We start from the raw sequence: 144,179 nt of genomic DNA, 5'->3' as shown, positions 1-144,179 counted from the left end.
AATCAATCGATTTTGAAACTGCCCTATCTTCGTGAAATCATTTCACCGTTCAAATTGGTCGTTAAATAATTCCACGCGAAACGTCGCTTTTTCCGTTTCCACTTCACTCGTATGACACTCATAATAACCCAGACTTCACGGCAGATGTCACCTTGCGACGTTTTTCTCACTTACGTGAGTCCCGTAATAAGACTTTATTCACTTCACTCTGATTTCACCGTGAAGTGACTCCTGTAATTAGCACCAATATCAATTACCTTTGACAAACAAATATGACTTCCTAATCCAACTTTCGCGGCTGTAACCATGCATTTGAGCAAGCGACACACGCTTTCAGATACTGTTGTGTAAATTCCACTGTGTTGTTCTATTTCCTGTAACTCCATCTGTGAATAAATATGTAAAAAAAACTAACTTTAAACCGTTTCCATGAGGAAGCATAATTAAATTTTAATATTAAACATCAATTCTTATACTTGTATTACAAATGATTATAACCTACATAGTTAAAAACATTAAACCTGTGAATTCAATCGGAAAACAACTTTCTATAACTTGACATTTTCAAAGATCACCGGTAATCTCTTACGTTTATCATTTTTAGAATTTTATTATTGCTGCAATACAGCGCTATTATATGAATTTAAACAAATTTTGTACATGAAAAGAAGGAGGATGTAGAATTCAGCTTCGATTTAAATTCCAACAATTCGGCTAAGAGTGACGAAAGTCTAAATACCGACTGTTACTTTTTTGAACAGCTGCTGAACTGATATCCTGAAAGTGGTTTTACAGAAAAAAGCTATACATCACTGGATTTGAAACCTGTGTATACAGAGTGTTAGAGAGCTCACTTAAAATCCTTCAAGGGGTGATTTGATGAAAAAAGTCCTTCTACGCATTTGGCCAAAATTTAACTACTGCAAAGTAATTCTTTTTTTTTAGTTTCCATTTTTTTACAAAAAATCGAATACGCTCTTATATCGTCCGCAGATACATACGCATTTTGGTTGCTACATGCAACCATCATCAGTCCTCATAAGCACTGATGATGGTTGTATGCAGGGCTGGAATACACCTCAGTGCAGACAAAACCACACAAATTTATACACAACACATTTGCCATCAAACCGTGCGTGCCACTCCCGATATTCGGGTTATTCAAGTTGAAAGAGATTTTGAAGGCTGTTCGTCTTCGTTTGTTCGGTTGTTCACGTAACACTCATATGTAATTGTCAAAATGTGCGTGATAACAAAAGCCAAAATATTTCTCTCCTTCTTTTTCGCATGCAAAAACCAAACAAATATCAGCAACACCGTCAACGCGAATTTCGTTTGTGTTCTCTTCTCCCCATTCGCTCTTTTCTTCTTTCTTTCGCACCGAAAAAATGCGACTGAGTACACTTTGTCCAAAAACCAAAATCCAAAAACAAAAAATTTAAAAAAAAACTATCGCTTAAAGTTTCACTTTTCGACTGAACGAACTTCTAAATGCGATGAAGGACATTTTTTCCATACAAGCCATTACCACCCTAATGAACGGTATTAGTAGTGAATGCATGTAGCGATTGTATATAAATACCGAGACAGAAACATGTCTGGATGTGCGTAATATGTCCTAAGAAACACGTCCACGCCATTGAGAATCGTGTTTAACCCGTAAAGACCCGGGACGGAACTTGTTTTTTGAAAATGCTCGTTATCAGCACTGGAACGACTGATTTGGGCAAACTTGGAATTTCATTCAAGGGGAATAGTTGCTCTAAGTTTCGGTAAAGATGCCACCCCTCTGGACCCCTCCCGGTTTTCGTGAGATGCAAATATGTCTGTGTTTCTTTCGAATTTTTCAAACAGATTGAGTAAACACTGGGAATTTTCATACGTATCAATTGCTCCATGTATCAAATCATGCCAGGTGGATGAAATATGGTATGTTAGAGTAAATTTTGGAGTTTTCGAATTATTTCAGCACAAAATCACAAAACTACGTATTTTTATAAAAATTCAAATAAGAAAATCGTTCTTCAAATTTTAACCTCAACATTTTTGTGGTAAGGTCTCCTGAATCCATACGCGATGAAATATTTATTTAAGCAAGCAAATATTTTGAGAAAAACGAGTTTAAGTTCACTAAAGTACGTATTTTCATGGAAACCTGATTTTCTCAGTCTCCCACAGTAGGTTTCAACTTAGACCTTCAATTTTCAAGCTGAGTGCTGAGAACGAGCATTTTCAAAAAACAAGTTCCGTCCCGGGTCTTTACGGGTTAAATGAATTCTCAAAAATTTATGGTCCTTTCTTGATTCCTTTTCTCTGCTATTTTTTCTACCCGAAACGCAACGCAAACTGCTCAAACTGAAGCTCTTTGTTCTCATGGAATGTATCACAAAAAGCAGCACAAAGTGTTGATCCGTTCTCCCTTACTTGAAATATTTCTCACTTGGTGATATCTTTCATAGTCATTTCGTTTTCGCTCTTTCTCTTTGTGCCTGTTTGTTGTAAAAATGTGTAGGTACCGTTCTCATTGTGCCTTGACGTAAAATCAACACACTGAGCGCAATGAGTGTGCGAATGACAGCCCTGGTTGTATGTAGTCGAGAGGCAACAATTTTTAATTTATGATTTTTTCTAAAATTATGAATCATTTCGTCCGGATTACCATACACTCTTAAGAACAACAATTCTGATTTTCGTTCTTTCCAAGAGCGACTCTGAGCAGCTCACTCACCGTTGCTAACCGACTCTCATGAACGGTTCATGATTAACGTGCGTTGACAGTTCGCGTTGTTTCGATAAACTTCGATTCGCGCGAAACATCAGTTTTGTGCGCTCAAAAAACCGCCGTTCGTTTTCGTGAGCCGCTCATTCGTTCGCTCTTTGCTCTTAAGCGCAACGAATTAAAAAAACGAAGTTTAACCCTCTAGTGCCCAGTGCCGGCTTTAGACGGTCTTCAGTTGAACCTCTAAAAAGCTTTAATGAGAACTTAAAAAATGTTTATAAAGCTTCATAGTGATTTTTTCGAAGTCCGTCTAAAAATTAATTTGGGCACTAGAGGGTTAATCAAGTTCAAGTTCAGAAATTCATGATCGATTTTTGTCGCAAATATTAGTAGAAGAGTAGGTTTCAGGGTTTTCATGCCGTCGAACCATCGCTTTAGATCCGCTGACAATAATGTAATTTCCTTATGTAAAATTTTGCTTAAGATCGCTGAATCGCCGCTTGTGGCTGATTTCCAAAATACCACCGATTCCTGCTCTTGCTACCTTTCATTAGAAACTGAAGTGTCCAATACTTTTAGTTTGTTTAGGATAAAATTGAATGTGAGGCAGGCAGGTTTTAGAGCTTTTGAATGCCTACGTAATTAATTTATCAATTTACAGGTTTCAAAAAATGTTGTCGAAAAAAAAGAAAAAATCAAGCAACTATCCACTTAGTAGTGAACTTTTTTTTTCCTGTGTGGACTCATCACTGCGACCAGAGCTTAGATCTATTGTGATATTGCCCAGGTGTTTTCTGTACTCCGCAATTCATATTATTGGCAGTATCACTATTTAAGTAAGTGATACGCTTATCATTCATATCCGTGCTTGTGTGTAAGTTTTACCTTTCCGTTTCGAGCTTACTACTCTACTATACCGAGCCTCTGTCCCTCCTAACAATATCGCCTAATTACAATTCCCTGGAGAGAACTTTCATACGTTACTCAAACCAGTTTTATTATAACATGGACTTAATTTTGTTAGAAGGAGAGTCACTGTACTGTAGAATTCAGATTGAAGGAAAGGTACTTGGTGGGAAACCTGAGAATAAACCCATGCTAAAAGTCCTTTGGCAACCAAATGGCCTGATTCTACTAAGATTCGAACCCACGACCACCCGCTTACCAAGGTGGACTGTGTAACCTTGTGGCTACGGAGCTCCCCGAGTAGTGAACTAACTAGCAAAACAAGACATTAGATGAAGCAAATATTTGCTTATTTTTTCGTTTACTGAATAAGACAGCATATATTTTTGACAATAGTATAGACAAATAGCAAATAATTTGATATTACACGGTAAGCAAATATTGATCGTCATTCCAAGCAAATATTTACTTTGTATAATGCACACTTTGAAGCTGCTTTACACTTTTACGACGTAAGTTTCGTGTTTCGATACGATATTTAGTTTTATTGCAATATTGTATGGGGAATTTTTTCGAGGGGCTCGAGAAATCCGGGATCCCGGGAATCAAGATTTCTATTCTCGGGAAAAGATAATTCCCGGGAAATCGTTCCCGGGATTGCAAACCCTTAACACTACCAGCTTTACTAACTAAATTAAAACGTAGCGAAATCGCTAATTAAAATTAACGTCGCTAATTATCGAAAATGCGCCCACGGCCTGTTAACTTAAAGGTAGTTAAAACATATAATTATAGTATTTTTACTATAAGCTTGCAAACGTTTTTTTGTCATTACATTATCAGTGACTTTCAAATGTATGGATGAAATTCCTAAAAAAATCTGTTAAGATACATAAAAATATTATGCTAAAAATGGCAAAAACAATGGTTTTTTATTGTTTTGAACAATGATATTGAATGCAAAATTGATGTATTTATAGTTAAAAAACTAGTCATAGCATAAATGACTATGTACAATCACAGAAATTTTTAAGGTTTCTTGAAATTATTTTCTTTCGGGCAATCCGGAGCATGAACCAACTATCGTACAGCTAAAGCCGCACTAAAAGTACAGCTTCGTCTGATTTTTATGTTTGGTCGAATTGCTTACTTTCTGTTAATGACAAACCTGCTTTAATAGTATATCAAGCATCAGAATACAGCATGTCAAATTGTGTTCCGCATCTGTAGAAAATTCGGTGTGTCGGGAGATCGGTGCTTCATCGTCCGAAATGGCGGATGTATTGCCGGAGTCGTCTTCTTTAACTGGAGCTGAGAATGTAAAAAAATATGAGAAGATGACCTTATACCGGTATTCAATGCGTACAAATAGAACTTCTACGTGTTGTTGGGCCCTCTTTTTCTTTTGCTAATTTACTTCCGCTACCCGTTTTACCATCTCTATCTTTATGAAAATCAGTTTGCATCCCATGTTTCATAATTCGAACCCCGTCACCAAACATTGAAAACAATTGCTGTAGTGGGATCAAGATTTCTAATTTGGTAAGATTTTGCAACCAGTGTAATGCTTGTTGTTGTACTTTAGCTGTTGTTTTTTCAAATCGAATTGTAACAAAACTGTACATAGCTTCCGCGTCGAATCCCAAAGGAGACATATCCGGATCTAATATCTTGCTGAGTACTATTTTTAATTCCGGTAGTTCCTTTTCTGGGACATCATTTGTAATCGCTTCCATCCAATGAGGCATAACAGTGTCCCAGATTTGTTGTGTAATGATTTCGTACGGAATCAAACAAATCAAGCGTTGCAATCCTTCTTTCAAATGTGATGTTCTAGATGCTAAGGTGTCCCAATGTCCTCCAACTCTGGCGTACTCAGGTGGATGAGGCAGCAGACAGTCAATGAACTCTTTATAATGGCTTGAGCACACGTCTTTTAACCACCCGCATACATGATCAAGCTTTAATTTTTCTAAAGTACTTTCTGCTTGTCCATCGTAGGAATAAGCGGTAATATGGAACCAATGAAATAACATAGACAGCAATCGTCCAAGAATCTCAACTGGAGTGTCAGTAGTTGGTTTACACCTACCAACTAACAGCCATATACCATAGCGACCCAAAAGCTGACGATCTTCTAATGTAAGTGTGTCTTGAGTGCCATTGGATGCATTCATTTTTGTTTCATTCGACAAATCTCGTCCAAAATCCATATTCAATGGCTTGGCCTCTCTCAGTAAACTTATAACTGCTTCAACCATGTACGTTTGCATTTCTGCATCCATCATCATCATCGGTGGTAGACTGCGATGAACTATGTGATCAATACCTCGTCTACTGTTGTGCCGGTTTCCGTGACATTGTGCGCAATACCTGATTGGATGATTGCCATTGTAGCTGGCGCATTCGCTCGAGAAACATATTGACACTGCCGATTTATCTGTAGATCGACAATTCTGGGTTGTGAAAGAAAAAAAAAACTTACAAAGCAACAAAAACATGTAACTTCATAATTTACCTTATTTTCGCATATCATAGAGACTTGCTGCATAGGATGTAAAATATCTCCAAATGAAAGATCAGGATGATCCCTGTGTATTTCGTTTGCACATTCTATGCACAAATAAAGCGGTGGAGGAGAATCGACTGCATATAATATGCTAATGCAATGGTTGTAACACACTTTGACGGCTTCTGCGTTACCTGCATTTGGGCATGACTCTCGTTGACAGACAAAAGGAATCAAGTTGTTGGTGAATTTGCACAATAATCCTTTACGATCGAATAAATTCGGGTCGAATGCAGGCCAGTAATAGAACAGAAGTTTGGCAGCAGAAGCCCTACTCGCTGATGTTCCATAAGCAATTACACATAACAAATCTTTCACTACATTGTGCTTTAATCTCATTAAAGACTCTAATAGTTGACAATGATGGGCTGGATTGTTCGAGTACTGAAACACCAACATGATGACTGCGGACACAGATTGACAGGCATGGCATTCTTGGTCATCGTCACTTTGGCGTGCTGCAAGAGACAATTTGGCCAATCTGTTTTATCGAAATAGGCAATTGAAGTTTATGAAATACTTACTAATGGTGAATGGTAGAATATAATAGCACAAATAGTTGATGATGTCCTGATGTAGCGAAGATGGTAGTACCGAAATGCAAGATGCCGTGAGATACGGCAAATTATCGATAAGATCTTTATCCAGAAACGGCAAGATGCATCCAAGGCTTTGCAAAAAAGCTTTTCCAAACAAGGTTAGTCCACTTTGGATATTGGACGCAACATCCAGCAACATAGTGAGAGCGTTGTACAAATTTTGATATTCGAGGTTTGGATAACTAGACATCCTAGCTTGATCAAGAGAAGGGTCTTTGATCATTTCTAGAGGTGAACATGGTACATCTTTTAAGACAGCTGCAATCAAATACAAATTTTCTGTTAAGGGGTAGTGTACAATTTCATATAGTTTTCCATAACCGTTATGAGCTTGACGAGATACCCGGGTACCATGGAACGGGGTGAAATTGAGCAATTTTTATAACAATTTCCAATTTACTAGCTTCATGTGCATTTTTCTCGAAATAGTATAATTTTAAAACAAGTACTAGTATGTGCTCCAGTAAACCTCTATGGCCATTGGTAAAATTTCTATCGTCTACTTCATGAAATATTCGATAATTCTATGAAGTACTTTGAGGTAAATTGGGGTGGAATTGATCACCATTGAAATCCATACATTCTTTTAGCAATGTGCTTTTTTCGATATGCTAAAGATAAATGATGGTTTCTGTACTGAACAATATCATTTAGGGGTACTGGGGGTAAGCCCGGCCCCCTAAGGAAAATCATTCTTTAGTAGCACTTGATGGCGAATATTGTTATATTTCTTTCACAGAATCATTGCCCAGATTGTTTTCTACAAAATATGAAGGTTTTCAGTACTTTCAAACTGTTATTTTACAAGGAATAGTGAAGTTTTGAAACTAAGATAAAAACGACGTTTAGCAATCAGTGCGGGTGAAACCGGCACCCCTTGGGGGTAACACCGGCACCTAAGTTTGCTCATGAATTAACTCGAATTAACTGAACCAATTTGAATTCGGAAACCGCCGAATGAGAGATCTTACATTTCTGTATGTTTCTGTGGAAATTGGTTGTTGTCGGTTAGCTGGTTCTGGGCAAATTGCCGGAACAAGTTCCGGTGAACATTATGTATAAGCAATGAAAGAATTTGATACTCGGCAAGCCTATCATGTGGCACTTTAAATCATATTATAAACTAGTTTCATGGAAGCCAGGATCACATTGACCACACCGGAGCATATTTCAAATACCACCGGGAAAGCTTCAATTTACCTCAGATCGAATTCCTGTGATTGCTAACAATACAGGCAATAAATTGTAGAGCAACGAAAAATTATTTTAGTCTTTTCAAATGAATAAAAGCTTAAGTTCCACTCACGAATTACATCCTTTTACGCATCAGTTGCAATAGCGCATGTTTTGTCTATTATTTTGACGTTTCACGGTGGCTTCGATGTGTCTTAAAATGTCTATAATATTAAATACGAACACTCCACATATTCCAAAACACAGTTAATTAGCGTTTTCTAGTTAAATCCCAGGGGTGACGGTCTTACCCTCAGTGCCGGGCTTACCCCCAGTACCCCTATAGCTAGTTTGGAAACGAAAATAACGATATTTAAGGTTAAAATTTGTTTATTTTGGCTCACGAGTTGCTTGTTGCTAAATTTGCTCTTATTTGATCGTCGTTAGACCGATTTCAATTCGGTTTGTTGCAAAAGCTCAAAAACTAGCTCTGAAATTAAAATCTTTGTGGTTTCCTGCGAATTCATCAGTATTTCTTTAATGGTATGGAATGACCATTGTTGAAAATTACATTTTTTGAGCTTTTATCAAACTTTATTCACTTCTCCAATAAATTCAATACTTTTTTTTTGGAAACTTGTTTGATCAAATTTGGTTGGCTTTTGACTAAGTGTAAAAATTTTTCGAAAATATGAAAAATTGCACTGGGCATGCAAGGGTAACTTTGACAGGTATGTGAATCATGTAAAAGTTGCGTTTAAGGACACGTTAACATTGCCTAGTGTTGTAAGAGCAATATCTTTTGATCAGTATTTTTTATCACGAATTTTCTGGTGATCAATTTCACCCCATTTTACGGTACCTTTTTAGATTTCAGATAACGAATGTTCTTAGTTCACATTAAACTGGGGTACTTCAATTGGAAGGACATAGTACTCTAATGAGAGCGATGAAAATCAGTTAAACATCCAAGCTCGATAAAAAGCAGCTTTCGATAGCATTAGTTTTTATGTAGGCGGAGGTCAATGGAGAATTTTTTACGCCTTAGGTGCCCGGCCTTTCAATTGGCCTCGAGTACAATGCTAGCTTAACAAGCCATTGTAGCACTAGCCCTACAATTGTCATTCTAACGGTTGGATGCGAAGCTTGTGTCGAATTAAAACAGAAGGTTGTAATATCCCTAGATAACTTTAACGAAGCAAAGTTAATGAAGCGGCAATATATTTCCGGGTTATCGAGTGAACGTCTTATCAGGCAACTCTTATTGTTCATATTATAAATAGCTGTTCAAACCATTGTATCATTCTCTTTTACTACACCCAACGCAAACGGGGAATATTTTATTACTTTTGGGCAATTTTTTATTACTTTTTGTGTCTTATGACTGCGCATTATACACAAAAAGTAACAAACAAAAAGTAATAAAAATTATGACGGTCACACGCTTGTATGTGTTTCTGCAGGAGAACATACAGCCAAGCACCGCAATGCATGTGTTGGCAAGACTTCACTCGCTGCATTTGTATTGATGCAACGATCTGGTTCACTTTTGTCTCCCTTCATCCACACATAATCAGAATCTCAACCGTCAACCTCAAATGTCCAATTAGAAACACTTTTGTTTCGTCCCCCAGTGTTTACTTGAAATGGAAATATGTAATACTGTCTGACCAGAGTTGCCGAAGTTGCGAATATTGTTCTGGATGGGCACGAGTTTTGTATATTCAAACAGGTCCAAATGAGTTTCCATGAACCAATGATTATGTGCTGTAAATAGCTTGCAAGAAAGCGAATGTTTTTATTTTTCTCTAACGCAGTTTACATCGTGATGTCATTTTAAGGCGTATTTCAAGTCTTTGAAATCATCAACGTTTGCATACTCTATGACGGGGAAAATGTTGCTTGGCAGCTCTTGTCATATTTTTTCGCTACTCCGTATGCATACAACGAGCGAACTAATACACGCCCACCGGATGAATTGGAGATTGAAAAAACTTGTAACATGTGCAACTTATGCGACGGTGTGTGATTTTTTTTGACTTGAGGTGGAAAGGGAGCATTTTTCGACAGAAAAAATGTTGCATGTGGTTGAAACGACCATTATTAGTAGTGAAACTGTATATTAGAGAAATGACAAAGCACTCACCGTTGAGGAAACTGTCAACATCAAAACGGGTAAGCTGTATAATTTTGCATTGCCGTTATCCGTTTTGAAGTTGACAGTTGCCTTAACGGTGAGTGTCTCTGCGTCTCTCTGGTGTATAGGCTGCCTAATTATTAGATAGTCGTACTCTCATAACACGTGCTAAATATATGACAGTATGTGTTGTTACTTAACTGGGGAAGAATTTTATTGCTTTTTAAGTAATGGATTTGTTACCTAAGAGGTAATTTTGCGCTATTGCTTTTAAAGTAATAAGGAAAAGTTTTGCGTGTACCATCCGTCGTGAGCGACACACTTGTAAATATAGGTGAGCCATAAGTGTTATCAATTGTCTCACTGCACATTATCCGAAGTCCTAAGAGAACATAACAAATTTCAAAATTAAATGTCGCGCCAGGTTTGACAACGTCGCACTAAGGTTCAAACAAAAATCCTCAGAATTGTGGGAGCAAAGGTATATAAAAAAGAATTTATTTTACCTAAACTCAGCTGAGGCTGTTGATAAAGTAATTAGGCGACGAGCATTTGAACGGAACTTGGTTGCAGGTTTAGTCGGAGTACGCACTGTAACTGTTGGTACCTACTATGTTATTCAATAGTAGCTTCATCTACAGTTATCTAGTTTTGAGATTGTACCAAACTACTTAGATCAAGATGCACTTAGAGTTAGATGATAATACGAACAATTCGAGTTAGTGAACAATTATCAGACGATTCTCGATTTCAATGTTGCATGCAATAGAGCAATTGATGCAATTGACACAGAAGGAGCCCCATAGCAATTTTGGCCTGATTCTAAGATTCGTACCCGCGACCACCCGCTTGTCAAAGCGGACTTTGTAACCTACGAAACTACGAGGTTAAAGACGTTTTTAACTAACAAAATAATGAAAAAGACCCAGAATATTGCTGATATACTTACTCAGTAATGTTTGCGAGAAATATTTTATAGTATTTCCAATGTCAGACCCCGAAGGCGCAGGTATTTGATTACTTAAAAGACGTACATGATACTCATGCAAGCAACGTAGTTTCGCTTGAACTGGAGAAGAAGTGCAAAAATTACTGCAATGATTATGTTTAAAAATAGCTAGGTCTTACAAGCAGCTCCTCTTGTGCCCATATTTACGAGCTGTACTCTAAAACTTCCCGTCATTTGTTAAATATTTCGCTAACAATCTAACTTCATATACAACATTCACAATATGTTTTCTGATTTTCAAATATACATACAATTGCTTTAACTGTACCACAAAACCTAATAAAGACTTAACGCACGCCAATAGGCATTAAAAGTATTTTATTCACATATTTTATGACTTCAACACTCCAGATTATAGTTAGTGGAATTTTTACATATGAAATACACATGAACAACGCTTAAACTCTAAGAAAAACGAATTTTGTTGCTTGAATGGTAGCTTCGGCCTTCCAAGATGGTAGATGAGATGAAAAATCAATATTTCATGGCATGTATCGGTATGCATTCATTTTCTGGATGATGAAAAACATTCAGTTGGGGCGAGTGGTAGCAGAGATGCGAAATTACGGCACACACCGGCCAAATCAGCTGTTAACTGAGCTTGCGCGTTATGAACATTCAAATACCATCATAAGTAAGCACATGGTATGGCTGATATTATCATGAACTTGTTATGATGCAAAATGCTTCGAATGTGTGGGTAATTTTCTAGTTGAATATAACTTGTAGATCGCTGAACGCACAGTTAACAAAATATGTGGTTTGACTTTGCGACTGGTTACAAATTGTTTCGATAAACAAATATTAATGCTTACTATCTGTTTCATAAATTCTCTAAGGGGCCATCCACATACCACGTGGAGAGCTTTGGAGGGTGGCCCCTAACTGATTATTGAATAAACAGTATTATTATAAGTCTACATTCTACTCAACAATGTCGCTTGAAATGTGGAACAAAAGGCCTTATTCTTGGTTGCTCCAAGACGAAATTTTTTTTTACGCTACGCTGTTGATATCGCTACAAAACATAAAATGAAATGGACATAAAATAAAAATAAAATTTGTAACGGCCTAATGCTATTAACATTCGTTTATCTTAGGGGCCATCCACATTCCACGTGGACAGATTTTTAACGATTTTGACCTCCCCTCTCTCCCTTCGTGGACAACTACACATATAAATTTTAAAAATTTTGTATGGACCGTGGACATTACATAGAACCACCCCCCTTATGAAATGACCTGGGGACAAAATTTAAAAAAATACGTATCGCAGCTTGTTGTTTTGTATCTGCTTTAACCGATTGTTTGTAAGCAATAAAAATCGTTAGATCTAGGAGAATATGCAGAACTAGTAGCAATGTATAAATATCGCAACACAAAAAATTGAGATTACGACAAATCTCTAGCTCTACGAGCGTTTTTTAACACAAATTCAAAAAAAAGGTAGAGTGATCGAAGTATCTTCTGTAGTGTAATGACAATTAATAGTAACATTTTAAAACATGGCAGTGGGGTGGCGTGATCCACTCAAAACCAACCCAACTGGTCTAGGTTCAATCTTAGCCGACACCAGGAGATTTTCTGAGGCGAAAAATCTCTGGGATCACGCCTTCCATCGCATGAGGAAGTAAAGCCGTTGACGCCGGTCCGTTAATCAACGGGTCGTGAGTTAGGGCCCCGGGTGGAGTCGCTTCCCGAGCGTCGGTGATTGGCACAACAACAGTGCCGGAACTAGACCGACGGGAAATAAGCGAGAATATAAAAAACAAACCTTTGGCGCATAGTATTCTTTGCAACTATGAGTAACAAATTAAATGGAGTACATTTTGATTACACAGTGCAAAAAAATACTTATTGGTCTACTTCGGCTTCTATACATGACTTTTTGATGTATTTCGATGTGGGACCTATTTCACCTTAAGGAACAACAATGCACAATGGTCCATATAGCAATATTTTAGAGAAAAACTTTCTTCTACAAAGTTGTTACATATGATAAAGCGCTTAAGCGCTTATAGAAAAATTATCAAAAAAAAATTTTTTTGTGTGTATTAGGCACCTTTTAACCACTTGGTCATTCAGGTGCTTCGAGTATTCGTTATCTTAATGTATAATATGTATAATAAGTTTTAATCAAATTAAATTTTTGTATACAAATGGATGTTTTTCATGAATGTTAAAACTGTTTCTGCCCTCTCTTTATCGTCCGCTAGTGCTTCTCTCAAGTTATCCGGCATTCCAACTGCCCTGCGTTCATTGTCAAGTCCTGGACAAATCGCGATGATATGCTTTACTGTCATATGTTCGTTGCAGTATGCACATCTGGGTACACTCTCCTTTTCCAACAAGTATGCGTGACTAAATTTCGTATGACCTATCCGAAGTCTCGTTAGTGACACACTCATGTCTTGATGATCCTGTAGCTATTTGGTATAGTATGATGGTATTTTTTACTTCCCTTAATTTATGCTCTGTTAGTGCTGTCCATTTTTCTCTAATTTTTTTCTTTATATGTGTTTTCATATCTTCAAAATCTATCGTCGAATCGGAGACATGGTTCTCCTTTAATGCTGACTTTGCGTACTCGTCCGCTTTCTCATTACCCGGAATTCCAATATGACTTGGGACCCAAACTAGTATTACTTCAGTTCCATTTTTAGTAGCTGCAATGTAAGCTTTTACAATTTCATCCTTCCAGAAGTTCTGAATTTTTTGGTTTTTTGTGTTGCTAATCAAACTCAAAGAATCAGTACAAATAATATACGCTCCCACTCGTTTTTGTTTTGACACCCATAGAAGTGCTTCTTTCACTGCATAAAATTCTACACTGTAAATACTGCATAGCGTGTTAACTCGTTTTTTTATAATCAAGTTTTCAGCAATTACACTAAATCCACATCTGTTGTCAGTTTTTGAACCATCTGTATAAATTTTCGAGTGGATTCTATATTTTGTGGTGTTCATTTCGGCGAACAGGCGTCTTAGCTCAAAAGCGCTGGCTCCGCGTCGTAACGGTATGGTAAGGCTCGTATCTGATAATATTTTTGATCTCTCCCAAGGTGCACTGATAGGTCTTTTGAAGATGGTAATTTTTGTCAAAGTTATGTTCAGTTTGTCAATCTCTTTGATCCCTCTTTTAATTGCGGTTTCGGCTTCCGAAATTGTGTCTTCTCCCCAAAATTCTCCAGAGCTGCTACTGCTCTCACTTGATGAATCTGAGTAATTTTCAGTTAATTGTCTTACATCAAGAACACATTCACTCCTCAGTGCTGTTACCTTTGCTGCGTGAATTGCAGCCCGTTGTTCTAACCATGTGCATAAGCTGGGTATTCCCGTTTCTGCCTGTATACTCACTATGGGACTAGTATGAAACGCTCCGCATAGCACTCTTAAACCTCTATTGTGAACTGTTTCTAACCTTTGAATATTTTTAGTACTAACTGCTAGCAAGATGGGAGCAGCGTACAACATTTTTTCCAGGACGGTTGACCGATATAACTTTGTGAGGATAGCTTTATCCCCACCCCAGTTATTTTTTGCTACACTATGAATGAACTGAACTCGTTGTAAGCACGCAGCTCGAACTGTTTCAATGTGTTTCTTAAAATTCAAAACTTCGTCGAATGTCACTCCAAGACATTTGTGTACGCCGGTTCGTGGAATCGTTGTATTATTGATGCTAAGTGTGCCTGTATTCACTGGTCTTTTTGCCCAGCTGTTTCGAAATATAATTGTTGCGCTTTTATCTGCTGATATTTGAAAACCAGTACTTTCTTGCCATATTTGGATGTTATTTAATGCTGTTTGTAACTGCCTTTCAACTTCTATGGCGTTTGGTCCGCTGGCTACCAGTACAACGTCGTCAGCGTATATTAAGCATGTTATGTTTTGTGGAATGAATCTCGCAATTGTGTTGATTGCAACCAGGAACAGAGTAACGCTCAAAACAGAACCTTGGCACAGGCCTGTTTCCATTTTTTTTTCGCTTGAAAATTTCCATTAGTCATAACATTGAATGTTCTTTTCTGTAGCATGCTCTCTAAATTTCGCAGCATGCGTCCTCTAATTCCGGATTCTAGAAGTCTATTGAGCACTAGTCTTCTCCAACATGTATCATACAGGGTTGATATTTGTTGACACTCTTGAGTGAAAGTGAAAAAAAGCATCCATAAACGTTATTTTTTACAATCCTTTCAGAGTTCTCCCTTCCCGCTTTTTGCATGGAAGTGAACTGTCAAAACACCTCATTATATTTCATGCGATGAAAGCAAGACAACAAAATCAGTTTATCAGTTAACGAAGATTGTCAAGGCATCGGTCAGTGTCAGTGAAAAAGTGTTTCGGTGGGGTTCATTTTGGTTGAGTGGACTGTTTGTTTTTCTTTTTCGCTTTGAAGTGAAGATCATTTGGTTGGATTTGTCGTCAAATTTTATTCCGTAACCGTGAACGATGCGCGCGATCTATTTCATCTGAGTATAACAGCACGTTACTAGGCGAAAATCTAGTGTATCTGAAAGAGTGCTGCGATCATTGGAAGTGAACATTGAAAATGATTGGCTGTAATTTTCGAAGAATTTTGCTGGGGAAAATGACTTTTATCAGCACTGGTCGTAGTAGATTTTAACAGGAGGGACGTTGAATTTTGGAAATGCTTCGACAGTGAAAATTGAAGCAATTTCTTCTGCGTATACCGATTCTACAAACGAGATCTCCTTACATTTTATAGGTACCTGTAAACCTAGCATCATTCGTTGTTTTGCTTTCGTCTCGATTAGACGCAAATTGTTTATCTCCGTTTGAGTTCGCAAAATAACAATACACGAGTTATCGTACGGGTGTTTTTTTGTCGATTAGTTCTTGTGCTGCGCGATAACAATAGCCTGTTATATATCGGCAGAAACATCTGCACACTGGTAGGGGCAGGCTACCCCGCCAGTGATTCGATACGCAGCTGATATATCAGCAAGAATAATTCTCCCGCACCGCTGTTACCCCGCTAGCAGCACGGACAATCATACGATCGAGCGAGTGGAAGTCAACTACAAGTGGCATCTACAAGGTCGCGTGTAGGACACGGCCACTGCGTCTCAACACGAAGCTGGATCGTCATTGTTTGTTCTGCGGAGACGCTCGATTAATTCTACTATCAGCCGTGAGGTCGAGACTTAGACGTTCGATGAAGTATTACCTTTAGAATTTTTACTATTATTATCAATATTATTACTATGTTATAATATTAATATTAATATTATTATTGATGTTATTATTGTTATTATTAATATTATTACTATAATTATTATTATTATTATTATTATTATTACTATTGTTATTAGAATTAGTATTACTGTCTTTTTTTTTATTTGATCCATTGTAGATTGAAAAATTGTTTTTAAAATTTAACATCAACTACTTGAACCCCCCCCCCCATATTCGAATATTTATCGTTTGTGTGCGGTAGAGCGTAACGCTCCCGCAAAATGGACGACATGCAGGTGCAACTTTTCCTGGAGGTGGAAACAAACGGGGAAGAAATTGAAATTTCTCCCATCAGCTCACCCCTACCTTCCCCTGTGCCCTCCCCTTTGCCAAGTCCTGTACCAAGAGTACCGGAAGTACGGGTAAAAGCTTACCCAGATGCCGCTGGCGGTCCCTACGTTGTTTTTTTCCGGCCCATAAAGAAGCCATTGAATATTATTTAAATTGGCAAAGACCTGGCAAAACATTTTTCGGCCGTAACCGAGATTACGAAGGTGAGGCCGAACAAACTGCGAGTTGTCGTGAGTAGCTTGAAGCAAGCAAACGAAATTGCTGGCTACGAGCTCTTCACGAGAGAGTATCGCGTGTACATCTCTGCCAAGGATGTAGAAATCGACGGTGTGGTTACCGAGGGGAATCTCACTGTCGATGACATTTTGCGTCATGGAGTTGGCTGTTTTAAAAACCCCTTGATGCAAAGTGTAAAGATACTGGATTGCAAGCAATTGCATTCAATATCCATCGAAGAAGGGAAGAAGAAATTCCTCCCTTCGGATTCCTGCCGAGTAACATTCGCCGGATCCGCGCTGCCGAACTACGTCCGCTTGGACAGGGTTCGTCTACCTGTTCGCCTGTTCGTACCGCGGGTCATGCATTGCCAAAACTGTAAGCAGTTAGGTCACACAGCCACCTACTGCTGCAACAAGGCACGCTGTAGCAAGTGCGGAGGCAATCATGCTGAGAACGCTTGCAGTGGGGATACTGAAAAGTGTCTTTATTGCGAGGGAACTCGGCATGACCTTCCGGCATGTCCCGCGTACAAACAGCGCGAGGAAAAAATTAAGCGTTCCCTTAAGGAACGATCAAAGCGCTCTTTTGCAGAAATGCTTAAGAGGGCTGAGCCACCCTCGACAGGAAACATCTTTTCCTTTTTGCCAACCGATGAGGGTACATCTGACGATCCCGTCGAAGGGTGTTCCTATGCCTTGTCAGAGGGATCTAGGAAGAGGAGAATGCTCAACTCTCCTAATCTTTCTCGTAAGGGTCGTAAGATAACCCCTAGCGGAATGACCAATAAGACAACACAAAAAGGAAGCGGTGAAGAAAAATCGAAGCAAGTACCCCCCGGTTTTAATTTCAAATCAAACCAGGAGTACCCACCGCTTCCTGGGGCACCAAAAACCCCTCGTGCACCCATTTCTCGATCAGAAGACATAAAAGAAACAGGGTTCATAAAATTCTCTGATATTGTGGACTGGATATTTAAAACATTCAACATACCAGATCCCCTTCAAAACATTCTTCTTGCCCTTCTCCCAACAGTGAAAACCTTTTTGAAGCAACTCACAGCAACTTGGCCCCTCATTTCAGCTATCGTATCTTTCGATGACTAATACGTTGAAAGAGGTTAGGAATTTTGTCACTGTGTTACAGTGGAACTGCAGAAGTATCATCCCCAAATTTGATTTATTTTCACATTTGATAAACACATACAATTGTGATGCGTTCGCGCTTTGTGAAACCTTTCTTAATTCAAATGACCAACTTAATTTCCACGATTTTAACATCATTCGTCGAGATCGAGACTCACACGGTGGAGGGGTACTTTTAGGGATCAAAAAGTGCTATTCTTTTTTCAGAATCGACCTCCCCTCGATCTCGAATATTGAAGTTGTTGCCATTCAAACGAATATGAATGGAAAAGACCTTTGCCTTGTTTCGTTATATATTCCCCCATCCGCGCGGATTGAACAGAAGCAACTCCTTGATATAGCAGAATTGCTTCCCGCACCTTTTTTGATTTTGGGAGATTTTAACTCTCACTGTTCGCTATGGGGGTCGCTGTACGACGACAACCGATCTTCTTTAATTTGTAACTTGATCGACGACTTCAATATGACACTTTTGAATACTGGGGAAGCGACACGTGTACCTAATCCTCCAGCACGTGAAAGCGTGCTTGACCTATCCCTCTGCTCGACATCACTTGCGTTAGATTGCCAGTGGAAAGTAATCAACGATCCCCACGGTAGTGATCATCTTCCAATCGTTATATCAATTGCTAATGGTTCAACTCCCCCGAACCCAATCAATATTTCCTACGACCTTACACGTAATATTGATTGGAAGCGTTATGAGTCTATTACAGCGGAATCTATCGAGACTCACGAGGAACTTCCTCCGGAGGAAGAATACGCGTTCTTAGCTGGCTTGATAATCGACGCCACGACGCAAGCTCAGACGAAACCGATACCCGGGGTAACGATTAGACAACGCCCTCCCAACAAATGGTGGGACAAAGAGTGCTCTGAGCTGTACGCGCGAAGGTCCGCGGCGTATAAGGACTACCGGGAGTACGGCACTGTCAACCTACTACGAAAGTACGAGGCACTGGGCAGGCAGATGAAGAGCTTAGTAAAGGCGAAAAAACGCGGGTACTGGCGGCGGTTCGTAAACGCGTTGTCGAGGGAAACAGCGATGAGCACTCTTTGGGATACCGCCAGGCGCATGCGGAACCGTGACGTTTCGAATGAGAGTGAGGAGTATTCAGATCGCTGGATACTCGATTTTGCCAAAAAGGTCTGTCCGGATTCTGTACCGGAACAGAAAACCTTTCGCGACGCGTTTATAGTAACTACGGAAGAGCCTCCATTTTCGATGTTGGAATTTTCAATGGCTCTCCTGTCGTGCAACAATAAGGCTCCAGGGTTAGATAGAATAAAATTCAACCTGTTGAAGAATCTACCCGACTCTGCAAAAAGACGCTTGTTGGACTTGTTCAACAAGTTTCTTGAGCTAAATATTGTTCCGCATGACTGGAGGGAGGTAAAAGTCATTGCTATTCGGAAACCCGGGAAACCTGCCTCTGATCACAATTCATATAGGCCGATTGCGATGCTCTCTTGCCTCCGGAAATTAATGGAGAAAATGATCCTCTTACGGTTAGACAAATGGGTCGAAACAAACGGTTTACTTTCAGATACTCAATTTGGCTTTCGCCGGGGCAAAGGGACGAACGATTGCCTAGCGTTGCTTTCTACTGAAATTCAACTCACATTTGCTCGAAAAGAGCAAATGGCTTCTGCGTTCTTGGATATTAAGGGGGCTTTTGACTCTGTCTCTGTAGAAGTTTTAAGCGCGAAACTTCATTCGCAGGGACTTTCACTAAATCTGAATAACTTTTTGCTCAATTTGTTGTCAGAAAAGCATATGTATTTCTCACATGGCGATTCGACAACTTCCCGAATTAGTTACATGGGCCTTCCCCAGGGCTCATGTTTAAGTCCTCTCTTATATAATTTTTACGTCAATGACATCGATGAATGTCTTGCAAATTCATGCACGCTACGGCAACTTGCAGACGATAGCGTTGTATACATTACTGGTAGCGAGGCTAGCGATCTGCAAGGACCATTGCAAGATACCTTAGACAATTTGTCTGAATGGGCTCTTAAGCTGGGTATCGAATTCTCTCCGGAGAAAACTGAGTTGGTCGTTTTTTCTAGGAAGCATAACCCAGCTCAGCTGCAGCTCCTACTAACGGGTAAAACGATCTCTCAGGTTTTAGTCGCTAAATATCTCGGGGTCTGGTTCGACTCTAAATGCACCTGGGCTTGTCATATTAGGTATCTGACACGAAAATGCCAACAGAGGATTAATTTTCTTCGTACGATTACCGGAACCTGGTGGGGAGCCCACCCAGGAGACCTTCTAAGGCTTTACCAAACAACGATATTGTCAGTTCTTGAGTACGGCTGTTTCTGCTTTCGCTCCGCCGCGAACACGCACATTATAAAATTAGAGAGAATAGAATATCGTTGTTTGCGTATTGCCTTGGGTTGCATGCAGTCGACCCATACGATGAGTCTTGAAGTGTTAGCGGGTATTCTTCCGTTGAAACATCGTTTTTGGAATCTCTCTTACCGGTTGCTAATTCGATGCACAGTTATGAACCCATTAGTAATTGAAAATTTCGAGAGGTTGGTCGACCTTCAATCTCAATTCAGATTTATGACTTTATATTTTGACTATATGGCTCAAGATATTAATCCTTCTTCATACGATTCCTCCAATGTCGCACTTTTAGATACTTCTAATAATGCTATATTCTTCGACACCACCATGAAACAAGACATTTCTGATATCCCGGATCAATTGCGACCCCAAGAGATCCCTAAGATTTTTTCGAATAAGTTTAAACATGTTAGTTATGATAAAAGGTTTTACACTGACGGATCTAATCTAGATGAGTCCACTGGCTTCGGTGTTTTCCACGAAAATTTTACCGCCTCCTACAAACTCGATGCTCCTGCTTCCGTGTACGTCGCAGAACTTGCTGCTATTCAGTACTCTCTTGGAATCATCGAAACCCTACCCACAGACCACTACTTCATCTTCACAGATAGTCTCAGTGCCATTGAGGCTCTGCGATCGATGAAGCCTGTGAAGCACACCCCGTATTTCCTGGGGAAAATACGGCGGTTTTTAAGTGCTTTAACAGATAAAAATTACCGGGTTACCTTAGCGTGGGTCCCTTCTCATTGCTCGATTCCGGGTAATGAAAAGGCTGACTCTTTTGCTAAGGTGGGTGCTATTGATGGCGATATTTATGAAAGACCAATTGCTTCTGATGAATTTTATAGCATTTTGCGTCAGAGAACACTCAACAGTTGGCAATCATCATGGAACTCAGATGAACTGGGACGGTGGCTACATTCCATTTTTCCTAAGGTATCGACGAAAGCATGGTTCAAGGGGTTGGATGTCGGTCGGGACTTCATTCGCGTGATGTCCAGACTTATGTCCAATCACTACACGTTAAACACGCATCTCTTTCGTATAGGGCTTGTAGACAGTAATCACTGCGTTTGTGGCGATGGCTACCATGACATCGAGCATGTTGTTTGGTCGTGTACCGAATACTGTGGTGTTAGGTCCGAGCTTATAGATTCCCTTCGGGCCCGAGGAAAACAACATTCTGGGAAGCGGTGATCTCCAGTACATGACACAGCTATACTGCTTTCTGAAAAACGCTGACATTAAAATTTAAAATTTTCTTTGTCTATTTGTCAAATTAAGGATACAAATATGCTATGCTAAAGACACGGAAACGAAGAGCCCGCATCTATGCTTACACAAATATTTTGAACCCACAACGAACAAGAATACAATTGCTCTACCAGTTGAAAAACAAAGTTCCAAAATAGTTTTAAGTCAAAATTGTATCTCCCCTCCTCTCACCTTAAATCCCCACTAGCTCGTAGTCGGCCGCGAGAATAAAGAAAAGGCCTCCCTCTTTTCCCTGCTAACGTAGAATTAATACGAATTGTACTTGGCTCAGTAAAACAGAAAATGTATCGTGCCGTGTCAAATAAACTAATTTAAACCTGTAAACCTAGCATCAAAACACTGTACCGTGAAGCTGTAGGTCTTCCCAACAAAGCACGAGCTTCACTGACTACATAGAACTTCTCTATGTATGTAGGTCTATCACTAGAAATATAAAGAGGAGCGTGGAAAGTAGCCAAAACCTTGATGGTGCCTTCTGTTGCAAAAGCTTTAAGTGTTTTGTCTGATTTGTATTGGACGTCGAGGATTCCAGTAGAATAGCTAGAGTTCGAAATGAGCATTTTGAACATTTTATCAGTGAATGTATTCACTTGCGCACCGGAATCAATCATGAACATGGATTGCATGCCTGATACCTTTGCGGTAATATTAGCGACGTCATCTCCAGTGAACATGACATTGGTGCTGGTACACGCAACTTGTACAACATTATCAAGTGCTTCCATTTGAGGACCTACATGGGTGTTCATAACGTTCTCCGTCTCATGTTGATTTTCTTGCAATCGTATCTGAGGATAACATGTAACACACCAGTAATTGTTAATTATTTATTCTATTTCCTTGTTTTTTTTTGTAATTTAATTAATTTAGTAAATTTGATTGAGAATTAATTTGAATTAGATTTTTTTTTTTCAGAACATTGCGGATGAATGAAAATTAAAACTGAGCAAAATTAGAAATCAGTGCAATCACTTACTGGTTCAACAGCCTCTGAGTCTTCTCTCACTTCCTCAATCGCTGCGACTTTTTTTGCAGATGTCTCCAACGGCTCAGTAGATTGTCGCTTAATGCCATGCCCTTTACCACGAGTGAGACACGCTCTCTGGATGTGACCACGAACTCCACAACTGTTGCAAACTTTCTCTCTGTGACTACAATCGTCAGCCTCGTGATATATGCTGTTACAGCGCCAGCATTTATTCTAACGTGTGAAATGGGATGATGAACTAGTGTAAGCGTTATTCGATGCGTATCGGAACGATGAACTGTCATTGAAAAAGGGCTGTCTGCCGCGTGAAGCTCGAGCGCCTCCTCTAAACGGCCTGTTAAAATTGTGCTGAAAATTTCTTTGTGGTACATAACGCCCCGCGCGACCCATGTTTCCTGGGTATGATGCACCAACAGATGCTACTAATGCTTGCTCATCATTGCGGTACTTCCTGCGAACATAATCCTCATTGAACGAGGTTGGTAATTGTTTCTTTTTCGCGTACTACATCGATTAAATCTGTGAAACACTTATTGCGACTCAACATTTTTAGTGCAGCTTTTCGGACATCCCCATTGATGGCATGTTCGGCAATTGTTGCCACAACTTGTTCAAATTCTTTTGAGGAATCAAATGCGCAGAGTCGAGCCATCGAGCCAACACGAGTAATATAAGCCAAGTCAGATTCTTCTTGCTTCTGAGCGCACATTGCTAATTTACGCCTAATTAGTATTACGTCTGAACCTGATCCGAAGTAAGATTTTAACCTTGACATTGCATTGGCAAATGGAAAGCAGCTAACATTCGGGTCCTCATTCGACGATTTTGTGTTGTTGAAAATTTCAAGAAGTTTAGATCCGGCCTTGATTTTAAAAATGGTGAACTTAGTTAATTCATCTTGTACTCCTGCTAATGTCATTGAATCTACGAGTAGATCTTTCCAAGCTTCGAAGGATTGGCGATGAATCTCACCGTCATCCGCAGATTTGCACTCGGGTATATTGACGGAAGCGATCGAAAGCTGATTAATAGAGTTGTAAAACCGTGAATCTTCAAAATTAGCTACAGCTGATACCCTGCGAGTACTAGAAAATGGGGTGTCGCTCTCGAAATCAGATCTGTTGGCCTCTTTCTCAGCTTGATTAGCCAGAAGTTCCTCGTTGATTCGTTGACTTTGTTCGAGTTCTTCCATTAGTTGAATGTTTTTGGCCTTCTCTGCCGCCAATTCACGGGACAAATCTTTAACCTTATATTTTTTTCTTTGCTTCTCTACCGAAGGGACGCTAATATTTTCAACCGTGAATTGCGCGTCATATCCTTCATTTTGTACCCTTGCTTCTGCGTTTGCATATGTTTCGCTGTAAGGTAGAGATAAACAAAATGCCTGAAACAATTTGTATTTGTTGTGTTGAGACCGCTTCGCTCAATCATTCTGTTTTTTTCCGCGAGACCGCTCCGCTTTTTTTTGCAATGAGACCGCTTCGCTCATTTTTTTTTTGCAATGAGACCGCTTCGCTCTTTTTTTTTTTTTGCAATGAGACCGCTTCGCTCATGCAATTCTTTCTCTGTAAATTGCATCATTTCGCCTTGAAAATTCTTTTCCACTTCCAATCTTTTTTTTTCTTACAAGCCTAGATAATCAGTCAATGAAATCACTTTTTTTTATCACTCTACTTACCTACTGGCTGCGCCATGTCGTATTCCCAGATAAATTTTCTACGTCCTATCTTCCCAAAACTAGAACACCGAATGACTCGATCCGCAACCCCCTTACGTAATTGTGCATCCGGAAAAGTTGCGATCAAACGCAAAAGTTTGCGTCAATTTTTTTGCTGGTTGCCAATCTCATTTTACATTCGTGCTGTGCTAATGCATTGTTTAGTCATATTAAATCCTACGCAGATGACCAAATTGCATCATACGTATGGATCCGACAATTGATATTAATTTTTTTTTTGACTTCACTACGGTATCTGTATTCACTACACATTTAAATAAAAATTATCAAAACGTCGCTGATAAACTGGCAGTCAGGCTCACTTCCGATGCTTATTTTTGTTGTTCTCGCAACACTGCAACCATCTCAGCCGCCACTGCGCTGTCAGTCCGGCTTACAAAAACAAATACATTAAAATCATTCCCGCAGTTCATGTTGTGTAAACACGCAGTTGCTTTATTTGTTTGTAAATTCGGAAGAAAGTTCGGAAGTCGGAAGTCCGACTTCCGAACTTTTATTTAGTGCTGGCGCCACAATATTCTGCCGAGGTCAGCAAAACCATTACTGACTTCTCGACACAAATTTTACTCATTGCCGTGCTTCGGCAACACAGCTGTCATTCTCATGAACGACTTGCCTCCATTTTTTTAGTGCAAATTTGTGCGTGTTACGGGCGAGCAAATAGGAAGCAGATAAAAATTTGGCTGAAATTTGTCCAAACTACAGGTGTCAACAATCAGGCAGCCTAAAAAATGTAGTACAGATTCGTAAAAAGTGGCTGGTACTCGAAAAAGTGTAGTTTAAAATCGTGTAAATGCAATATTATTATAATCGTTTTGAGACAAAGCATTAAACGTAGTTTCAGAGTAAATGTTTTGCAGTAGAGCATGGCGACCAAGATAAAGACAAACATTAAAAACTCAATATGAATAAATTTATTTACTTCCTAGAAATTATCGAGCGTATAATTTATCTCTTGAAAAAAAATTATCGGATTTTCAGCGGAATTATTCTCTGCGGTTGGACTCCACTAAAAAAACGGCTCTTTACTGTGCTGAAACATTCAGCTTATATAACCGAAAAAGTGTTAAACTGGTTTACCGTCTCTCAGCTGGATTTGCCGAGAGCGCAGCAAAATGTGTACCGCGATTTTCGGCATAAAATGACATCTGTCAAATATTGGTTTCCCGAGATTCTCGGCAAAAGAGATTCAGCCGAGATGGTTGCCGAGGACTCGGCTGTCCAAATCTCGGCAAAAACGATTCTGAGATTCTGAGATGTTGTTTACGAACTAATTTTATTTTTGTCATGAGATACGGGAACACAATAGTAGAGGGTGATTCGACTTTGGTTTAGAACTAGTTATACCTATCCCAGTAGTTTAATTGGCCAGAACACCTTGGCGGAGACAACGGAGATTTCGGGTTCGAGTCCCGTCTGAACGAGGGAAAATTTTTACTAAGCCTAAAAGTCACACCTTCTATTCCCGTTCATTTTCGCATCCTCGCAAACTGCATACATTGCCCGCTTTACTAAACTTAAGATCATGTTGTGTTGTTTTGATTGCTACAGTCATGTTTAAAGAGCGATATTGAACAATAAACAAGTATTATAGAGAAAAATGGCTTTGTCCGCCATTACTGATTTTTCCTTCGCGTACCCCCTGAAGGCTTTCGAGTACTCCCAGGGGTACGCGTACCCCAGGTTGAGAACCGCTGCCCTAGAGCATCATTTTCAACAAATGTTTTAAATAATTTCTATTGAAAAAGAAATTCCAGAAAAAAATATTCTTATAAACCACAACTTAGAATGCCCCTGCTGTGAAAATTTCTTCAAATTCGATGCAATATTTCTAAAGATATGCATTGTTTTAAAAAATATTCAAATTCTAAATTCAAATGACAATAAAAAGTTGGAAACTTATTCAAGTTCAATAAAAATTTGAAAATTCTCGGATGAAACTCATGGAGTTTTTATAACAACGATACATATAGGTATCGATACCTAAGCCTAAATACTATCAGAATAACAGTACCTACTCTTGATTTAAGTATCGATTCTAAGCATCCATGTTTAATGGTATCGCAACGTCCCTAACAGCTCCACCGGAGGTTGGTCACCCGAGCTCCTAAGGTTACTCGTATCCCGGTCGGCACCTCGTAGAGGTTGGGATAGGAGTTGCTGGGCAGTGAATGACCACATTAGGGTCTTAAGTTACACGTTTCCAGCCGTTTACCAACCGAAAGCTTTAAATATTCAAACAAAATATACAATTATTACCGTTTCTTCATTTGATTTAGGTTCAGTTGAGATATATAAGTAAAGAAGATAAACTTCATAAACTAGTAAAAAAAGCTTACGGCAATGCTGCAAGTAAGTAGATCTGATGCAGCCCAAATATGTCTGCTAGTGTCTCAGACTTATTTTTTACATATTTCCGAAAAATGGGCGTTATCCCTCTTTATACCGGTTCACCCTATTTTTTACGAGGTCTTGAAGTTCAATACTGGTCTAAAAAACCAGTCATGGCATGTTCGAATCCCAGCTTGGTAGAGATTCCTATACGTATACTTACCAAGTTGCTCGAGAAACCCAAAAGATCACGTACGTTGATGATTATCAGAAATAGTTTAACAAATTCAAAATTGTAAACGAACTCCAGGGCCTAAACTTTCATTTTCATTTTTCATTTTTGGGTGCAGAAGGGGGCCGCATGGCCAAGTATCCAGTGCTTAAACACTTTCCATGGTACCAGAGGAAAGTTTTAGATTTGGCATCGCAGCATAGTAACCCGAGAGGTCGAATAAATCCTGCGTTGGAATGCCGTATAGTAAGACAAGGTTGAATATAGGGGATAGTCGAAGAAAACAGTGATAGTAGTTGCAAAAAGGTGCATGAAAAGAAAAAATAAGAATAGATGTATCTGTGGTTAATGTTAATAAATTTTGTCCATTTGTAATATATGTTAGCTATGTAATATTTGTCACGTATGCCGGTCTGCGTCCAGGGCCTCTCAAGGCAGCCACTCCCAACCGCACATGTATCTAAATGTTTTTATTCATTAAAACTCTTGTCAGATGAAACATTTGATAAATAGTAATAACAATAATGACCTTATTTGCTTTTTCACATACCTGCTGTGCATCAATCTTTTGAAGTAGAATACTTCTCTCTGGAAGCTACATAGGGATGTGAAATGAAAATCTAAAACCGAAAAAAGTGAAAAATATGTCCAATTTCAAATACTAATAAATCGGTTAGTATTCGATGGATTTCATTCGTTCTTGCAGCAATAGATTGGAAAATCTTCTAAGATTCTTCCCAAATGCAGATAATTGTAATTTTATTTTTCAAACTATTGTACTATTGAAAATAGTCAAGCCTTGTCAAAACGAAAACTTCGGCCTTCGCTTTGTCGTTATATGATTGCTTCCCAAGCACGGTCGACAGTATCATAAACCTTGCCATTTGAAAAGTGATATTTGGCCTATATAGGAGCCTGTTCCACCCGAAGTCGCTCATTATAATTCTAGACTGCAACAACAGCAGTCCTCCCTTAGCAGCAGCAGTAGCAGTGCAGCGGACAACGGCCACAGCTGTGGTATGGCAACGGATAGCGGAGCGCGTCTCAGCATCGATAGCAGGACCAGGTGATGCAGGGCAGCGGATACCAATGGCAACGGAAACGTCCACTACTGTGGCAACGGGGATAGCGCAGCGGTTGACGTTGGACTCAGCATCTATATAAGCAGGGCCAGCTGATGCAGTGTGGCATTTTAGTGAAATGCTGTCTCTGAGCGATAGCAGGCACACTAGCAAATGCATTCAATGAAAAGAACTTTCTGGAAAACTCTTCAGTGTTTATTTCCCACAAGGAATACTTTATTCGCGCGGCCAGTGATAACGCAGAGATGTGATCGGCATCTTATCAAACATTGAATTAAACAAACAGTCCTTTTCAGGATGAAATAAAAACCCAATTAAAGAGTTATTATTTTCTCTTAAATCAATTAAATCAATCGCGCCAAATGACCTATGGTCGAATATCGACAATTTTTGATTTGAATGAAACTTTGCACACGTATTTGGCTTAGCAAACTGAGCATTTTTCGCAGATGGAGAGATTTTTACACCCATGAGTTACATTCTAAAAGGGCGTATGCCTCTTGGCATAGGTTTTATTCGAAGCATTGTAGCCCAAAACCGTTGGTTGTATAGAAAAATTTGTAATTTTTTTTTAAAGAAACTTGACGTTAATACGCAACTCTTAAAAAAAAGTCCAGGATGGAGAAATGAAAAATAATTTTTTTATGGTAGATTAATTTTCTTATAAAAATTCTAATTCAATCATTTTTCAAAATATTTGTATTCTGATGATTTTAAAAGATGCAGAGAGTCATTTTGAACCAAACAGCTCTTGGTAGTAAACATTCTGAAGGCATCGGTTTTCGAGTTATTTTGAATTTAAGCTCGAAAAATTATTAATATTTCGAAAAATACACGTTCTTCTTAATTTGTCCATGGTTCTCCAGCAAAAACCATTCGTTCATTGGAATGCTTGATCAAAAATATACAATTCATTCTTTGACAACAAAACGATTGGATAAATAACTCAAGCGCTAAACCTTAGCCTACCTACACGTTCCCCCTTGCCGGATGTTTTATAAAAAAATATGTTTGTCGTGCAACACTACCTACTTGTTTACTACTAATAACTGTTTGTAAAGTACGCAACCAATAACTACTGGGTTACCTATAATATCTGTTTTCGTATATGAATACGATTGCACTTCTCCAGAAGTGTTTCTAACAGTTTGCATTTTGTGAAGATGAATAAAGTGAAATATGAATACACCAAGCACAAGTGCTGTAAACCCTTCCCTGATCATCGGTGCTCATCAAGCTTACGCAAACTAAACGAAAACGTTATTGCAAAATTAAAAATATTGAACAGTCAAGCTCATTTTAATACGTCTTTATCAATTTGTGATTCGGGTTGTTATTGGAATAATAGTCAAGCCACCATTCAACCCTTCGTTGTTTACTATTCAGAATCTGGAACACTTAAGAATATCAGCTTCATTATAATATCGGAAGTAGTCCATCATGATACTGTTGCGGTTCAGGTGTTCATTGCCAAATTAATGAGTTTTTTGAAAACAACAATTCAGTTGAAAAAAGCGATATTTATGTCTGATGGAGCTGCCTCACAATATAAAAATAGAAAAAACTTTGCAAGCTTTTGCAAGTTCAAAACAAAATATAACGTCGATGCAAAGTGGCATTTTTTTGCGACTTCTCATGGTAAAGGCCCATGCGATGCAATTGGTGACATATTAAAACGAATGGCAAGAAATGCAAATTTAGCTAAAGAACATGATCATCCCATTACATGCGCAAAAGAATTGTATGATTGGTCTAATCAGAAAAGTAATAAAAAATCATCAAAAATGTCATTTATTTGGGTATCATATGAAGAATATGAACAAGGAGTAACAGAATTGAGCAATATTTAAAAAAAATCTATAATAATAGCTGCCACACAAAAGTATTACTCTTTTGTTCGATTTCAGAAAATAAGATACAAACGAAGGTGTTTTCAAAAGATTTCAAATCATATACTTATGATGTATATAAAATACAAGGTGAAACTAGTTCTGTAAAGTATCTGTCATAAAAAAATATGTTCCTAAGATAATAAAACTTGAAAATAAATATTTGATTCTTATATATATTTATATTACTTAGAACATTTAACATTTTTCTTGAGAACCGTTCGCCCAATCGTTTTGTTGTCAAAGAATGAATTGTATATTTTTGATCAAGCATTCCAATGAACGTATGGTTTTTGCTGGAGAACCATGGACAAATTAAGAAAAACGTGTATTTTCCTAAATAAATATAATTTTTCGAGGTTAAATCAGAAATAACTCGAAAACCGATGCCTTTAGAATGTTTACTACCAAGAGCTGTTTGGTTCAAAATGTCTCTCTGCATATTCTAAAATCATCAGAATACAAATATTTTGAAAAATGGTTGAATTAGAATTTTAATAAAAAATTAATCTACCATAAAAAAATAATTTTTCAATTCTCCATTCTGGATTTTTTTTTAAAGTTGCGTATTAACGTTAAGTTTCTTAAAAAAAAAAAATAAAAAAAAATTCAACTCTATTTTTTTAAATTGAAATTTAATGTTTATTTTGAATTTTTTTTGGTAAAAAAAAAATTTTTTTTGTACAGTTGATATTTTTATTTATGATGCATTTTCGATTCGTTACAACTCATTCTCAGACAGCTTTTCTATACAACGGTTTCTGAGCTACAATGCTTCGAATAAAACCTATGCCAAAAGGCATACGCCCTTTTAGAATGTAACTCATGGGTGTAAAAAATCTCTCCACCTGTGAAAAATGCTCAGTTTGCTAAGCCAAATACGTGTGCAAAGTTTCATTCAAACCAAAAATGGTCGATTAATTTTTCGCGTATTTCCAGGCGATTTGAAATGATTTTGCTCTTTACATTTTCAAAAAATTTGGAACAGATATATATTTGGCTTCATCTCCGTGTCTCAGAACGTACTGAATTATCTTTCCCTTCAGTCATGAGCACAACACCCGAAAAGCTTTCATTATCTGCATAAAAAATAATTTTTCGCATAATTAAAATTCAAAAATTATCAAGTCCAACTATATTATTGAGAATGGTCAATCCTTGTTGAAGTGCAAAATTCGACTGATCTGATTAGTCGTTAATATGATTGCTTCCCAAGCACGGTCGACAGAATCATAGACCTTGCCATTTTAAATTTGCTATTTGTCTGTATAAGAGTAAGGATGGGAATTATCGACTGAAATGGCTATCGATAGTTATCGACGATTTCCTACTACTATCGATAGGTTTTTCATCCCTATATAAGAGCCTCTTTCAGTCGAAGCCGCTCATAATAGTTCTAGACAGCGACAACAGCAGTCTTCCCTTAGCAGCAGCAGTAGCAGTGCAGTGGATACCAGGCGGATAGCGACCATAGCTGTGGCATGGCAATAGAAGCTGATGTAGGGACAGCGGATACCAATGGCAGCGTAAAGCGTTCAAAACATTAGCATGGCTACGGATAGCGTAGCAGTTGCAGCGGGTTTAGCATCGATAGCAGCTGATGCAGTGAGGAACTTTAGTGAAATGCAGTCTCTGTGCGATAGCGGGCACTAGTAAATGCATTCAATGAAAAGTTGACTCATTTTGACAACACATGAGCCATCTAGTTTTGAGTGTTAAATCAGCTTTTCACTGTTTATTTTATCACAAGGAATACTTTATTCGCACTGTCATTGATAACGCCAAGATGTGATCGGTATCTTATCCGATATTGAATTGAACAACAAATTAAAAAATGACTGACACGCAAGCAGCCGGGTTTTCTTCTACTTCATCCTTGCGGTCGTGGCTTTGCACAAAACCCTCCTGTGATTTTTTTTACCCTGTTTTATTTCTGTTACTTTAATCATTTTCTCATTGACCTTTGAGTGATTGCATTCCTCAGGGTAATTGCTTGATTCTTCGTTTGTTCTAATTCTTGATTTTTCTCGCATTTGAAAAAAAGTAAATTGGATTAATAATTTGATTTGAACAATGAAAATTAATGTAAATAAATCTGAATTCCGACCGCGCATATATCTAACTACTTAATTCGTAAAAGACGATATCAACCAGTCTGACCTTTCATCACCCAATCATTGTCATTAACATTCAACTTCGTCTTATTACGACCGTTGCAATGAAAGAATCTAATGAGCTTTATAGACTTTTAAAATCATTTTACAATGGCCATGCAGTATGTCACTAGGTTAAGTTTTATTGCTTCCTTGTTTTGATTACAACCGAAAAGCCCATTAAAATCTTTTCAAAGAACGTTTGAGGTGTTTTGCAACTAGCATCTGACCTTATCAGACTGGATATATCTTGTATAATACATAACCGAAAAGAGGTGTTAGTTCGCGAATTTAAACCAGATATTACTAATTGCAAAACCGTCAAGCCCCTCAACCTAGAAAAGTGTTTCAAAGATCCGAGGACTTACGACAATCGGCTTATGAAGCCAGCAGCGTACCTCAGATCTGGTCAATGTGTACTCCAGCGCCTAAACTTGGCTCCCAAATTATAAATTGAGCACATCAAGATTCTCTATGAGCCAAATAAAACATTCAATGTTTACAAAACAACCAAACCAATGTTCACAATAACAAACAATGAATCTACATCTCGATCTACAAACAAGAGTTAGTTTTCTGATAAAATGCATGGTATTCTGTTGTATCTTTTCAGCCTTCAAGCGTTCCGTTAGGCCAAAGTATTTTTTCCCAACATCAAACATCAAATGGAAAATCAAAAGCCTAATACATTTTAAAAGTCGAAGATTCGATGATTCTGTCTCGTAGCTTAAACAAGATTTTTATATTTTGCCCGGTCTTGGCCAAAAATGCGATCCATTCCCCGCTAAGAAGGACGATCATGTTAATTTTGTTGTTATTGTCTCTTTGAGTATCACTTACACTCTTGATATTACGTCGAACAGACTTCAAATAAGTTAATCCTACGTCGAAAGAATCCTGTTCTAGTATTGTAGGAGAATTGGTGCAAAATTGACATGTTGCTGACATTTTACGAGGATCAGATACCTACCAATCGATATCTGAGACTGTTTTCTTTCATATAAGACATAATTTGAATTCCACATTCAGATATTAGCGGCATTAAGCTCTTTGATTTGATTTTTATTAAAGAGCCTTCAACTTGAGGGGTCATTCAGCTCTTGTATTAATGCTCTAGTTACTTAATAATATTTTGTTCTGTGAAATATTTTAAAACCATGCCAAAACTGCTTGCGTAGAATCACCGTTTTGAAGTCAGTTTTTGTACGATTTAAGATCTGCTTTTTTTTTTTTCAAAGATGAGTGTACAATTTCTTAGAATTTTGATATTTGGCTTTATAAAAAATGGTGTGGAAAAATTATCAAAAATTAGGGTGACTAACGGAGCTATAATATTGTATAATAACTTTTTCTGCTATATTCAAAGATAAAAAAGTTAGATACCTAACTTCATCGAAAATTTTGGTCACCCCAATTTTTGATACATTCGAGTGTTCGTGCTTGCGACTATTAGTCACACGCGACAGCAGCTCCGAAGAAAATTGAGATTATTCTTCTAAACCAGGATAATTTAACTATCAAGGTGTGTCCAGTACAGAGATTAACTTCAGTATAGTGCTACGAAAGTGAAGTTTACATCTTGGATTCATTATTTTAAGAATTAAATAAACAATTTCACAAGCAGTGAATAGATCAGTACTGATTTCGATACACGTGCGCTAAACAATAGGAAGCGATAAGTGAGGTTAGGATTAAAACAATGTCGCCGTCGCCGCATGGCGGTATGGCAACCAGTTCGTCTTTCAGCGGGCGAGACTTCCCAGCATTAGGGCTAATTCCTCAACGTGTAGAAGGACGGTACCTCGTGTTGGAACGGACAGATAAAGGTCAGACACTTGAAAAACTTTCCCCATTTCCAATTGATAAGGCCATTAGAAATTGCTGCGGAGAAGTCACGAGTGTCAAACGAATCAATGATGGTAAAATACTGATCCAAACTAGAACGGACAACAATGTTAAAGCCTCTGGTCACAAGACACTAAATGTATGCCGGATCGTAATCTCATGCAGAGACCTTCTCGATGTAAACGATGCAGAAATCTTAGATGAACTACAATCTCAAAAAGTGACCAAACTCGAGAGGATTCATAGAAAAATTAACGGCGAAAGCGTGAAGACGTCTACATTCATTCTTACTATTGAAACTGCCATGGCCCCGAGAGTAATAAAAGATGGATTCCTGGCTGTGAAAGCACGACCTTACTACCCCCGACCAATGAGATGTTTTCAATGCCTTGCATTTGGACACATTGGAAAATTTATAAAATTAAAAATTTGTGCTAAAAAATTAAAATAGATCAAAATATTTCTTTTCCAGAAGCTAGGCGTATAGTCAATGACCGATTTGAAGTGAGTAGGAACTATGCAGAAATGAAAACCAGGGAAATTCGAAAGTGCAACTGCAAATGCAGCTGCGGCTCGAAAGACAATGAACTGACAGGTAATACGCAACTCGACACGGTAAGAAACACAAAACCTGAACCGATTATGACCATCCAAACAAAAACAGTAGGCATCGATTCAACTACCACAGAACCAAATCCGAGTGTAACTAAAATTGTATTTGAAGACTGCAATTTATCTCCAAAATCAAAGCGAACTAAAACAATGTCGGACACCAGCAGCGCAATTTCAGTTTCAACATCTCGTTCTGAACTTGACAAACACATCCCTGTTAAAAATCCAAAAAGGAAAAGAGGGCGTTAAAGTCGACAAGAAAGAAACTGAGGGATTCAATCGAGAAGTATTTTATATTTCATCGAAAAAACAAAATGGCTACAACAACCCAAAAAACTAACTATGAAAAAAAACACCCTCATATCTTGGAACATACAAGGTCTCAACCCCGGAAAAGCAGAACTCAATACAATCAGAAATCAAATCGACCCGTTAGTTTTTTGTCTACAAGAAACTATGTGCAAAACCGATGATCAGGCGAAACTGAATGGTTTCACAACGTACCATCGAAAACGTAGAGGAGGTAGACGAGCGGCAGGCGGAGTTGTAACAGCAGTGAAAATCGGAATGGAAAGCGAAGAAATCCAAGTTGAAACAGATTTTAAGGCAATTGTAATTAAGATAGGTCCTCCTTTGAGCTGCTACATACTGAATATATACCTGCCCCGCAAGATGAAATTAGTGCCAAATTAGTAGGTGATGTAAACGCCCACCACCCCCTATGGGGGTCAACAATCATAAGCAGCCGTGGTAAGATCCTGGAAGAAGTGATTGATAAGTGTGAACTAATAATACTGAACAGCGGAGAGAGCACGCACATAAGGACTGGAACTTGTACCAAAACTCTTTATGTTTTCAGTGGCATGATTGTATCAGCAAACAAATCTCGCACATCACTGACGAAATAATAAGAGCAGCAGAAATAGCGATCCCCCAAACAAAAGGACACCAAAGACTTAAAGAAGTACCGTGGTGAAACGAAGAAGTGGCAAATGCCATCCGAACGAGGGAAAAGGCTCTCAAAAATTGAAGAGAGCTAATTTACCCTTTCAAAGTTGTGAAAAAGAGCAGTTAGTGAAAGATTTTCAGAAATCGAGAGACCACGCCAGAGTTGTTCTTCAAAAAGCAAAACAGCAGCGGTGGATAGAAATCGCAAATAGCTTCAACGGAGAAACCCCGATCAAGGAAATGTGGAACCGTTTCAGACGGATACAAGGAAAAACAATAAATACAAAAATAAGAGCGATTACTACGGAAAATTTGACAGTGACCGACGATACAGAAATTGCTGAAACTATTGGACCGGCTTTTGAGAAAATTTCGAGTGACTCGGTATATAGCGAAGCATTTTTACAACAAAAAAGAATAGAAGAAGCAAATCAATTACCCACAAGAGATGAATTTGATGCAGACTACAACTCGGAATTTCGAAATTGTGAACTAGCCGAAGCACTAGAAGGTCTAAAGGGTTCACCACCAGGTGAGGACAATGTTCATTACGCTATGATAACACATCTCCCTCAAGATTGTATGTCTATACTTTTGGAAGCATATAATAAACTGTGGATTGAATCTACATATCCAACCGTGTACACTAAGTCGATAGTTGTACCCATTTATAAAAGTAAAGGGTCCCGAACCGATCCATCAAATTATAGACAGATATACTTGAACAGCTATTTAGGAAAAGTTTATGAGAGAATGATTAACAACAGATTAATTCATTTCCTGGAAACGAATAACTTATTGTATGAAAATCAATTTGCCTTTCGCAAAGGCAAATCTACTACTGACCATTTGACAAGCTTAGAAGAAGTGTTACGAATAGCACTCAGTAAAAAACATGATAAAAGTCATTTTCCCCAGCAAAATTCTTCGAAAATTACAGCCAATCATTTCCAATGTTCACTTCCAATGATCGCAGCACTCTTTCAGATACACTAGATTTTCGCCTAGTAACGTGCTGTTATACTCAGATGAAATAGATCGCGCGCATCGTTCACGGTTACGGAATAAAATTTGACGACAAATCTAACCAAATGATCTTCACTTCAAAGCGAAAAAGAAAAACAAACAGTCCACTCAACCAAAATGAACCCCACCGAAACACTTTTTCACTGACACTGACCGATGCCTTGACAATCTTCGTTAACTGATAAACTGATTTTGTTGTCTTGCTTTCATCGCATGAAATATAATGAGGTGTTTTGACAGTTCACTACCATGCAAAAAGCGGGAAGGGAGAACTCTGAAAGGATTGTAGAAAATAACGTTTATGGATCCTTTTTTTCAGTTTCACTCAAGAGTGTCAACAAATATCAACCCTGACTACGACACAACAAAACCACCTTGCAGAAATGTTTCTACCAATATACCTTTGGCAGTTAAATCACTAGTTGAAAAAAGACTGGAGAACCTGGTTTCAGCTGATATCATAGAAAGAGTTGTTGATGGAATGGATATTTCGTTCTGTTCGTCAATGTTGGTCGTGCCCAAAGGCAAAGACGACATACGTTTAGTTATTGACTTACGGGGACCTAATCGCTATATTCACAGAACTCCATTTCCGATTCCTACTTTAGAGAAAATTCTTTCCGAGTTAGATGGAGCCAACTGGTTCTCTATTATTGATTTAAGCAATGTATTTTTTCACATTGAACTGCATGAAGACTCACGCCATCTCACTAATTTCTACACAGAGTTCGGAATGTTCCGTTGCGTCCGATTACCTTTCGGTCTGTGTAATGCACCCGATATATTCTAAGAGACGCTCCAACGAACTGTGCTTGCTGATTGCAAGGGATGCAAAAATTATTTGGATGACGTGCTTGTATTCGGAAAAACAAAAGAAGAGCATGGCACTAATCTGGAAAAAGTTCGTGCTTGCCTTGCTAACCACAATGTTGTATTGAATGAAAGCAAATGCGTCTTTGGGAGTCAATCAGTTGTATTCCTTGGTTTTCGTCTTACTCCCAACGGCTGGCAAGTTGAGGAAGAAAAAGTTCAAGCGATTAGGAACTTCAGACAACCGAACAGTTGCGCGGAAGTAAAAAGCTTCCTAGGACTAATAACTTTCATGGACAAATTTATTATGCATCGGGCAACAAAATCTGAACACTTACGAAACCTTGCAAATTCCGAAAACTTTTATTGGACTGATAGCAAGATGATGAGTTCAATTGGCTCAAAAACGAAGCTTTAAACTATAAAGCTATTAGGTTATTACAACCTAACAGACCGTATAGAGCTTTTCGTAGATGCCTCTCCTGTTGGCTTGGGCGCGGTACTAACTCAAATAGACGGCAATAATACTCCTAGAACTATAGCATGTGCTTCTAAATCTTTATCTATCGCGGAAAAACGGTACCCCCAAACGCAGAAGGAAGCTCTAGCAGTTGTTTGGGGTGTTGAAAAGTTTTCATACTACTTGTTGACCAGACCGTTCACTATTAGAACTGATGCAGAGGCGATCCAATATATATTCAGTGTTAATCATCGTTTAGGCAAACGAGCAATTTCACGCGCGGAAAGTTGGGCGTTGAGATTACAGCCTTACGACTATGAAATCAAGAGTTCCCGGAAATCAAAACGTAGCCGATGCGTTGTCTCGTCTCATACCAGCAACACAGGAAGCAATTCCGTTTGAAAAAGAAGATGAGACTCACTATCTCTTTTCGCTGGATGCTAGTAACATGATCATTACTTGGGACGAAATAGAAACATTTTCGGAAAAAGACAGCGAACTACAACTAGTACGAGAAACGATGTCGTCGAACAAATGGCCATCTGAGCTACGATCATATGAAGCACAGAAAAATAATTTGCGTTGTAGTGGTTCTCTGGTATTTAGAGACGACCGAGTAGTTCTACCATTTCCAATTCGACTGAAAGCACTTAACTCTGCACATGGAGGACACATAGGAGAGGTGGCGATGAAACGTGTTATGCGTGAATTTTTCTGGTGGCCCAGAATGTCAGCCGATATAACTCGTTTCATAAAGAATTGTAACACCTGCGTCCAACTTTCAAAGCGAAACCCACCGTTACCATTATGCTCACGAGAACTGCCCGAAGGACCTTGGCAAATGCTGCAAATAGATTTCCTCGCATTACCCGCCTTTGGGTCTGGAGAATTTTTAGTTGTAACAGACACATACTCGCGCTACCTGTTCGTAGTAGAAATGAAGGCAACGGATGCAGATACTACAAACTCAGCTTTGAACGAAGTTTTTCGAATGTGGGGGTACCCGTCTGTCATACAGAGTGACAATGGACCTCCTTTCCAGAGTACCGGATTTATATTCTATTGGGAAAATAGAGGAGTGGGAGTTCGGAAATCTATACCGCTAAGTCCTCAGAGCAATGGAGCAGTTGAATGGCAGAATTCGGGAATCATCAAAGCTTTCTCAGCAGCAAAACTAGATGGCTCTAACTGGCACTGCAACAGTATGTACACAGACATAACACGTTGATTCCACATTCGCGGCTACAAGTTACTCCTTTCGAACTAATGGTGGGTTGGAAGTACAGGTGTAACTTTCCTGGTATATGGAAGCCTTCCGAATCAACAGAAGATTCTAAAGAGATTGAGGCAAAAGTTCGTGAGCGAGATGCTGAGACAAAACTTATATCGAAAAAGTATGCTGATCGTGTACGTGGGGCAAAAGAATGCGGTATTACGAACGGCGATACTGTTTTGCTTGCACACCAGAGGAAAAGCAAGACCGATCCTGTTTTCTCCGCCGAACGATACAAAGTTATTGCTAGAGATGGACCAAAAGTAGTTGTGATGAGCAGATCTGGTGTACAATACACTAGAAATGTCCAAGATGTCAAACTAGCTCCAGATTTGACTCACTCGGATATTTCAGAGTCGTGTGATACACAACCCGAAAAAACATGTATCCCCTGTGCTAATGATCAACTTTCGCATCAACAAAAGCAGTAGACTTCTTCGACAAAGGAACATAATAAATCGTCCTGCAAGATTCAACGATGATTATATTTACCAGTTATTTTACTAAACGTACCTGCTGAGCAACAGCGGTTGACACATATTCTTTAGACGACATAAGTATTTAATGTAATAATAAAATAATCTAAGTTTAAATGAAACTTAAAAAAAAAACACATTGCTTCTTTTCTCAAAACTAAAAAAATTTTCTGGCTTGCGATTAGTCTAAAAAATAATAATAAAAAGAAAAGAAAGAAAAAGTTCTGTCAATCGCGCAGAAAACAAATTCAGCGTAGAGCCCAGCGGTGCTATCATCGGTAGTAGACACCAACATGTAAACAAACGTGGTACACTGAAACAAAACTATTTGCTTTTTTTACTCGATTAATTAACATTCAAATTATTTTTCAGTTACTCAAAATAACGGAACTACTAAAATATTTTTTTTTTCAAAACCTAAAAAAAAACTAAGCAACGAATAAATATTTAAATTTATAAATCTGAAGAGTACGGCCGGGGGCAGATGTAGTGAATACAGATACCGTAGTGAAGTCAAAAAAAAATTAATATCAATTGTCGGATCCATACGTATGATGCAATTTGGTCATCTGCGTAGGATTTAATATGACTAAATAATGCATTAGCACAGCACGAATGTAAAATGAGATTGGCAACCAGCAAAAAAATTGACGCAAACTTTTGCGTTTGATCGCAACTTTTCCGGATGCACAATTACGTAAAAGGAGTGCGGATCGAGTCATTCGGTGTTCTAGTTTTGGGAAGGTAGGACGTAGAAAATTTATCAGGGAATACGACAAAATGCACAATATAAAGACGAGATTCGTCAAGCAAGTTTCTTTCGGCGAAGTTTCGGCAAAGTGATCTGACGACTTTCGGCAACCGGCTTTTCTTTGCTGAAATATCGGTTGAATCCCGATTTGCCGAGTGAACTCGGATGTTTTTTAGCCGAGCTCGAGATGCAATTGTGTGTACCACTTCTCTCTACCACTTTTCGAGAACATTCCGAGCCAGGGGGTACGCTCGATTTCAAAAAAGGGGTACGCGGACAAAAACAGGTTGAGAACCGCTGTTCTAGGGCACTGAACAATCTGGAAAAATCACAAATATTTTTGACATAATTTCGAAACTATCCTGAAAGTTTCGAGCTGGTGTTATTTTTTGTTCAGAAAAAACGCTATATGATGGGGTTTCAAAGATGGTGCCGCAACGTATTTTCAAACGAGAAGCAAGCTAGCACTACTAACATTGACAATGCCAGTTTAGTTATTAGCAGAAACTGTGCAAGGTGTGTAAACTTAGTTTAATAAAAATATTTTTTAGCCGCCGAGTGGTCAGAATATGCTCAGTCCCAACTTAATGATGGTGACGTATACCTTATGCCACCAGTCTGCTTAGACACTTTACTAAAAAAACAATGCAAAATTTAGTGGGTGGACAATAGAGATGGTCGGGTTTCGGGTTTCAAACCCGAAACCCGAGCCAGACCCGTACCCGACGGGTTCGGGTTTGAAAATATCGGGTTCAGGTCGGGTTTGGGTATGGAAACCCGAAACCTGACTATAAAATCTATGAAATCTCGGGTTCGGGTTTCAAAGAAATAAAATTTTCGGGTTCGGGTCGGGTTCGGGTTTCAACCGAAAAATAAGTTCGGGTACGTGTTTGAAAAACATCAAACCCGACCATCTCTAGTGGACAACCGTACAGAACGCGCTAGAGCGGGGTAAGATCGCCCATGGTATCAATTTTAGTTGCGGCACCAACTTTGAAACCTCATATCTTTTGACCAAAAAATACCACCAACTCGCTTCAGCGTTAAATTCTGAGACTTTATGCACTCTTTTACTTCGTATGCTGAGCTGTAGTAGTGGCATATTAGCACATATTAGCCTTCTGCATGGGACATTTTGCCCCGGCAGATTGTAAATTTAGTTTTTTTAAGAAACTATAGCGTTCTTGTGTAACAGTTATTACAAAACAAAATAAAAGCAGTGCATTACCAGCTAAATAGTGTATAAACTGCACAAAAGATTTGTTGTTTGTGATAAACACGACCACAATATCGACATTGTTCCTTAGCCCTGTATACACTTATAAGTTTGAGGTGTATGACGTACGCACAATTAGTTTAATCTTTATGTGTGTTATGGAATATGGCCGTCCCTAAACCACGTGGTCATAAAGAGGGTGACGGGGGGTTTTTCAAAAGACCACGGGGGAGGTGTGATCAAAATATGAGCCGTTGAGAGCAAAAGTTGTACAGGTGCCATTAAGTAAATTTTTCAGGAGACGCGATAAACGAAAACACTCAAATAGTAAATTATTTTCAACAATTTTTCCCAACATAACTGCACTAAATCATTGCTGGAAAGGTTTCAAAAGACGGTACATGAAAGCATAACGAGCTCTGGTTGAGAAACTTACACAAACTTCAATGGAAAAACATGTACCAATTTTGTTCTATGGGAAAAACAATGACAACCAGAAAACGTTGAGAGCAAAAGTGGTACATGTCCAGTCTAAGCATGAAGGATGCATTATAGCTCGCTTATCTTAAAACATAGAACATTCATGTCTTCAGCAGAGTTGTGATTGAGTGATTGAGTACTATAGAATGATGATCTGTTTGTTAAGGAATTCTGTCACTTTGTGGCGCTAGTGTATATGTAACAGAAGACATTTTAAATAACTTAGATCGACTGGGGCCAATTCAAAGGAAAATACCCTGGCATCTTTAAAATTGCTATTTGGTTGATGATAACTACACGATGGACCCAGGTTCAACTTTCGGTAGACCGGTTGCCCTCCGGATCCAGAAATACCGTAGAATATAGAAAATATGTATGTGTATGTAGTTAGAAAAGCGACAAATGAGTGAACTGAAAATATGATACAGCCTTGGAAAAATATACACCATATCCAGATGGAACTAGGACCTGTTTTTCAAAATTAATCTCGTCTACGGTAACTCCGGATCCTTCCGAGGGCTATCTGATGGTAAATTTGAGTAACATTCTGTCATGAGATTATTTATTTTCGTCTGGGAGTGGTTTAGAAAAAAATGGAACTGTTCTTAAAAATTAATCTCTTTTATGGCAGTACCGGTGGTTCACGCGGTGGCCATCTTGGAGCATATTTCGTTAAAAGATCATTCTCCTTCTAGAATTGGTCTCGAAAAAAAAACAGGAAGCTTTAGGAACACTTTTGAAAATTGACATTTTACGCTAGTTCCGGATTTTTCGGTGAAATCATTTCGTTTCTAATCAATCCCGCAGAAGCAGTTTCGAAAAAATTAGGAAGCTCTAGGATCACTTTAGAAAATTGACCTCAATTACGGTATTTCTGGATCTTCCGGAAGGCTATCGGTGGCTTGCCTAAAGCTAAACCTGGGTCCAGTGTGTAAATATATATCTATATAAAAGACCTCAGAGAGTTATCTTCTAAATTGGCCACAGCATACAAGTTGATACTGAAATAGATAAAACTCTATCTGTTACAAAATAGTCACGGGTTCACTAGCGCCACGTAGTGAGAAAATTCCAAAACAGATAGATCTTCATCTGAAAGTACTCAATCACTTGACCAACTTTGCTGAAGACATGATTGTTCTATATCCTAAGATCTTTGACTTACAATTCATCTAATATGCACAGACTGGACATGTACCACTTTTGCTCTCAACGAAATGGTGATTAAGTTAATTACCAAAAATTGTTCTGGCTATAACTTTGGTTTAGGTTATCAGATCTCGGTTTTTCTAAGATATTCTAGCACGTTATTGCGTGCTGCATCAATTTATGCAAAAAACCCAAAAAGTGTAAAAATGGCACATGTACCACTTTTGCTCTCAACGGCTCATATGTCCACGTGGTTTAGGAACGGCCCCAAACAACATTTTCAGGCTTGACAATACTTGCAAAGGTTCCAATGTTGAAAACGGAGTCGATTTCATATGAGAGTAGAGAGATTATTTCAAGTTTATTTCTTTCGAATAGAGACTGGAGTAATTCTTCTGTTGCACTTATTTTTAGTTTTATTCATAAAACAATTTCAATTCAGTCAATTGGTTCAATATATTATATAAAGTTGCAATTTACAAAAATATGTAAACTGTTTGACTTAGTTTTTTTCTTCTTTGCTTATCAGTTAAATTACTGTTTGAATATTTAATACAACCTATGACCTATGAGCTAAAATTAAGTATGGATCACAATACTTTTATTTTTCGTATCCTAAGTTATACTCACGACAGTCGTGTGATTTTATAATTCGCGACGCTGGCAATGGTACTGTTATACTCGATGAACACAATATAGCTAATCGATTCATGAAATTACATTTGCGATTAATTACTGTAGTGTATGCATCAAGTTATAGTAGCAAATCACAGGTCTGTAGAGAGTATTGAGTTTTATAAATTACGTTTGTCATGATTTTGAGTTTGTTTATACTATTAGAGAACAGGTATCACAGTAAGCCATGGTCAAAATACAATCGTTTTGATGAAATGCTTACAGCTGTCATGGGTTGCTGTGATTGTGCGGAATACACTTGTTCCTTCAACTGGCTATAAAATTATTTGAACAAATGATAAAAGATTAGAATTGAGGATGATACAATTGTGTTATCGAATAAATTTGTCATAAATTGCCGCTTTGCTGGCAGCCTAATGTTTTTGATACTGTTCATAAAAAACATTTATGGCAGTGGAATCATTTCAAAGCAATGCTATACTCGCAGTCAGCAAAAATCCCTATAATTGTTTAGCTTGAGAAGGAAGTTTGTTAAGCACGAGTATGCGACGGCACAATTTAATGTCAATGGATAATTTAGATACAAGCTACGGGCAACTGTCGTAGTCGATGGTTAGGTAAAGTTATTACGTGTAGTCGTGTTGTGTAACTACTAATTGATATGAGCAATGCAGAAAACATAATAAATAAATACTTTAGAAATTCTACCATTTCATACAGATTCCAATTCAAGCAAGTCCTGCATAGCAGAACTTTTTACATATACAGGAGATCCTGCCGGAGATTCCACACAGAACACTTCTCTCGAATGTTTCGACTTAAAAATTTAACCTATCTTGTTCATAAAAAATGTACAGTGTATAGTTTTTAGTTTTTATATATGGTTACTTAATTGATTTAATCGTCAACAGGGAGATATGGTTGCGTCATGTGGCTCTTGTGAACCTATGGAAGATAGCACTATGAAAACCATGTTTTAAAATAAATATCTACGTTCTCTCTTTCATTCAGTTACATTTGCGGCTTTCTGTTTTTCATTGTCAACTGGAAAATGCTATACCAAGATTTAAATTGAAAAAAAAAAATGAATGGTAAAACATCAAGCCTTTGATTGAATGTATATTGGCATGAGAACAAAATGTATATTGGCATGAGAACAAATGAAGAATCAAATTTACACTTGAATATACATCAGATTCCATTACGACTTAAGTATTTTATACAATATAACCAACGCAGAAATTGTTAACTGGCCTTCGACGAGCATTGTAGTATTAGTTTGTAACACAATTATAACCTTTGCAGTTAAAACATAGTAATCGAGATCCATTTCCATGCGGAAATCGAAATAAGCGAGGCTCGTTTGTTTTTTTAACACATGTGTACTTCTGGTTCTGCAAATGATGTTTCTTCAAGATGTCTGTATTCTGTTTTTTTTTTTGTTCAATTCGGTTATATTATTGTACAATATGCAAAACTTTCTGCATGTTGATGGAGAATTTATGATTTACAATTTCTGCTTGATGATTTTCATATTGGATCAGATAGAAGACTAAACTAAGTATCAGAATATTTTTGATGCGCAATTATAGAGAGAGAAAAATCAAAACTAAATCAACTACCTAACACTCTACCGTTTTTTGATTGTTATTGTGATAGTTGAAAAAATGATAAATCAGCGCATATTCGTTTAAATAAACGAAAGAGATCTCATAAAAGAAATTGTTATAATTTAAAAAGGTATTAAAATTCTAAACGTGCGGTGGACTGCACGGACCGATGGTTTGTCGGGTTTGCAGACCTGCACTCCATCGAGTGTTACATAAACTGGCATCGGATAGCACCGATATTCGTTTCTCCGGCATCATATCTTTGGTACTGGCCGCTGCTGCTGATGAAGTCGACGTTGTAGCCGAAGCAGGTGTCGCGATTGCTCCAACCACTGACATTTGCGACGACTGAGGCCCTCCCACTGTCAAAATCATCTGCGATGCTCGATGCATCACCAGTGGATCGGTGTTCAGCTGTTTCTGTGATTTGGCACGTTGCAGGGTATTTGAAATGGGAGCCGCCTGATAGCACTGTTCGCTGCTGCCGGAATTAGCGTCGCTGTACGTGGCACCGGGAATACCACCATATAAACTACTGTTCATCAAGCACCCATCGTCTAGGCTTGCCGAAGCAGCCATATTGTTAACACTTTTATCCCATGTATTTTTGATCATATGATGTGATGTATCTAAGTTTGTTAAAGCACTGTTGCTGCTTCTTTTCGATGATGACATAGAATTTTGATGATGGTGCGTCATGTGTGACGCATTCTGTTCGTTTTGTTTGCGTGCTTCGGCGTCATCCTTTTCCTGTTCTCTGCGACGTTTACGCTTCATGCAAATCACTACAGCCGTGGCAATTAAAGCAGCTAAAGGTACTGCTACTGAGAAAATTGCAATCAATACAATCTGTCCGCTACTGAGACCATCACTCCGCCCACTTTGTGCTTCGTGATGAACGCTCGCGATATGTGCCGAGATACTACCCGTTGCAGAGTCCCAACTAGTAGATAGAGCTTCTTCTTCGCATGTTGCGCCCCGAAATCCACCCGCACAAACACACTGAAAACTGTTGACACGATTCACACATGTGCCTCCATTTTTACATGGTGAGGAACTGCATTCGTCGAGATCGACACTGCAGTCTTTGCCAGCAAAGCCAGCTCGGCATTTGCATTTATAGTCATTGTTCAAATTCGTGCAAGTTCCACCATTTGCGCATGGTTTCGTCAAGCATAAATCTACTTTATTTTCACAAAGCCATCCTATAAAGCCTGGAACGCATTGGCAGCGAAACTGGTTAACCATGTCTACGCATGATCCTCCGTTATAACAGGGATTACCTTGGCAGTCATCGATATTTACTTCACATCTCACTCCATTATAGCCGCTGGGACATTGGCATTTGAATGTATCTTCTTTGTTAAGGCAGCTTCCCCCATTTTCGCAAGGGCTTGGATTACATTCGTTTATTTGTATCTCGCAAGCAATTCCGCTATAGCCAACAGGGCACTCGCACTTGAAACCGGCATTCGTATCCTTACAGGTTCCATGCACGCACGGTTTTTCTGCACATGTTACTGTCTCTCGCTCGCAATGAGTTCCAGTCCACCCTTTTGAGCATTCACATTGATATCCAGGTTTCTGGTCATTGCATATGCCACCATTCAGACATGGTGTGGCTGCACAATCACTAATGCGAACTTCACATTCTGTGCCAGTGAATCCCGGAGGACATTTGCACGTATATGATCCTTGACCAGTGTTAAAGCATGTGCCACCATTTTGACAAGGTTTGTGATTGGTACAAAAATTCAAATCCTGATTACAAAACAGTCCACCCCAGCCTTCGTTGCAGAGGCATTCCCAAGGTTTCTTACACGTTCCGTGCATACATCCAGGATACGGTTCACATTCATCACACAATGGCCCCTTCCAACCGGATTGGCATCTAAAAAATAAAGAGAAGAAAAATACAATGAAGTTTTCGAGAAGACTAAGAAACGATTTGCATACGTTATATGAAAATTGGCGAGAATACACTCCCCCCTATAAAACATAGATGTCATGTTTTTTTTTAAATATTAACATCCAGTATAAAATGAAAATTGCTTCATCATTAACAATCGTAGCTAAACCATATTCCCACTTTTAAATTAGTAACATCTTCGCAAGTCCAATCAGAAGGATATTTTTATACATGCTGAATATTATTTGATTATAAATTACGAAACTGGATAACACCTGATGATACTCAATACAATCCACATACCATGTGGGGAGATTTTTGACGATATTTCCAAACACCCGCGGATTCCGGAATTTACGCAGTATTTTTTTTGCGCGGATTTCGGTTCCTCTTCACTCGGATTACAAAATTAACGCAGGTTTTTTTTTTACGCGGATTCCGGAATTTACGCGGTTTTTTTACGCGGATTCCGGAATTTACGCAGTATTTTTTTGCGCGGATTTCGGTTCCTCTTCACTCGGATTGCAGAATTAACGCAGGTTTTTTTTTACGCGGATTCCGGAATTTACGCGTTTTTTTACGCGGCACGTATCTCCCGCGTAAAAAGCGACTTTAGTGTATTGGTATCGTGGCATGCAAGTGGTTTTCTCGTTCAAATGTAGGAAAGGTAAAGCTGATGACGATGTAAAATACATGCACATGAAACGTGAAACTTACTGAGATGATGATTCAAGAGAGTATTCTTCACAAACGGATTAATATAACAGTGGCTGGCTGTTGCTGTTACTGCATCAAGTAACTATAATAATTGGAAATTCATTTAGTCCAAAGTACTCAGCAATTCGTATTGTTTGATTTTGTTGATCAATCAACCCATCATTAATAGTTTATTATCGATTGCATTTGTAATAAAATACAAAAAAAAATCTCTTATAATATAACTAACGAAATGATCAAATTCCGCCTGCGAAGCTTTGGTCATTAGCACACCGACTAGTATGAATCATCTTTATTATGTAAGGTCATCAGTTGAAACAGGTTTTACTACTTTTCAATTAGTTGGTGCATACAGAGATTTCTATCTTAAATCTTGTGCTTTTTGCATGCAACTGAGCTAACTCAGAGGTTTGATTAGAAAATTACTCCCATACACATGAAACTTGAAAAGTTTAAAACGTGTAACTTTTGCTCGCTGCTGGATAAAAGTTTATGTCATATTCTCCCTATAGTTAGATTCAAAGGCGTGTATCGGTAAATTTCGTTTGCCTGAAACTTACTGTCTGTTTACCTACTGTTACGCTATATAAGTTAATCAGCTGAATTAGAATGTAGATCTTAAAGTAAAGATAGGACAAACTGACAAAATCGATAAGTCAATGTTAATGGCTTTACAGTAAAGCAAGACAGATATTTTACCGAGTCCGAAAACCGGTATAAACATGCGTGTCGTGTAAATGAAAACTTTGTTCTTTATATTTCATTATTGGCTGATCCATCCTCTTACACTCAATTACTTGTACTAAATCACTATGTACACGTACATTACCAAGAAGACAGTTATTTATTATAGGTAAACCTACAATATATTGTATTAACTTAGTATTTTCTGTTTATTAATGTGTAAGATTTTAACAATGTGTCTAGATGTTCTCATTTTATCTAGATGTTGTTATTTTTCGGATTATATCTCAAACGATTTTGATTATAGTATTTTGCATACTAAATGCTTTCCAAAATTACTTCTATGTTACTTAAAATGTTGTCATCCAAAATAATTACTATCCTTCCTTAGCAAAAAAAAAAAATGAATTAAAGGTAAACGTACGCTATTACACCGCTCTTCGAAGTGTAACTGGAATCCTGGCGCCAGTAGTTCCGTATAGTTCAAAGCAAATGCAATTTCTGTAGATGTGTAAGATGCGCATTTGAAAACGAGAGGGATACAAATATTCGCACACGAACCGTGCTTTTATATCTGCCGCGAAATATGTTTGAATTCCAAAAATTTTAGAATTTATTATGGGCCAGTCTACACTTTGTATTGGTTTTTACTGTATGCAACTAACTTATAATAGTCGAATTGAAGTTTAATGAACCTGAAAGTCATTTCCCTGCATATCTTTTGTATGAAACCCCTGCATCAAGCATAGGTTGTAAAGAATTCGTATGTTTTAGTACATCGTGAGGTAGGAGAAGTTGGGGTTTAACATTTGATAAAACCAAAAAAAAATATTTCGATCATCTTTACCAACCTACAAAATGCATGAGCTCCCAAATAATAACACAGTGCAACAATTTTTTGCCTTGGCTTCTATGTATGATTTTTTGATTAAGTTTGATGCAAAACCAAATTTCCCCGAGCTTGAACATATTTTAACTTAACAATGGCGCCATTTTCAATTTTTGAGAAATCGGAAATTTTTGATGTTTTTTCGACGCCATTTTGTTTTAAAGTCAAATATCAAAGTTCTCAGAGTTTGTTCACATATTAGCATCTTCTTACCCATCTTTAAAAACAGATCTTAAATCGAACAAAAACTGAGCTCAAAACGGTGATTCTACGAAAACGGTTTTGGCATGGTTTCAGTATATTTCACGAAGCAAAATAATATCGACTATGTCTGAGCATTAATGGTAATGCTCTAATATCTGAAAGTGGTAGTCAAATTATATCTTGTATTAAGTAAAAAAGTCTCAGAAATCGATTGGTAGGTGGCTGATTTACGTTAATGTCAGCAACATGTCGATTTTGCCCCAATTTCCCTACAATATTAAAATAGGTTTATCTCGGTGTTAAATTAACTTATTTAAAATCCGTTTACTGTTATTTCAAGAGTGTAAGCGATACTCAAAGATACAATAACAATTTGTCTACACATGATTCTCTCCTTTTTGCGGGGAGGGGTCGCATTTGACTTTATCGAAGACGCGATGATTCTGTCTCATAGCTGTAGCGAGATTTTTATGTTTTACCCAGTCCTGGCCAAATATGCGACCCCCTCCCCGCAAAAGGGGGAGGATCAAGTAAACACAAATTGTTATTGTATCTTTAAGTATCGCTTACACTCTTGATATTACATCAAACAGATTTCAAATAAGCTAATCTAACGTCGAAATAAACCGTTTTTAGTATTGTAGGGGAATTGGGGCAAAATTGACATGTTGCCGATATTTTACGTGGATCAGACACCTACCAATCGATCAGACTTTTTTACTAAATATAAGACATAATTTGACTACCACTCTTAGATATTATCACATTACCATTAATACTCAGACATACTCGATATTATTATGCTTTGTGAAATATACTGAAACCATGCCAAAACCGTTTTCGTAGAATCACCGTTTTGAGCTCAGTTTCTGTCCGATTTAAGATTTGATTTTTTTTAAAGATGGGTAAGAAGATGCTAATATGTGGACAAACTCTTAGAATTTTGATATTTGGCTTCAAAACAAAATGGCGTCGAAAAAACATCGAAAATTTCCGATTTCTCAAAAATTCAAAATGGCGCCATTGTTGCCCCTTAAGTTGAAATATGGTCAAACTCGGGTAAATTAGGTTTTGCATAAAAATACACAAAAAAAATTATATATAGAAACAAGGGCAGAAAAAAAGACAATTTATATTGCACTGTGTAATGATATTATGCATGGAATCTCTTCAATATGAGTTAAATTAAAGGAAAAAAAACTTAGATAGCTAAGTATAACCTTCCATACCACGATTTAGCACAACGTTTCACATAGATAAAAAACCCAATTTTTCATTAATTTTAAACATTAGAAAAAGTGATTTACCAGCGAGTACCACCTATATATTCTTCTTGAATTTGAAGATTCCAATCTTAGTCTATTAAAAAAACCAAACTTTAGCTGCCGCTTCAAAAATTAAAGTTATTTGATTTTTGGTACAGCATGTTTTTAAGTATGAACCATCCGTTTTGCGGCAGCTTTCTATGACAACATCACATTTTGACAAATTCGTGAAGCGCACAGCCAAAAGTCCAGCAGAATCAAACCCAAGATGTATTGAACGGTATGTTGGTTACATCTGACCCCTTTTTTGTCCAGTTCAAGAACAAACTTCGATTCAACTGATACCCGCAAAACAAAAAAAAAAAAGCGGTCGTGAATCTCCATAACGTTGAAAATGATTTGGAAGACGATGAATAAATATTTCTGTAATCTATTCAAATTCAATCATTTTTGTTATATATCATGAATCATGATCAATACGTTTGGAATGTGAATGTGTATACGTGTGAAAAAGTGACTTAAACCTTTCTATGCATGACCCAAACAATTAAACGATTCTAACAACTGATCTAAAAACACAAAATTGCATAGACTCAAAGATAACTAGAACAAGATACCTAACTTCCATATTTTTCATAGGTACATTTCGAATACGACCGATTTCCGACGGTTAGTGCTGCCATCTGATGACTTAAATTCTCATAAAATTGTCACTATGAGCAAAACCGATTTATCGTGCATAGTCCGTCATCAATTGTTGAGCTGTTCAAGATTGTATATAAAAAAGGTGGAGCAGTTTGGTCAGCTCGACGCTTAAGATAACATGCAGATTAATGATATTGTCATTTTTTGCAATTAATGCTTTTGCCATATTTTTTGCACATTCAAAGTACGAAAGAAAAGTGTGAAATCGACTGTCGGAGTGGGGGTTTATATTGAGGGGTTATATTTATTTTCAGGTCCCATTCTACCAAAACTTAAAGTTTGATATGTCGCAAGCCAGGTTTCAGCACCATTGTGCATATGGACAGGTTCACCGGGGCACCCGATTTTTGCTTTATAAATCTCGGCAAGAGTGGAAAACTTGGCTGCAGAGCGTGCTCATAGCGGTTATCAGGAATTTCATGTTTCATGTTTGAGAACTAAACATTCGTACACATTATTATCATTTTTCGGATGGCAGCACCGTACAGTCGTCAATGGATACTGAAAAAATTGTTTCACCTTTCAGCAGTCATGTCTTGGCCTTGTCGTCAGTTGATTTTGACGTTAAGTATACATCATATTAACAGTGCATAAATTAGTTCGACTTTTGCTCACGCTCAGCGACCATCATGTCTGATGAATTCTGCAAGAGTTAGGTATCTTGTTCTAGTCATCTTTGATAGACTTGAACTTGAGTAGCAAAAAGAATTTCACTTTCAAAATTGAGCGATCTAGATCAAACAGTAATCCAGGCATGTTGTACATGAATGTACTAGAAATCCTGGAGAAAAATTCGTCTGAAAATGCCAAACCTCCTTGTCTTGACATCAAAAAGATAGAAATTATATTCCATTAAAATAAAGAAAAAAAAAATGGCCTCTAGATCAAAACATGATGTGCAAAATGGTAAATCGTATATAATTGATCAACTTCGCATGACACTTGAGACCTCTATAACATGAACCTAAAAAGTTATTTGACTTATTTTTTTGAACAAAGTGATTTAGATAAGTATAAACTGATCTAGATCAAACATTGAAGATAGATCACAATCATTCGAACAACTTTGCCGAAGACACCAATATTCTATGACTTGGATTTAGGAGTTATGGGGTTTTGTTTTGTGAATAATAAAAATAGTTCTATCTCGTTAACAGTCAATCCTACAATTTTGATGTCTTAGAAAACTTTATGTCAATTGATGATATGAAAAACTTTTCTGAAGAAACAAAATGGCTAATACCATTTATTCAGAAGATAGATGTCTGTAGGAAGAAAATTAAAGCTACTTGAATACATTTTTCGTAGAGATATTTTTATGCTGAACAACATTGCCAAAGACATAAACACTGTAGAAACAACCATTTAGAAGTTATGAGGTTTTACCGCACCAACAGACCAATCTGCCCCACTGTTCGACGCCAATGGAATAAATGGTAATCAAATAAGCGTTGAAAATGTGTTCCGTGAATGTTTCATTCGCCAGTAAAAAATGTAAAAATATATTAAATAAAAGCAGTAAAGCAAAGCAAACTGAACCCGAACGACAATTCATTCGACCCGAAGCCGTCAGATATCCTATTTGATTTGATCTGTTGTAAGGATACCAAAAATATCAAAAACTGTGGCGATGGGCTTTAGGACAGAAATGCGAGAAGTGTCAGCTCATTTTTCGGATAGCAGATTAAATAAAACACCTGAGCGTGTCACGCAACAACCAGAAACGGTTCTTTGCCTATAAAAATTTCACATTATTCTTTGCTCTGGTACATCATTAAACACCACCATAGAGTTATATTGAAACGAAAATAATTATATTCATAATAATATTGCATATTCATAGGACGTAATTGTTCGCCCACCGTTAGTGGACATTTGTTTACCAGGAACAGGCAGAAAAGGCAAAAAACGAACTCTCCGTGGGAATGAATTGGAAATATTCCCAGATTGGGATTATTATGAATGAATAAGTTCACGGTATCATACATCAAGAGTAATGAAATGGTATCGCATATCGTTATGTGTTGACTACTACAATAGAAACAGGTAAATCCTTAAAGTCGGTTATCAATTGGTTTAATTTTTTTATCAACCGACAAACGATAGTGCGTATCATAGTTTGTTGCACATCTTCGCTTTTATCATAAATAAAAATGGAACACCGTGACGCAGTTGATAATATTAATATTAAATATTAATGTCAATGATGTCATAGAGAACTAATCTTTTGCAGAAAGATGCTCTGCAATATGAAGAACCATCATGCAAGAAATAAACGCTCTAGGATATCATTCACCCTCTGACGATAATAGTACAAACCAGACGATAATAGAACCAATACTCTATCCGGTTGCTAAAAATTGAGATGATATACACAAAACTAAGTAAAACAAGCAAAACCATATTTTTTTATGCTCAATTTGCCTCTAAATCAGAATGCAAAGCGATGATATGCAATTTTTTACACTAAGATGTTTGGTTATTGGTTAGGAAAGACTTTTGAAGAGTAATAATAAGTACTGGATTAACTCAAACATGTTCTTTAAACATCTGCAAATATTTGATTGCAAGAAAACCTATAAATTTCAAATTTTATGAAAAGTATTACATTTTATAAGATTCAGATTTGTTTTTACTTTCAACCAAATTTGGTTTTCCACGAAATCAGGAATGATTTTCAGGGACCGACAATCAACTTCAGCCGCCATTGTTAACTCCATAATGGCAGCTTACGTTTTCTGGTGAACGGTCAGAATGGTGGTGAAATGCCATCCAATCTTGGTATTTTCAGAAACAGGATAATGCTCAGAGGCCAGAAATCGTTCCCAAGAGCGAATTCGAATTCCAAGATGGCAACTGCGTTTTCAGGAAAATAGCAGTATTTGACCAATAATTCCGAAACATCCGAAAGTGGAACTCTAGACGTCATTTTGAAATCCGATATGCCGACTTCCAGATTCTGTAAAAAAGCCCAAAATCGCAAAATGCACTCCAATATGGGTATTTTCGCTCTGTACGTCCTTAAAATATTTATATTGTATTTATGATGATGGAAATATAAGAGGTGAAATGTGACGTCATATTTCTTATGAGCGTTGTGCTCACGCAGCAATGAGATATGAAAAATGATTCTCAATTTTGAAACTATTGACTCCGAGCATCGCCGAGAACGTTTAACTAGTTATTTTATATAGTAATTGTTGATCAAAGAAGAAATGTAACGAATATAAAATATCTGCCCGTTTACGAATCATCAAGATTACTACTGTTAAGTAAACTCCAAAATTCATGGAAATAATCGCATAGAAAGAAATATGAACCTATTGAATGGCAATTGTATGTGAGAAGTGCTTGTCAATCGCGGTAATATAACTTTAAACGAGAAATCGTCTACGATGCGCGTCTATACGAATTTATCAACATATTGTGAACTGATGGTTCGTTATTTGTTTGCTTTGCGGTTTTTACTCATTCGATTTTGTGGCTTTTACTTCTACCTTCATCTGCTCTTTTTTTTAATTGGACAACCGTGCGAGTATTTTATGCTAGCTGCCAGACAAATGGGTAGAAGAAAGAGCGTATAACACAACTTACTTAGGCACCATAGTTTACCCACCCAATTTTCTTCGGGCTCTACTGTTTACAGGAAGCTCTCAACGCCCTCTAGTTAAATCTTACAATTCTAGTACACGTACTGGGAAAATTAACGCTTTTAATTATTCGTACCCATTATGTTTGCCGCTCTTAATCACTTCACGAGTTTGAATAAAGTGTTAATGAACTTCCTAACTGGATCTTCTTCGCACTGAAACTGAACAATTTGCATTTAACCTATTGTCATTATTCGGGGAAAATACTTCACCATCAGTCAAAAAACGTTAATCGTCGGACCCACACATGACTCAAATAGAAAACGAAACGAGCGGCGGTCATGGAAACAGAAAACTGAACAGAAATTCAACCGAGGCATTGGTGCTTATTACGGGAGTCACTTCACGGTGAAATATATTTCACTCTCACGCTCACTTCACTTTTTTAGACCTACACCCGATTCCACCTCAAGTGAGGTGACAAAAATCACCTCCGTGGAGTGAGATTGACAGTGAAGTGAAATTGAGAATAGGACAAGTGAAATGAGATTGTTTCCCAGCTCAAAAATGTCTAAGTCCCAGAAAGTCGTTTTTTCCCGTTTTATTAGATAACACCAGATCTTGACGTGTTCTGCATTTCTAAGACATTCGGCATCAAAAAAAATGTTTTTTTCGGTATCGAAAATTTCCTGAACTAGTTTGCATTTTTTTCATCGGGCAAAAAAATGAAAAATTGGCCGCTTTAAGGCACGGATCAAACTCTGATTCGCTTCGTTACTGAAGAATAAATTCAATATTTACCATTAGATCACAAATCAATCAACTTTAAGACTTATGGCAGCTTCGTGGAATCATTTCACCGGTCAAAATGATCGTGAAATAATTCCACGCAAAACGTCGCTTTTTCCGTTCTCACTTCACTGATATGACACTCATAATAACCCAGATTCCACGGCAGATGTCACTCGCGACGTTTTTCTCACTTACGTGAGTCCCGTAATAGGATTTTGTTCACTTCACTCTTATTTCACCGTGAAGTGACTCCCGTAATAAGCACCATTAACTTGTGCGATGCCATTCAATCATTTTTATTATTATTATTATCGTCATGACACGCCCACCATGATCGATTTCCCACGGCACGAGACACTACACAAACACAATGCTGAGGTAATATGTCGAATGCCTTCTGTGTTACGCTCGAGCAAAAGGCAAACTCAAAGACAAATCTGTTTAATCTGCATCGAAACATCAATCAAGCTTCGCAATACAACAAACAACTAATAAATTTATATGCTAATTGGAAATAAGCAATTTTTAGCCTCTGTTAGTATAGTATATACATCGGAACAATATTTATTTTGTAACAAGCAAGTATCTCCATTCAACCTATGTCACTTAAAGTTAAACAAATAATCAAATAATCATATTGCAGTTGAGACACGTGACTATCTAATATACCGTCTGCCGGGGTGAGATTGTGCCAAATAAGAATACATTTTTGTTCCTTAGCTTGTAATGTACACATTTAGGCAATGAGATTGATCCAAATCACGTCAATGCACACTTAAATGTTTAGTTAACGACTGCCGCAAATATGGTTAAGTTACAATAAACTATAATTTTGCTAAAATTAAATGAACTTTGGCCTAATCTCACCCCTTCTATGGGGTGAGATTGTGCCAAAAACAAAAAGTTGACTTTAATACCTGAAAAATGAACAGTACTGTATCAACGAATAATTCACATGAATAACATGATAAAACAGTAAATATAGGGTCAAACAACGTGGACTATTAAGAAGCTTTAGGGGGTTGACCAGAAACTACGTTTCATATAAATTGTAGAAAAATGTATGACTGGATCAAATCAATATCTGGAGTAACCAATTATGAGAACGTGGCTTATAGACAGTCTTTATACACATAGTGGCGTCTCCAGGTAGCTTAGAAAAAGAAAACGTTAGGACATAAGGCCTGAGAAGACTTTTGGTTTCAATTATTATATGTCATTGACCACTGTATATTCCATTGGAGACCTCAAAACCGCTGGAAACGTACCCACAACCCTCCTTCCTCGCTGAAAAAGTCATCAGCTAATATAGAATCGATGTACAAAATTTTGTTACATAAGTAATATCAGTCAGTGTAAATTTCCATTTAACAGTTGTTAGCTTACTGTTAGCCTTTAGTCATTATTTTAAATAATACCTTGGCTAGACAACACACCCTATGTAAACAATGCAAGTGTTTTGGTGTATACTGATATAATTTTGTCGTAAATATGAATTACGTACGTTGTACCGTTCATCATAGCTTGGCACAATCTCACCCCAAAAGGGTTCGAAAAGTGTACAGTTTGGAAAAACATTATTTTCTGAGCCAACACAGATTTAATGCATAATATTTCCTCAAAACATTCAAGACGACATCCTAACGTACCGACTGAGCAGTAAGTTGATGAGATTTCTTGAAAGGGTTGGTTTGCCTTGGACATTTTTGGATAACGTTATTTGCGCATGTTTTTCACCCTGTACTTTGAAACATTATTTAAGTGAAACAGCTCACTGATATTATCTATATTTTATTTGAAGTTGTGAATAAATATGTCACGTTTCATAAAGTATTGAATTTGAGGTATTAGGTTCTAGAAATCTCAAGTAATTTACCATACAAACATTTCCCGTTTTGGCTCAATCTCACCCCCGTGGCTTAATCTCACCCCGGCAGACGGTACCTCAATCATCGGGTAATGGATGTTAAAAAAAGTTACGCTATATTTAAAATCCCAACCATTTAGTACAGATACAATAACCAAATAAAATGACACTTTTTATAAAATAGAAATTATTCGCCGTCTATTGATGGGTAAATGAAGATGTACTACAGTAACAATTTTCATAGATACTTACATGCATTCATTCGGTTTACTGCAATGGCCGTGCTGTTCATCGCATCCAGGAGTGCAACGGGCTGAAATGAAATGGAAAAGCATTCGAGAGATATAGTGATGAAGCAAACAACATAATTGAACATCCGCAATATCAATGGTAACATTTCGTCAATTAGGCCGCAGTAGCTAGTGACTAGAAATAACAATATTGTAGATATTTTTACTCGTTTTGTGATCAAAAGTGACCGGAAAGTGTAAAAATAAATTGCCAATGGAAAAGCACACGTACTCTTAAACTACTATTCGATCGCGCTACAACATGAATCGTATCGTGGCACACTTCAGATCCCACTTATCACTGGAACCGGGTATCTGTAAAAACAGTAAGTAAACTAAAGAACGATGGAGAGCGCAAGTACCTTCTACAGAGGTATACAGTGTTGCGCTATACGTGAAAGTATGATGGAGCAAGACCATGAGCGCATTTGCAGTCAACAACGGCTGGACGACAGCTGCATTTTGAATTCACCTTTTTTATTTTTATGTTTTCCCACTGGTTGATCGTGCCCTTCTTTGGTTGATTAAAGTGTTTTTAAAAAATAGTAGTGTGCAGTTTTTCGAGCTAATTTCTATTTTTATAATGACATTTTACCCGTCAATATTTAGGTTCTTCAAAGTAGACAGTGTAAGCAGTTAGGAAGACTTTCTACTTTGAAGAATGTGCATTTTATTGTTTATTTATAAAGTGAATCGAAATTAACAAAAATCCGCGAAATGCCGCGAAAACCAGCAACGCGGACAAATCTGAAGATTAATGAGCACCTCGATGGCAACGGGAGGTCTTTTCCTATGCAACCAATAAGATGGAGTAGTACTACTCCCTAACAACGAGATTTTGTCAGCCTGGGTTGAATTGTTTTCGGACGGTTCGGTTACTAGATCCTCTCCGAGCAAATATTTTGGCGATTGGAAAAAAATAACTCCAGAGTGTGCAAAATCGAAGTTGCAAGATGGATCTACTTAGTTCAAGTAGCAAGCATTTTTGCATTTATAAAAATACGCGACAGTGAGATCGACATTATAACTTTGGTAAGTATTCGAAACGGGGACGGTTTATTTAACCTTTCCTGTTTTGGTGCCTGCCGACACCAAAACATGATTGAAGACAATTTTACACAGAAGTCCGTACTGCAAAGAAATCATGAATCGTACGGTTGAATTACCGTATGTTAAATTGAATAAAACTGTTTTTTATTGTTTTTACAGAAAAAAGCACTTCACTTGGCGTTTTCTAAAGAAAAAGTTGCCGCGGAATTACCGCGAATTTTGAATATTTTCTATTTTGCCACCAGCGAATTTTTAACTTTTCTGCCACGAATTACCACTGTCTCTAATTATTACTTATGCACTCATTATAATTTACTAATAGTTTGAAACAGAAACCGTATCTCAAAATAGGTTTCACCATGCTCTGATTTGCGTTTTGTATTTACAGGGTAATTCCTACGAATAAAAGGATATTGCATGCTTTCGACAGTCATAAATAAGCTGTGACAAGTTCAGATTATTGTGACATTTTGTGACATATGGGGGAGGGGCGGTTAGCTTGAATGTTACATCACATTTAAACTCAAAAAAAAAAAAAAATTAAATGAGGCACATAGCTACACCACAGATAATACATACTTGCATTATTTATTTATAGTTCTACGATCCTTTTTTCAGGGGGGATCTAACTGTCAAACATCGTGTAACCAACATATTTGGCAACATGGCGTCTGTTTTTTTTTTTGGTTTTTGTTATTTTTGGTCATGAAATTGATCGATGTGAAATATTATAGAATTAGAACGTTTTTTTTATCAAAACTCGAGAAATCGCGGAAAACTTTTACGAATAATGTCTTATGTAGTTATTTTTTCCCCATCATTGTTTATAGTTACAAACCTCATGGACCAAGAAACGTCATGGGCCAGAGTTGATCTGCGATAACGCACACATATATGAAGTTTGACGGCAGTGAATCCCCTCTGCTTTTTTGTTTAAGATTTGCTGATGATAAAATACGTTAAAAAAGCATAATATTTGTTAGTTCTATTTTACCGTCATGTTTGTTTACAAATGACAGCGCAAATTTATACATTTGAAGTCCCTCCTAATCCTACAAAAATTGTGGCCAAACGTGAATAAGGATGCTTGACTATTGTAACATGAGGAGAAGATTTGGATTACGGATTGATTGAAGAAGAGGAACTAAATATGGATGGTCTTTCAGAAATCAGCAATGATGCTGCAGTTACTGCCTCGGCTTTCTATGTCGTCGATATGCGACTCCATCAAAAAATCCTTGGACTAAGAATAATTAATCGCTTTTCCTAGTTATATTCTTTGCCTTTCATTTTCAGTTTTTCTTTCGGTAAAATCGTTCTAGTCTAGAAAAAATGCATTTTTTACAAATTTCTCAATTTTTAGACAATTATAAACCAAAGAAGAAGAGGGGGTATAAAAACGTGACGTAATTAACGGGGTCGGGCAAGAAAGTTGTGACAGTCTGTGACAAGGGGGAGGGAGAGAGTGATTTTTTTCCAAATTTTGCGTGACATCATTAATGGATGGTCCCTTATCCATATTTTTCCTAGTATGGACTACTTCACTGCGACCAGAATTGTTAATCTATTGTGAGATATGCTCGTCTGTTTGCTGTATCACGCACTTATATGAATGGCAATACTGTTAGCTAGAAGTGGCATGCTTGATATCATTTTATCCGTGCTTGTGTCTAATATGATTTTATCATTCTTTTCAATCGCTTACTGCTCTACTCTACTCGTTCCTCTTGTCAAATATTGTCAATCATAGTGTAAGGGAGCCTGAGAATAAACCCATGCTTAAGTCCTTTTTGACATCTAATGGTCTGATTCCAAGATTCGAACCCCCTTGACAATGCTACGCAGCTCCTCTGTTGAGCATGAGCATGATTGACCGCCCGCGGTTGCTACTCCGTTATTGCCGGATCAGCTGTAATTACACAGAGAACCAATAGATGATGCTTGGGACTAACATGCATCCTCAATGTGTAATAACTGATGACCTCAATCTTTATATTGGGCAATACCAGCGCCGGCCGCATCCGAATGCAGGTCAATGAAGGATTGTGTATAGGAATATGTTGACGTGATATTCGCTTTATTGGAAGCCGAGAACACCTCTGCACTTCCACGAAAAATCACTGGGATGTTGGAGATAAGGGAAAGGTTTGAAGCAGTAATGCGATCCTAACATATTCTGTTTGCTAATGTATCACCGCAACGTGGTCTTGATGTATTTTTCAATAATCTGACCTATGGTTTAATTGGTTCTGTTTCATTAATTTACTGAATGTTATCTGAAAAGTAACGAATGACTAAGGAAAAAACAAGTGGAGTCATGAATGCAAGATAAACTAAATTAAGAAAAGCAAATAAATGGACGAAACAAAATTAGATAGTGCACGATCTAGCAAATTTTCCCTACCGTACCGAAGCTATCAAGCTCGACGAATTCATTGTATTATCGTAAATGCTATGCGCGCTATAGACACGGGTAACGGCCGAAGTTTATATAAATCCGTTTTTTTTTTCGCGTAGATTGGTGAGTTATCCGACGAACAATTTTTCATGTAGACAATTTGATAGTTTGTCGGGGCCCGAAATATTACTATCAATCACAATGAACATTATCAATTACACTACGAAAACCGGCGCAAGGACAATGATAGTAACAACGTATCGAAGTAACGTCGTTTTCTTTGGCGCAAGAGAGAATAATCCTATTAAATTAAAAATTTGGCAACATGCATGCATTCAAAGCCCGATAGTTAGATAAAATGCGTGTGAGCATAAAAATACAATACAACTTCCGTAATCTATTTGCAAAATGCCAAAGCAATCATTATTCATTTTATCGTTTCGAACGTGTTTCGTGACGAAAATTTAGCATAATTATTAAAAATTAACCGAGGAGTAAAAATTTCAAAAGCTAGAGAATTCACAAAACACGAACAGTGTCGCGCAGGCACAATAAAATTTTGCCCATTCCCTATACAGCGATAATGGGTTCCTAAAAGATCTTATGAAAAATAAGCTTCACGTCAATAAAACATTAAAATGAACATATAAAACTATTCGTCGTCCCACACACGAGTCCCAACGCAGTAATAACTAGTGGCGTAGCGAACATGAACACTACTACTAAAACACCATCATAGCAACCACCCTGTGCATCAGTTTCATGGCGGCTGACAGTTTTTTTTTTCGTCAGCCGTCGCAGCAAATTAAAAAATGCAAAAAACGCAAAAGAAAGGCATAGGATACTTAGCTGGTTTTGTCTGTCTCGCTCTCCCTCCTTTATCACTCGCTTGATCATGTTGCCTGTATCTATGCAAACTATAGCGTTTTTCACCCGCTTTTCCGCAAAACACACTTGTGCTATCTTTTTCACACCTATAGTTTCAAACCGCACACATAAATAGGCCCTAAGTTTGATTGTTTGTTTAATAAAATTCAACCATATAATCCACTTGAACGAGGTCCTTCCATCATATTCGTACACGGCACACAAAGTTCTACTATAACGTACTATTTTTGCTTTTTTTTTGTGAATAACACTGATAATTTGAAAAATAAAACTACAGCAAACAGGAACCGCGTACTGATTATTGACCGTGCTGCCAAGCTCTTACTTATGATCAATGCTACGCAGCTCCTCTGTTATCCATAAACTTCAGTTAAATTCTATTTTGGATCAAAACGCAAAGAAAACACAAACATGGTGTGAAAAAATATTGCAACATTTTATCTTTAGAACATTTGGCTTCGCCTAGGTAACAAACGTTATAAATGAAAACATGAAAAAATTAATCACAAGCCATCAGAAAATTAGCCAGTAACAAACTAAGAAAATTGAAATAAATAATAATAAATTTATTATTATTTATTTCAATTTTCTTAGTTTGTTACTGGCTAATTAATAAATGAAAATAAAAGAAATAACGTTCAACAATTTATAAAAGTAAATTCACGAAATTGGTATTTTGGAAATTTGTTCCATTAGAAAAAGAATTAGTATACGGAACTTATTCGGCAGCATTCTGATCAGGGTGGCCACTCATTTTACATTTTCGAGTTCCCGGATTTTTCCCGACTTTTTCCCGCATGATTGCAAAAAAATTCCCGATTGTCAAAAACGTTAACTAGGTTATATTCTATCGACGGTTGAACGTCAATTTTTGAACCTTAAATTGGAAGTAATAGCGCATATAACTTCTACGGAATTTACTCGGGACATTCTACACAAACAGTTGATTAGTTACATAAAATGCAACTTTTGCTTTACCATGGTAGACAGGTTAAATATAATTTTTGCGATTTTCTCAAATTTGCAAATCTTCCATTGAGCAGTCAATAATCGTGTTAGCTATTTTGTGCATTCATTATGTTTGTCTATCTGTCTTCTTAAAATATGAAGCACCGTTTTTATTCAACGCATAACAATCTTCTAGAGGAATAACAACAAACAAAACAGCACTTTGCGTACAAAATTTTTTTCCGTTGTTCAAATCATCGAAAAAAGTCATGGGAAGTTAAGGGTGAACATAAAACTACTTAACCTAAGAGTAAAAATATTTTGATTGAATTGATTATTTAGGGAACAAAACTTGTGACATGGATTCGCGTTTTTTTTCTCAAATTGAAGATAATGTTATTCTACGTTCAGGAAAAATACTGCGATTTAACTGTATTTCGTTTATCACGCGTTACATATATTCAAAACTTTTCAGAAGTGAATTCACAACTTTTTCAGCATTTTGATTTACTGTCCATCGAAGTTGCATCTCTCTGGTCATTTGCCAACATCTTCAAATTGTTTGCATCCAGCGCTCAAAATAGTCAAGCTGATAAAAAAATGATATTGGGGACTAACATTCAAAATAAGTGATTTCGAAACTTAAAAAAATAACCTAGAAATCAGAAAAAAGATCTTAGTTATTATTTTTCAAATTAAGTCTTTTACTGCACAAGCATGTCTTGCAGTCCTGTCCGTTGAAAAGGAAACAAATTTATTTTTAATTTCTTTTAAACTTTTCAAGATAAAAAAATGTTTCCTTAACTTTTCCCAAATTATTTTTATTAGGATTTTTTCTAAGGAAATTTTAGCTTTTATTTCTCCATGATCATCAATGTACAGTTTACATTATGCAGTTTTTAAAAAATATAATAAGATTTTTTAAAAACCAGCTCTTTGAAATGTTAAATTTAGAATATTTTTAATACTCAACAACTGCCAACAACTTGCCGAAAACATCGCACCAATCAAACAAATCGTTCTGGTTTCGAAAAAAAAAGCTTCAGATATTTTAAATTCTTCCGTGTTCAAATAATCAAAGTTGTAACATTTGGCAACTTAGAATTCAAAAAAAAAAAGCTTTTCGAGATATTCAATCGATTTTTTAGATAGAACTACCATCTACAGCTTTGCCGAAAACATCACACCAATCAAGCTAATTTATTGGCTTTTTGAATATTCGAAGCATTTTCGTTTATTGGCCACGGATTTAGCAGCCAACTGTTTAGTGCACGGGGCGATTGCATGGCTAGCGCTACGATCCTGCAGACACTAACAGTCTATCTCGAGCCGAGACACGAACCTACGACGACTGACTAGTTAGGCCAGCGTCATACCCTAAGATCAGTTGCAAAACAAAAAGCATGTAAAAAGTCGTATGCAGCAACAAATAAAGAAAATAAAATGTTTTCTTGAAAACCCCTCGCAAACGATTATGCTGTTTTCTAAGAACATTTCGGATTGTATTTACATCAAAAATAGTTTTTTTACAGTCAAATTGTGTAATTTACAGAAAAAAATACGAATTTAAAATATGTACAAAAAATAGTTTTTCAAAAAATTCCAAAATAATGTTTGCTTTATTTTATGACAAGTTTGTAATGTTCTTTTTTCAATTAACTGCTTCGCATAGCAAGGTTGTCTCAAACGAAATATTTCTCCAAAAAGACTAGTTGAAATAAAAATCTATTTGAAAAACTGGAGAATTAGAACTGTGTGCCACTTATTTTATCCTCAATTTGTTTAATCAAATAACTACTAATAACAAGTAATGTTATGTTAGTAAGATTGTCCAGTGAAACTTATTTTGCATTGCTCTTAGAAAATGAAACAGTTTCTGTTGTACATATGATAATTTATGATTGATTCTCTCACTAAAAACGTTTTCTCGATAAACTGGCAACTTCCATTCCCAGACTCCGGACCGGTTTTCGACCCCAGTTTCAATTCGCTTTACCATCTTGAGAAGTACCACAGAGTTCATTCAATTTTTATAGATAACACTAGATTTCGACGTTTTATGCTATTCTAAGACATTTGGTGTCAACATTTATTTCATTTGAAAAGCAGGACTGATAAAAGTAGTCAGCTGATCAGCGGGTCAAAAAAAAGTAAGTTTATTGACTTTTTGGTTAAAAAATTGACTGCTGAAAAAAAAATGTGACTTTTAAGGGACCAACTTGCAGTCCCGCACTTCCAACTTCTCCATCATTTGTTATTGCATCATAGACAATACTTTGAAAAAATATTGGTAACAAAATCCCGATTAAATAAAAAAATTCCCGACTTATTCCCGCATTTTTCCCGATGTAATTAAATTCCCGACTTTTTCCCGCATTTCCCGTTTTCCCGATTGAGTGGCCACCCTGATTCTGATACGAAAACCAGCCATAGTAATCTTATACCCTAGATAAAAATCTTTGGTAACCGAGCAAAACTGAAAATAGACAGCGTGAGCCTTTCAATTTTAAAAATTTTTCAAACAACAATCAGGGAGAGGACAGTTTTTAGGACAATGTAAGAAAAAAGCTAGGATAGCCAGTAAAAACAGCATTTTGCCATTAAATAATACGCCGAGGTGATTAAATTCTACCTTCGCTTTATGCGATCCAAAAACGTCATATAGACTTTAAGACCCGTAGCGATCTGTCATGAGAAGATAGTTTAAGCTTGATTGTACATGATGAATGCGGGAAAATTTAAATAAAAAACTATCAAGGTGCCACATATTGTAATCACGAGACTTGTATGTGAATCTGAATGAAGCAAATAACTATACCATTTGATTTGTACAATTTCTCGCATTCTTTTACGTTATTAAACAGCAATACCGAAATACACATTATTGCGGAATTGAAAACAACTGACACATATGAGACTATTTCTTTTCATCAAGCCTCACCAACAAGGATTACTGACGCAGTGTCCAATCTACCCGTAGATGGTGAATAAATAATGATCAAATTCAAATGAACAGGCATATGGTAAGATTTTGTTCATATACATTCTATTTTATACCTATTATAAATAACTTCTTTTCTCTTCCATTTTCGACGGCTTCGTAGCATGCTTTATCTGTGATGTTTGTGCACCAATCGCCCGACTTTAATTCTCATCCCTCTTTCGATCATTCAAATTAAAACAACATAATTCCCGTTGGGAAACTATTCGACATAAACGATACGAAAGATATTTGGTGGCGCGCAGAGAACGCCTGTATTCATGAGATGTATTTGACCGTTCCCATGCCAAATACCCTATCGACCAATTTTGAATGAATCTTATTGAATAAGAATAAGAAAACAAAAACAGAGCAAAACGAAACTCAAAATAAACATTAAAAAATAATGTAGAAATATGTTCAACTTCTCTATTTTTTAGGTGAAAACCTGAAGTTTTGGTATGAATTTCAGGATATAGTAATGTCAGTTTTTTCCCTATAATCGGCATTCAAAGCGAAATTGATCAATCAAAATTTGTATCATCATCAAACAGTCCGTCAGATAATCTTATTTTCTTCCGAAGTATATATTTTATATCATAAGAATAGTACCGATGGCAATGGTTATGCGAAAAAAAAGTAAATTAAAATATCGTTTGTAGGCATCTTTAGAGGCGTCGCGTGACTGATTTCGTCACATGTGCACCTAACATTTATTTAAGTTTTTATCTCCTAGAATAAAAAAAGAAACTCAAACCAAAGTGTTTGTTGCTTTAAAGTGGAGGGTTTCGCTAGTAGGCTTGCATATGCCCGGGTATTAGGGAGCAGGGTATCTGTGCAGTGCACATGTTGCACAGGTGGACCCGACGCCACTGCATCTTTAGTTGAAGTTGAGGTTGCACATTTCACTGTAACACCACTGCCAGCGTTTTATTACGCTGATTATTCGTAATCGTTGTTGTAAATCCAATAATCTTTGAAACCTAAATTCGAAAGGCAACAACCCTATTTGCAAAAAATTTCAGGATACTGTGTAACTTTTTGGTTAAAAAATTGTCTCATTTTTTAATTTATGCATAATAACAACATACATAAAAGTAAAAAAAAACAATGCAATGCATGTAGCAGTTCTGCTATTCATTTTAATTGAACGACTTGTGCATTATAGCTCTCATAATGAAACTAAAACTTTTCGCGGTAAACCTCGGAACGATATGCCCAATTTAACTTTTGAGAAACGACAAACATATACAGATATACAAGAGTGTAATTTCAAGAGAAGTCTCCGATAGTAAAAAAAAAAAACAGACAAACACAGCGCAGTCTTTCTTCGAAATTTTTCACGCATGGAACTAAAGTAGACCCAAACTCCAAAAAATGCTATTATCGTAGTCATTTCAACAGCTGCAAGTCTACCATAGTTGCAGATGACGGAGGTCCTACCCATTGCTCACACAGACGCACACTTTTGAGGATAAAGAGGGAAAGCAAAATGCACTCGGTTGCTTCTAGCTATAATAACTAGCAGTGGCTCCCGGCGTGGGAAGATGATAAAAAAATGCCAGTAAAAATCTAACACTGAAGACAAGAAAAGCACGGCGATGGTGGTAGCGGAAAAGGTGTACATTGCAAGAGAATCTCAAAGTAGTCGAAGGAGAATATAATAGCTAGCTGTAAGCCAGGTATAAAAAGTTCAGAGTAAACGGAAACTTCACGGCAAAACCTATTTATCTTGGCATTCATTCGTTCTCATTGGGGATTTTTGCCGCGCGTACAGCATCTCCCGGAGCACGATATCTGGTATATCGAAATAGCATTAAAAATCAGTCGCTAGTTTTTGTTCTAGGAACACAACACTTTAGGGATTCCGCAGTTTGGTAGTTGAAAATCGTATATAACAGATGTACTGGGTTATTAATTTCACTCATCCTGCGATGTTCATAGAATAAGAGTTGTTTTCACCTTCAATTAAATTTCAACTACACATACATTGCAATTCTTTCGTGACAACTCTCAATACTGATATTGATGTGCAATAGAGTAATCATTTGATTCAATATTATTTCTATGTCCATACATTTCTTTCATGGTACTGATGGTAGAGTCACTTAAGGGGGGACCCTATTCTGGAAAGTCGAAAAATAATAAATTTTCGTAATTTTTTCTTAGATGTTCAAAGTATAGTGATGTGTTCGGGTATTTTGGCTATTGATTAAGGTATACATATTAGGAGATGTATTTTGCATGTCTTGAATACAAATATATGTAGTGAATATTACACTGTTGGCAGCGTTTCTCCCGAAACCGTATTTTTCAACTGGTGGTACGTTTTTCTCAGCATCTACTGAAACGATTTAGCTGAAATTTTTTTTAGCGCGTAAAAATAGATTATCTAACATAGCCGTTTTTGAAAATTCCAAAAATTCTCAAAATGGCGGCCATTTAAAAAAAAATTTTTTTTCATGAAAAATAACTATTTAAAAATTCATAAAACATTGAAAAATTCAGATATCAAAAAACGGCTACGTAACAAGTTCGATCGATTTTTACATGCTAGAAAAATTTCTGCTAAATTGGGTCAGTGCATGTTGATAAAAACGTACCATCATTTGAAAAAACATGGTTTTGTGGAATCCGCTGTGAACAGTGGAATATTTACCTAAATATAGTCTACGATATGCAAAATACATCTTAAAATATACCTTAATCAATAGCCAAAATATCCCGAAACCTAGCCTTTGTCTAAACATAAAAAAATCACTAAAACTCATTTTTCGACCTTTTAGAGCAGGTTGCCCCCTTATGAAACATTATTTGAGCTTGATCAACAGTGCATGCGGTCATGAACGCATCTTTTGGGTTTCGCAGTGTTGCGGAAACATTGTAGAGATGCGTTATGATTTTTTTTGAGATGGAGCATAACAACGCTTGTTTTCACAAAGCGCTCTATTTCGTCGTACCTCTACAATCGGTGCACTACGTTCAGAAAGGCCGAATAAGGTAGTCATGTCGCAAAATATCCAAAAAAAAATCGTAAAATGGTGCTAAATGACCACAGAGAGAAATTGAGCGAACTCGTGAAATTGTGCTAAATGACAACAGAAAGAAATTGAGCGAGCTAGTTTAGATTATAAGCATTTCAATGAAATGCGTTGGCCATCTAATTCATGAATGTTTGCACATGAAGAAACTGTCCGCCCGATGGGTGGCGCGTTTCTTAACAATTGATTAAACAGACTAACGTGTTAAATTTTGGATAGATAATCTGGCATTGATTATACGCAACGGGAAGGACTTTTCTCGGTGATTCATGACAAAGGATGAAACATGAAACCACGATTACACTGCTGAATCCAATAGGCTTCATGCCAGGTGCAAGTCATCCAAAACGTTTAAAACGCAACAATCTGACGGTGAGGTGAAGTGTAGGTCAGTAATTTTCGGGATAGACAAGTGAAAATATTCATCGACAATCTTGACAATGGTAAAACAATCAATAAACAATTTTGTTGTGCATCATTGGATCGATTAGACGTTGAAATCAAACTCTTTTGCCAAGACAACGCTCGCGTGCACTCTGATCGCGATACGACGGATAAATACGACCAAGCTGGTGTCTGGCATCAAAAGGTTAGAGAACCGTTAGAACAACTGCACTACTATAGAAGGAGAATATGTCGAAAATATAAACATTTGTTTTAAAAAAATATTTTTTCCAATTGTAGACTTTTGAACCAATGTTGCATTTTAGCGTGGATACCACTTTAGAGGGCTAGTTGGTTTTGTCAATTTTTCCTTATAAAAAATAAACAAAAAAACAAATGCGATCTTTGTAGTACACTAAAGTCGCTTTTTACGTGGGGGATACATGCCGCGTAAAAAAACCGCGTAAAAAAACGCGTAAATTCCGGAATCCGCGTAAAAAAACCGCGTAAATTCCGGAATCCGCGTAAAAAAAACCAGCGTTAATTCTGCATTACGAGTGAAGGGGAACCGAAATCCGGGCAAAATAACTTCCGGAATCCGCGTGAAAAAACCGTAATATATATATATATATATATATATATATATATATATATATATATATATATATATATATATATATATATATATATATATATATATATATATATATATATATATATATATATATATATATATATATATATATATATATATATATATATATATATATATATATATATATATACATATATATATATATATTTATATATATATATATATATATATATATATATATATATATATATATATATATATATATATATATATATACATATATATATATATATTTATATATATATATATATATATATATATATATATATATATATATATATATATATATATATATATATATATATATATATACATATATACATATATATATATATATATATATATATATATATATATATATATATATATATATATATATATATATATATACATACATATATATATAAAAATACATACATGAAAAAATTAAGATCCGGGTTCTGTAAATGGCATTCAAAATTATGTCTTTAAAATATTGAGTCAATTGGTGTGCAACATACCTTGTAGGTGTTTTGAACATTTATTCCTTTTTCGAAATCAGGTGTTTACTGAATGTAGGTTTTCTGATAAATTAGTTCGTTTTTCGTTCTTACTAAATCGTGAGAAACCAATTGAAACACTGCTGAGCAATTCTATAAAAAACGGACAACCAATTTTTATCGACCGTTTTTGATTTGGCTGTAACTTTTCATAGATGTTTCTATGAGCAAAAGATGGCATTTTGTTTTTTTGGTTCATTTTTTTTTAGAACACGACTCATTTTTGAGATAAAATGCTATTTTGGGAAGGTATTGATGATTACAAATATTTTTAGAGCCAGAGCGGTTGTTTGATCGGTGTGACGTCTTTAGCAAAGTTGTAGATAATAATTTCGTCTTTGAAATAAACACTACATTTTTTTTAGGTTAAGCGAGTTAGTTAATTTTTTTTTCAAAATATTTTAACTTTTTTGTCCGATTTTTCCATGATCGGAAAGCTTCCATTGTTTAGGTAATCTTTTTTAGTTTACCTGTTTAGTTTAGAAAAACGAGCTTTTTAAGATAATTATTTTAAATTTTTCGTTTAATTTTTTTTTTCAAAAAAAAATTTTTTTTTAAGAGTGTATTTTTTTGGAAAGATGAGATTATTAACTACAACTTTGCCGAAGACGTCAAACCGATCAAACAAACCGTTTTGGTTGGGGATTAGTAGTCATAGCTACCTTCCCAAAATAGATTTTTAAACAGCTTCTCAAACATGAATCGTGTTCCAAAAAATGAAACCAATAGCACAAAATGACATCTTTTGCCCAAAGAAACGTCTATGCAATGTTTCAGTTAAAAAAAATACAGTAAAAAATATTAAAACTGGGACACTGGGACTGCTTAGTTATGAAATTATGAATTATTATTTTAAACCACTAGTTTTATTCCATTTATTATAGATAATCTACAATTCAGCACTATATATATATTTTTTTTCAAAGTTGAAACAATTTCTTTTAAACTATATAGATATCTAATTTGAAAGGCCAACGAAGTTGAGAATAGTGTTGAAATGTTTCTCGCGTTGCTTTCTACATCACCTTAATTCAATCGATGTGATGTGTTTGGTAAGTAATCGAATTTGTGGTTGGCTGGTTATTTCGATTGTGCTTCATACATCCTCTCACTTTGCGCCCAGTTTTATGTGAAACTTAGCTAATTAAAAACACGTTTCATTCATCTTGAAAGCGAACCAACGTAACTAAGTTGGGTTGAAAAATCAATGAGCCAGGTTTTACAATTTTCTTTTCGCATCTGTTGTCGTATCTATATCTCGTTCATTGCGCACGTATCCCAGATATTAACGAACGGTGATAAACGTTACGATTCCCAACACTAACTCGGGTTACGTACGATATGAGCACACATGAGGTTGCGGGCGGTAAGTGAGCCCCGTTTCTTCATTATCACACAGCATAGCGCAATATTCGAAAGTAAGTGGTAGGTTTTATAGGCCTTACTGCATTACAGACAACTTCCAAACACCGTATTAATTACGGTTATTTTTGGATATTTTCCAAGGCAAGGTTTTTCACAATTGCAGGAAACGCTTTTATGATAAATGTAAAGCGAGTAATGATCATTTGAAAATGGCAGGCAAACTCAGTAATGTGGGAAATTGCTTTGAAAAATCAATTTATCAGAGAAATCAGTTAACACAATAAGTTTTTGTTTGTTAATCCTGTGTGATAAAAATTTAATGAAAAAACTTACCAGTAGTGCAATAATCTCCTTGCCATCCCGCGAGACAAACTCGTTCGCCAGTTGGCGAACATGTGTAATGGCCAAATTGATCATCGCGTTTTCGACAGAGATTAGCGCATCCTGCGCCGTAGTAAGATGCGTCACAAGTAACACGGAATGCGTACTGCATAACCGCGTGCGATGTATTATAACTGTCCTCGGTCCACTTTGCCGAAACGTCCAGCACTCGTTGAATCGAGAGTCGAGAAATCAAAACACCTACGAATAAAAGGATTATAGAAACGTTATTTCACATTGCATCTAAAGCAAGCCTTAGGTAGTGTGGATAATGCAATGGTAGTGTGTACATAATGCGAAATATTTCGTGAAAGTGAAGAAAAGGGTTAGCCACCATGCGTAGCCGGAAATGAAGAGCTATTTTTCCGCCTTCAAACTCCCACAGTATACTAACCAGACAATACAGTAGCTGGACCTTAATTTCAATTGATTAGGTACGAAAGAGAAGCCCAAATTAAACAAATTTACGATTAATTTCGGCTGCTTCCAATACAGAGTCTAGTAATGTAAGCTACGTAAAGGCAAGTGGGCATCGAGAGCGAGAAACGGGAGGGATAATCAATCGTATTTCACTTCCTTCTTCTTACGGTTGCTTACGAATATTGATTTAACCCAGATATCTTTTGATACACGAGAAAACAGGCAGAAGGTGTCGGTAAAGTAGAGAAGTAATAATGAAATGGCAAGAAAACGAATTGTAAAAAACACAAAGGAAATACATTATGTGAACATGAATTACCAACTTTGTGTTTTATTCGAATCATTTCTCTCGAATTTTGGCCATTCAGTTAATGAGTCTACGTAAAAAGACCGACCGACGCAATCATGAGTTCAAAGCGAAAAACTAATAACCGGTCTGACGTCGGCTGATCATCGATTCATACTCTGAAAAAGTCGTTTTATTTCTATTAGAAATAATACAATAACTTACGTTTGCACTTGTCGTATCAAGTGTTTCGACAGCACCATATTTTCAATAGAATGTAACTAAAAATTATACCGATAACAGAGTTTTACCTCTCACAACGAACGAAACATTTCATGACACTCAAGAAACGCCGAAATACTCTGGTAGGTGAGCTAAAACAGGTTTTAAGCCAGTAGCAATGGACCCTGATTAGTACCTTTACCGAATGTACCTGTAGGCTTGAAAGATGCTTGTTGGAGCGCAACGTGTTACAGACGAAATACAGCCAACCTGCGCTACGTGAATGGAGGAGAGCGAACGACGATTACAACGACAACGACGACGAACCGATGAGGCAGAGTGAGAGAGAAAGAGAGTTGCTCACATCCAGAAATAAAACACCTGCAGATTGCTTGCAGTTCGTTTTTTATGCTTTGGCAAGCGTACATTTCTAGAGTACCGGTATCCGCCAGAACTTCAGCCGCACTAGCAGTCAACCAGTTAGTGGGCACCGCTCCTCAACACATAACAAGGTATTATTGAGATCAACGAAGCAACAGTTGCTGAGCGAAAGAGGAGCACAACGAAAAGACAATATATGTCGGTACATTTGCAGCAAATAGCAATATGCATACACGCGCCAATACCATTGCTTGGTAAAAATGTTTCGGTAGAGTTCCCATCTTCTCAGATAGTTGCACTAGTTTTGTGGTTATTGGTGTAATAAGCTAGAAAATCATTCTAGTATTGATAATAGATTGAAAAATGCAGAAACGCGTAAACTGTCATTGCACCAATTCAGCGCACTAAAATGTATTGTTGCCCTTCAACAACAATCCAAGTCGACTTACTTTCAGCAAATTATTAGTAGAAGTTTTTCAACTTGATAGAGGTTAACTGCTTACCATCCGTGCGTTAATAATAAAGATTTCAATAGTAGTGCTGGTTGAAACCCGAAACTATAGCCCTTAACACAAAATGATCAGTGCTAGAAATAGTAAAACAAACAGGGCTGTGTCAGTTTTGACAGTGGTTCAATAATTAGCAATTTATTACAACATTAGAACTTTTCCAGGCTTATCTAATGCATTTCTCACTGCAATAGATATATGTTCAAAGCGGGCCAATGAAAATCGATTTTTCGAATTTCGTTTAGTGGTAGGGCTTAAAAGATTCGTCTTCTCGCAAAAAGTCTCATGCAAAATTTCAGCTCAACCGAACTTCGGGAACACGTGCCTCAAGTGGTCAAAGTTTTAACTTTTTGAGCGATGGAAAAAATCCATAGCCTAAGAATTTTGTTCTGCGAGATTCCTTTTCTGGGCCAGTGTGCAATGGAACGCATGGAAAAAAATGACCTTCGAATTTCGTTTAGCGGTAGGGCCCAGAAGAATTGCGATTGACGAAAGAAAGCACAGACAGAAAGCACAGACAGAAAGCTCCGACAATTTCAAGAACTACTCCTGTGCTTTTCTATGTCTCGCTGTCGGAAATCTCTGAGTTTTGGTAATAACTTTCTAGTTTCATCGTATAAAGGACCAAAAGACATCGTAAAGCATGAATCTAATTAGATCTCGTATTGCGAGTTAGTTTGTAAATTTCTGCGGGAACGTTCGTTGTTTACATTTCGGTTGAACTGTCATGGCCGCTCGATGAGCCTTGTCAACTACAATCAAAGGCAAGTTCCCAACAAAGATATTATGCTAAGTAGTGCATCATTGATCCGAGTTGTCCGCATATGTTTTCTGTGGCTATTTTTTTAAGGAGCAGCAGCTGCGGGAAGTGACTAAGTTTATATGTGATACGATGTAATGCGGATGGTTTTCGATTTTCGCGCATATTCGTCAGTGTGTGGATTTACTGCGAGTTTAACCAAGCATTGGAAAAGTTAGTTGGTTTTTGAATCCGGGTTTATTACCTATTTGTCGCAAAGATTCCGCAAAACAACGTTATATGCGATGAAACGTTCACATTGATCATACAAGGTATTAATGATCTATCGTAGTATCTTGTGCGATGTAAGCTGTGCAAACATTAGCGGCATCTAGTTATCATAAATTCAGTCGTTTACGGTGTTACAAAATGATGCCTTTTGCGACTGAACATGAGACTTTTGATTTTCGCGTATATTCATCACTTTGTGGAATTAATAAAAGTTTGAATATACATGATATGAGTTTAACTGTATTGCTGTATATCTTATGCGACTTCTGGTTGTCTGGGTAAATATTCCTATAGAAATAAAATGAACGATTTTTTGTACTTTTAACAAACACAGTAATTACCAACTTAAAATTTCAACAAGGATTCGGTGATTCAGAGGGAAGCAGCCAGAAAGTTGCATCGTTATACAAATAAATGAAAATACTACAAGTTATACAGCCCTAGGGGTTGAATGAAATGGTGACGCGGGAATAAAAACTATAGTTAGAGGTTCGATTTGTCCTTGTAACTTTTTATTCATTTTTACCGCTGAGCAATGAAATAATAATGATAATTAGCGTGATACAAAGTTGCCAAACATTATATCTATTCAACAACATATTGGTTGTTGTTATCTATCATGTGGTTATGCTAGAGTGTACCCCAGTCTAGAAAACAAAAACGTAGTCCCACGCCAAAAAGCAAAGCCTTGGTGCTACATTCCGATTCGGAACTCGACCTTCTGTTTATTTATACACAGACTTCGGAGCCAACTGTTTGATGTGCAGGACAATTGCGGGGCTAGTGCTACGATCATACACGCAAAAGTTCAAGTCTTGTACAATCATTGTGTCTTCCCGATTCGCACAAATGTTGCACAGAAATCGCACAATAAATGTGTGAAAAGGATAACGCAGCAGTTGTACTGCGAATACATTGACATAGATTGAAATCAGAATCTGTATCATATACCGACACTTTATTTCTCACATTGAGTGTATTAGTGGCTGCTCTTTCTCTCTTGCTCGTAGATTTTCCATGTACGTGCGACGAGGCTTCTCGCTCGCTTTGCAATGCTGCTTGATACCAGCTGAAATTGTTTGGGTGTAGTAGTTTGGAGCTGACAAATACATTGAAAAAACGCTAGAGCATTAATTGCGTTATGCCCAACACGTACTGGTTCCAAACCACATCAACAATTGAGCCGTTGAGAGCAAAAGTGGTACATGTGCCATTAAGTAAATTTTTCAGTAGACGCGGTAAGCGAAAATACTCAAATAGTAAATTATTTCCAGCATTTTTTTGAAGTAGAATACTTCTCTCAGGAAGTTCGGCTACATAGGGATGTGAAATGAAAATCTAAAACCGAAAAAAGTGAAAAATATGTCCAATTTCAAATGCTAATAAATCGGTTAGTATTCGATGGATTTCCTTCGTTCTTGCAGCAATAGATTGGAAAATCTTCTAAGATTCTTCCCAAAATAAGATAATTGTAATTTTATTATTCACACTATTGTACTATTGAAAATAGTCAAGCCTTGTCAAAACGAAAAATTCAACCTCTGATTGGTCGTTATATGCTTGCTTCCCAAGCACGAGCGACAGGATTATATACCTTGCAATTGAAAACCTGCTATTTGGCCTATATAAGAGCCTGTTTCAGCCGGAGCCGCTCATAAAAGTTCTAAACAGCGACAACAGCAGTCGTCCTTTCTTAGCAGCAGCACTAGCCATGTGGTTGTTCACCACGTCTCAGGAGCAGCGCGGTTTTTTTCAGCGTGTGTCGCCAGACAGCCATTATTCCCCCCGTGTTGGGGCAGCATGATGATTGCCATCAGGAAATCTAATTTCGGAAATCAAAATGCCTTTTTGAAGGCAAATAAACAAGTCATTGAGAGTTAATAATTTTTGTCAACGCAAGCAAGTATTCTGTGTTGCATCCTAACAATTTAAATTTGTCGCACCCGTCTAATTTACTGAATGTGAAATAGCTTCCACAGTGCATGTTGTCCGTGTATCTTAATTCCCCCAATGTTAGGGCAGCTCAAAGGTTGTAATTAGCAACCAATTTTGAACAGCAAAATGCTTTTTTGAAGGCAAATAAAAAAATAATTGAAGGTTAATAATTTTCTGGCATCAACACAAGCAGACATTCTGTGCGGAATGCAATCAAATTCTGTTGTAGTTGTCCAATTTTTACTTTATTTAGTAATCCCCCCACTGTAGGGGCAGCGCAAAGGCTGCGATCAGCATGACCAACTTTGAATAACAAACGGTTAACGTTTATTCACTAAAAATTCATCCAATTCAAAACAGGTTTTTGTCTGAGTACAATAATTTGCACAAAAAGACATTAAAAATTTTACCGCATTATTAGACGCGTTTCTACAGTGCCCATGCCTCGTGAACGTAAAGGTTCCCTATCACAGACATAGATTTCGTGCTCCAGCACGTTACAACACGTGGAAATTGTCTTTTTACTAGTGAGTGCAACATTTCTTGGAAGTGTTTTATTATTCTCGGGTGAGAGACTACGAGTGCATTTATTGCATTTATTGAGAAATCCATCGGAAGTGTATTCAGTGCTATGTCTAAATATATGAACGTCAAATACAAGCGTGATGCTCGGAAACGCGCGAAGGACCAGCATGGGGGAAGTGCATCGAAGAAACCAAGTACAGGTCGGACTCGATTATATACAGACTCGATTATATATTGACTCGATTATATATGATTCGATTATATTCAAAATTGTATATAATCGAATCATAAAAAAAAATTATTTTTTTTTCAATTTTAAGTATAACTTACCTAAAGCAGCAATGTCGTATAGGGATCGTCCAAAAATACGTAACGCTTGGGGGAGGTAGAGATCTGACGAAACGTCGCAATCAATACTTGAAATTTTGAAGATCTATACAAAGAGCGTTACCTAGAGGAAAGAGGGGGTCGAAAATAGTTTTTATTTACGGTACGTAATTAATGGACGTTCCCTTTAGTCCAATATGACGTAACGCAACATTTTTCGACCCAAAACGTTGGTTTTTGAGCCATAATCTTTCAAGTAAAGTAAAGCTGATCTAAAACAGAAATATCGCGAGGGAACGTTTACAAATTATGTAACGCTCAGGAAACGGGAAATAGTAATGGGTTGGCAAAGTGTTGCAACCCATACGGAAAATTTAAACAAAAAGCATGGCAAAGAAGGAAAGGAGATCAACAATAATTATTCTTGCGTTACGTTATAAATAAGCGCTTCCTTATTGATTCATAAAAGTCCGTTCTTTGTCTTTTTTCAAATGATACACAGTCTTTTTTAAATGATACACAGTTGCTTCAGCGATGTTGTATTTTTGTTGTACGTCACGAACCGACAGACCTTGTTCGAGATCGTAAAGAACTTTTGCTTTTTGAGCAAAAGTTAAAACGTTTCTACGTTTCCTGGCTTTTTTGTTCTGAATTGCTTGAAAACGCAGCACAACAATATCAAAACTAAAAGAGTAAACAAACACAATACACACTGATCAAAATTTTTCTTGAGGTTTGCTGCAATCAGCCATGTTTAAAACACGCACTACGGAGAAAATATTTAAAACACTACACGGCGTGTATTGCAACTTGCACTGCGTAATGTGTAAGAACGACCGTAAACGCCGTGTAGTGTTTCTATGCAAAAGTGGCACCCGTGCAGCACGGTGTAGTGTTCTTGCCATGGCTGACTGCAATAACATAAAGAGTAACTACGAAATCAATACATACATCAATTTTTGTAAGAAAGGTTTTTTGCGACTTTAAGGGGGTTAATCAAAAAAACTCTACTTATTTATTTAAAAACAACAAAAGATGTATGCAAAATAAACAAAAAAAAATTTCTGATTAGATTATACATATATACATATATTTTTGTAAGAAAGGTTTTTTTGCGACTTTAAGGGGGTTAGTCAAAAAAATTCTACTCATTTATTTAAAAACAACAAAAGATGTATGCAAAATAAACAAAAAAAAAATTTTTTTTTTCTGATTCGATTATATATACATATATTTTTGTAAGAAAGGTTTTTGCGACTTTAAGGGGGTTAGTCACGAAAATCCTACTTATTTATTCAAAAACAACAAAATATTTATGCAAAATAAACAAAAAAAATTTTTTTTTCTGATTCGATTATATACAGTGAAAATTTTTCGGAGACTGTATATAATCGAGTCCGACCTGTACCAGTACGGAGGTCAATTTAAAAGCAGCCAGAGGTAACACGTGTCCAACCTCTGGTTGGGACGCTGGCGAAGGGCCTTCTACTAGAGGTAGGAGAAATCGAACCATTTTTAGGACAACCAAACAAATGAATTGAAGATTTAATATTTTCTTGTTCTGAGCTTTAACCAAAAGTTAATTATCTTAATTTGAATTAACATGAACATATACTCTTACTGTTGAAACTTGTTTGCGCCGCAAAGAGTTTGTACTTTTCCTGTTCAGTGAGGTCGTATTTATATGTGCAAACTGAAATTGAGTAGTACTTCAACTTCGTTTGCACAGAATTTTCAATACTGCCAATGAGCGGTCAACATTTATTTACTAGGAAAAATGACTGACACGCAAGCAGCCGGGTTATCTTTCTTGTAAAAGTATTCTACTTCAACCTTGCGGTCGTGGTTTTGCACACAACCTTCCTGTGAATTTTTTTTCAACACAACTGCACTAAATCATTGCTGGAAAGGTTTCAAAAGACGGTACATGAAAGCATAACGAGTTCTGGTTGAGAAACTTACACAAACTTCAATGGAAAAACATGTACCACTTTTGTTCTATGGGAAAAATAATGACGACCAGAAAACGTTGTGAGCAAATGTGGTACATGTCCAGTGTGAGCATGAATGATGCATTATGGCTCTCTAATCTTAGGACATAGAACATTCATGCCTTCAGCAGAGTTGTCCAAGTGATTGAGTACTAAAGAATGACGATATGTTTGTTGAGGAATTCTGTCTCTTCGTGGCGCTGGTGTATATGTATTTGGTAACAGCATACGAGTTGATACTGAAATAGGTAAAATGCTTTCTGTTACAAAATAATCACGGGTACACTAGTACCACGTAGTGAGAAAATTCCAAAGCAGATCTTCATCTGAAAGTACTCAATCACTTGACCAACTTTGCTGAAGACATGATTGTTTTATATCCTAAGATTCTCGACTTACAATTCACCTAACATGCACAGACTGGACATGTACCACTTTTGCTCTCAACGAAATGGTGATTATGTTAATTACCAGAAATTGTGTTGGCTATAATTTTGGTTTAGGTTATCAGATCTCGGTTTTTCTTGGATATTCTAGTACATTATTGCGTTCTGCATCAATTTATGCAAAAAAACCAAAAAGTGTAAAAATGGCACATGTACCACTTTTGCTCTCAACGGCTCAACTGCGCTAAAAACGCACAATTTTGTACTGGTTTCGCACCATCCAACTTTTGCGTGTACTGACACTAACAGTCTCTCCCAAGCCGTGACACGAACCTACGCCAGTCGTCGTAGGCCAGCATCGTACCTCGAGACCATCTGGGAGATACGCCAACGCCAAAAACCAGTTCGAAAAAAAAGTCTGAGTTGTTCTTTCTTGGCCCACTTTTTTCATTCTCATATCTAGTGGACATTTGATAACATGTAAGAGATAACAACATGATGTTTGTTGGCAAAATTTCTAGTTTTTTAATTACTTGAAACTTACCAAAGACACTACGCGTCTATCTCAATCTGAAAAAAAAAGTACATTTTCTATCTCATTTTTAGGTGGATCGATCATTTATATTTCTGCATCAATAGATGCGTATTTGAATATCTTGAAACTTCTTCTAAAATCAATGTTTGAATCACTGTTTAATTAATCGCACGAAAATGGAAGAATAAAACACTGCGATGTTGTGGAAAAAAGTAAGATGATGTGCCAGACTTTGAACCCTATAACGGAGCGGATATACACGAAATACAGCGGAGAAATCAGTTTTCATCTCGAAAAATGAACTCCAAACTCCCATTACTCATCAACAATTGACAAAAACTGTATTGCATATTAACCCAGAAAAGATAATCATATTTTGATATGCGTAAAAGGATATAATCATGCGTTAAATTGACTTCTGATTTTCAAATTAACGAAAATGCAACTTTTTTTTATAAATTAACGATGAATGGACATTACGGTGTTAACACATTGTTACACAACAAAAACTAGAATTTAGGTTTTAATATTTTTTTTTTTAATATTATTTTTAAAAAAAAACGAGAAAATAACTGACGCACTGTTAGACGGAAAGAGCGCAACGTTGCTAAAAGCGAGGAGTTAAATTGACGCAGACTATCTTTCCAAGGTTAAAGATCAATCTGTTTTCTAACCGTATTAAACAGTCCCATCGTGCAAAATTTTATGTAGGTATAATTATTAAACTATAATCAAAATTTATATGTCAGGTGATGTCATAGTTCTCCATACAAACTGGAACAACTATGCATAGAACCTAGTAGCCATAGTGTGATCTTAGGAAAACTGACACAACTTAAGCAGCTACATTACCAGAATAAATTTTGCAATCGAGAGAAAAGTTAACTGGTAACCTAGCGATCGTTGTCTGATGCATTGTGACCAAAGTATGCAGGCAACATGTAAGGTTTTACCACTATCGCGAAATGTTGCGGATACTTGAAAATGAAAAAAAAACCTGTTAAACCGGCACCGACAAACTTTAAAGAGAGAGGACTTTGGTGGGGCTAAGTGAATGAAGCGCTAAGAGTGTATTTGGCGGTTTTCTCTTGTTTCTCGATGGTATGGATGGAATGTCGTGGCAGGGATAACCTTACTCTCAACATGCATCTCTTTTTGAGGCGGTTTTACATATACCTTTGTAAGTTTCAGCTTCTTCTTCTATAGATTTCGCGGGAATATTTGGATGTGAAAGATTTATTCGTCTAATGAAGGCATTTGGAGGCCAGCAAGCACAAAACTACGGAACAAGAAATTTTCGAGTATATCTACAATATTTTATTTGCAAAATCGAAATCTTGCTTGTCTCAACACCATCGATAGTACCCTGTCACTTTTAGAATGCGCCAAACACATTCGATGGGATAAAGAAAAATACAAAAAAAAAAACATCTGTGAGTCCTCGAGTGCGCGCGTAGACGGTAACAAGCATTCCTAACACACAGGGAGGGAACCAACGGTTGGTTGAAGAGTAAGTCGAAGTAATATTGACTCTAACGCGGCATATTATGTATAAAAATCTCGTCTGCCTGTTTATACAAGTATGCAGTAAGATTTTATGCGCTACACGATGCCTTCAGCGTTTGGCGAATTCGATAAAAAGGAAAACGAAATATTATTAGGAATGCGGTGAAGTATCAATCTCCACTCACTTCTTGCGTTCAACTTGTTTTTCGGTGGTATAGAGAATCTTTTATTCTTAAAACCAAATTTAAATGTAATCAATCGGCTAAAGTGTAGGTTGAAATCATGAACAATGGAATCTTCCGTTTTTCTTCGATTGTTCTACTATATGTAAATAAAACGCACGACTATGTTCATTTGGGGTAAAACTTTGCATTGTAATACTACCTTCTCAGCCTTCTTCACATTTTATATATCAAAAAATTTTTCTTGGAAAACGCTTTTTTTGAAAAATATTCGAACATGTATAATACGGTGACAAACAAACATAATACGGTGACAAACAAACAAGACCCATTTGTTGACTTCACGGAACTGAAGAATTAGTATTGTAGGCAGTGCCTTAACCTAGTATTTAATGAAAAGGAAACCTAGAATTACTAAGTATAGTATACGAAGAGGCTTCGGGTTCCCCATCAGTGTAACATCTCGCAACCAAACAATATAGTCATATTATAAATGACTGACAAATTGATGTGAAAATTCCTGGAAAGTTATAATTGATACTAGAAATTACTTTTAGTTAGTAAACTAAAAATTGAGCAAACATACACTATGGTCGCTTTTTACGCGGTTTTTTACGCGGCTTTTTTACGCTGATTCCGGAATTTACGCGGTTTTTTTACGCGGATTCCGGAATTTACGCGTTTTTTTTATGCGGATTCCGGAATTTACGCGGATTCCGGAATTTACGCGGTATTTTTTTTGCCCGGATTTCGGTTCCCCTTCACTCGGAATGCAAAATTAACGATGGTTTTTTTTTACGCGGATTCCGGAATTTACGCGGTTTTTTTTTACGCGGATTCCGGAATTTATGCGGTTTTTTTTTTACGCGGATTCCGGAATTTACGCGTTTTTTTTACGCGGATTCCGGAATTTACGCGTTTTTTTTTTACGCGGTTTCTTTTTACGCGGCACGTATCCCCCGCGTAAAAAGCGACTTTAGTGTATACACAAACGAAAAGCAAGGTGGAAATGATTATTCGTCCGTCGCACAATTCGACTATCATCAGTAGCCCAAAAGCAGGTATTCGTACCCTTTTCTTTTCAAGTAACACAGCGGAGCCATGTGTTCAACGTAATACCTACTGTCTCCCAGATACACCCGCCAACCACACGTTGTAACAACAAGCCAATGAGGATGTTCCCTTGATTACCGGTTGTAGACAAGAGACTACGTGGGGGATTGCAACGAAGTAAATGTGCTCACCGAGATTTAAACTTCTGTTGTTGAAAGGGAATGAAAAACTTGCCAGCGGAAGTGGATAGAACAATACCAAATGTTACCAGACGGTATAGGATTTCATTTGCAAAGTTTGAAACCAGCAAGCATTCGAAACGATTGTTTCATGTATATTTCATATTTATTTTTAGTTATAATGACCATCGAATATCTGTTCTAGCAAAAGCAAATCACTGTAAAATCGTGTAAATAACTTTCAAGTACATGCATGAATAAATGCAAAATTAAACCAGTAAAATAACGCTGCGAAACAGCATTTCTATACAAAATTTAACAACATGCTTGCAGTGGTAATATAAAATAAAAAAAAATAACTAAAGACCGGAAATTTTACAGCAACTGCAACGAAACGAAAACGTTCCTTCGTTTCCTTCGTTTCGAGTGGAGGCATCCCTTGTTTGTGCTCTGTCACGTGTGCATTTTTTGTTAACCGGGGACTGCTGTCTTCCTACCATATTTGTACGTAGATGCATAGATGTGGGTTACCATCACTGACTGGCGGGAACAGACCAGATATCTCCATCTGCACTACCAGCAGTGCCGCGAACCGCTGTTACGACCCCCTAAAACGTTGCTAGTCGAGCATGGTTTGATATCCGGAGCGAATAATATAAAGAAGGTAAACGTGTTCAATCCGGGAAGAATGAAACGGAAGAAAAGGGATTAAAACGACATTTTCTATTCGAAATGGAATCTCTTTTGTCAACGACACCATAATAGGAAACACTTTTATGCAATTCGTTTCATTCATTGCAATTGTTTGCGTAGCTGTTTAGTTGTATGAGCGAAATAGAGAATCCTTATGTTAGGTGAATAATCCTGTTTTGAAACGAGTAGAAAGGAAGCGAATTTGTCTGAAGCTCAAGTATAGTCATATGTTATACTTTAGTACGGTCGAGTCTGATATGTTTCAACGTGCTTTGCCGACCAATAGTAAGATTTGAAATGATGTAAATGCGTGAAATGAGAGTATGTCAATTAGTTATTGTGCGATTGAATATTCGGATGCAAGGGTATAATCGGTATCTACAAATTTACAAGAAAAGTAATTTTCTGCATTTTTGGCTGATTTCAAATCAATGTTATTGATAGTTAAATATAATTAACTTACCAGGAGACCTTGATGTGGTTTCGTTTGTATCGAGCCATGCTTCGACAATAAGTGTAAATGTACCCTGGAACGAATAAATAAAACATGCACAAAATCAAAAGTGGGCCAATAAAATTAATAGTTTTGTTTATAATCAAAAACATGTCAATAACATCATCTTTGTTTTGTAAATTTGCACTGCTTGGATTCATTCAAGCCGCTATGCATCATTCATTATTTCAATTACACCTTCTCAATAGTATAATTCAATGGTGTCGCGCGGGGGCTAACTATTCTCCGCTGCTTATACAGGTTTCCGTCATGGGTGTGTGCTTCGTTAGTGATTTCAATGAAGCTTCTTGCCCACGTTATTGCTGATGCTTTACCTTTAAACTTTTTCTTGAAAATAAATTTTTAAAGTATATAAAGGCCTTTTTTGCGTATGGTAATTGTTTTCTAGTAACAATTGCAGACAATTTTATGTGTCATAGTGAACTAAAAAATTTTAGTGGGCTAACACTTTGATTGTACAAGATAAACTACAGGATTGAAAAGTCTCTCCAATGATGTAATGTACTAATTTTTGTGCTGATTTACCATATAAACTATAAGCTAGTATGCAGTCATGATGTTGTCATTGTTATTGAAATGATATAAAAGTTACAATAACTAGAAATGTCCATGAAAGACCTCTAGGTTTTTTTTATAAAATAGTATAGCTGTCTTTAAAAATTCGTATCAAACGTTTGTTTAAAAAAAAACATGAAAAATCAATACAATCATGAAGATTTTGGACTATACTGTCGATAATGTACCTAAAAAAAAAGTAAGACTCTACAACACACAAGCGGGTTTTTGAGTAGATTTGTGAATATTATTTATAATGTGTAGATTGCATGTTAATTTTGATGTTCAATTGAATTTTTGTTTGTTTGATATTTGCAATCGAATCCCATGAAAGCTAATGTTTTTTTTTAAATCAATATTCATGCACATAAATTGAGGTACGAAATCGACAATAACAATGCAAAAAACTTACTTTTTCCGATTTCTCTTTTTTGTTTCATTGAATTCCACCATCAGGTACAATATTTCGACCGGATGATTGAAAGTACGTGCACGGAGCAACTTTTCTAATATGTGTAATTCAAAAGAGCGCACGTTTAAAATGATCATTGTTCCTCTCTGTTATGGCTGTTTATGAGAAGTAAGAGGAAGTTGAAGCAGTATCGAAAGAATAGATACTTCAATCGACACTCGATAGCGCTAGCGCGCGCCTTTTCAACGACCACTTTACGTGGTTCAGATTCCATCCTCGCAGCTAGATACACAGTTAGAATTAAACTCTCGAAAAACAGTATTATGCTTCGTTAGTGCCACTTTTGGAATCAATATATGACGATGGTATAATTAAACTCTGTAACCGTTTTCCAATTATTTTAAAACTTTCTAAAATAATTAGCAATCATATGATTGTCGTTGCAAACTTTTTACAAGCGCTTCGATGCCGTCCGTTTTCTAGTTTGAATGACTGTTGAGAGCAAATGAAAAATATACACAGCTGCTAATTTTCAGCAAATGACAAGCAAAATGAAGATGAACATAAAGTGTAATGCTCGATTAAGTGCCCCGCACAAACGCTAAATCCTGTTCACACACTTGGTTCATTTGATACGCTTATAACTAGGTTTGTTTGGTAAACAAAAGTGCAGTGGAAAGCACAAAACAAGTAAAGTTCAGTTGTTGAAACAAATAAACAATTCGGTTTGTTTATTTCGAAATCAAGAACACAATTAATTTTGGTTAAACAAACGCCTCTTTCCTTTATTGCATTAGGAGAGATAGAGAGATTTTCGACGGATGAATATGCAATATTCGCAACATGATAGCTAATATAGCAGTGTTCGCCGTTTTGAAAAAAATATAGATGAGTCTCTAAATGGTAAAAGAAACAAGTAGCAAGTCAGAAATGATTTCATTTTTGGTTAGGAGCTAGTTATTTAATTCGTATTAATAATAGTATTTTTAATTCTCATCGCATTACAAATAGCTTTGATTCTAGTTCAATGATATTTGAAACAATAGCCGTGACAAATAGTTGGTGAATTTATCTCTTGTTTTCTTATCTTATTATCTTCTGTACAACCAAACTAAGAATATAGCTGCAATCGATTTATTACACGATGTCGAGGCGAAGAAAATCAATTTGGGGTACAAGTTTATGCATGACAATTGCCGCTAATATAGGCTATATCTTGCACGCAAATGCATTTTATTTGCCGCAAGACAACCTGCAGAAAAAAAGATTGCTAAATCAATATTCGTATTATCTATGAAAAAGCTAAATTTGTTTTAAGGAAAGTATACTTCCAAAAATTTAACCATTATGTTGGTTATTTAAGTAGCAATAAAAAATTCGTTTTATAAATAATCATAAAATGTTAGTATATGTGTCAATCTTATAAACACACTTTCCAGTGCAATCCCAGACGGTTGGAGTAAAAATAGCAAGTATAAAACAGTAAAGCCTTCTTCTTTCTGTAAATATACATATGGCCGCGACTGTGCGCCGTAGGGAAGAATATAATTTCGTTTGATATAGGAACATTTTTCTCTGTTGGAGGTTCAGACAGCAACATAAAAAAGTAGTGTTATGCAATTTCGTATCGGAACAGACGTAAGGGAAAGCGTCTGAAGGTTGCACGAATTATGAATGGTGAATTTCTAACAATGGAAGGACGGATTGATTTCTTCTAATCAAACAATGCTAACATCACGTTCGGTGGCGCGTGTTAACATGTGTATAGTATTTGTATAACATAACAGTAACACACACCGCGTGAAAATCTAGAAGAAAAAAGAAAACAAAACAACAATATGTCGGAACACATTCGCAAGCAACACCATCAATGGAAGCACTCTTGTTAGTGTATGTGTTGAAGAAAAGTCGTTACACAATTAATGTGTGTACTACGCGTGATACCACACATAAATTACCCTTTGCTTTATCGAACAAATGGTACGCTTGTTGTACATGAATCTGTATATGTGTGCGCACTATTACACAAAACCAACCGTTAGCGTAGCGTTTCTGGCGTTACAAAAGTTACCCGCATACCCTCTACATTTACGAATAAATAAGAAAATGACGACCACAAAAAAATAAAACTAATTGCACAGCTGGCTTTTAAAACGAGTTTTAAGGGCACATATCAATACGTGTAGGGGCCTAGTTTAAATATTGCTATAATTTTGCATCACTGATAAAAACACGATAGGTAACGATGGATCTCAAGAATGCCAATGTTTTACATTATATCCCTGCACTTGATAATACTACCTACAGAGTTACTAGGAAATGAAGGTTACTTAGCTGTTTTAAACACTCTAATGCACATATAAAGCCGTTTTTATTTTAAATTTAGCGCTATTCATTATGCGTTTTCTTAAGTGAACTGTAGGTAACGAACAAGTGATACCAAACTTCTATGATTTGAAAATATCACTATTCTAATATAATTCCTAAGGGCACTGAAGATACACATGTGTAACGCTCAGTGTGAATACATGCAAAAAAGGAACCTGCGCGTCAGGCTTTTTTTAGTTTGTTATGAAGGAAAACCTGAACAGCAGATGTTTCCTTGCTGCGACGAAAACGGCTGCTGCATATAAATGAGAAAAAGAAAACTGCCGTGCGCACATAAATTTTCTGCATGCGACTTAATCCCAAATTCATTCTACATATAGGACGCCACATTTTGAAAATGGCTTTGTGTTGAAATGAAAAATTCCATGCGCGTGAAACTTACAACAGGCGTAACATTTATGATAATGGTTTTGTTGGCCCACCAGTACTGTTGGCTAGTTTGACCTTTTTCAACGACGTGAATTCGGCATATCCTCGATGTTTTCGATAAATAATGGCACGTGTTTTGAAATATAACACCATCATTTCTCCAAATTTTGTCAAACATCTAAAGAAAGAAACCAGGTCAACTCAACTAAAACCAAGTACTTCAATTTCAGCTTCGCGTGTTTACACGCAAATCACAACTATGAATATACATACTATGTTAGAGCCCTTGGTCACGACGATAATATTGATTTTGTTCATTTACTTACCGGCCATCCAAACTCAAAAGGAAACCGTATCGGATTTTCAAATCCTTCTTGTTTGCTTTTTTGGGTCAAATTTAGCAAGTTTCCTTCCAAAGCAGGGGTAGTGAAATCTCCAAACGTGCATGGCGATGATGTATCAATTTTGGCTTGGTAATGTTTCAGACACGCACGAAATCGAGTTTTGCACGCACCCATACAGTTGCCATTCGTGTCCGATCGTCCTGAACAACAAGCTCCTTCATTATCCACCCCTCGTTCGTTTGTGAAGTGTTTTAGTTTGAGCTCAAACAGTCCCGAGCCTTCGATCTGAAAATGAATCAAGCAGATTGTTCCGATTAGAGAGGTCATATTTTTAATGTTACCGTAATGTATCTCCCAGAAGCAGACTCGTAAAAACAACAGTTTATGAGATGGAGAATAAGAAGCACAGTTATCAAAAAACGTGGATTACTGGACTCCAGCATCATCACATAGTCATGTATATGTAGTACCACGCAAAGCAGAGACAAGATGATGTACTTGACTTGTGCCCTTAACACCCAACAAATGCCAGACTACTTATAAAACAGACTTAATTGGGTAGTTGTTTCCAAGAAATAAAGAAAATAAAACTATATCTCGAAGGAATATGAACAAAGTTGAGCACTATTAGTCGCTACAAAGGCTGATTTCAACGGCAAGGAAGGAACTTTCGTTCAGCTACTTCTTCCCATGAGATAATTTGATGTTTCTTTATAAAGTTATCGTCATTCCAAACAACAGAAAACGTGTTGAGACAAAATCTCATTATAGTAATTAATTCAACTAAAGAGACGCTATAGCAAAAGCAACATCTTACTGTATGGTAGGCCAAAAGTTTGCTCTAGCGTGTTTGGTTTGCGTAGTACAAGTGTTACCGCCAATAGTTAACTTACCTGCAGACAAAAGCGAAATCATCAAAACATGTGAATTGAAGTGAATTTGTTTATGCGGAATTATGTGTCATGGGTGGCATTGTGCAGCTCGATTCGAAGGATTTTCGCTATTTTCGAGCACGTCACATACTACCAGTTTTGCTTTAAGCTCAAAAGGAGCTGTCATTGTCATTTGTCCTTCGGCTTATCTAACCTGCAATGTCGAAAAAAAAAAACGAAAAACGAAACAAAGCGCCCACCAGCGATCATTTAGTTTTGTTCGAGTTACTCGAAACGAAATGCGCAATGCCACCCCAGTTTAATTTTTCAAAACAAGCATTTCACCTTAATGTAGCATTATTTAGTATTATTTAAGGACTGCAAGTTTGTAGTAGATCATGTTTCAAAATTATACTTGTGAAGCGAGCTATCGGCACGCGGCCAATTGAATTGAATAACCCAAAATTGAAAAGGCAATCTTGCACTGAAGCTGTGCGATTGATATTGGAACCAAACCCGTTTTAACTAGTAATATCTGAAATGATTGCCAGTTTTTATCATGGCATTACATTTTTCCTACCGGCAGCAGTAAAAAGTAGCATCGCATCTATTGATGTTGGCGGCACATTTTTATCGGCAGAAACGTGCAATCGTACGATGTATTTTACATTACTGTCCTACAGGTAGCGACAGGCCGTCCGGCATGTAAACATCTTTTATAACGTCACAGTTATCAGCGACAACGAGACGGACGCCAGTAGCAGACGCACAATCAAACAGAAAAAGAGACTTTCTTCTGCAAAATAACGTTGGCCGGTCCGCTCCTACGTGTCAGTAAACTGTTTTGATTCCTTGCAATCGACAGAACCGACGGGTGATCGAGTGATGATCGAATGAAACGAAAATGTAAAGACGGGTAAGACCAAATACCCTATGAAAGTATCGGCAATTTATTTTGCTATACAACAATTGATGTACAAAGAGTTTTTCATCTATTCCAAACAAGCGGCAAACTTCGTTTTCTTAGGATGTTGTTATTAGAACGAAAATTGGACGAAGATAATTGCCAACTAGTTTGATAGCCATTCGAATTTCCCATAAACAAAACATCTGAATGAATACGACACACATGCATACGATCGGTAAGAACGTGTTTTGCAGTTGTTGCAACAAATGCAGCCCATATAGCAAACTGAAGAACACGCACAAGAAATAAGTCTGGTCAGTAGTCTTTCGCTTGCTAAACCCTTCGCCGTGTTCCGGTTCTACCAGATTTTCTACCTCTTGATATCCGAGCGTGGCTCCAGCTGGAGCCATTGGCACCGTTCAGCAGCATCGTGGAGCCTGTGAATGTATGCCGACCGTCCGTCGTCTTTTCACTGATAGTGGATATCGTAAGAGCAAGGCGGGCGAACGAAAATAAGCCCCCTCAAAGAAATGTATTCAATCATGGGAACAGAGCAAAAAACAACGGCTGCAAAAGCAGAAAAACTGCACGATCTGTTCTTTTTTTCTTCTTCTCAAGAATCTTTCAGAGTTTTACTGTTTTCCCGTGTGTTTGCACGTCCGTTTCCCCAGCATCTTGCACGAATGTATTTCCTCTCATTCGTATCATGATTTTAGCTCATTTTATAATTTCTGAGCTAACAACTTCTATTCTATCCATGATTTTTTTGGCTTTTTGGAGCATTTTAAATAATTTTCAAGATCAAGATTTTCAACATTGAATCGAACTAATTGCTGTTGCATTACGGTGAATTTGGATAATATTGCAACAATTGTTATTATTTTGACCATAAACGGGGGCAGACAAAATGACTGAGACAGGCAAAATTTTATCAATTTTTAAATAACCAGAACTTTACGAAAAATAAATCAATTTTGATGAAACCGGTTTCATCTTACTGGAAAACTATCCTGGTTTGATACCGGAAATGTTCCGGATTTCAGGAGTGTGTGCATTTTTGCAACGCGTAAAACTTTTTCTGATATTTGGTTGCTTTTAGGTTTAAATAGTTCCAATAAACTAGAATAAAACGCGAGTTCATTGGTACCTAAGGGTGAAAATCTGTCGAAGAACCATTGAGATATGAATTAATTAAGTATGGGTGTTGTTTTTGGCAGTTTTTTTCTCTTGTTGGGTACAATTTTTCTTGGGCACTCTAGCAGAACGCAATGAAACTTTGTGGGTGTGTAGGCCTTATTAAACTAAGCAATTTTGCAAATTTTTTTGGAAATTTATTTGGACTAACATTTGAAAAGGTTTGAAGTACTTAAACCTCTTTCGCATAAATCAACATATCTAAATAATTCCGAGAGATAGAGAATGGTTATTAATGGATAACTTCTATAAAATTATCTGAACTTTTATTTAAAAATATTGAAATTTTTAATATCAGATCCTACACTGAAAAAATATAATTTAAAAAAACATAAAATGATTTTAAAAATATCGGTTATTTCATAACAGATTGCCTAAAACTCTTCAAAACAAACCACAGTAGAAACTTCTAAAGAAAAAAAAATTCTAACAAAAACTTTTTCGTGTACTATTTACCCAACAGCAAAAACATACTTAATTATTTCATATCTCGATGGTTTCTCGACGGATTTTCAAACTCGGAAGGAATTCTAGTTTTTTGGAACCATATAAACCTAGAAGAAACTAGATGTCAGAAAAAATTCTACGCGTTGCAAAAATGCACATTTCGGCACACACTCCTAAAATCCGGAACATTTGTGGTGTCCGTTTGTCCCGTCAAATTCCCTAGTAGTTTTTGGAACTAGAATAGTAAATGAAACTAGAATAGTAAATGAAACCGGTTTCACCAAAATTGATTAATTTTTCGTTCTAACTATTTAAAAATTGACAAAATTTTGCATATCTCAATCATTTTGTCTACCCCCTGTATTACAACATTTAATATGCAATTTATAACTGGACAATGGTAACTAAGGTGATATTAACAAAGTAACAAAAAAATGAATATCATAATATCGTAATTTGGAAGTAGTATAATAAATGGATGAACTCTACTGCTTCGTTATACTTTTTAGTGCTGTATCACATCACACATACCTCAAATTCAAATAAAATATCTGCTATCGCTGATAGCATAAATTTTACCACCCGGATTTTAAATTGACATTTTCAAAGCATTTATTTCTAAACTGAGAAATATTCAATTGCCTTTTCTTATCTATGAAAATTTTTACAGTTAGGCAAAAAAAAGTTTCAAAATCAAATTTCCTGATTTTCCCTGAAATATAACAATAATGATGATATTTTTCAGCATTCGGCACAAAAAGGTGGAACTTAGATGAACGCAGCTCTGAAATCTTAGTGGAAAAAGTGTACGATCAGATATAAAATCGAACGGTAGCGGTCCCGAAAAGGCCTTTGATGCTAACAAAACAGGTTTTGCGCTAATGAACCGTTTAAAAAAGAATTACGTATTGTTTAAAAAATTTTCCCTCATATTCCCTGATCGAAAAATGAAAACCCTGACATTCCCTGATTTTCCAGGTTTTCGCCATTCTGTACTAATGATCTATTATTGCTATTTATTATTACGATTTATGAGAGATTTATCAGGCGGGTTACGTTCAGAATACCTACATACCGCTTCCTTCTTTACATATTGGATGATTGGTGATTTAACTATGACAAAGTGATTGTTTTGTTTCCTCACAAACCATTTTTTTCGATACCTGGTGAATCGACTTGAATTGCATTTGAACGAGGTTACAACTTAATTGTTGACTATTGAACCTTTCGATGGGAGACTTTAAAATACGTTTAATATTGTCCAATAGGATATATGACGATCAACTTATTGAGTTTTACTTGCAGCGGTGTACCTGATCTGAACACCTTTAGTTGATTCGTTAGTTGAAATTTTGATAAGTAGATTTACTGGTTCCATAGAACCCATTAATATTTTTCATTCAATATGCTAAATAATTATGTACAATGTAGTTATACAGGGTGTCACCGTGAAAGTGATACACACATTTGAGTGCCTCTCGATGCAAACTCCTTTTTACCCTGTTAAACAGCTGTGTTTGTTTCGATTGCGACACATGTTTGTAGTTCATTTGTTAGGTATAGTTTACAGTTCTAAGTGAAGTTAAAAATAGAGGCAATGAACATGAGGCATAACACTATGCATAAAATCATCAAAAAGGATACGGAGCTTTCAAGACACAGATGATTCACGGATTATTCTGCAAAAATATTGCCCACAGGGTTGCAAGATTTTGATTGCTACTGAAGACGCACGCTGCTCACAAAATATTTTTTACGATGAAACATTAATAATTTTGGGGCTGTTTTGAACAAGCTGAATGATCATGTGTATGGAGCATGCCTTCGAGATATTCCAGCCAATAAGAGAGAAGTGCAACGCTTCCAGAATGTTTCAGCTGTGATGGTTTGGGAAGCAATATCCAACAGAGTAAGGTTGCGACTGCTATTTGTCGACAGAAGCGTGACAATTAACAAATTCATCAAAGACCATTTACTGCCTCGTGCAAAAGAATGATTTGGTAAAGAAAGTTTTTGTTCTCCTCTGAATTATCAGTAGAGTAATTTCAAGCCACATAAGACAACGATGTTAATCGACCATTTTCGATTTAGTTGAAGCTTTTCTAGTATTTTTTTTTCAACAAGACTAATTTTTTTAAAAAGTAAACTTGTGTAAAAATGGTATTAAGAAACAAAAATAATTTCAGAGCCAGGACGGTTTGTTTGATCGGTATGACTTCTCCGGCAGAGTTGAAAATAGTAGTTTTCTCCTTTCTAAAAAAGTATCACCGTAAAAAAATTATAGAACAGATCAAAAATAGAATGAAAAATAAAATTTTTCAAAAATTTATTTAAAAAACATGTTTTTGCCTGCAAAAAAAAGGTAAGCTAAAATTTGATGGTTGTTGGATCATGGAAATATTAGAAATATTAAAAGCTCAAATTTTGTAAAGAAAAATTTTGTTTGGGAGGTTTGTTTGATTAGTATCAAGTCGTTGGTAATTTTGTTCTTAAAAAAACATTAAAAAAATTAAAATTTGAATAAAAAAATTATATGATTACTCTATTTAATGAGTATTTATTTTAAGCTTAAAGACAGGTATATTATAAACTGAATATCTTTAAAAACCCCAATTCTGGAAAATCTTTTTGTTTTGAAAACCACAAAAAGTTACCTAAACATTGATTTGAACTTGGATGATCAAAAAATAAAAAAAGTTAAAACTTAGAAACAATTTTTTTTTCAGGTTTTTCACAGAGTAGGGTAGGGAACATATTCTAAGCAGCTTTGGGAACCGCCTGTGTATTGAGACGAAATACTCGAAATGTGTCGGGTGAAATTCAAGCAGAAGTATATCAATCTGTTCTCTATCTTTTTCTCTGTTAAAACTTGTTTTCAGATTGTAAAACTAAGTTAGCAAACTTGAACAATAATCAATTAAAGTTACCAATCGAGGGACACTATTCCAATCATCCTGAACCTATTCTAAGCAGTTTCCATATGTTTTGCAGGCGTTTTATTTCAGCACCCGAAGTGGCTCCTGAATGGCTGCAATATAGGTCGATTTATTTCAATTGGAAATTGTCCACAGATTGCTTTGTGATTAACGGTATTTCTTATATTCGTAAGACAGCTAGACAATCAAAGTTTTCGTTTCCATCATTGAAATTGTTGATATTGATCAAAATTCAGAAGTTTGAGGCCTGTTTTCTTCGACTGATTAAAAAAGGCACTACTGCTTAAGCCGTTCCTTACCCTATATTTTTTTTAAAAAGAAAAAAAATACCATCTACAATTTTGCCAAATACACGATCTTACCCCGCATGAAAAAGATCTGCAGGTTTTTAATGAATTTTTAAAATTGAAAAAAAAAAGCTGAAAAATAAACAAAAATATTTCAGTTCTTATTTTTTAAATGCGGGTATTGAATGCCGCAACTTTTTTTTCTATAAACAGAATTGCTTAAAGGGGCGGTCTTACCCCGCTTACCCCTATGTGTAGACACAGGTTTGGCCTTAAAGCTCAAACTGGAAAAAATGGAAGATTATAGCTTATCAACCATTCCTGTGAATTTTGGTGCCCCTGGTTACCACAGGTTAAAAAGCTATAATCTATTTAAGGCAACTTATTTTCGCTTTTGTCGACCTGTGTAATCAATGCAATGCTTGAACGAAACATAAAGCTCCATAAGAAACGTGTACACTGGTTTTTAGTGGAGTCAAGTGGATTAAAATATTGTTTAAAATAATCAAAATTCACAGAGACGACAAATCAGTGCAAAGAATCCAATCAGACCAGAAAGCACTTTCCTTGTATGAAGTCGGTTGCCATTGCGGGTGATCATATCTCAATAATTTGCTGTAGAGAACAGAACGTTTTGAATGGGACAACGGAAAGACACATAAAAGCATCCGATACTACCGACATAGATGACCGCCGTGGTGTTTTATCCGTGAAAAATATTGTAATTGGAAAATGAACACCAGATGTTTTACTTCTTAGTCTGTGTGTAACATCATATTTTAATTTTTTAATTTCCATTTCGACTTGGTCCAAGCCCAGCGACGCAGACAGTCACTTTATCTCATTCAAATATATATATATATATATATATATATATATATATATATATATATATATATATATATATATATATATATATATATATATATATATATATATATATATATATATATATATATATATATATATATATATATATATATATATATATATATATATATATATATATATATATATATATATATATATATATATATATATATATATATATATATATATATATATATATATATATATATATATATATATATATATTTTATATATATACAACATACTTAAAAACTTTTTATTCAAGAACAAGATGCACGTATTGATTCTCTAGAGCTGATCTTTTTTTTATACATCCTCAATAGAAATAGCCAACTTCCAACATGCATATAAACAAACATAGAGTCGAACGATCACCACTATTAATACGTTATATTTATTGACTACGGAGGTAATCCGTTCTATTTCTGTTGAATGGCAAGTGACACCAACAAGTTAAATATTTACCGATAGCCGACAAAATTCGGCTTATTACGTAGAATGAATGAGCATTTGTGGGCTTACACGTTATGTAGAGGTGAAAAGGAGAAGTTGGGGAATATGCAAAATTCATTTAATTAAATTAATTCGTGCGTTTATTACAAATTTATACCTCGCAGCAACATACTGCTGAAGTCACCGGTTTTTTTTTCATTCCAGTTTTCTTCTTTTTGCGGCTGTTCGTGGAGCTTGCAGCAGGGCTGCGCTGACCAGCGAATCGTGTGCCGTGGGAAAACAATTCGTTCCTTCTATTCTTTTTTCTTTCAAGCTTCTTCATACGTATATCTTTTTTTCTTCTTTTTATGTTCATTCGTTCACATCGCGAAACAAACCGTGTTCGCTTGTGTGTGCAAACAGACGATCAACATTCGTTGTATTTGGAATACTCCAGCCATGGCAGCATACTGTAGCACCAACAACAGCAGCAGCAGTAACAACAACAACAACAACAACAGTGAATCAGTCTGATGACCAAAGCAATGCTTCGTGTTCGCATCAGCATTGAAGCGAAGAGTGATCGAGCGAGAAATGAGAAGGCCAAATATAAATTTCAAAGAGCAAAAGAGAAAGCACGAGAGTATACCTGTTAAATAAAAAGGAGAAGAGAGACCGATTTGCAAAGATAATCTATTAGCCTGGATCAGGGGTCCATCAATATTGTTGGGGATTGCTGTCTGAGTGAAATACTACACATTGAAGGGCACATGCACAGGAAGTGAAGATTTAAACGTACAGGGGGATACTTTCTGTCCTGAAACAAGAAACAATTCCACTAGTGTCGTACAAAAATTACGTAACGCATGAAGGGAGAGGAGGGAGGTTGAGTTTTTGTTATTTATTGTTGTAGGGTTAGTTGAGACATTTGCGTAACTGTGATATTTTCATGAAATTGAAAATATGAGGAAAGGAGCAAGTTTTTTTAGCGTTACATAGGAAGAAGGAGGTCTGAAATCTAGATTTTAAGCGTTACGTAGTTTGTGTAGGACGCCCAATAATATTTTCGTTTTTGAGATGGTGTTACACTAGCTCCAACTAATGGATATTTTCAGTGTGGTTGCGTCACAGTGTGGAGCCAGAGATGCCAGATGTTTTTGAAAAATGTCTGCAACTGCTCGAAAAACTGGAAAAATCTGCTTGAAATCTGAAAAAAAACTATCCGTGATTTGAAAAAATTTCGCTCACGCAGGCAATTGTCTGCAAAAATCAGCAACTATTTTGAGAAAATCTGCGTAAATATGAGGAGACTCTGACAAAAATCTGCGGAAACTGTTAAAAGTCTCCAAATATCTGCGAATCAATAAAAATCTGCTCTAAAAATCTGCGTTTTGCGGACAAATCTGCACATCTGGTTTCCCTGTGTGAAGCTGACATTTTTTGATATGGCATTTCATGTTATGTTGTTTATTCCCTCGTGCTCATCTGAGGGTAGACAGTGGAAATTGCAGTTCTACACCGTGCTCGAACTGCATTATTTATTTAGTATAAATAAAAAACAGACTGCAGCAGTTTGTTAATTTTGATTGGATTCGTATAGTGAATTCAATTGGAAGACGATAACCAAAATTATCCAGTCGAGATAATGTGAAATTATTATTTGAAAGTGTTGTTGCGAATATTTCACTGTTTAAAGGTATTTTAGTAATTCTACATGCGTCATTCAGTTGAATGAATAAGTTTTATAATATAGTCAATATGTCCCCACTGATGAATTATTACTGCCATCTCTTCTTTATAAATAATAAGGTAAAACGGTTGAAACTCTCATTCGTAGACCCCTGATTCCAATCGACAAGAGTTGAGCTTGTCTTAGTAAATTCTCGATGCCGTTGCCCAAACTGATCAAACCAGGCACCTTTCCATCTTTGCACTTCCACTGCGATAGTATAGGTAAGTTTCGTATTATTTTATGCTTTAGTTAATTGCACTGAAAAGTATGAGTCGAAAATGCGGCTTGCGATCAGTAGCATCAAGGAAGGTAAAAAACCTACACCACGAGGACGACTCAGGTAGGGAAACAATATACAAGGTGGGTGAAGGTTTTTTTTTCTGACGAATATATGCAAAAGAAGAAAATAAAAATATGATAACTGGAATGAAGAAGCACCCTAATTCCCATCTTGCCTTTCTCCTCTGTCTGTTGTGCAGCTGCCGTATGGAATCGTACATATTCGGTGCGCAAACCACCGTGAGATTTCCTTCCTGACCTGTTATGAAAAATGGCTCTTTGCAGACTCGTTTACCGCGGAGCCACGATCCGCGCGCCAATAAGCAAAGGAGTGAAGTAAAGTAGAAAGCAGGATAAAAGCATTTCACATATAAACATAGTCGTGTCGATCTTGTACGAACAATTTTAGCCTTATTGGAAGGAATTCAATGTGTGTACGCTGTCGCAAGATAAGGCTAAATGTCAACGTGGCAAATTATACACAATTGTATACTTTTCATGTTAATCATTGCCTTTCATATAGTAGTTTTATATGTATAACATAACCCAGAAGATACAATTTAATTGAAAATATATCTACTCTTGTAATACTTGTAATAAAGAACGTCTCTCTTATTGCTTCTATTCAATTACTACTACTAAATTCAAACTGAAATGAAGCAAAAGCTTTAACTAATGTTGAAAACTATTTGTTATTACACAACTTATTAATATTTAAAAGCTGTTCTAAACTTTGGGCTGACATGTTGCAAAATATGTGCTTCATATAGAAAAATAAATTTGGTATACATTAAATTTTCAAAAGCTCAGTAAGCACATTGAAAAAATCTAGATTTTATTTATTTTTTCATTTAGATTTTATTTAATATATTTTTTTTTGAGAAACGATTAAATTGAATTGAATTGAATCAACCAAATTGAATTTTTATCGAGCATACAAATCTAATAACCACACAGATATTGTTGAACAATTTTTACGGGTGGGAGAAAATCTGAAGAAATGTTTTACAGGACTATCAAAAAAAAAAAGTTACCTCGGTAAATAGGAACATTGAAGTGAAGTATAGAATACAGAAAAAGTAAATCCTGTTCATTGTGCTACAGCACGATTCTGGCCTCATTCGTGTAAATGTGTTAAGGAAGTTGAGATTGTTTCATCCAATGCCCTAAGTGTAGAACTTGGATGCTAGTCGAGTAGTAGGATGTTGCTGTAGTCGTTAATCCGATAGTAAAGATGGCAGCCTCAGTAGGTGAGTTGGTTACGCTAAGATAGTGCATACGCTCATCTGCACTACATCACAAAATGACACGTTTTTTTAATATTTTCTTCTTATTTTAGGCAGCATTGCAACTTTTATTTTCTTCTACATACACTGTACACTGCAACGCACTATAATCACTTATCCGATCATGATTTAAAAGTTGTTCCATATATTCCAATTTTATTTAAAACAATTAGGTACTATGGTATTTCTCAAAAACAAAACCGTATCAGCCCGTCTTTGCTATTCCTCCGTGATTATTATGCTGCTACTGGTGCACAAAGTAATCCAACAATACTAGTATAATTTCACTGCTTGGCTTGTTGCTTCACATGCCGGCTTCACTCATAATCCAGCCAAAGCTTTTTATGCATGACCACGTTGTTAAGCATCTCAATGCTCTTTGTGTATCAAAAATCACTAAACTCCCTGAACAAGACGCAATTTTTAATTTATTTATCTATTAGTTTCTAAACACGTTTAGGACTATTTCTATTGCGGTAAACTGAGTGTAGCTAATGAGATGATTTTTGCACTATGAAATAAAGCAAAAAGCACTAACCGACGAATCACTACACCGCGTAACATTCCCTTCCAGACTAATGTGGACGAACTGCTAAAGACAGTATTGGAGTGAAACTGCTCGGTAAACTTCGGGTGCAGCCTCGAAAAAATGTTTACTCCTCACTCACATTCGCTATCTACTTCCTTTTCTTGCGCACTATTTCGTATTAAACCAACGTGCAGCTGTCTTCTCTCTGTTGCTTATGGTTTGAGACGAAGCGAAGCCAACCGGTAGCGAGCGACAGCTTATGCTGTTGTTCAAATGAAATATACATGGAAAAATGGAGTCGCAAAAGAAACAACGATAACTAAGCCACCTAGCGGATAATGTGTGAAACAAGATTTCAGTGGCGTACCAGTGGAAAGAGTTCGAGAGGAGCTATATACCCCAAGTTAGAAGAGAAGGCATCCATTATGGGTAAAAAATTCTTTATAACATTAATAATTGCTGATGAGTAAAAATTGTTCATAATATTAATAATTTCTTAGATATAGGATTACTTACCTACAATTTCACTTCAAAATTATGTGAAAAATCACATACGTTTGCGTTGCGTTGTAATTTGACAGAAAATGTATGAACCAACTGTCGACTTGCCGCAGCCGCATCGTATCAAATGGGTTGTTTAGCTATACCAGTTTTCTATATCATCTGAAAAAGCTGCATTTTCTAAGCAAAAAGTGATTTTGAAAAATGTTCTATCGTTGTCCTTCGGATTTTAAATCATAAATTAAAACTGCTCGAAATTAGTGATGGAAAAGTTATCGATATTTATCGTTAATATCGATAATTGCTTCATATCGATAATATCGTTGAATTTCAGCGCTAACGATAATTATCGATAAGTCGCAGGCGGCAGTTCAGGTGGCAATGGTTACAATAAAAACACGGTATTTTTACTGTAAGCTTGTAAACGGTTGTTGTCATTACCATGTTTTAACAATGTTTTTGTTGTTGAATCTACCACCGACAATAATTTTACCATGAAAAACATTGTCAGTGACTTCTAAATGTATGGGAAAATGCCTGAAAAAAATGCTGTTAAGATACATAACGACCCCCCTTTTTCATGTTAAAAGGGGCAAAAACGATGTTTTTTATTGTTCTGGACAATGATATTTAATGTAAAATTGATGTATCTACAATGAAAAAAATAGTTAAATTATGGTATAGCTATGTACAATTACAGCAATTTTTAAGGTTTTTTAAATGTTTTTTAATGTTATTTTTTTTCGGGTAAACAACCCAATTGTGCTTGGGCTTTTTGTGTTTCATGTTTCGAAAAATCTAATATTTTTCTAATTGTTTGAATGTCTTGTTTTGTACAAGATAAACAACCTTTCGAATAAAGATATGACCATATTATCATATGCTAACAAAATATTATGCAAATACACACCGTAAATTCACATTTGTGTTCGTTCTGCGGAATTTATCGACAGTACCAGAGATACCAGAACTATTTCGTGTGAATCAGTAGATTGTACGGATTTCTACACGCGCGCTTTGTGATTCTTGATTAGGCGGCCATTTTCTCAGATCTTCAAAAAGTTTTTCTTTCAAAACTCTACCAAAAAGAAAAATTCGTCTATTTGGAATAATCAAGGATAGAAAACCCCGATGAAAGCAATGCATAAAAAATGATATGTTTTTCAGATAATGTAGAAGACTGCCACGTTTTCTGCTCGAATCGCTTCGCGGAAGGCAGTTGCTATTGGCCCTGACGACTCTGTTGATATTGGTTTGGTTTTTACTTGCGAAAGTGAAGGAGGGAAATATTTTTGCTTTTGTTTTCACACATGAATTGACAATTGCATATGAGAATTCGCGCAGGTGCGAACAGCCTTAAAAATCTCTTTTACTTGTGTCAGGGCCAATACAATTCACGTGATTGTTCTGTACAAAACACATTCCTGGAAGTTGAGGATAATCCGAGCCGAATTTAATGGGACTACAAGGCACAGAACGTGTGGTTGCTCAATCCCAACTGACATCAAATATCTTTGGAAACCGTTATCATCGTTTCTAGTTGGTTAAATTGCACATGACGGTAATAATACGAATAGGGTTACCATTTTGTCGGGGTTAAAAACAGGACAACTTTGTCCGGTACAAATTTGATATGAGGTGTTTTCTTTTTTTTTTAAGGTATCAATAAATAAAACACGTAATTTGAGATTTACACTTCAAAATACTCCACTCATTTATTTATTTAAAGTATTTCTCGAACGATACAATTTTGCAACTTTGATTCATTAGGCATTAGTAAATACCTAAGAAATGCAGCACACGTAAACTGTTTAAAATTGGGTCCTAAAGTTTTACACGGTTTTCTCAGAGTCTATGTGTTTATAGAGTCGCGCGAAGAGAAAATCGATCGTTTCGGCAACACAGTTTTCGTGCCGTTTGTTGCCAAGAACTATAAATACAGTTCTGTTTTTCACCATGCTTATCGAATATCATATTTTTAAATTCTTCGCAAGGTACACAGTTTTGAAAGATTACACCGGTGATGTTTTGTTAAATTTAACTAAACCAGTGTACAGGTTTAATGTTAGATTAAAATGTGTAAGTAAAACTTCGGAAAAACACATATTCTTTTTTATGCCCAATTACAACACTTTTCATCCACTCCTAACATTATCACCTTGTTTATTTACATTGCTCGATTGGTACCCTCGTTGACACTGATTTGGTTCCTTTGGTTTCATCTTTGCGGGACTCTTTTTATAAACATAGACTCTGGGTTTTCTAATTTTTATATATCAGGTGAAAGAGTGCAATTTTCAGAACAAAACGTGATTTTTAAAAATTTTAATCGTTGTCCTTCGATTTTTAAATTAAGAATAACAAACTGCTCGAAATACCTTAAATAACAATTCTCCCATATACCGTACGTGTGCCAAACGTCATTGAAGACATTTCGAGCAGTTTTTTATTCTTTATTCAAAAATCGAAGGAAAACGATCAACATTTTTTAAAAATCACGTTTTGCTCAGAAAACGTGGCTTTTTCGAATGATATATAAAAACTGGTATCCAGCTTTTTACGCGCCATAATGACGGACGCTAAAATGCAAAATTCGTATTAAATCATCCACCCTTTTGACAACTATGCTCATGTCAATTTGAAATCTTCACGTATTTTATCAAAAGAGAAATAAATCTGGCAACATTTGTGTTGTCAATTTCTCACAAATCCCAGAACTGACGCAAGCAGAGAGATTCGCATATTATGCCTTGTTCAGACTACGCCGGATATCACCTGATATCGCCAGATGATATCGGATATCCAGAGCCGGATTTAAGGGGGGGCCCAGGGGGCCCGGGCCCCCACATTTTTGGGGCCCCCACAAAACGAGAAAAAGTTCTTTTCTCTATCAAAAATGAGATTCAATCAAAAGTTCAATTTACAGTAAGAAAATTTGAACAGACCATTTCAATCTGAAACTTTCCTTCAGTGTTATTTTTTCGCGAGCGCCAATATCACAACCACATCCATAAGATTTCACCTTCGATTCTCTTGAAATGACACACATTAACACACCATTTGAATCGAACCAGCGCGCATGGGAAATCAAGCAGGAAAGAAGATAATCCACAAGTTTTTTTAATACATTGCTGTTGATTCCGAAAATAAGTTTACCTATCCGAATCAGGGATACTAGATTTGCGTTGCAAAATGCAGATTTTCAGAGTCCGTGAGCAGATTTTATTGACCTGCAGAAGTGTGTAGGGGTAAACAGGGTAAGACCGCCCTTCGGGGTAAGACCGCCCACTGTAGTTTTACTACCAAGTTATAAAATAATTGAAAAATTTCTTTAACGTGTCTATCACAGTATAATTACATAACATTTTGCACGTTTTTCTGTTTTGATAGTGCGCGAACGGTCGCAGAAATAATCAAAAACAACCTTTCAGCTGGCAACCAGTCAATGCGCTATTGTTTTGCGGCAACGGGACTTAAGGTTTTTCAGTCTAAAAATCTATTGTTTTGTTCGTGAATAAACGTTTAATCGCTTGCCTGAATCTATCTTCTTTCGGGAATATCGAAGGCCGTGAGTAATCTTGTAATTTTGACTACTTTTTCGGTCAAATATGAAAATGTTCCACTGGGGGTAAAGTCGCCCACTATACAAGGGGTAAAACCGCCACGTATCCAACTGCTTGTTGTTTTACTTCAAGACCCAAATGCCTCGACACTACAAAGGGAATATTTACAGGATCAGTAAAGCAACTTCAAGCCACATAAGACATCGATGTTAATCGACCATTTTCAATTTGGTTGAAGCTTTTCTAGTAATATATTTTAACAAGACTTATTTTTGAAAAAAGTAAACCTGTGTGAAAATGGTGTTAATGAACCAAAATAATTTTAGAGCCATGACGGTTTGTTTGATTGGTATGACGTCTCCGGCAGAATTGAAAATAGTAGTTTTTTACTTCCGAAAAAAATACACACTCTAAAAAAATTTAAAGAAAAGATATAAAAATAGAATTAAAAATATATTTTTTTTTCAAATTTTTTTGAAAAAATATGTTTTTGCCTGTAAAATCTACAAAAGGTAAGCTAAAATTTTATGGTTGTTGGATCATGGAGTAATAGAAATATTAATTGCTAAATTTTTGTGAAGATTTTTTTTTTTTGGACGGTTTGTTTGGTGTATAGAGTCGTTGATAATTTTGTTCTTCAGAAAAAAAACATAGAAAATTGAAAATATAAATAAACGAAAGAATAATTATTAGTATTTTTCTATACATAATAAGTCTTCAAAAGAATCATACAGACAGGTTTAATGAGTTTTAGTTTTTAGCTTAAAGATAGGTATATTATGAATTCAATATCTTGAAAACCCCCAATTCTGAAAAATCTATTTATTTTGAAAACCAAAAAAGTTACCTAAACATTGATCTGAACTTGAATAATCAGAAAACAAAATGAAACTTAGAAATTTTTTTTTCAGATTTTTTACAGTGTATATTTTATTTAAAAAGAAAAAAAATACCATCCACAACTTTGTCAGAGACACTCTACCGATAAAATCAACCGTTTCGGCCCTAAAAATATTGTTTATCCTCAAAAAATGGTGGGTGATCTTACCCCGCTGGTGGGCGGGCTTACCCCGCATGAAAAAGATCTGCACATTTTCAATGAATTTTTAAAAATTGAAAAAAAAAAACTGGAAAATAAACAAAAATATTTCAGTTCTTATTTTTTAAATGCGGGTATTGAATAGAAGAACCTCTTAGCGAAGAAAAAATGAAATTGCAGCCGCGACTTTTTTTTTCTATAAACAGAATTGCTAGTTTTTTCCTAGGTTCTGTAGATTATTGCCAGCGTAGCCTTATATTTGCGCAGTCTTTCTCAAATTGTGTGCAAATTTTTGCTTGCGGATCGCATTTTTTTCGAATTGCGGTAGGTTTTTATTTTTCAGATATCAAGAAAAAAAAATCCGGATTTCGAGCAGTTGCATACATTTATTTATTTGAGCCTAATGATCTCGAACGCAACTGGAGAAAGGTCTTATCGAAGATGAAACTGATTGAAAATAGGTTGCGTACGACTATGAAGAGTGAAAGGCTGTCAAACTTAGCATTGTTAAGTTGAGAGTACAATATTCTGAAGGAGCTGAATGTTGATTATTCAATCAATAAGTTCTCTGCAAAAAAAAACTCGTAAGAAAAAATTCTAGCAAATTTTTGGTAACTTTTCAATGAGAAATAAGTGTTTTTAACTCGTACGATAAAAAAACGGGTTTGTTTTATTCTGGGGCCCCCACTGTAAACTGGGCCCCCACAATCGTAAATCCGGCTCTGCGGATATCACCTCGAGCGTTCACATTAGAGTGAGCTGATATGATTTGACATTTGCTTTGGTAATTGAAAAGAGAAGAAAACAAAAACAGGTCAAAGCTAAAACAAGACAACAAGAGCAATGGGATTAGGACAGAGATGTCAGCGAGTTGGCTCGCACCAACACGAACTCTCATATGCAATTGTCAACATGTGCGGGATGAAAATAGCAAAAATATTTCCTTCCTTTTTTCTCGCATGCAACGCAAGTTCGAAATTTGTAGGGTTGCGTCAAAAGTCTTTTGGCCGTGTTGCCAACTGCTTGAATTGTGTTTATTATTGGTTTTCGAACATAATATCCGCGATAGCATGTGAGGTGATATCCGTTGACAGCTCGATTGTATGGGATATCAGGTAATATGGATGGTGATATGGCCTCGATAGCACGAATCGCCTGATATCAGGTGATATGCGGTGTAGTGTGAACGGGGTATCACGAATACACATTATAGCGACCGCCATTATGGTGCGAAAAAAGCTGGATAGCTTTAGGACCCAAAAGTCAGATAGTTGAGGGTTGCAAGAACTAGACAATTTCTCTCGACAAAATTCAACCAAAGAAAAAAAATCGTTCAAATTGAGTCCGTTTCGTCCGGGGTCAAAGTAAAAGTACTGAACAATCTTCAACATTTCTGAACGTCCGGCATATTTCAGAAAAATCAGGACAAATTCTAAAATATGAAAAATAAATCAGGAAATCAGGATGCTCCAAACGGATCTCAAAATCAGGACATGTCCTGCTAAATCAGGACGGATGGAATCCCTATTTAGAATGAAGTTCGGTTTGTGAGTAATGTGTCCTGTTGTTCAGCAAGAAAGTTCCACGGAACCAAATCTGAACCTTATGTGAACTTCTAAGTTCGTTTGTTAAGCGAAATTCGAACTTCTGGTTGCTTGGGTAGACTTCGATATTTATTATAGTACTCTTTTCAGCTTTCTGGATAGCCTCGTGAACTATATCTACCTCCATATGACTATGTCCAGTAGTCATCAATTTATGATATATATATATATATATATATATATATATATATATATATATATATATATATATATATATATATATATATATATATATATATATATATATATATATATATATATATATATATATATATATATATATATATATATATATATATATATATATATATATATATATATATATATATATATATATTTACCTTTCGTCCACGTATTACCAAAGATGACTAGAACAAGATACCTGACTCTTGCAGAATTCATTGGACATGATTGTCGCTGCGCGTGAGCAAAAGTCGAACTAATTTATACACTGTTAATATGATGTATACATATCGTCTGTTCTAGAGTATCACAAACCACCGGAGCATACAACCCTGGATAGCAGCTTGATCCTCTGCACAACTTCACACTGGAGCAATGGTATTCTCTCCTAGCGAGTGGCTGGCTGATAGCGACGGGCGAGAAGGCTGGCGGGAGCTCGGCACTTACTGGCAGCGTACGTGCTGATCTATTGTCATCATCATCATCATTTATATCCGAAATATAGCAGGCGGCCACGATAAGAGCGTGAGTGGCACTCTCATCCTATCACTGGCAAGGGAGCCGGTCAACTTCACAAGTTTGGAGATTGGAGTTAAAAGGCCAGAGCACAATTAAATCTGGTCAGTTCGAATGCAGATTGTCGCCAAGAAGAGACGCTGGCTAACGCGTCACCTTTACTAATTTGTTCATTAGTCGTTTAATATAAGTTATATGTGTAAGAATAAATGTTTAGTTATTTAAACTCTGTTTGAATATATATGCCGCGTTTCATTTCGGCTACGGTAATCGCGAATGGTGCTATAATTGAGTGGCCATAGAAGATAGTGTGCTGGCAAATTGGCCCAGAGAGCCTTCCAATTTCCTCCGCTTATGCATCGGTCGATGTAGGACTGGACTGCCGCACCGCTATCGAAGCCATCTAGATGGATAGCAGCCCGTAATCCTACATTGTGGTCCTTTGAACCGGATCCTGGACCGGTAAATTACCAACGGAGCTTACATAAAGGAAGTATAAGCAACCAAGCCAAGCGGTCAACTTCTGGCACCCAGTGGTGGGCACCATTCCGCTAATTCGCTAATTCGCCAATTAGCGACGCTAAAATTAAGTTAGCGATTTAGCGATTTCGCTAATTTTTGAGCTGGTTAGCGAAACTGTTAGCGTCGCTAAAATTTTGGCCTTCGAAACGCTAATCGCTAATTCGCTAAATTTTGTGGAGAAGCGACAATAGAAATATTTAGAAAACTGTGAGTTGCTCATGGCGTACGTAAATTGCTTCGAAAGATGAACATACTTTACTGCGAAAGTGACTTCTTTCAATTTTTTTACCCTAGAATGGAGTTCCAGTTATCGTACAAGCCACAGGAGCATTTTGAAGAACAAGCACAAGGTCTAGATTGATTTTTTGGCACACCAAGAACTTTGGTAAATTGCAATGCGCTTGAAATTATGACAACTTTGGTTCTACTTTTTCGATTCAGATAATAATTGAATTTTCATGAAAACATTCCTAAGAGTATCTATTTTCAATGCAAGCTAAATAACTTTTGTTATTCTTGTTTTTACAAAATCAAATATGAATACCGTTTCGTGAACCTCTTACTGTAAATAGCTTCAAGAAGTAATTGTTTTCGTTTGTTTAACCAAAACAGATCAAAGTGGTCCAAATCTTACAAAACACGAGCAATAAATATTGCGATATGACTATTTACATATTAAAAAGTTAGCGATTAGCGATTAGCGAAGGTTCCGCTAATGTGAGTTTAGCGTTTAGCGTTTAGTGATTATCGAGCTAAATTTTCCGGTTAGCGACTTAGCGATTAGCGTCGCTAAATTTTCGGTTAGCGGTGCCCACCACTGCTGGCACCATTGCATATTCATAAAGGACGAAGGTTGTCCTTCAGATATCCTTGAGGAACAAAGGATAGTTTCACCATTGCAAATTTAGTTACACCACTGGCATCGACATTTCCCGCAAATTCTTTGGCCAAATTGGAAATAATAAGGGATAATTGGTTTTTACGACGGTTGGAACGATCTTTTACACGAAAAATTTAGTTGCAATCGACCTGTACTGCATGGAGTATTAGTGACAATTTATTTAATGCCAAGCGGAAACGGAATTTCACGTTGCTAGGGAATGTGGTTCTGAGAGCATACAGTGGCATTTTACACCTCCAGGTGCACCACATTTCGGAGGGCTTTGGTAGGCCGCAGTGAAGTCTGCCAAAAGACATCTGCTGAAACTTGTTGCAGAAAACCCTGTTTCACCTGAAAATTTCATGACACTGCTCACTCAGGTTGAAGGCTGTCTAAACTCACGACCCCTCCAACTGATGTCAGATGATCCAAACGATCTAGAGCCTCTAACACCTTCGCATTTTCTTGTCGGAAGCTCACTTCAAGCCATACCTGACCCCAACTTAGAATCAGTGCCCTTCAATCGACTCAATGAATGGCAACAAATGCAACGAAACCTGCAAGAGTTCTTGAGCAGGTGGTGTCGGGAATATTTGAACCAGTTGCAAGCAAGGCAGAAGCGTTGGAAACCACCAGTGCAGATACAAATAGGCAAACTAGTCGTGATACAGGACGACAACCTTCCACCAATGCGCTGGCGAATGGGAAGAACCATAGCAATTCATCCGGGTGATGACAACGTATTTGCGTCGTTACAGTTAAAACGTCTTCAGGGGTGCTTGTTAGATCTGTAGAAAAGCTTTGCATCCTACCTGTACCGGATGGCGATGAGGAGCTTGAGAGAAACGCCACACCAACCCATAATGCGTAATCACCGTTCCATTTTCCCGTCCCGCCGAAGAGGATCGTTCCGTCTCTTTTATTTTCAGAAATCGGTTTTCTGGGTGGGTGAGGATGTACGAGAGTATCACGAACCACCGAAGAATACAACCCTGGATCGCAGCTTGATCCTCTGCACAACTTCACACTGGAGCAATGGTATTCTCTCCTAGCGAGTGGCTGGCTGATAGCGACGGGCGAGAAGGCTGGCGGGAGCTCGGCACTTACTGGCAGCGTACGTGCTGATCTATTGTCATCATCATCATTTATATCCGAAAGATAGCATCGGAGCCATCTGGATGAACAGCAGCCCGTAATCCTACAACGTCAAAATCAACTGACGACAAGGCCAAGACATGACTGCTGAAAGGTGAAACATTTTTTTTAGTATCCATGTGGACGACTGTACGGTGCTGCCATCCGAAAAATGATAATAATGTGACGAATGTTTAGTTCTCAAACATGAAGCTTTCCGGAAGAATCAAGAAATATCGGCGCATCATTTAAAATTAAGCGAATCCATCAGAACTTCCTGATAACCGCTATTATCCCGCTCTACAGCCAAGTTTTCCACTTTTGCCGAGGCTAATAAAGCAAAAATCGGATGCCCCGGTGAAGGTTTTGATAGAATGGGACATGAAAATAAATATAACCCCTCAAAATAAACTTCCACTCTGACAGTCAATTTCACACTGTTCTTTCGTACTTTGAAGTGCAAAAAATATGGCAATAGCGTTAACTGCAAAAAATGACAATATCATTAATCTGCATGTTATCTTAAGCGTCGAGCTGACCAAACTGCTACACCTTTTTCATATACAATCTTGAACAGCTCAACGATCGATGACGGACTATGCACGATAAACCGGTTTTGCTCATAGTAACAATTTTATGAGAATTTGAGTCATCAGATGGCAGCACTAACCGTCGCAAATCGGTCGTGTTCAAAATGTATGAAAAATATGGAAGTTAGGTATCTTGTTCTAGCTACCTTTGGTATTACGCACTCCCAATGAAATGTGAAAACAAGAAAATGATAGTCTTGTTATCATTCTGACCGGAGCACCGGTCACTTTACTGCCAGTACCCGCATAACTGTCCCATATTGATTTTTGTCACTTTTGAGTTATCATCGGGAATCGACTATCTGCACGCACAGCTTCTTGATTATGCGTTCTTGGTTCTTGATTATGCGGTCATTTTCTCAGATCTTGAAAAAGTAATTGTTTCATTCGTTAAATTACAGTAAGTCAATCGAAAGTGAATTATTTTAAAGATCAAGTCAACTCAACATTGTTTCGAATTTAGGGATACCATCCGTTCTGAATTAGCAGTCCTGGGATTTCTGAGGAATTAGCAACACAAATGTTGCCAGATTTATTTGTCTTTTGATAAAATACGTGAAGACTTCAAATTGACATGAGCATAGTTGTCAAAAGGGTGGATGATTTAATACGAATTTTGCATTTTAGCGTCCGTCATTATGGCGCGTAAAAAGCTGAATACCAGTTTTTATATATCATATGAAAAAGCCACGATTTCTGATCAAAACGTGATTTTTAAATAATGTTGATCGTTTTCCTTCGATTTTTAAATGAGGAATAAAAAACTGCTCGAAATGTCTTAAATGACGTTTGGCACACGTACGGTATATGGGAGAATTGTCATTTAAGGTATTTCGAGCAGTTTGTTATTCTTCATTTAAAAATCGAAGGACAACGAGAAACATTTTTTAAAAATCACGTTTTGTTCAGAAAATTGCACTCTTTCACATGATATAGGGTATCGAACGTCTTCGTCAGTGGTTTTCTTCGGCCCCCTTTTGCATAAGATTGCTGCAGAAAAACTGCCGAAGAAAACCGCTGACGAAGACGCTCGATACCCTATATCCACCCCGGGATAGAAAACTGAAAAAACCATAGTTTGTCGTAGCTATTATCAAAAATCCGTAGATTTCGTTCACGGATCCGTGTATCCGAAAGTAAAACAATTACGTATATCAACAGAGAAATGCACGGAAATTACGGTTTAACCTCAACTTACTGAAAATAATTTTAATTATTCAGCAAAAACTTCGTCGTCGAATTCGTTATTGCGGTGTGAAAAAAAAAACCAAAGTTTGTCGTAGCTATTATTAAAAATCCGTAGATTTCGTTCACGGATCCGTGTATCCGGAAGTAGAACAAATACGTAAATCTACAGAGAAATGCACGGAAATTACGGTTTAACCTCAACTTACTGAAAATAATTTTAATTATTCAGCAAAAACTTCGTCGTCGAATTCGTTTTTGCGGTGTAGCTACACGAGCACTACACTGCCAGCTTTCAGGTTCGTTAGCTAATTAGCTGGGAGACTTGATAGAATCAGGAGGTTGCAAAGAGCATTAAAGCCGCTCCCTGAAGCAATACCTAGTGATCGTCCCGGGACTGGAGGCTCTCAGTGGTGCTCGAACGGAGTAAACATTAACCCCACTAAAACGGCCATCATACCCTTAACCCAGCGAAGAACGCATTCAATAACTTCTCCGCTACTGAACGGGGTAAGACTGAGTTTCAGCAATAAAACCAAACAACTTGGCATCATCCTGGATAAAAAGCTGAACTGGACTGCTTAACTGGATTACGCCATCAAGAAGGCGACTTTAGCCATCTGGGCTTGCAGTACACTGTTCGGCAAGACGTGGGGCTAGCAACGTTCAACTAGTTTATAATATCTGTTAGGGTTTGAATAACCCCTGTGAGCACAGTAGGTTACTCAGCGGTTCGCGTTTTCGCGCCCAAAGAAGTTCAGCATGCTAGATTCCTGACCATTCGAATCAAAACTCAACAATATCAATCAAAAATAGGGTAAGCATGGCATTCGCTTCATAGTAAAAAAATATGGAAATGTGACTGGTCACAATATGACGCAAAGGTGCGTGTAGGTCGTCTGCAGGAAAAAAAGAAAGACAAAGCCAAACAAAGGCGAAAGCAACGGTAACAGCATAACCAAATTTTTAATCACAACTACAGTATTAACAACAATAACAACAAAAACATTATCAGTAACAACACTAGCCGCAGTCATAGGAACAACAACAACTACAACAGCAATCGTATAACATCGAAAATAACAACAATATCAACAACTGCAGCAACAGCAACGAAACTGGAACCATTACGCAACGCAATACAACATTTTTACCTTTACCTCTTGACAAGAAATTATTGGCCGCAGCACGCATACAATTTTCTTGACAACCAAGGACGTCAGAACAAAATTCATCAACTTTCAAAAAGGCGAAACAATCAACCCGTACATAACTGGAGAGGTTCACACTGGCCAGACTGACATGTAAACAACAATAACATTACATCAGCATCAGCATCAACAACACACCACCATACGACAGCCAATTCGAACTGGACCCAATGCGGCCTCCTATAGTGCGCTTAACGCAGCAGTCAACAAACGGCGATGGGCGCTTTTTAAAGGCTAGCCTTCGTGACCCTAATAAACTTCCCACCGGAACATGCTCACAAACAATCTTTTGAATTATTTTTTTAAACCGTTGAAACTATTATATCAAGTATGAAACCAGAAGTGAAGCTACACATATATGGCGACTTTAATCAAAGAAATGCTGAATTCATCCCAGACATTGAGAATGAATCATTATTACTCCCAGTCGTAGGAGAAGACGGAACATTACTATATCTCTTCGACAAAATTTCACTATTTGGTCTACACCAAATAAAACATGTAAAAAATCAACAAAATTCATATCTGGACCTCTTATTTACAAACTGTACGGAAGACTTTTGTGTGTACACATCATCATCACCTTTATGGAAAAATGAAGTATTTCAAAAAACTACCGTTATGCTTTAATCCACATTTGAAAAAAAAAAATAAAAATCAATAGCAAAAAGCACATAAACTGTACAAAAAAGTAAAACTAGTACCAACTTGCAAAACTACCTAGACATATGTAGCCAACTCAACCTTGCCATTAATGCCGCACAGGAAGAATATAATCGTAAAATCGAAAATAAAGTCAAATCATGCGCAAAAAAATCTTTCAACTATGTTACCACGAAACTGAAAAGTAGTGTAGTAATTTCCCGTCACGAATGCATTTTGATGGAAATGTAGGCGAGAACTCATCTGAAATTTGTAATCTTTTTGCAAATTTCTTTCAGGAAGTTTACACTACATTCTCCGAAGATGATCGCGACCGTGACTTCTTTGCGCTCATCTCATGGGAAATTCTCTAAAACCTGAATATGTTCTTATTTAATCAGGCGCGAAATCTGACGTTCGTAACTATCGTGGAAATGCCATTATATCTTGCATTCCAAAACTTTTTGAATCACTTGTAGATGACAAAATTTATCAGCAAGTAAAAACCTTATCACTAGTAAACAGCATGGCTTCTTTAAAGGTCGTTCGACGACCTCGAATCTTTTGGAATTTGTAACTTTTATTCTTAACGCAATGGATAATGGTAGGCACGTAGAAGCCCTTTACACTGACTTCAGTAAAGCAGTAAACCGAATCGACATACCATTATTACTCTTCAAATTGCAAAAAGTTGGAGTGGCGCCTCAACTTCTGAGTTGGCTCCAGTCATATCTAACAAATCGCAAACAAATAGTGCGCTTCCAAAACAAACTTCAGTCACCTCTGGGGGTTCGCACTTAGGGTTCGCATTTGGGTCCACCTCTTTTCATATTGTATGTAAATGACATTTCCCTCATACTAAAAAAATAAACATATTAATCTTCGCTGACGACATGAAACTCTTCATGGAAATCAGCAACTCTAGCGACGCAGAAGAATTCCAGAAAGAAGTCAACTTATTCTACACTTGGTGTAATAAAAGCCTACTCCAACTCAATGTCAAGAAATGTAACGCAATAACATTTAGTCGAAAAATTGAAATACCACTTATTGTAACATCTCTAGGAAATCAAACTGTACAAAATGCAAGATTGTTAGAGACTTAGGAGTTATCCTAGACACCAAGCTAACCTTTACAGAACACTATAACTCCATCATAAGTAAAGTAAATAGTATGCTGGGCTTTATTAAGCGGCTCAGCCATAATTTTCAAGACCCGTACACTATTAAACTATTGTATATTACATATGTTAGACCTTTTGTAGAATATTGTAATCTCATATGGAATCCTCATGCTGCCACACACGAAGAACGTGTAGAATCAGTCCAAAACCAATCCCTTCTATACGCGCTTCGCAACTTGGATTGGGCTGCATTTCCTCTGCCATCGTATGAAGCACGTTGCATGCTCATTAATCTGCAAACACTTAAACAACGCCGCAAATATGCAATGCTATTTTTCGTCAATGACATTATTTCAAATCGTATAAACTCATCTGCATTACTATCACAACTCAGCTTTTATTCAGCTTTTTACGTGCCTTAATGGCGGACGCTATAATGCAAAGTTCGTAATAAATTACCCACCCTTTTGACAATTTCCTTACGTCAGTTTGAAGTCTTCATACAATTTATCAAAAGAAAAATATATCTGGCAACATTTGTGTTGCCAATTTTTCAGAAATCGCAAATCTGACGTAAGCAGAGAGGTTCGCATATTACGAACACGCATTATAGCGCCCGCCATTATGGTGCGTAAAAAGCTGGATACACCTTCACGGCATCTTAGAACAAGAAAACTTTTTTCAGAAAAACAGTGCAGAACTAATTATGGAAAAAAATGGTCCCATAAGTCGAATGATGCGTCAGTATAATATGCATTGTGAACCATTGGCATAACAATGTCGAAAGAACAAATTGAAAACTGTCTGAAGTACACTAGAAATAATGCTTAGCACGTGAGAAGAACATTGTAAAACACTATAAGTAACAACTGTAATGAAATATTGTATGTACTCTACATTTGCTTGACGAAATAAATAAATTTTGGCAATATACATATGTGCTACCATATGTCTAAAACACAACTATACCCGGACGAACACATACGATTCGCATAGATTCTCTAGGATTCCTCACATTGGATTCTTGAGCGTCCTTGAAAAGAATTCCTGTAAAAGAATCCTCAGGAATGCCCTGTATATGGCTCTAGGATTCTTGAAATAAGAATCGTGAGTGGGAATCCTCCGGATCATGTTTGCGATTCCTTTCACGATTCCGTCACCGAGTTGTACAGTCATGGAGAAAAAAATAAATACACTTGCAGTGTTGGATAACTTTTCGTATTTGCGCACTGATTTTAATTGTTGTATGATGTTATGTTACGTCATTATGATTTGCAGACACTCTTTTTAAAGGAGACACGGAGAAATGACTGGAGAAATTTCTTTGTCGGTGATTCCGAAAAATTTTTGCGTGTGTTAGTGTTTTTAAAGTGGCGACAAAAATAAATACATTATTGAAATATATATACAAAACAATCCAAATTGGATTTATTTCTCTACATATTGTTAGCAAAATGACCTTTAACGTTACAAAACTCACTTTCAAAATTTTGTGGTTTGTCCTTTGTTTTGTAAAGCCATATTCAATCTTCCGGGTATGTTTACCACCAGGTTTCAACGAGTAGAAGCTGAACTAGCATTTCACGCTGCCTGTCCGACGTTCCATAAGTCTGTTTTATTCTTTAGATAATGCTTTGCAACCTAGACTTTTCCAATCTTCCATACAATTTCTAAAGGATTTAAATTAAAAGACTGCACTGGTCCAACTAATAATTTTATATTTTCGTTTAAGAATCATCTTCGTTTTTTCAATGCTGTACGTTTAGGATCGTTACTCTCCAACAAAGAAGCTTGTTTTCTTTGGCATACGGAAGCATTGCGCTACGTAAAATATCTACACAGTCGTTAGTATTCATAGTCTATGTTATAAAATCAATGGGTTCCATACCAGCATCAGAAAACAGTATTACACCGTTTTTGGTCACTTCCAAATTTTACTACTTTCGTGGTTAATTGTGCGTTGAAGACAGTATTCACCGGTCTTCTCTCCAGCTGCTGACCGTTTAAAACAAAAAGGTTAAATTTCGACTCATCCGACCAAAGCACGATGTGCCATTTAGTTGCACCCTAGTCTAAAAACTTTGTAGAAAATTCAGTTCTTGCCAAAATGTGTCGCTTTTGAAGATGGATAAAGTTTCCTATGTACCTAGGTGGTCTATTTTGCTTCCATATGCCGAAGTATAACGATCCTAAACATACAGTATTGCAAACACGAAGATGGTTTTCAAACGAAAATATAACCTTATTAGTTTGACCAGCGCAGACTCCTAATTTAAATCCTTTAGAAATTGTATGGAAGATTGGTTAAGTCTAGGTTGCAAAGCATCTTCCAAAGAATAAAACAGACTTATGGAACGTCGGACAGGCAGCGTGAAATGCTAGTTCAGCTTCTACTCGTGAAAACCTGGGGGTAATCATTCCACGAAGATTGAATATGGCTTTACGAAACAAAAAACAGGCCACAAAATTTTGAAAGTGAGTTTTGTAACGTAAAAAATCACTTTGCTAACAATATGTAGAGAAATAAAGCTAATTTGGATTGTTTTGTATATATATTTCAATAGTGTATTTATTTTTGTCGCCACTATAAAAACACTAACTCACGCAAAAAAATTTCGGAATCACCGACAAAGAAATTTCTCCAGTTATTTTTCCGTTCTTCTTTCAAAAAGAGTGTCTGCAGATATTAATGACGTAACATAACATCATACAACAATTGAAATCACTGCGCAAATACGAAAAATCATCCAACACTGCAAGTGTATTTATTTTTTCCTCCATGACTGTAGGTATCCTGCGGATGGATTCTCTGCGTGTTAGTAAGGGTAGTCATACAAAAACTGGAATCTCTGGGAGTGCATTGCAACACACAGGGAACTTTCCCGCCTCAACAAAGTCATGCTACTTCGGGTACTAGGTCACTGCAGAATCAAGGGAAATGAACATGCTGACAGCCTGGCAAGACAAGGATCTGCCCAGCAATTAATTGAACCTGAGCCATTTCGGGGTACCTTTTCATCCGCCATTGCAACTCAATGGTTACCAAAAACCTACTTAGTTCAACTCGAATGAACTACGCATCATCACGGGACTCCTCACTGGACACCGCCCTGCGCTCTATCATTAAAAGAGTATCGGAAAAATCCCAATCGGCACTTGCCGCTTCTGCAACGCAGAACCTAAGAGTTCAGCGCATTTGCTTTGCTTTTGCGGGGCTCTTGCTCCATCGAGTTTCAACTTCTTTGGAAGTTACCTGTTAACTTCATACCAATCCCAAAATGGTCACTGATTTCATCAACAAAAAAGCAAAACAAAGCCTTGATGATAGTATACAGAGCAATTGCGGGCCTAGTGCTACAATCCTCCTGACACTAACAGTCTCTCCCCAGCCAGGACTCGAACTTACGACGATTTGTTTGTTAGGCCAGCATCATACCTCAAGACCGGTTGGAAGAGTCTTTCTATCACACAGGTTTGCAACCAACTAGCTCAACTCCATTAATGAGTCAATGATTCAAAAGTGCCTTTCAGAATGACGCCAAGAGATATTTTTTATGTTTGCACCAGAAATAGCGACAAACAAATGAAAAGGGCATATTTTCAAATTTTTAGGATTGAGATATTTACAATTTTAGCATTGCAAGATGTTTTTTTTTAAACAGCTTTAAAAGTTCACCAAACGGCTTGATGCAGCACGGCTTTGATGTGACAATTGAAATAAAACGAAAATAGATTTTTTCGATTGCGATTTGGTAAAATAGCTCTAAATCGTTAGGTCCGAAGATAAAAGGAAAAAAAAATCTAAAAAAGTTGCCTTAAATAAGATGGTTGCAAAAAACCGTAGAAAGTGAAACATTTAATCGAAAAAGTCAGTAATAAATAACTTTGATTCGTAATTTATGATTAAAATAAATTTTATTATATTTGATTTGTTTATTATAAATAGCAAAAAACGCATTTTTCATCGTAGTAAATCATAGATAATTTTGTTTGGATTAGAAAAGGCTCTATTTTCATCTCACACATCATTTAACTTAATATGAATCAATGCACTTTTAACGATTGAATTTTAAAATATTCTCAAAAACATTTTTTTGGACAATTAAAAGAAGGACATTCATGCTTGGGATTTCTATGAAAAAAATTTGGCATATATTTTGAACCATTAAGAATTCGTTGGAAGTTTTAGAAAAATTTTTTTATTAAAATTTGAAGTGCTAGAAATTTTTTGCATACAATAAACCTGTCGTTTTGCGAATATCGCGTTAGAGCGTCTTATAAACAGCATTTCACAAAATTGCCGCCATAGCAAAGATATTTCTTAACATCTTAAGCCGGTGTTACACTCCTTGATCAATGGTCAAATATTCAACCTTTTGACCTAATGCTCAAATTTATTTGACATCATGACATCGTGACAAACAATTATCTTTGACCAAATTTTTATCTGTCAAAAAGTGACAAATATTTTGACGCTTGGTCAATACAGTAATACAGCCTTTAAGCTTTCATTTGGGCCCTCCCCTTTGGTGTCAGTAGGATCGTAGCACAAGCCCCTCAATTGTCCTATACTCCTAACAATTGGTTGCCAAATGTGCGTAATCATAAACAAAAGGTCGAGTTTCCTGCGAAGAAAAAAAAAAGAAGGTCGAGTTTCCAATCGAAATGTAGCACCAAATCTTTGCTTTTGCTAGTTATAGCTTTCTAGGAGAAAGGCAAAAAGTGTGCTCATAAGGAGTTGAATACTGAAAATGATATGTCACTTCCAGGCACTATTTTGGCGTTTTTTTTTGTGTAACTTCACCTGATTTTGATCAATCACGCGCAACATATTATAGTTTCCTATGTTATGCAATGTCATGTTTCTCGTACATTTTAGTAGAGTACAAATCTTTCATTGTTAATCTCATATACTACAGATCACAAATTTCCCTGGTTACATTTTGGAAATCATTCGAGCAACTACTTTTACTACAAATAACTTTTAAACATTTATACTTGGTAAAGAAGCATATGAGAAATCCTTTTCCGCAGAGCCCAGGTGCAAAATAACTGAAAAGGTATAAAACGGAAGTAAAACAAATGCAACATGTCCTGAAACCACCTGAAATCCCCGGCACTTTTTGATTAACAAGTTCTAGATTCCGGCACAGGATCTCCTTTATTAAGACTTCCAGCTAGAAAAAAAATTAAACTAACAAATCCCATTTCCTTCCGCACAGTATTCACCCTCATTTGTATTTACCGAAGCAATTTTTGGTTCGTTTCACGAACAACTTGTTTCGCGCACAACCGCCTGCATTTCCACAGATCAAGGTGCACTCAGAAAACAAAACCAACATGAGTGGCGTTGAAAAGTTTTGTGATGCACAAAAACTTTGCTTGTTGCTTGGTTTCGTTTGTATATTCGACAGAAGCGGAAATCCTACACGTCCTGTACAACCCAGCATCCATCAGTCGCACAGTCGAGTAGGGCGAAAACGCATGAGTAAATGTGTATTTCAGAATGAAAATGCCAAGATCTCTCAACACATGTCTCTCTACAACATTCGATCGGCGCATGTGATAGCGGAAGTACATAAATCAAATTACATACTGCGCTCTATGCACTGTGACTGCTATTTCCGGTTAAGAAATTAATGTTTCACCAAAGGCATAGGGTATCAGACTACTTCGGCAGGTTTTGCATTAGAACGCTGTAGAGAATCTGCTAGAGAGAACCGCTACTGAAGCAATCCAAAACTCTTATATTTCTGATAGAAGGCGTTTTCCATTCTTCGTTTGTTTGTCGTAATATCAATCTTGTTTAATGTTTTAAGCAGCCATTAAACGAAGCAAATGTTTTTGTGCCTTTTGTGCAAATAAAATTTGTAACAAAAATAGCAAATATTTGCTGCGTCTAATGCTTGCCTGCTTTAGTGGTATTTGTTTTATATTGTTTTATCTGATATCCAGTCCGCGTTGCTGCACCACCTAGCTCACGACGACGGCTACTCATCTCGCTAATGTATTAACGTCGCAGCATTAAATCGAAATCGCGACTTTCGTTGCGCGCGACTTTTCGCTGCGACTTTAAATAAATAAATATCCTTACGAGGGAAGTAGTGCTCTGTATAGCACATCAGATGCGCTATACTGTGCACTATTTGCGACGCAAGTTATAATGTGCGGCATGAGAGTAAAACCAATTGTCGCCAGTCGACAACTACAATTTCCAACTAAATGGATAATATCATAACTTTGTTATGAATTTTGTCTCAATTATAAATTCATGGTGAAAACCTCAAGTGTCAAATGTAAACAAACCGAAATTACAACATCATTAGGAAGGTCACTGCACTGTCAGTTTTTTTAACGAAAATATTCCTATGTTTAATCATTTAAGAAAAGCTGCTAACAACCTTCAGATCAAAACAAAAGTGTAACGTATTATGGGGTGAATCATGTTAACATGTTGGTTGAATGCATGTGTAATCCGGCCAACAAAAATAAGACGAATTGAATTTTGTCATTCAAGACGAAATTCTTGGACATCAACCTGAATAAATTAGCAGATTGTAGAAATAATCACGAAGAAGTAACCAACTATCCTATGGATTATGCTTAAAAGTCTGAACCAAACGAAATTATGTTATGGGACAAGATTGATCGCAAAGCATCTAAAAACCAGTGTTATTTACACGACACTTCAAAGTAAATTTAAGGACGAGAATGTTTTCATTCCGATAAAACCAATCATTTAAAATGATTTCCCGGGCAGGAGAGCATAACAAAATCATAACTGATTATTATCATATTTAGCTATGAGAACTTATCGTGTTATTCGGAAGATATTCACGTTTCAAACATGCATATGAAAATATCATAATATTTTGATATCATATCTCGCTACGCCTTCAATGAGATATTTGAGTTGATTTTAAAACATCTCATTAAAAGTATGTTTTTAAGTGAAAATTGTTCATTACTGATTATTAATATATCAGTTACGCATTCAGCGTTCATAAGTTGAAAATATCTGTATCGGTCATTTTCGTGATTTTTAATGCAAATTCTTGGTTTGTTATTCATATAGTCTTGGAGGAACAATATTTTGTTATTATTTTTTGTTATTTTACCAACTATGTAAACCATATTAAAATCAAAATGAGGTGCATTTCCAATATCTAGTTGTGATATTATAATGATATTTTCTCCTGCTCGGGTTGCCTTTTGTGTTTAAATGTATCTAATATCCGATTTGCCATGCATTTGCAATGACTAACACAAAAGTCATATTAAGATTCGAACCTGGACTAATGTGTGTTGGACAAAACGCAACTAATGCTCTAGAGTATTCAATGTATTAGACTGCTCAAAATCATTACGTTTATGAAGTGTTAACCGGTGTTGGTATTCAATAATGTATATTCAGGTGAGGAAGAAGATGACATTTGTCTGTCCAAGTCTGTTTGTTTTACAAGTTTTTCGGTCTCTTCAGCTATGCAGCCGTGTTTGTCGAGAAAGAGGCTACGTTTGATGAAAGATTGCGATAAGGTCGATCAAAAATATCGGGAGAATTTGCGTTTTTATTGAGGAACCCTGTTTTACTGTAAAATGGGCAGTTTTTTGGGGTGAGGTTTTGAGGTGATGCCGTGGGTGAAGTGCAAAAAGCATTGCTGGACATTTTTGATTGATTATCTGTACACAAAGCATCGAAAGTGTTTTCAGTTTCTCGGTTAACATTGATCCGTTACATAAACACCCAGCCATTCATTTCCACACGCACACATACGCACATACACACACACACACATATGCAAACATACACACACATACACACACATACACACACATACACACACATACACACACATACACACACATACCTACACACATACACATACCTACACACACATACCTACACACAACATACCTACACACACATACCTACACACACATACCTACACACACACACACACACACACACACACACACACACACACACATACCTACACACACACACACACACACACACACATACCTACACACACATACCTACACACACATACCTACACACACACACACACACACACACACACACACACAAAATATGTTTATAGTTATTTTCAATGCATGGCAAGTTGGATATTGGATACCATTAAACTTCAAAGGTAAACTGTCTAAAATGAAAATAAATGCAGTGATACATTCGACAATGATCGCAAATGAAAAGTTCGAAACAAGAATTCTTTGAGACACTAATATTCAGGGCCGGTGTTTGATATGGGTACTATGGGTAGTAGTACCCACTCGGAAAATTTCGAGATTTTCAGAGCAAAACAAAAATTCTAAAATTTTCCACGTTCGAAATCTTCTATTTATCTTCTATCTTCTATACATGTAAAAATGCAGCCCGGTCTGTCTGTCTGTCTGACTATCTGATCCATATAGACTCGGAAACTACCGAACCGATCAACGTGAAAATTTGTATGTAGGGGTTTTTGGCGCCGAGAAAGGTTCCTATGATGGTTTGAGACCCTTCCCTCCTCTGGAAGGAAGGGGTCCCATACAAATGAACACAAATTTTTGCCCATCTCAAAAAGTAGCCAAGTAAATGGAACCAAATTTGGCATGTGATTGTTTCTAGGGGTAACAAATATGTCCATAATGGTTCAACACCCCTCCCTCTTCTGCAAGGGAGGGGTCCCATACAAATAGAACACGAATTTTACACAACTCTAGAACTAATTAAGCAAATGCAACCAAATGTGGATGTTTTTGGGAGTGGCAAATAAGTCCATGATGATTCGACATCGCTACTTCTTCTGGAAGGGAGGGGTTTCATACAAATGAAACACAAATTTCTGCATATCTCAAGAAATAACCAAGTAAATGGAATCAAATTTGGCAGGTGAATGTTTTTAGGGAAAAAAGTATGCCCACAATGTTTCGACACCCCTCTCTCTTCTGTAAGGGGTCTCATACAAATGAAACACAAATTTGGTACAAGTCGAAAACCAATCAAGCAAATACAACCAAATTTTGCATGTGGATAGTTTGACTGGTAACAAATAAGTCCATAATGGTTCGACATAATGGTTCCCGGTATCGTAACGCCACAAATTTTATCTCAAACAACATGCTGAATTGTAAGATAACAACTTCCGGGTTTTTCGGAAAACAGTTGAAAATGACCAAATACTTCCTAATATGGGTGTTTCTTAAACCAGAATGATGCTCAGAGGTAAGAAATTGTCTGCAAATGCCATTTAAAAATCCAAGATGGCGACTTTCGGTTTCTGGAAAACAGCCTTAAGTGACCCAATATGAGTATCTCCGGAACCAGAATGATGCAAGGAGCTAAAAATCGACCTCAAGCACCATTTTGAACTGTAATATGGCAATTTCTGGGAAACAGCCTAAAATGACCGAATACTACTCAATATAAATACATATATCCTTAATCAAGATGATGCATAGTAGCCAAATTTTTTCCAGTTTCTGGAAAACAGCCTAAATATTACTGGTCAAGTAATTACATTATCAAGTTCGATTAAGAAATCAAATAATTATTAAATGAAGCTTACTTACTTACTTACTTTCCTGGTGAAACATCCCTCAGGATTTCACCTGCCTCACAATGTTACGCCAACGTCCTCGGTTCATAGCAGCTTGTCTCCAGTTTCTTGAGAGTCCCATACTTCCAAGATCTTGCTCCACTTGGTCTAATCACGTAGCTCGTTGTGCACCTCTACGTCTTGTACCGGCTGAATTCGAGGCGAACACCATTTTTGCGAGATTGTTGTCAGGCATTCTTACAACATGTCCCGCCCATTGTACCCTTCCAGCTTTTGTGATTTTTTGGATACTGGGTTCGCCGTAGAGTTGCGCCAGCTCGTGGTTTATCCTTCGCCTCCATACGCCATCCTCACATACTCCGCCGAAGATAGTCCTAAGCACAAGTCATTCGAAAACGGCCAGTGCTTGCAAGTCCTCCTCGAGCATTGTCCATGTCTCGTGCCCATAGAGGACTACTGGTCTTACAAGCGTCTTGTACATGATGCACTTGGTACGGGGGCGAAGTTTACCAGACCTCAACGTCTTGTGGAGTCCGTAGTAGGCACGACTTCCAGCTACATTACGTCTGCGGATTTCTCTACTGCAGTTGTTGTCTGACGTTACCAAAGATCCGAGGTATACAAACTCATCAACCACCTCGAACTCGTCTCCGTCAATGATTACGCTACTGCCTGTGCGAGCCCTATCGCGCTCGGTTCCTCCTGTTAGCAGATACTTAGTCTTTGACGTATTCACTTTTTTCTGCTTCACGTTTCAGTTTTGTCCACGTCGTCAGCGAAGCAGATGAACTGGCTGGATTTATTGAAGATCGTGCCCCGCATGTTAAAGGCCGCATGATTCATCACACCTCCAAGAGCAATGTTGAACAGGAGGCAGGAAAGACCGTCGCCTTGGTGAAGTTCCTTGCGTGTTTCAAACGGGCTTGATAACGTACCCGAAATCTTCACACAGCACTGTACACAATCCATCGTGGCCTTGGTCATTCTTGCTAGTTTCGCAGGGAAACCATTTTCGACCATAATTTTCCATAGCTCTACACGGTCGATAGTATCATAGGCGGCCTTGAAATCGATGAATAGGTGGTGCGTTGGGACTTGGTATTCGCGACACTTTTGGAGGATCTGCCGCAGCGTGAAGATTTGGTCCGTTGTCGATCGCCCACCCACAAAACCGGCTTGAAAACTTCCAACAAACCTCCCTGCTAGCGGCGAGAGACGGCGAAAGACGATCTGGGAGAGCACTTTGTAGGCTGCGTTGAGAATCGTGATTGCTCGATAGTTCTGGCATTCTAACTTGTCATCCTTCTTGTATATTGGGCATATTACTCCCTCCTTCCACTCCTCCGGTAGCTGTTCTGTATCCCAGATCCTGACTATAAGCTGGTGCAGACAGGAAGCCAACCTATCCGAGCCCAGTTTGATAAGCTCCGTTACGATGCCATATTTTCCAGCTGATTTGTTGTTCTTGAGCTGCTTGATGGCATCCTTAACTTCACCTATCATAGGGCTCGGAATGTCTCCCTCATCCTCCATCCATCCTCCTGCCGTCTTGGTCCTCTGCCTTTGAACCATTCAGGTGTCATTGTAGTGCTGCTTACACCTGTCGATCACCTCACGTTCATCCGACAAGATTCTTCCATCCTTATCCTCGCGGCACAAAGCCGGCGCGGGATGCGTTCAGTTTCTTGTAGATTTTACGTGTTTCTTGCAAACGATACAGCTGCTCCATTTCCACACACTTCATCTCTTCCAGGCGGCGCTTATTGTCTCGGAACAAATAGGTCTGCTGTCCAGAAGAGGGAGGGGTGTCGAACCATCATGAACTTATTTGTTACCCCTAAAACTATCCACACGCAAAATTTGGTTGTATTTGCTTGATTGATTTTCGACTTGTACCAAATTTGTGTTCCATTCGTATGGGACCCCTTACAGAAGAGAGAGGGGTGTCGAAACATTGTGGACATATTTTTTTTCCCTAAAAACATTCACCTGCCAAATTTGGTTCTATTTACTTGGTTATTTCTTGAGATATGCAGAAATTTGTGTTTCATTTGTATGGAACCCCTCCCTTCCAGAAGAGGTAGCGATGTCGAATCATCATGGACTTATTTACTACTCCCAAAAACATCCACATTTGGTTGCATTTGCTTGATCAGTTCCTTAGTTGTGTGAAATTTGTGTTTTATTTGTATGGGACCCCTCTCTTGCAGAAGAGGGAGGGGTGTAGAACCATTATGGACATATTTGTTAACCCTAGAAATATTCACATGCCAAATTTGGTTCCATTTACTTGGTTAATTTTTGAGATGTGCAGAAATTTGTGTTTCATTTGTATGGGACCCCTTCCTTCTAGAGGAAGGATGGGTCTCAAACCATCATAGGAACCTTTCTCGGCACCAAAAAACCCTACATACAAATTTTCACATCGATCAGTTCGATAGTTTCCGAGCCTATATGGATCAGACAGTCAGACAGACAGACAGACCGGACTGCATTTTTACATGTATAGAAGATAAAAGATAGATAGAAGATTTCGAACGTGGAAAATATTAGAATTTTTGTTTTGTTCCGAAAAACTCGAGTGGGTAAGTACCCACAGGAATATTTTCCGAGTGGGTACTACTACCCATAGTACCGCCGGCCCTGAATATTAGTGTCTCAAAGAATTCTTGTTCTGAACTTTTCATTTGCGATCATTGTCGAATGTATCACTGTATTTATTTTCATTTTAGACAGTTTACCTTTTAAGTTTAATGGTATACAAAATCCAACTCGCCATGCATTGAAAATAACTATAAACATATTCCAAGGTCAATCTGTGGAAGTATGCGAAATCAATTTACGATTCCTCTTTAATATCACAATCAGAAAGTGTGTTGCTTGGTCCAGTGATGGAAGAACTATACTCTTGTTTTGTTTTTTTTTGTTTTTAGCCTTTCTCCTAGAAAGGTATAGCAATCACTTGCAAAACCGAAGATATAAAAGTGCTCCAAAGGGCCGAATGGCATATATCACTCGACTCAGCTCGACGAGCTGAGCATATTCTGTGTGCGTTGGTGTGTGTGTGTGTGTGTGTGTGTGTGTGTGTGTGTGTGTGTGTGTGTGTATGTATGTGTGTGTGTGTATGTGTGTGTGTGTGTGTTCGCGTGTGTGTGCGTGTGTGTGTGTTCGCGTGTGTGTGTGTTCGCGTGTGTGTGTGTTCGCGTGTGTGTGTGTTCGCGTGTGTGTATGTGTGTGTATGTGTGTGTATGTGTGTGTGTGTTTGTATATGCAGATTTTTATTCTCACTCACTTTTCTCAGAGATGGCTGGACCGATTTTCATGAAATTAATTTCAAATGAAAGGTCTAGTTGTCCCATAAGACCCTGTTCAATTTTATTGTAATCGGATTTTTAGATGTTATGTATCAAAATGTAAAATAAAGATGTTATGTATCCAAATAAATCTCAGAAACTACACAACCAGTTTGAATAAAATTGGTTTCCAATGAACGGGCTACCTGAAAACCCTTAACTTTTGAATTCTATAGAGATTGAACTTGTGGTTCAAAAGTTATGGAAAGAAACGTGTTCTGGAGACTGCCTAATCTCGCTCATGTTTCTCAGAGATGGCTGGACCGATTTTCATAAAATCAGTGTCAATTGGAAGTTCTAGTTGGCCCATAAGACCCTATTGATTTAGTTTGCAATTGGAGTCTTACTTTGCCTGTTATGTTTAAAAATGTGAAATCTAGCTATGAAAAGAAACATATTTCAAAGACTACTTGGACTCACTCCCTTTTCTCAGAGATGGCTGAACTGATTTTCACGAAATTAGTGTCAAATAAAAGGTCTAGCTGCCTCATAACATTTTCAAACTGTCTACTTTTAGAATCCGGGTCTGACATGAACCTGTGACTACATCTGGTTCCTGTTAATCCAGATCTTTGAGAACATGTTCCGATGAGACGAAGTAGTACAATTGTCAATAAAACCGAACAAAATTGGTTCCAAAATTCATGGAATCACTCCAGGAGTTGATTCTCATTCATTCTGAGTCCATCTGAAAAGTTGTCCGAAATGGTAATGTCGGAGCGGATTCCCGATCTTGAACATGGTTCCGAAGGTCCGGAATTACGGGAACCATATGGGACCAATGGCTCTTTAGGTCCCATATATTAAAAATAGACAAATTTTCCAATCTTTTGACGGAACAAGATCGAAAATCGGCCAAGAATTGAAAAAGTAAGAAGCATTTCATTTTTGTGGGTAACCGGGTACTGTGCCGTGTTCTTATTTGTGTTAAAATTGCCGAGTACATAACGGTTAATGGCTCCTTTTACATAACTCCAGCAGCCCTCTAGAGGGGCTTCGATGATTCTCCCCCTTCCGGCAGTGCTGCCTCAAGGCTTTGCACGTAATCAGTAACGACTTCGGGGAATTTGAGTCGTTCCAGGTCATACCGTGGCGGGCGACGGTAGCGGATGTTTTTGACAATCGAAAGTCTTTGGCGCATTTTGACCGACAATAGATAGTGGTCAGAATCGACGTTTGCGCCACGGTAGGCTCGGACGTCGATAATATCCGAGAAGTGCCTTCTATCAATCAAAACGTGATCGATTTGTGATTCGGTCTGTTGTGGTGATCTCCAGGTGTACCGATATGGGAGGGTATGCTGAAAGTAGGTACTACGTATATTCTTATAGGCGGCGAAGTCAATTAGTCGAAGGCCGTTTTCGTTCGTTAGCCGGTGAGTGCTGCACTTCCCAATAACCGGTCTAAATTCCTCCTCCTGGCCTACCTGAGTGTTAAGATCTCCGATAACGATTTTGACGTCATGTTTTGGGCAGCTATCGTATGCACACTCCATGTGCGCGTAAAAGGCGTCCTTATCGTCGTTGTTACTTCCTGGGTGAGGGCTGTGCACGTTGATTATGCTCACGTTGAAGAAACGGCCTCTAATCCTCAATTTGCACATTCTGTTGTCGATTGGCTACCACCCAATCACGCGCTTCTGCATTTCACCCATCACAATAAAAGTTGTGCCCAGCTCGTGTGTATTGCCGCAGCTCTGGTAGATGGTATACCCATCTTTGTATGCATGTACCGATACCGATACTACCTCCTGCAGCGCTACAATGTCGAACTTGCGGACCCTCAATAAGTCGGCCAAAATGCGGGTACCAAAAAATTAAGGAACTTGCAGTTCTATGACCCAAGTTTCCAATCGTTAGACCGTTTTCGTTGCCTGGGTCTATGCCGTTGCCGATTGTTCCGGTCCGAATTTATATTGTTTGCTTCCTGTACTGATGATTTTCACGGCTGCCTTGCAAGGTCTGCACCAACCCCCTGTCTCGCCGGAGGACCATCGTGTCAGCTCTGTTTAGAGTCCCACGTTGACAACAGGACGTCGATCAGCCGCCCCTAACATGGAGAACAGACGCTGTTTTGAACCGCACCATGTTGGTGAAGAGACGCTCAGGTTGGCGAAGCATTTCCTCTACCCCTGGAATATGGTTAGCGCGCCAATCTCGCACCTTCTCATTTAGCTATTGCCGGATTGACAACATTGCCTAGGCTACGCAAACCAGGTGTAGTGCTGCTGTGTCCATTTTTCAGCTGGCAGTCTATTGTGATCATGTGACTCGTGGAGGCGTGAAATTTTTATTTATTTATTTGAAATTCGAATATAGGCTGAAACCCCGTTACCCATTCTTAATAAAAAAAAATTACAATCCATTCTTAATAATAAATTTCACGATACACTTATACTAGTTAGTTACATACATAAATATAATTATAAGAATAATAAAATTACGTAGTCTAGTCAAACGTTAAAAAAAAGCACTAATACATTTGTCCTTTAAAGTATAAACTAAGCCTATGTTTCAACGCTGAGTCACTCATGTCGATACTGATGATCTGCTGCAGTGTGTTGAAGGTATCCATAAATCGAGTAGTTGGCTCGTTCTGCGAATAGTTTCTGGATCGAAAAGGAGGGTCGAATGTTCTTCGTTGTCGAAGTGTGACTTGGCTGTTGTTAAAGATCAATATTTCAGCAAGCGGTTGGCTGTCAGTACGTCCGGATAAAATGTTCGTGAAAAAGATGATGTCATTTATCTTGTGTAGTGAGTTAATCGTGTCAAGGTTCACCAGAGAGCACAGATCTTGATAGGGAGGTAGTTCTTCTCCATTCCACCCGAGATTCCTGAGAGCAAACTTTAAGAATTTTTGATGTAGAACTACGTTTTGACGTGGGACTACGTCTTTGTTTTCTATATTGGGATGCATTCTGTAAAATAGGAAACGAAACTTGCAAATGTTACGTCAGATTTTAAACGATAATACCAGCATAACCACATGATGGATATCAATAATTAATATATTGTTGAATAGATAAAACGTGTAACAATTTTTTAATACGCTAGTCATCGTTATTATTTCACTGCTCAACTGTGAAAATTGATTAAAAGTTACAAGGAAATTTACACGAACAATGAACCAATCACACGCGAGCATTCCTAGCACAGACGATGTGAATGGACACCAACCATTCCCTGTGATATTCTCTGTTTCAATATCAAAAAAAAATGGACAGAGTCTCCCCGTCCCAACAGGTCAATTTAAGTTTGCTTCAATGAACTTAAACTAATCTGAAGTCCCGAAGGTAAAGATCTTTCAAACAGTTTTGAAATAAACCTTTAACCTGAACAATTTCTAAACCTGCTGTCAGAGCATAATGAAAACTGATGTCTTGAAAAAAAAAACATGCTGGTAAAAGCAACAATACCGTACAGTATAATATACATATTATGTGGAGCAGAGCGCCGCTGATCTTTCGTCGTCTGCAGTGGTACACGATTTCCATTTCCGTGAATTTTAGGAAAAACTGCAATGCTGCTGCATTGATAGTGATTAAAAGTTTATGTCATGAATATGGTTACCTTAAAAAACATAAACTACTCAACAAGAATTGAGCATTTTTGCAACGGTCATAAGATTTTTTTTTTTGCATTTAATCTTCGATATTCTCTAGATGATCGTGATCGAAAGAGTAGATTTCTGAAAATACATATTTATAGAAGCTTAAGAGCCAGCAAATGCTTCTCAATATTTTGTCGATTCACTAGGATTGTAACACATTTCAACAAATAATATTCCTACGTATATTAGCTGTCTTCGTAAAACAGTTAATGTAATTGTTGGCAAATGAAAAAAAAACTTGTCAGACAAAAAGCAGAAATTAATCATTTTGAACTTTAACTTCCTTGTAATTGTCGGTTGTTATGATTTTTCGCTGGAAGTTGTTGTTCCTATGAGTGAACCTATGTAACGGCTTCGAAATAACTTCCATAATAAGATTTAAGTAATAAATTTAATTTGATCAGAGTTAAATAAGACAAAATCATGTATTATGATAACGTAGGTATTGTTGGATTTGGTTTATGAGGAAATAGTGGTAATTCTGATTCAGCTTGTTAAATAAATGTTGTTCGCACAAAAAAAAACACTACACAATATCGTTAAGTGTAATCGAAGTTCTTTCGAGTGTTGTTCGATATATTCCTAAAAAGAAAATTTATGGGGAGGCTGCGTATAAAAAAATACTTCAACCACAGAACAAACGAATCGTTGCTGTCTGCAGATTCTGTAACTTTTGTAACTAAAAATCCTTCTAATTACAGTGTTTAGTCCCACGTCACCATTTCATACAACCCTAGGGCTGTATACCTTGTAGTATTTCATTAGCCTACCACATAGGGATGTAAATAGGAAAACTATTAATGAAAAGGGGACGAAAATTGTCCCTTTTTAAATGCTTATAAATCGGTTTGTTTTCAACCGATTTCCTTCATCCTTGCAGCAATTGATTGGAAAATTATACACGCATCCACCCAAATGTAGAAAAGTGTTGATTGATTATGCGAACCATTGTACTATTGAAAATTGTCAAGCCTAGTTGAAACGAAAATTACGTCCTCTGATTGGTCGCTTGCTGCCTTTCCCTAAAAAGGTCGACAGAATAGTATAACTAGTTAGCCGCAGCGTAGCGAATTGCGGAAGTAGCAGTAGCGGGTTGCGCCAGTACACAAATCACATCACATATCTAAGCAGCAGCGAGGTAGCATCAAACGTCTCGATTTGCCAGTTAAGGGCTTCGGCCTGTGCTGAATCCAAGAAAACACAATCTCTCGCGGTCGTCTTATTTACTAAATGCGAGAACAGCTTTTACAGAGTTTGAATAGCAAAATGCCTTTCCAAAGGCAAATAATCAAGTAATTGAAGGTTAATAATTTTTGGCAATAACTCAATCATTCTGTGCTGGATCCTAGCAATCAAATTCTGTCGCGGTCACAAATTTACTTTATTTATTTATCTAATCCTCCCCACTGACTGTTGGGGCAGCACAAAGGCTGCGATCAGCATAACCGATTTCGAGAAACAAACTGCCCTGTTCTGTTAGAACGTCTCAACAAAGGTGATTAATTCGACTTTACAGGAATAAATTGAAGTCGATTCGATCAATCAGCATGATGCACCACGCAACAGCGAGCAAACGAAATCGCTTGATGTTACAAACCGCAACACGATACGGGTTAAAATCATTGCTGTGTGAGAGCACCATCGGTGTTTATTCGCTGGATATAAAAATCAAATGGTGGAATAATTCGTCTAAAGAATATTAGAGAACTAGAAAACTGAACAGAAAGGCGTGGCCTATTTCGTAGCAACCTTCGGCTATAAAAGAGTGTTTCTGGTAAAATAAACTACATTACATTATATTCTCTGCTAGCTTGTTGAGCAGTACAGTAGTTTATTTTCGCTCCGTTCGGTTTGTACGTTCGTTTGTAAGTTTGTGTGTTTGCGTTGGAAACCGACGCTACGGTGAACCCTAATATTGGTAAATCAAAAACCAGTTCCAGTACGGGAAAAAGGCCTCGGCCTGACAATACGCCTGATCCTGCGGCTAAAATGCTTTTGGCCAACAACAGATTCGCTGTCCTGGAAAACGCCACGGATCCCGAAGTAGTGAAGAAGGAGAAAATCCCGCCTTTCTATGTGAAAGGCTTCCCGGAAGGACTACGTGAAGCAAAGGACTGAAATGCACCATCCGCATGTGCACTGAGGGATACAAACTGATGGTCCCGTCATTGAATCAAGTTGGCGGTGCAAGTGATACTGCAGAAACACGAGGTGGGATATTTCTCCCATGACATCGAAGCAGAAAAACCCCTAAAGGTTGTTCTCCGCGGTCTTCCTGACATGGAAGTTGACAGCCTGTTGGAGGAACTGAAGGCAAAAGGACTCAAACCAATCCAGATCCACAAGATGACGTGGCACAACAAAACTCGGAAGTACCGTGATCAATTATATCTCGTAAACCTGGAGAAAAATTCAACGTGCCTGGCGGACCTGCAGTCCATTCAAGCACTTTTTCACATCATCGTAGCCTGGGAGCGTTACAAACCAGTGCATCGTGACGTCACCCAATGCTCTAACTGCCTGCTGTTTGGACACGGGACTAAAAATTGCCATATGGCGTACCGTTGCATCAAGTGTGGCCAAACGCACGCCCCCGATGCCTGCCAGCTGATGGAGACCGCCGATCCGGTGTGCGCCAACTGTGGGGCTGCCCACAAAGCAACCAGTAGAACGTGCCCAAAACGCGCAGAGTTCATCGAGATTCGTAAGCGGGCCTCCACCAATTATCAACCAGGTCGCCGAAAGGTGCCCCCAAACAACACAAAGGAGTTCCCTGCCATTGGCTCCCGGAACCCCATACCTGTGCTCGCCCCGCTACCGCTGAATCCAACCACCAAACCAGTCACAGCTGCCTCTACGTATGCTGAAGCAACGAAATCCGGTAGCCGTTCACCCCCACCAGGTCTCCAAGGGAACTCGTCCGCGATGACTTTCTCCCAAGCTGCAACTGGCACAACTGAAAACGAACCTATGCTCACCATGGAGCAATACGTTTCACTGGTCGTGGAATGCATCAACACTTTTCGCAATTGCAAAAGTAGAGCTGAACAACTGCAGTCTGCGGTGATGATCGCTTCCAAGTATGGACCGTGAAATCATCAAGATTGCTAACTAGAACGCTTGCTCCATCAGGAACAAGAATTACGAGCTTGTTGACTTCCTCAACGTACACAAAATAGACATTGCAGTCATCACGGAGACGCATCTCAAACCTGAGGTGAACATCTTTCTTCCCGATTTCCGATTGGTACGGCTGGATCGAGCATATTCTTCTGGAGGAGGTGTGGCTATTGCTCTTCGGCGGGAAATAAGCTGTCATCTGCTACCAAGTTTCCAACTCAAAGTCATCGAGGCCGCGGGATTGGAAGTAACCACTGGAGTCGGCCCCATTACCATCATTGCAGTCTACTGTCCCAAGCAAGTCAACGTAAGGGATGGGACGGCAACGAACCTAAGAAGCGACATCATCAAACTGACTCGGAGGCAGGGACAGTTCATCATTGCGGGTGACCTCAACGCAAAACACCAAGCCTGGGGCAACAGTCGACGCAACCAAAACGGCCTGATCCTCTTCAACGATCTACAAGTAGGCCACTACAACATCCTAGGTCCGGCCGCTCCCACCCGGTTGAGCAGATCCGGAGTACATGCAACCATCGACCTGTTCATCTCCAATATGAGCAACACCACCAACCCGGTTGTACACCAAGAACTCAGCTCGGACCACTTTCCAGTGGTAGTCGAAGTTGGATCCTCTGCTAATCGATTCCAAGTCTCTCGGCGTAACTACTATCGAGTCGATTGGGCGCGGTTCCAGCGATGTGTGGACAACGCAATAGACTACAGCGTCCAGCTTGAGTCCTCAGAAAACATCGACCAGTGTCTTCAGTCCATCGATGAGGCGTTATCCCAGGCTCGGGATCTACATGTGCCGGCTTCCAGTCTGGTGAGTAACTCTCTGAACCTAGACAACACAACCAAACGATATATCCAATTCCGTAATACTATTAGACGACAGTACCAGCGCTCTGGCCTGCCTAACCTGAAGACCAATATTAATCGTCTTAACAAAATCATGAAAGCCAGGTTGGTGGATCTAAGAAACAAACATTTTTCTCAACATCTTCGCTCCCTCCCAGTGCGTGGAAAGTAGGCCATCCCTTATTTCAGAAAAAACGGGCGAAATCATGAATTCAACCTCTTAAAATGTTCGTCTTGACAAGCTGAAGAAAATGATATCTTGTTAAGGTTCCTACGATAACGCTAAGTGGTTCCCCAACGGACCTAAAGATATGATAGTATGAGCGACCCCCACGCGGTGGCGAGCACGCTACTATAGTAAGCGCTATACTGATACCAGGAAGCAAGTAGTAGGATCGGTTATCACATGTGTCGGTTTAACGAAAAACAAAATGTTTTTAAATAAAAACCAATTTAGTCATTTTATTTTATGATCCAACAAAGTTCTGCAGGGTTGTCTTTTGCTTATTTGGGAGTTTTTTCTGAAAATTTCAACATTAATGAGCAAGTCCTGAAAATCGGTTTCTTTTTGTGTTACATTTTTATTGTAGTCCTGCATCAACTTAATAGCTCTTTCAGCATGATCTTTTACTACTGTGAGACTATTGACAATTTTTACTCCCCTTTGATACGCAAAATTGGAATCCCAGTTCTTTGCCGGTAGTTCGAAGAAATTCGTTTCATTTCATAATACTTTGAAAAATTTCAAAGTATTGGTCGAAACCAATTCTTGCAGCGGTACATTCAATTCAGCGAGGCTTCGTTTTTTATCATCACCTTGTCTAATGGTAATAGATTTGATACGATTTGATTAATAGATTTGATTAATAGATAGATACAGCCAAGCAAAGTCGTTCCTCGCTCAAATACCACAAATGGTCCAGGAATTTTCGCTGAGCAGCAGCAGATGCTTCCGAATGGAAAGATTCAAACTCTTTCAGATCAGCCACCAACTTGAGGTCACTGCGTGGTGCAGAAGCAGCAAAAGGTGCAGAAAACCATGCTTCTACATAGACACTCACAATAAAAACGCATACAGTAAGCAAACCGGAAATATTCTTGTGGTAGGGAAACTGCACTCTAAAAAGATACAACTTCAGGCTATAAATAGCCTTCGCCATCCATCTTGCATGGTGCACAGGACCGGAGTGCGAAATTGAATTCCTCTTGGTGGAACATGACCCAGAAATATCATAGTAAGTTCCAGAAACTCACGATAATCGTCTCTCGGCTGTCCAAGCTGTGAATATCATTGGCATATTGTGAAATATATCACTACAATATCAAAAATGCGTTCATGCTCACGAGAATGTTGTTTTCCACAAAACGTGCGATTTCGGACAAACGACTTGCCAGGAAATGTGGAATATCGGATGACAATGGTGGGTCGTACCTTTCCTTATTAAAAAATTTCCAATGACCTTGAAATTCCATAAAAACCGTAACATCAGGCCCGGTTGTTGGCCCCATGAGGTTATGAAATACGCTCCCCAATACAAGCTCCAAAATGTGATGCCTACACGGTAGCCACAAGAGATTTGTCTCGAGTTGACGCTCTATCCATGAAGCAGCCCCATTTTTCCTTTTTGTGTAAAATATTCATATTAGGATTAGTTATCACATTGTTGTTATGTTATTTGAATGGTATAGAATTACCTGTATTCACACTGGTGGTATCAAAGGACATCACTTCGATACGATCAGGAATTTTTCGAACTGAATTTCTATTTTTTAACAACGGCTTTTTCCCGTTAACACGCAAGTTCATTAAGCAGACAGTATATGAAGTAGAGAGAACGAAAATTAAGCGAACTGGAAATATGATACAGATTTGGAAAAATATACCGCATTCCAACGGGACTTGAACCCGCAATCTCCCTGTTTCCGGTATGGTGTTTTGACCAATTAAACTACGGGGGACGGTGGTACTGTTCCACAATCTATATCGTATCACATTCCGCTGCCGCCTTTTTCTATTGCTCATCTCTAACTACACACACTGCTGTGCAAGCGTTATTTATAGACTGAAAGAAATGTCTCATCACACACAGAAGAGTCAGCTGATGCTGATAACTCTTATAGACCTGTGTGATCGAGACCAAAGTCAGTCTGCGTCGTACAGACTGTCTGCTTAATGAACGATCAGGAATGTTCCATTTTTTTACAGTTCAACGACAGATTCGGCAATGGCTTTGCCTGTGCCTTTTTCAAGAAAATGAACGCCAAGTAGCTGGGTAGTGTTTCTGCCCGTCACAAGTACAGCTTGTCGGTCAACTAGACCTCGGTCTGTCAACGAATTTACCACTTCACCATCCCAGTGAACAGTTAGATTATCGTCTGGATCGAAATAGTTAATCAAATGTTGAGCTAAGTCGGATCGGTGGTTGTCACACTCACGATGAATAGTAGAACGGTTAATATTAGTATCCTCAATGTCGATTCCAAATGATTTGCTCGCTGCTGCCAAAATTACTGTGGCAGAATCCACACTGACCTTTGCAGCATCAAGAGCTTGTACCAATTCAGGTGTCATAACGTTTTGTGTTCCTCTGATTCTCTGTGAGATGCGCTGCGATGGTTGATATTCCTCGTCTTTATCTGTATCCTCAAAATCTTCATCGGGTGAGCCGAATTCTACGGCGTTGACTATATATGTGCCAAAAAAAAAACTATTGGTTTTAAATATTTTATGCAACTAAAACAAATATTACCGATTTTCGACTAAAATTCACTCTTTTTTTCCGGCGATCCTCCAATAGCTTTTGCTTCTCTTTCTTACGGCCGTCTGCTTTCAGTTTTTCCTGGATTTTGCCAGACAGAAATCCATCGATACCAGCGAAGGGGCTTACTCGGGGACCTTTTTGGTCCTTGAAAAATTGTATTTCTTTCAAAAGAGCTTTCTCACTATCGGATCCCTTTCCTTTTGAGCATTTTGCTGCATTTCCGGTATCGCCATACTTTTAGACACATCGAAAAGGTTATCAAGCTTATTACAGAAGAGAGCTTCCTTTTTCATTTGCGCTTTACTATTTTTCCGTGATAAATGTTTACAAATTGCAGATAGTTCAGCATGGAGTAATTCGACTTTCGTAATGCAATGTATTTCCTGGATTATGGGTATTTTTGTTTTCCGCCAGTAGCACAACACTTGTTCAACGGTATTCCTTGCACTAGTTCTAATAGGAAGCTTTGCTGATCAAAGCTGGTAATAAAACGCAGCCAATACTTGGCGTATCGTTGGGAGGCGTGCTCCAGTTATGAATTCACATTCTGGTCCCACAAACTTAACAATACTCACACTCAGGGTTGATATTGGTTGACACTCTTGAGTGAATGTTAAAAAAAGCATCCATAAACGTTATTTTTTTACAATCCTTTCAGAGTTCTCCCTTCCCGCTTTTTGCATGGAAGTGAACTGTCAAAACACCTCATTATATTCCATGCGATGGAAGCAAGACAACAAAATCAGTTTATCAGTTAACGAAGATTGTCAAGGCATCGGTCAGTGTCAGTGAAAAAGTGTTTCGGTGAGGTTTATTTTGGTTGAGTGGGCTGTTTGTTTTTCTTTTTCGGTTTGAAGTGAAGATCATTTGTTTGGATTTGTCGTCAAATTCTGTTCTGTTTCATCTGAGTATAACATCACGTTACTAGGACGAAAATCTAGTGTTTCTGAAAGAGTGCTGCGATCATTGGAAATGAAAATTGAAAATGATTGGCTGTAATTTTCGAAGAATTTTGCTGGGGAAAATGACTTTTATCAGCACTGCTCACACTACTTAGCTTATGCGCCATTTCCACTATTTGCAGCTGTTAGAACTGAAGCAAGACTAAGCGTTGTTACTTGTATTAGTGAGCGCGTTGTTGAATCTTCGAAAATATTTTGATTAATTTACACATACAATGAAACCATTCATACTTATGAATGAACTCAGGGACCATTCAAATATTACGTAATGCTTAAATTGGCAATTATTAGCCCCCGTTCTTCTCTTCGTAAAAAAAATTAATATGAGTAATCTAAAAAACTTCCATGGTAAACCTCCCCCTCTCCCCTTATATCGTTACTTAATATGTAAATGAACTCTTATATATATAAATAGCACTAGCTGTGTTACATACAACATCGTTTGACAGATTGGCACTTAGCGACTTGTTGGTAATTATAGCTCGTACACTATAAAAGCTCGCTTACCACCACGTGGGGGTCGCTCATACTACCATATCTTTAGGTCCGTTGGGGAACCACTTAGCGTTATCGTAGGGACCTCAACAAGATATCTTTTTCTTCAGCTTGTCAAGACGAACATTTTGAGAAGTTGAATTCATGATTTCGCCCGTTTTCTAAAATAAGGGATGGCCTAGTGGAAAGCCGTTCTGGAGACTTACCAAAATTTTGAAAACCAAACCAAGACCTATTCCCCCTCTATCATCCCCAACACCAATCCCCGGTCATTTCCTTCTAACAGCATCTGAAAAAGCCAATGCAGTTGGTCAGCATTTTGTCAACTCTCACAATTTAGGTCATGCTATGGTTAGCCCGCACGAGCATGCCGTCCAGTAAGTAATAACTAGAGTCGCCGATCTTCCCTCAGTCCTTCCCGAAGAATCTATAACATCTGCTGATGAGGTGTTAGCTGCCATCAAGCGCACCAAGAACATGAAGGCTGCCGGCGTCGATGCGGTCCTCAACCTTGAGCTGAAAAACTTGAGTCGAGAATTTTTCGAACACCTGGCAGCGATCTTTAATAAGTGTCTAGAGCTCAGCTATTTTCCTTCTCGCTGGAAGTGCTAAAGTGATCCCCATCTACAAACCTGGTAAGGACCCTACCAACGCTAAAAACTATCGTCCCATCAGCCTATTATCGTGCATCTCGAAGTTGTTCGAAAAATTGATTTTTAGTCGCCTACTAGAATTCGCAAACCAGAATAACATCTTCGTCCCAGAACAGTTCGGGTTTAGACAGGGTCACTCCCCCGTTCACCAGCTGACTAGAGTTACTCAGATCCTAAGGCGGAACAAGTCCGTTAAGATCTGCTATGGCATTGTTGGACATCGAAAAAGCGTTCGATAATGTCTGGCATGATGGCCTGGTGTTTAAGCTGCAGCGATTCAACTTCCCGATATTCCTCGTGAAGATCATCAAGAATTATCTGTCGAATAGATCATTCCAAGTCTTCCTCAACAACATTCCCTCTGATTCGTTTAACGTAAATGCTGGGGTCTCACAGGGAAGCCTTCTTGGTCCCATCCTGTTCAACATATTTACCTCAGATGGTCCTCCCCTTCCGGGTGGTGGCATCCTGTCTATGTTTGCAGACGACACTGCCATTATATACAAAGGTCGAGTGATTAGAGCTTTGACGCGTACACTACAAGAGGGTCTGGATGTTTTGTCCGACTATTTCAACAGCTGGAAGATGTGCATCAATGCAGCTAAGACCCAAGCTATTATATTTCCGCATTCAAAATCAACTAGACTTGTTCCACCTGCCAATGTGAGAATCCATCTCAATAACACTCCCATCGAATGGTCGAGTGAGGTTGTCTATCTTGGTCTCTCTCTGGACCAAAAACTTCTATTTCGTTCACACGTAGAGAAAACTGTTACCAAGTGCAACATACTGACCAAATCCCTCTATCCTCTCATTAATAGGAAATCCACTCTTTTCCTCACTAACAAGTTTGCCGTTCACAAGCAAATAATTTTACCGGTCATAGAGTACGCTTTACCTGTCTGGGAGGGCTGCGCTAAAACCCACCATCACAAACTTCAGATTGTTCAGAATAAAATATTACGTATGATTCTAAACACCCCTACGAGGACACGAAACTCTGAGATCCATCGCCTGGCTGGTCTTCAGGTGCTGGAAGAACGGAGAACAACATCGTTGACTAGGTTCAGAGAATCCGGCGCCAGGTCACCTCACTAGATCATTCGTGAGCTGGTACCTTAGTTTTAGGTTAATTTTAAGTTAGTATTCGTAGTTAAGTAGGTTATAAAAATTTATTTTTCAATTAAAAACAAGTCCTATATAGGAAGAACTGTAAAATTCTACACAAATAATGTAAATCTATAGAAATAAGTAACCAGTAAACCTCAGAACAAAGATGCAGAGCCTTGAAAGGCTTAACAATTATTATGTAAACCATATGTAACCATATAAAAATATGAATAAATATACTTTGAGTTGAAAAAAAAAACTACATTCATTAGTCGAAAGGTGAGCTGGCTGGACCATCCACAACGTTGACAGCAGTAACAGCAGATATCAGCATTCAGCAGTAACAGCGGATTGGTCACCATGTCTCAGGAGCAGCGCGGTTCTTCTCAGCGTGTGTCGCCAGACTGTCATTATTCCCCCACTGTTAGGGCACCATAAAGATTGCCATCAGCAAATCTAATTTCGAACAGTAAAATGCCTTTTTCAAGCCAAATAAACAAGTCATTGAAAGGTGATAATTTTTGACAACGTAAGCAAGCATTCTGTGCTGGATCCTAGCAATTTAAATCTGTCGCGGCCGTCTAATTTACAGAAGGTGAAATAGCTTCCACAGTGCATGTTGTCTGTATATCTTAATTCCCCCACTGTTAGAGCAGCACAAAGGTTGCGGTCAGCAACCGATTTTGAACAGCAAAATGCCTTTTTCAAGGCAAATAAACAAGTAATTGAAGGGTGAAAATTTCCTAGCATCAACACAAGCAAACATTCTTTGCGGGATCCTAGCAATCAAATTTTGTTGTAGTTGTCTAATTTCAACTTTATTTAGTTAATACCCCACTGTTGGGGTAGCACAAAGGCTGCGATCAGCATAACGGATTTTGAGCAACAAACTGCACTGTTAGAACGCATTTTCAAAGGCAGTTATCTCGACTATGCAGAACTGATATGAAGTCGATTCAAACAATCAGCATGAACAGAATTTCGTTCCCTTCCAGCTGCTCAGTTGCAACATGATGCAACACGCAACAGCGAGCAAATTAAATCGCTTGATGTTACAAACCGCAACACGATACGGGTTAAAATCGTTGCGTGTGTGAGAGCACCATTGGTGTTTATTCGCTGGATACAAAAATTAAATGCGAATTGTGGAATAATTGGTCTAAAGAATATTAAAGAATTATAAAACTGAACAGAAATGCGTGGCCTATTTCGTAACAACCTTCGGCTATAAAAGAGTGTTTCTGGCAAAATCAGTTACATTTTTTAGTCGGAAGGTGAACTGGACGGACCACTGCTGGCAGCGTTACTCTCAAAACCATGTTTTTCAACTGGTGGTACGTTTTCCTCAGCATCTAGTGTGCCGAATCAAAAAGATGAATTTTTTATAGCTGCTTGTAAAATTCTAGCCAAATCGGTTGGTAGATGCTGAGAAAAACTTACCATCAGTTGAAAAAACATGGTTTTGAGAAAAACACTGCCAATAGCGTAATACTCACTATATTTGCACCCACGGTACACAAAATACATCTTCAAATATACTTTAATCAATAGCCGAAATGCCCGAACACTTCACCCTTCTCT

General features: G+C 37.4%; 2 protein-coding genes across 13 annotated transcripts in view; both read right to left on the bottom strand.

The window, feature by feature from the left end:
- LOC129723881 (protein unc-79 homolog) overlaps window positions 1-11,589 on the bottom strand; it is a 119,420-nt gene extending 107,831 nt beyond the window's left edge. For all 12 annotated transcript variants that reach the window (XM_055678354.1, XM_055678355.1, XM_055678365.1 and 9 more), the window contains exons 1-7: window positions 11,232-11,589; window positions 11,053-11,172; window positions 6,719-7,051; window positions 6,144-6,652; window positions 4,992-6,081; window positions 4,794-4,936; window positions 258-386 (exon numbers count right to left, since the gene is read on the bottom strand). In XM_055678354.1, coding sequence (XP_055534329.1) covers window positions 258-386; window positions 4,794-4,936; window positions 4,992-6,081; window positions 6,144-6,652; window positions 6,719-7,051; window positions 11,053-11,172; window positions 11,232-11,286 — 2,379 coding nt within the window. In that variant the 5' untranslated portion in view covers window positions 11,287-11,589. The remainder of the gene's footprint in view (window positions 1-257; window positions 387-4,793; window positions 4,937-4,991; window positions 6,082-6,143; window positions 6,653-6,718; window positions 7,052-11,052; window positions 11,173-11,231) is intronic.
- Window positions 11,590-43,509: 31,920 nt separating this feature from the next.
- Window positions 43,510-101,501, bottom strand: LOC129721816 (neurogenic locus protein delta). The gene is made up of 6 exons (XM_055674829.1): window positions 100,639-101,501; window positions 89,631-89,933; window positions 85,530-85,593; window positions 72,859-73,107; window positions 58,240-58,300; window positions 43,510-47,256 (listed from the first exon to the last, which is right to left on the bottom strand). Exons 1-6 carry the CDS (start codon window positions 100,723-100,725, stop codon window positions 45,507-45,509), a joined length of 2,514 nt encoding a protein of 837 aa, XP_055530804.1. The 5' UTR covers window positions 100,726-101,501; the 3' UTR covers window positions 43,510-45,506.
- Between the last annotated feature and the right edge of the window lie 42,678 nt (window positions 101,502-144,179).

Source organism: Wyeomyia smithii, chromosome 2 (genome assembly GCF_029784165.1).
Source record: "Wyeomyia smithii strain HCP4-BCI-WySm-NY-G18 chromosome 2, ASM2978416v1, whole genome shotgun sequence".
Taxonomy (NCBI): Eukaryota; Metazoa; Arthropoda; class Insecta; order Diptera; family Culicidae; genus Wyeomyia; species Wyeomyia smithii.
This window is presented reverse-complemented; position numbering and strand designations above follow the sequence as displayed.

What these genes read in the sequence shown, in the direction of transcription:
- LOC129721816 (XM_055674829.1), bottom strand. Translation starts at nt 100,725, where the DNA reads ATGAGGCCAGAATCGTGCTGTAGCACAATGAACAGGATTTACTTTTTC. An exon ending in AACCACATCAAGGTCTCCTG is followed by an intron (nt 73,108 to 85,529) that starts GTAAGTTAATTA and finishes TTTTATTCGTAG; the next exon opens with GTGTTTTGATTTCTCGACTC. An exon ending in AGTAAACCGAATGAATGCAT is followed by an intron (nt 47,257 to 58,239) that starts GTAAGTATCTAT and finishes TTTATTTTTTAG; the next exon opens with ATGCCAATCCGGTTGGAAGG.